The following is a 144,179-nucleotide window of genomic DNA, read 5'->3' as shown; positions in this document are numbered from 1 at the left end:
ACATCATCAGAGGTATGGTCACCATCTTCTAAGTTTGCTTATCACTGATAGTAGTTGATTTTTCCTTTCCTTTGGTCTTTTGGCTTCATTCTGTCTTGCTACAGAAAAACCTTCTCTGTGTGATTGACAGATTGGCTGCAGGTACCCTCAAGCAGGCACTGTTGTTGCTCATGTCACCCAGTAGAGAGGACCTCCAATCCAGGATTAACTGGTACTGAATCGGTTCTTTGCTCTTAGACTAATTGCAGGATAGTTCTATGGATGGCTTTGGACAGACCTAGATCTCCTCTTCTTTCTCATTTGTAGTTCATAAAAATAGCTGCAGAATGTGCTGGAAATGCAACATCCTAAGATAAGGAGGGAGTGGCTGGAATAGCCAGACTCTGTTCTAGTACCTGCTAAAAGCAGAATGTCCTTCCATGTCTTAGCCCCATGGGTCATGTGACTGTGAGGTATGTAACCAGGATATGCTGCCTTGGGGATCCCTGGGCTAGTACAAGACAGGCACAGGCCACGTGTAGACAAGCCTCCTGCCAGCTCTCCTGAGCCTTGGCAACTGGCTCACCCTGACACCAGGATTCTGCTCACATTTCTTGCTGCTTCTCTGTAAGTAATAAACCCATTTCATGTAACTTGGATGTGTGGGCATTCTGTCTCCCTGGAGTTAGACAAGCTGTTAAACTGCACAATGAACCTGCTTTACAATAGTCAATGGGACCATAGTGGATCTCATATCTGTTGATTCTGAGTTACAGTCATACTGGAGCCACTTGGGATGAAGACAAGTTGGCCCAGCCTTCAACCCCTCACTCTTTCAGAGGTCCACTCTGGGCTCAGTCTCAGAAAACACAGCATTTGTCCCTCCATCTACCCATTTCTTCCAGGATGCTGGGCCTATGTGGGGTTTTAACAGCACATTCGTGCTTCAGCAAAAAGGGCCTTTAACTGACATCAGAAGACCTGAGAGTCTACAGCTCACTGTATGATTCTGTTCTCTACAAAACTTACTAAGCACTTCTAGATTTGAGCTTTCTGGATATTGGACTTGATATCATTTTAGATCATGTTGAATCCTAAATTCTCCAACGATGACTCTATACTTTTGCTCCAGCCATATTGACTCCTGTAGGAATATTTTGCCTTTTCAAGATTTACATACATAAACTTGATAAATAGCCTGATGTTCTGTATCAATTTCAAGACTCTAGGAAAGGTGTTTCCTTTGTTGTTGTTGATTTCTTTCTTTTTGGGCCACTTTTAATATTTCAATCTGAGAATGGCACCCCTTTATAGCAAAATCTGTTTCCTAAATAAAATCTGTTTCTGCAAATTAACCAGAAAAAAAAATTTCACTAAAAAATGAACCATTACAAGGCTGGGGTTGTAGCTCAGTGGTTGAATGCTTGCCTCAGATGCGTGAGGCACTGGGTTCAATCCTCAGCACACATCAATCAATCAATCAATCAAAGATATTGTGTCCATCTACAATTAAAAAAAAAAAAGAATGAACCATTACAGCAAATGACAGCAGGGGTATTGGCAGGTGGAGGAGGGAACCTAAGGGTGTTGAGAGTATTAACAACCTCAACTCTAGAGAGGGAGAGAGAGTCGGCAGGGAGAGAAGGAGAGGTTTGTTGAACCAAAGATGCTTAAGTGAAACACTGCACTTTTTGAAATAGTAGAAGACAATAATAATAGTTATTATGCAGTTTATGCCAGGCATTGTGCTAAATGTATTACCTGGCTTTTCTCAGGTTGTTCGTATGACAACTCCTCTCACTTTGGTAGGTGGCCACACTGGTGAGAGGGGGCTTTGGTAAGTAAGTGAATCAAGGTTAATAAAGCAACTGGGGCTTATAGCCTTTCCCATGACACCTCTTCCTCATCCCCTGCTGCCTCCTGGCCTCCCCTTCTGGAAAGGGGTCTGACTTCCACTGAAAGGAAGCCCCAGAGGCACATGTGACTGGATGCTGAAGGTGAAATGTGACTGTTTCCTGAAAGTTCAGGGACTCTGGTGAATTTCCTTTGAGGTCCTGCAGCCAAGGGAAGGGACAGAGGACCTTGTGCTGGCTATACAAGCTCTTTGTGATTCATTAATATTTCCTTGGAAACAATTTTAAAAGAAGAAGAGGATGTAGCCAGGAGGTTTGCTCTCTCCTGTAAGGTCCATCTGGTATTTCTCAGGTAGGGATGCCAGATTACATGATTAAAATAACACTTCCAAAGGGCTGTTCCTTTTATAAGTTGAAAAATCTGTCTGAGTTTTCACACTCTCACCAAATCAATGTCGAGGGAAAGATTTTATAAATAAAAATATGTTCTCTGTTGCTGCTGCTTCAAGTTATGATTAAATTAGTCCTAACTCTTGTTTGGAAGTTTTCAAATTTTCCCAGGTGGGGCTCACCAGACAGTAAGAGCTAAGCCTTCTCAAATGGAGGACATTTCAGCCCTTTCTTCTGCAGATCAGCAAACCGCTCGCTTTCTCTGCTGTAAATCTCAAGATCTGTTTCCTCCTTGTAAGATTCCTCAAGTCTCAAGACCAGCTTCTGTGATCTCAGCAGTTCTCTATTTGGAAGCCACTTTGGGTTACCTCTAGCTCAGGGGCCGCAGTGATTTCTCTACTCAGGGACAGTGAGCTCCCTGAGAACAGCGCAGCTTCTGTTCCTCTCTCCCGAATGTCTACCTGGTCCCCAGTGTGTACAGGTGCCCTGTCTGTGTCTTGTATTGAGACAGTTGTGGGACAAAGCTGCCTCAGTGAGCAGAAAGAACCCGTGAGTGAGGATGAGGCCATATTCAGAATTTAAAACCAATCTCAGGAACCGAATAAAAAAGGATGAACACACTAAGGTTAACGAACTCCCGACTTGGTCAGCTAAACTCCCCATTTATAAACCACTTCTCCTGATGCCTAAGCTCAGGAAAGTGTTCTCCAAAGCCCTGCTGTCACTCATTTCCTCTATTCTAGGGTTTAAGGATTGGGGAATCCAAGGGCTGGAGGAATCTAATCAGGTCTAAACACGGGCCGAGTGGATTGTTGTTATTTTTTGTTTGAAGTGATATATTTAATCACTGAGTACAGAATTGAAGGGATTCAAGGAAGAGAGAGAGCCCAACCACAGTAATTTTGGAATTTTCAATTCAAAGCAAATTTTTAATCATCATGTTGGAAACAACTTCGAGAACAGCCTCTCAAACCCCACACCCCCAATGTTATTTAGGGAGTTGGGATTCTTGACCCACATACACAGCTTTATATCATGAAATGACATTTCAGAAATATTTTTCAGACTTCATATTACCTAGTGATATATTTCAGGCTAATTTAAATGTCAGTATAAAAGAAGTTTTCTGTTCTGCTTTGTTTTCTAAATGTCAAACGCTATTACAATATATACCAGGAAGCGACCAATTTTTCTGAAGTAATGTAGCTTTGTTATCGAATATATTTTCTCAAGATTAATAACCTGTTTAATCAACTAGGTTCTGTCTCTACTGTCGACTACATGATTAATCTCAGGTAAGTAATTAAACCTCTCTAAACTGCCTTTCCTCATTTGTTAAATAAGATTCTTATACGATAACATAGAATAATATATGTAAAACCCATAGCGTACTACAGAAAATCAGAAACTCAATCAATGCTTTTTTTCTCTCATAAAAGGAAAAAACATACTTGGAATGATTACTCAATCTTTGCTCTTTTAACTAAATAATTCCTTTTAAATATTCTTCTAAATATCCATAACTCTCATCTTTGTTATTCTACTCCAAATGATGATTTTTCCCAGTTGCTGTAAAGTTACATAATTGAAAAGAAATTAAGACAGAGTTTTCATTCTTTGTGATGACTCAGCTCTTTGTATCCAAAATTGAAATAAGATAAATTGCATAGGTGGCCACATTTCTAAGTTAATTAGTGTTAGCTCAAGGTTCATCATTTTGGAGAACTGATCAAGCCATCTTTTTTTTTTTTTTCCAAAACAATAACAAACAAGAAATGTATTACCTGAGTTCTGCATTTAAATAACTTAGGTAACTTTTCATGCCTCTCTCTCAATTGTGGTCATAGAGGGTCTAGAAAATAGTGACAAGATGCCCCGTGGAAAAGACGACCTTTCTAGCCTATGGCTGGTAATGGAAATGGAGGTGGAAGAAAGAAAGTGTGCAAGGTTCATGTCCACACATGGGTTTTAGAGCAGGGACCAAGTCTATAACCAACCCTTTCACTCATCAAAACACCAGTGATAATAGTATCAGTTTAGTACATCTTCTGTGTCAGAGATAATGTAACCAGTCAGTGGCTCTGAAGAGGTTATCACCAGCACACTTAGTTTACCATTGTGCTTGTGAAGATGTAAAATAAGAGAGAAATCCCCCCTGAGGCCCATTGCTTTGGTAATAAGCAGGTGTTTGTAGCCCTTAGATTCATTATCATTATTATTATTTTGCAGGCCATCTCTGTTCAAATCTGGCCTTTAGATGATTTCTGTGTCTTTGGCAGAGGTGAGATGCTTAACTTGCTTCAAGTTCAGGATGTTACTTGTGAACTTAACCTTTATGCTGAACATCAACCCTTCCTACAGGGAAATTAATGTTGTGTTAATTATCGCCACATCCTGAACACAGAGGGAGGTAGTACACGTTAAAAAGCGGCCAATACCAATTAGTGTTATTTGACTGGTTACCATGTTTCAGGTGTTGTTTAGATCTCTTTCTATGTTTTACATAACTGAATCCTCAACCATTCCTAGTTAATGTACCCGTTTTAGATGTAAGAAAATGAAGAATGATTTAAGTTATCTTAAAGTTACCTAGTGATTAAGTGGTAGAGGTATAATGCAAACCCTAGTAATCTGACTACATAGCCTAAGTACTTACTTTTCTTTGATAATATCAAATATTCTTATGTTTTTCACACAGGGATCTAGGTCTTAATGTGCTACTAAAAGGGATTAGGTAGATTCTCCAGGAAAAATGTTTTCCAAAAGCCCTTTCTTTTTTTTTAATATTTATTTTTTAGTTGTATTTGGACACAATAACTTTATTTCACTTATTTATTTTTATGTGGTGCTGAGGATTGAACCCAGGGTCCTGCATGTGTGAGACGAGTGCTTTTCTACTGAGCTACAACCCCAGCCCCTCCAGGAGCCCTTTCCACAGGACTGTGGGAAGTTCAGTGAGGTATGTACATAGGGCTCTGGGCAGGCATTACCAACTTCACCATTATGTTTGCCATTTCTAGGCACAAAGGTGTTTGCCCTGCCTATGCCTTTCAAACCAGGAGAAGTCCTGTGACACACAGCTGCCACATGAGTGTAAAGAGGATGTATCACCTCTGGGGAGACAGAGTCCATTGCTGGTACTGTACTTTGCAGTCTGCCCTTTTCTGTGGGTGAGTATAGAAGCACACTGGTATGAAGGTGCCATGAGGTTATAGAAGCTTGGGAAATGGAGTCACCATATTGAGTTCAGACCTGGAGAATCATCCATGTCTGGAAAAGACATTGAGCAGGAAATAACACCTTTATTGCCTTGAGCTTCTGTAATGGTGGGCTTATTTGTTATCATAGCATAACCTAGTCTATGAGTAATTCAGTGCATAGTGGAGTCTAAAATAGTCAACATTTAAAAACCAATAGTTTCAAAATATAATAATTTGCATTCTGTGGGCATAGGTAGTGCTTATGTTAGACAGCCCCAAATCAGTCCCACCAAGGGACTTAGTAAATTCTCATTAAATAAGCTCATCAGCATATGTGGCACATCCCCAAGTAGCATTTACCTGCAGAGAATTCCTTTCCTTCAGTAGGATAAATAGAAATCTTTGGGGTTAAACCTTTTTATAAGACACAGATAATTTTTTTGCAGACAAAAATAACTAGCAGCCCTTCTTACCATTTTTCTTCTGGTAGCACTATGGTACTTGCTCACAAATTGCATTTTTTTTTTAATTTCTCCTTTCTTTATGAAGAAGTCTACATATCTGCTCGCCACAAATATCCATAGTAAATAATGTGTTTCATCATCTAGTAGATGAAGATAATTTTAAAAATCCTGCCGAGTTCATAATTTATACGAGCCAATGGATATCAGGCCTGGAGTTGGGGGGGGCACTCTTTCAAGTGAGCAGTGTGGGTGTTAATTCCACAGTAAGTATGTTTAGAGGAAAGAACACTGCCTACTGCCAGTACAAAGTTACAGGGCTGATCCTAGCAGAGCTTTGCCATGTGACTCTGCTCAAGTTTCTTCTTAGAGTTACCTGGATTTTGTTCCTCATTGGATTGTGAAAGTCCCTAACATGGTGTGGACTTGAATGCCATACCCCTTCTATTTTTTGCAATCTCCCATAGGCCTGTGCTAATATAAGATACACACACACACACACACACACACACACACCAAGATAAGCTATTTAACCTCTCTGAATCTTTGTTATGTCATTTATAAAATGAGAATGATAATGCCTAATTCATTAGATTGGTGGTAACAGGAGCTGGGTGTTACACAGCAAAGCTTAATGCATAATAATTTCTTCTCCCTTGGTATCTCTCCTGGAAGATCAAGATTCTGAACCACTATGTCCCATTATTTTCAAGAGAGAGCAAATACCTAGGACATTTCATTTAAAAAAAGATTATGATATTTCAGAAAATTTAGGTAGACTCCCCGGGCTCTTACATACATATTTCTCACTTTTCTGATGCCTTGAAGTTTTCAGGTAGAATGCATTCATCTGAATGCACCCCAAACTTTTCCACATGAGACTGCCAGTTCTTAAAGCAGAGCTATTGATATTGTTGTGCTATTACTAATAAAAATAGCCAATATTTACTGAGAGTGTATTAGGTAGCATATACTGTGCTAAGTATTCTATACAAAGATACAAATTTATGTATATAATATACATAATTCTTTAGAGAATTACAATATATAATACACACACAATTCTACAATAGTTATTATTATTATTCCCACTGTATTGGTCCAGATCCAGTCAGGACAATTATTTTGCAGATTTAGTATAAGGTATCAAGACAAGAAGATGACACTGATCATCTAAGGGCACTTTTAAGGGTGCAGAGAAGAGGGAAGGGAAGAGGTTGGGAATTGTAAAATCTGAAGAGTTGGAGGAGGGGCCTTGTGGATTTGTGACTTATCTGTGAGGAAGTGGTACAAGTCAAGTTTGTATTTGCATTTTTGAGCAAATATATTGAGCAGGTGCAATTAGGCTGTTCTAGGATGAGCAAGAACTTCAGATTGGCAGTAATGCTGCTGGCACAAACTGTAACAAAAGAACCATGGCCACAGAGATATGGCATAAGCACAAAGCAAAGCAGAAACGAGAAGGTGCTTCTCCCTCTTCCTGCCTTCCAGCCTTCCCTTAGCATTCCTCTGAGTACAGCCTAAGAAGGTCCAGCTGGCCAAGAAATGTGGTTTGGGGAGCTCCACCTCCAGCATCAGGAACAGTAGAGACAATAGGCTTGAAGCTGATACAATGTCTTAACCAACACAATTTTCCATCTGAATTTTATTTCTCTTGTAATTGTTTTTCTGCTGTTTCCACTATCGGACTTGAGTTTTGCACTTATCAAAATTGTTGACATTTCTCAAGAAACTATTGTTGATATCAATGGCAGGGCACAGAATATGCTAGGTATCACCAAGCAGGTCCTGAAAACTGTCAAGGTACTACCAACAGAAATGCTCATCATTTAGATCTAGTTTCCTAAGTGCTTGGTCTATCAGTGGGCGACATTTTACCATATATGGGGAGGCTTACATATGACTATGTGGCTTCATCTTTTAAAGTGATAACATAGCAACAGCTTTTGTTAGTTTTCAGGAACCAGAAACAGATTGAATTCTTGGCAAGATAGAAAGAAAGAGCTTCACACACTCAGCTGGTTGTGGTGCTCCCTGTGTTGTAAATGCTACTGCAGACAGACCCTGTGAGCGAGGCTTCCCACGCTGTGAGCCACACATCACTCAGCAGCAGCCATCTCTTCACAGGTCTGACAGAGAGGGAGGAACGTGCCAAGGTGAAGATAGCAGCAAAGAGGGCCATTAAACACTGCCAAATTGCTTTCCTTTCTAAAATGGAACACTTAGGAGCAAGCAACACCAAATAAACAAACATACATGTCACCACTCTGTTCAAATTATTGAAGGTATGGGTATTTACAACAAGTCTATCTACTAAATTGAATGTCTATTTCACAGCATGCCTAGATATTGGTATAGGTGAAAAGGGTGACTCGGATCCATATTCCAGGATTCAGGTCAGTGGACCAAGTGGAGTTAACTTTCCTATCCGCCATCTTTGATAATCTGGGATGCCCCTGCTGTGCTCACTCATGAGCTGCCTATTGTCTACAATAGCGTATTATAATAGCATATTATAAAGTTCATATGAATGACCTTTTTCATTCATTTGTTTACATATAAACATTTATTATCCATCTTAAGTAGGTGATTCCAATTCCACATATGGAGGATTTAGTACTATAGCTATTGTCAGTGTCAGAAATTAAACAAAAACTCTTTTCTCATACATATTTATGACTCTCATAACTTGGAAGTCAAAAGAATGAAGTTGCCTTGAAGTAGGGAGGGAGTTCCAGGATTAAATTGTCATCAGGATGTTCTCTTTTTCTTTTTCTCTACTTCCTCCAGATCCTCCACCTCTTTATAGGCTTTCTTTTTAGGACGTCTCTCTGCATGACAGCAAAGGAGACTTTTGGCAGTGTCTGGCTTACACAAGCCCCTCAAATTTTAATAATATTGAGATAAGCTGTCTTAAGAGACCAAATCTTCTATCCAGGAAAAGATGGGCCTGTGTAAGGGACATGCTATTTGAGAAGAGAGCGTGTGTGAGTATAAAAAAGAAACTAATTGAACAGCAAATGAAAAGGAGTAAAATGATTATACTTTGAAAAGAATACAGAGCCTGCATGTTCCAGAAAAGTGCAATAGGAAAGAAAGACAAAGAAAACATAGCTATAATTGAATGTGTTAAGTGTTGTGATGTTTTTAAAAAATCTATGAGGTAATTTTGCTACTGACATGGTGGAGTGAGCCCCAACAGGGCCTACCCTCTTGTGAAAACAGCTTCAATGCTGGAAAAAATATGAAAATATACTGGAAAATATACAAAAGCAGGAAGACTCTGGAGAAGTGTCAACACTTACAAGAAAGAAACAGAATGGCATGAATATTCTATTCTTATAGCTATTAGCCTGAAATAGCTTAAGCCTAAAACTCCAACACAAAATGGGATTTTTGACCTGAAGAACTAGGGGACAGAGTTCAGGGAAACCACAGCTGCTAGAAAGCAAGAAGGGGTCCAGGAAAAGAGAGAATAAGTCCCATGTTTTACAAATAAATTCTACCCGAATTGCTGAATAACCATGAAACTATGGCAGAATTAAATTTTTATCCAACTAAAGAAACTAAATTGAGATTAAAACTATTACCAAAAGATACCATGTTACTTGGATCCAACCAGTTAGCTATCCACTAAGACAAAAAAAGAGCACACTCTTTAGAGGAATATAACAGAATCTATATTACAACCTTCTAGAGTGTGATAGAAAATTACTTAACACTTGAAGATCAGGAAAATGTGATCCATCTTAAAGAGAACAGACAATCAACTAAGACTGACTGGAATTAGGATTTTAAAGCAGCTCTGTGTGCTTACATGAAAGAATATAAGAATTTCACTGTTTGGCCTTGATAACCAAATGGAGTGACAAAGGAAAGAGTGTGAAGAGGGAGGCTCAGGAACCTGTGAGACAACGTCAAAGTCTAACATACATATAATTAGAATTGCAGAAGGTAAGACAGACACAACTGGTAAGAGAAGATCAAAGACACAAAAACACAAGGAAAAAGAAAAAGATAAACTATATTTCTTTATACTTCAAAATTTTGTTCATCAAAGGATATTATCAAGAAAGTGGAAAGACATCCTGTAGAATGGGAAAAAATATTTGCAATATTCATATATCTGCCTAGCATCCAGATTGTGTATTCTCATAACTCAACAAGAAGACTTTTAAAATGTAAAAATGAGTAATAGTCCCCAAAGACATTTTTACAAAGAGGTATACTTATGACCCAATAGTACATGAAAAAATACTCAATATCTCTAGTTGTATGACAAATGAAAACTACAATGAGATACCGTTTCACAACCAACAGTAAGGCTACTAAAAAACAAAATAAACAATAAGAAATGCTTATGAAGATGTGGAGAAATTGAAAGCGGTGTACATAACAGGTGAGAACATCAAGTGGAACAGCTACTAAGGGGAAGAATTAAAAAGAGGTATTTTTAAAAATTTCTGCATATGAATACTATGTAAGAAATGTACCCAAAACTCAAATGTCTGCCAAGGAGTGAATGAACAAGCAGTAGTTATCTAAAGGAATATCATTCAGGTATAATATATGCCAGTACATACTACAACATGGATGAACCTCAAAAACATTATGCTAAGCAAAGATGCTAGATGCTTGTAATAGAATTTCATTTATATGAAATATCCAGAATGGATAAATCCATAGAGACAGAAAATAAATTAGTACTCATCAGGGACTGGGTGGAGAGGAGTTGGAGATGGTGGCTGAGTGGGCATATCATCCCCTACCAAGGAGATGAAACTACTTTAGAGCCAGACAACAGTCATGGATGTACAATTGTGAATTTTTTGACAACAGTAGAAGACTCCATTTTTTAAAAGCAAACTTTCCTCCCACTATATGTTTTAGATGTTGTGTTGAAGGGAATTTTAAATTTTTCATTCCCCAAGGTGAACAACATCAGGAGCAAATAACAACTAGTTTTATGCCTTTAATTTATTTTCATGAGTGTAGGGATTAATACTATCAGCAGGGAGCTGGGAATTCTTGCTAAATCCTAATATTAGAAAAAAAGTGTTTGATATGTCATCAATATGTCAGATGTCTTCTGTAGGTGTTTTAGAGATGTCCTTTATTAGAATCAGGAAAATTCTTTTCTTAGCTTAAAATTTTCCATCATAAAATAAAAATTTTAACATAAAATGTCACCAACTATTTCACTGCACCAATTAAAATCAATATAGGAATTTTACCCATTATTCTATAATTGTGTTGAATTAAAATGACTGATTTTAAAAAGTCATATCAACCTTGCAATCCTAAAATAAACCCTTCTTAGTTATGATATAAAATCCTCTGATACAGGACTGGATTTGACTTGCTGACATTTTGCCAAGGATTTTTGCATCTGTGTTCAAGAGGGGTATTGATCCATGGTTGTATTTATGTGTTTGGTTCTGTTCTGTAATTCCTTTGCCAGGTTTTGGTATTAGGGTTTTGAAGGCCTCAAAGGAAGTTTGGAAGTGTTCTCTTCTATTTCCTGAAGACAGTGCACATATTTGGAGATAATTTTGCCTAAAATATTTGATAGCATTTAATAAAGAACTATCTGAATCAAAAGCTTTCTTAGTATTGATATTTTCTGTTTTAGCTTGTGTCAGTTTGGGTAAGTTTGATTTTCAAAGAATGTGCTCATTTTAACTAACTTGTGAATCAGGTTGTTTCTAATATTTTCTTACTGTTCAATTAATATTTGTAGAATCTGCAATGATAATTCCTCTTTCATTACTGATATCAGCACTATGTTCTGTTCTCTACTAATGTACCTGAGTTTATCAATTTTTCAGGTCTTTTCATGGAATTAATTTTTCCTCTTGTTTGTCTGCTTTCTACTTTATTGAAAGGTTCCAATATTTCTTTAAGGAAGTCTTCCTTGTGTTTGCTTCTCTTTTTCTTGTTTTAAAATAATTATTTTAGACATTTAGTTTCCATTATAAGCATTTAAGACTATATATTTATTTTTAAGCAACTCAAAAATTTCAACATATTGTATTTTTACTTTCATTCAATTAAAAATAATTTTAATATGTTTTGCTCTTCATTTACTAACCTGTAAGTCAGAAATTCACACATCAAAATTTTATCAAAGAAAAATTCATATCACATAAAATTACCTATTTCAAAGTGTACAGTTTGATGGTACTTTACAAATTCTAGATTTTGAAAAATAACTAGTTGCACTAAGAAGTAAATTTATCAAGGTCACTGCCTTCAGTATTAACATGAAGAATTTTGTTTTTTACATACTGGGAGCCAACAACTGGAAAATGGAATTTTTAAAAATCCCTTTCAAAATAGTATCTAAAAATATATGCTTAGGGTTAAGTTCACTTTTAAAAAATAGAGACTTCTATTTTTTTCATTGTACTTACATAAAACAAAATTTTTATTTTAACCATTTTTAAATGTTCAATTCATTGGTGTTAAGGGCATTCACATCGTAACCATCACCAATATTCATCTCTAGAAATTTTTATCATCTCAAACTCTGTGCCCACTAAATAATAACTTCCCATTACTACCCTCTCTCCATAGCCCCTGGAAGTTACTATCTGATTTTCTGGCAATAAATCTGACAACTCTAGATGCCTCTTCCACATAGCATCATACAATACTTGTCCTTATGTGATTGGTTTATTCTACAAATATAATGTCCTCAAGGTTCACCTATGCTATAGTATGTGACAAAGCCCTTCCTTTTGAAGGCCAAATGATAATCCACAGGAGGACTCTGCTTTCCAAGGCAGCTGCCCTACCATAGTACAGTGTGACTGTTAAGTTCTTGGGTTGAGCGACACACGATCTTGTTGTTACTTCCAATCATTGATCTTTCCTTTCATGACTGACTTATTTGACTCAGCACAATGGCTATAAGGTTCATCTGTATTGTAGCACATGTCAAATACCCTTCATTTTAAAAGCTAAATGCCATACACCTCTATTTTTAAGGCCACAAAAAATAGCTGAATGAAATGGTAAGACACATCAGTTAGTGGGCAAATATACTATATTATTGATGAGGATGCAATATTTTAAAGCTAGCAATGTTCCCCAAAATTATGTGTACAATCAATAAAATTTAAGATCTCAGGATGTATTTTGTTGCTAATTGATACACACTGATTTTAAAATTTATATATCCATGCAAAAGACCAAGAATATTCAAAGAAATCTTGAAAAAGAAGAATAAAATTGAATGATCTTTACTACTGGCATTCAAGATCAATATTTACATCAACTGAATTGGCAATAGAAAGTCCAGAAAGAAACATGTACATCTTCCTTTGACTTTTGGCAAAGACATTAAAACCATCCAATGAGAAAAGAAATATATTTTCAACAAATATTTCTGGGAAAATTGGATATTAATATGAAAAAAATGAACTTTGACATGATGAATCAGTCTCCCTCTCTCTCTCTCTCTCTCTCTCTCTCTCTCTCTCTCTCTCTCTCTCTCCAAAAATAATTCATCAACCTAAACTTAAAAGATAAAACCAACTATAAAAATAAAATAAAATAGGAACTATCTCCCTTGATTACTTGGCAGCAGGCAAAACTTTCTTAGATCACAGAAAGAAAAAACATAAAAGAAAAATAATAAATTAGAATTCATTTAACATCATGATTTTAATGATACATATTTATAGAGGAATCTGATACCTCAGTGATAATTTGATACATGTATGTAATATAATCAAATTGGGGTAGTTATTATTCTCAGCTCAAACTTTGAAAATTTTTATTAATATGTAATAATTGTACATATTTATGAGGGGCAGTGTGAATTCAATACATGTATAAAATTTGTACTGATTAAATGAGGGTAATTAAAGTTTCCATCCATCTCCCTATCATTACTTTGTATTTGGAACATTTTTAGTTCTTCATAAAATATAAAATAGGCCATTGGGAACTAGAGTCACCCCACTGTACTGCAGAACCCAAGAACTGACGACTCTGGCTAACTTTGCTTAGGTACTTGTTATCCAGTTTACTCACTTTTCCCAGCCTCCATTGTTATCTCTACTCTACATTCAGATTGATATTTTTTTTTCTTTTTAGAATTCTTATGTGATAGAAAGTGTGGTACTTGTCTTTCTTTGTCTGACTTATTTGACTGTACTTATTTATTAAATGAACAAGTTACAACAGCAAAAAGCTTCCACTCTCTCCAAAATACTATTAAAAGATTGAATAAGCCATCCCAAACTGGGAAAAAACCCCAAGTGTCCATCAAAAGAAAAATGGATAATCAAACAGAGTTATTTGTGGTAATTTCATATCATGAAATAATTCTCATTTATAAAAAAAGAAACTACTACTATTACATGCAACCAATATGGATGAATTTCAAGAAGTTTAGGTGGAGTGAAAGTCAGCTACAAAAGAGTACATATTGTATTCGTAATTTCTTATGTAAGATAACTAGAAACAATTGCCTCTAGGAAGCAAGGTCCAGGTTTGACTGGGATGGGAATGAAGCAAAATTACTGTGGTGATGGTAATGTTCTAAAATATTGTAGGGATTTGAGTTATAGAGGTATATGCATTTTTCAAAACTTGGAAAATGTATACTTAAGATTGTGCATTTTACTGTATATAAACTTATAGTAAATATATCAAATTACAGATAATTACATATATGCTGAGCTTTTTAGGGGAAAGTATATTATTGTCTGCAACATAATTTGAGATGCATAAAAATAAGAGACTTATAGATGGGTAGAAGGATGAATAGATAGATAAATAACAAAGCAAATAGAGTAAAATGCTAGTTATAGAATTTTGGTAGTGAATATATATATGTACATATTTATGAGGGGCAGTTTACATATATATATACACACACAAGTTTATATATACACATATATAAGTACACACACACACACACACACACACACATATATACACACCACTAAAAGATTATTTAATGAAAAAAATCTTTCAATTCTGCTGAATGCTTGAAATAGTTTATAATTGTGAAAAAAGAAATTACAGGAGCAGAGGAGGGAGCCATGAATTTGGTTTTATGATTATAGAAGGGAAAAAATGTCCTTAAAAAACACTGAAGAATCAACCTTCTTTTATATCCCTCTCCCCTACCAGTCTACTCCAATAAAGTTACCTGTGCTAAGGATTTAATTGCTAAGTGGGAGTTTAATTCATTAACCCTTTCTAGATCAAATATTTGACAGGGTCTCATGACCTTTCCCCAAAGGAGAGCATATATCTAAGAGACTTGGTGATGGAAGTTAATTTATCCTACCTCACTCTACTTCTGTATAGTGGCAATTTGTAACCCCTATCAAAGCAGATTATACTTAAAATGTCTCAAACATACGTATCTTATTTCCTCCAACCCCCAACTCCCCAAGACTTATTTTTACCTCTTAAAGACATCACAACTTTCAAGAAAAGCGTATCTTTGTTGGTTCTACCACCATACTCTCTCTATGTCCCCATCCTAGCACAGAATCATCATAACTGTTATCTAATTATTTCAATTACATTCTAATTATTCTTTCAACCCCTAGCTTTTGCTCCTTTTCAATCCATTTTAATCTCCTTAATTCACTAGTTTCTAAGATGTCTATGCCGATATATCTAGGTTATAAGGTTATCTAGTACACATTAGACTCTCTTGTTGCTTTATTAATTTTGAGGCTGTATAATTAGGCACATACAGGTTCCTGGATGTTATAACTTCTTGATGTATTACTTATTTGTGAATAGATAATTACTTTCTTAAGTAAATTTTACTCTGAGATTTTTTCCAGATAATATTAAAATTTCTGCCATAGCATTTTTTGCGTTATTTTGCCTGATATATATTCAAACTATATTCTTTTGAGTATCTCTGGTAAACAATAGACTACATTTTAATCTATTTTTTTCAATCCAATGTAAGAGTCTCTGGTATTTAATCTCATTTTTTAAAAATACCATTGTTTATTATTATTTTAGTATCCTATTCAAGTTTTCCATTTTATATACTTTTTGTTTTTATTTTTCCTGTCTACCTTCTTATTTTTTATTGAATATATGAAATTTTATTTAATTGCTTTGAGAGGTCTATGATCTATTTATATGGTTTTGGTGTTTATCACTAACTTATTGACAACCATATTTATCTATATATTTTCCCAATTTAACTCTTAAACACACATATAGCACAAACATTCATCCCCTTCCTGAACAAGTACATAAGCAAGTTCGCAGCTCTCTCTGGTCACTCCTTTCCCACAAAGTTGTAATTGACAATGCATTTTGCTAACTTCTTTAATCAATACTTTTTTTATTTGCACATACTTTTGATACAGAGTGGTGGGTATCACAGTGGGATAAGAGATCATGTGAATAACACAATCTGATCAGTTTCTTTCCCAATACCTCCCCTTACCCTTACCTCCTTCCTCCTACTTACCCCTTTTTCTACCCCAGAGTCTCCCTTCCACTCACATGACATTCCTTTTTTTTTTCTTTTTTCTTTCTAGCTTCCACATATGAGAGAAATCATATAAAACTTCATCTTTTCTGAGTTGGGCTTATTTCCCTTAACATGATGTCTCCAGGTCCATCCATTTTCCTGCAGACAGCATAAACTTTTTCTCACATGTTACTGTATCTTCTTAGATTGATTTAATTTTTAAAGTAATATTGTCTCCAAGAGTGTTTTCAAAGGAAGTTTTGTGATAAACTGCCAAAAGTATCCTTATTTAGCTATTGAATTTCACTGCTAGATTAGCTAGACATAAAACTCCAGGATGAACACTAGTTTTTTAAAGCTGTAAGATTTTACTTCATGCACTTTGTGTAGCTCTTAAGAATTTTAGTGTTAATCTGATTGATCTAAAGTAATATTGATATTATTGATCAGTCTTTATTTTATCTTCATGTGTTTCCCTCTTTCTGGGACTTCAATTATAAGGACATTGCAACTTGCAACTCTATCTCTTAATTCTAAATTTTCTCTCTTTTTCTGAAAAATTGTTTTCCACAATTATTTTCAAGCTGTATTTAACTGCTATCAATTTAGTTCCTAATTTCAACTATGCAGTTTTCTTTTTCAATATCTGCAATTGGTTCCTTTTTATGACTTCTCAGATGTTCACAAGTCTAATATTCTTCTTTATGTATTTTAGAAAATTTAACATTTTTATTTTAAGTTCTTACTCTCTCTTTGCCATATTAATTTTGTTTATACATGATATAGATGTATCCATTAGTTGTCTTTCTTTCATAGCAATTATACTCTGAAAATGTATTTTTTCCCTTATAAAATTATATTTCTCTAGGGATATAATTTTTCTACTGGTAATTTGGTTTTAGAAGAAAGGGCAAACACTCAAAAATTAGTTTGTGCTCCCTAATAGTAAATTTGTAAATATAGGGAGGGTGTGTTTGAGTGCATGCATGTTTGTATAGGAACATTTAGGAGCAGAAAGGCTCTGGAATGACTATTTATATCTCAACTTGGCTCTGCTCTTGATCAAAAATTGTTAACTTTAGAGCTGGATATGTTGGCCATCTATAATACCAGGCTGAGGCAGGAGGTTCACAAGTTTTAGGCCAGCCTTGGCAACTTAACAAAATTTAAAAAATTTAAAAAATAAATAAAATTTAAAATTTAAAAAATAAATAAAAAAGAGCTGGGGATGCAACTTAATGGTAAAGCACCCCTGGGTTCAATCATGCAAAAAAAAAAAAGGAGGTGGTAATCTTTAACTCTTGCTGTGATTGCTACATAGTTATTGTGCAGAAAGGATGCTTAAGAAGGAGGGGACACTGGAAGGCCTCTACACCTGTTGTGCCTGTGGATAGATGCTGTCCATTCTAGGAAATTTAACATCACCCAAGTTTCCCTGCCCCCACCTCAGGGGCTGGGAGGATTGCTCTCATTCCATCTTGAAGTTTAGTAGTGTTCCCAAGGCAGAGAGAAAACTGCATGGTAAGCTGCCTCCCTATTCCACACACAGGAGTCTGGGTTGATTACTCCACCCTACGCCACCCCCAATGTGCACAAGGGTCTATCCCACGTTTTCCTTTGGCCCTGGTATTGCCATCTATATTTTTTTTATTTGTTCAACATAGTTGTACATGACAGCAGAATGCATTTCAAATCATCGTACACCAACAGAGCACAACATTTCAATTCTCTGGTTGTACACAAAGTAGAGTCGCACCATTAGTGCAATCATACATGTGCCTAGAGTAATGAGGTCAGTCTCATTCCATCATCTATCCTATCCCCATGACCTGTCCCCTGTTCAGCCACCCCTTTGTCCAATCCAAAGTTGATATGTCTTTTTTGTTTGTTTGTTTTTGTTATTTGGATCCATTCTTCAATCTTCCTTTTGCTTTTGTGACACCTTGGGGAGGGATTCAGGAGGGGAAACCAGCAGCAGCGTTTCAGCTGCCGGCTTTCCATTTACACAGCACATGCACTGATGTTGTCGCCCTGCTGATCATCTCTTCAGTTAAAACACCTTCAGGAACTCTCACTGTCTTCACAAAGAAGGCTCTTCTCCAACAAGATAAAACTCACGACTTTGAAAGCTATTCATACCTTCCCAGCCTCTTCTGACCCTTTATGCTCTTGTAGGTTAGACTCTGAAAATCACTACGTTTTCCCACTTCTATGTCTGCAAATGTACTATTTCTTCTTTTGAAAATATCCTTCCCAGTCTGCTATGGGAACCCTGGATGTTATGCAGTCTACCTTGATGTACCCGTCCTTCTTGAAGCCTTGCAATGTCACATGAAGGACTTTAGTATTCAGGCTTCCCAAACAGGGATCTCACTTTAATTCTTTCGGTTGTAGTTATAGCTGCAGGTAGTTCAGCTTGCATTTCTTTGCTTTAATTTCCTCACTTGTAAATTAGGTAAAACACTGCATTGCTCAGAGGCCTTCTATGAAGACTTTGTGAGATGGCAACTAATTAATACTGAAAATAAATAAATAAAAGAAAGAAGAAAGAAAGTTAACTGTGTACATCTGGGCTGTCTCTCCTCTCTGGTGTTTCATTCCATCCATTTTCCTAAGCCCGGTAGAGTTTATCTAGTCTTTACCAACCTCCCACAGCATCTTCTTAATAGTGCTTCTAGAGCACTTATCCCTTTTAATCAGAGTTGTAAGTCTAGGTAGAAATTTAAATTCTGTTTGCTTCAGGAGTTGCTTTCTTGCTCACCTGTTTCAGGACAGGGAACAACGGTAGTAATCAAACCAGGGCTTTGGAGTCAGAATCTGAGGATTTGAGTCCCAGATTCACCACTTGATAACTGTGTGGCTGTGGAGAATTGTGAAGCCTCCTTAAGCCTCAGGTGTCTCAATGTGGGCTGTGGCAACAATTAAATATGATAATAAATCTAAATCATCTGGCACAGTGTCCAGTACAAAGTAAGAGACCCGTAACCCATGCAGAAGGACTTCATGGGAGTCAAACAATGATGGACCGACCACCTCCTACTCCCAATATCCCTGCACTCCCATGTCCCAGTGATCTGTTTCCAGTTATTCATATTTCAGTACTCTAAGTTATTCCAGGTTTACAGATTTTTGCTTAAATCCTCAAATCTCCTTGGTCAACAGGCAGAATCAGATTTCTGTTAAGCAGATGGGTTTTTGGTCCCAGTAGGCTAAGTTGTTTCAGTATGTAAAGATCTTTTCTTATTTTGTTATGCAAGTTGATTTTTTTTTTTTCTCCTTTGCTCACCACAAGAAGCAAGTAATAAGCACCTCAGGGCTGGCACTGTGCCAAACCTCCCAGGTGGTGCTCACAGACTGACTTGGATTTGAAGACGATCTTTAATTTTTCTAGGCTATCTCTACAAACTACCACACTTGCAGCTCCATAAATACCTTTATTTGTAAAATTTCAATTCTTCAGGAAGTCTTTTCGGTGTGGTTCGATCAGGCTTTGCACATTGTTAAAATGCATACACAGAGCCTTCAGCCCAGTTTGAGAAATCCCATTGTTCACTCGGGGATCTCAAATCAAGCTGACAAACACCAGTTTAAATCCTCAAGGTCACTACCGAGGATCTTGGCTTCCTGGATTTCGGGTAAAATGCATCTTCAAAATTTATGCTTCCCCCTCCAACTTCACATCCAACTCTCCCCATGTCCCTTCCTCAATCCACATTCAAGACATGATTTAAAAAGATAGCTAAAACTCAGCTTCAGAAGAAAGGTCTTCTGGGGTGCCTGTTTTCATATTGTCAATGTTTTGTACCTGACTTGGCTATCACACTTGTCCTCTCTGTCATCGGCAGAGACTGTTAGGTACAAGTCACCATGCTGGCAGAGTGAAATAAATTAGGAAGGCTTTATTGGCAATTTATCAGGAAGCTGCTGCAAAATAGACCCATGAATTTCCTTGCTAAGCCTCCACTTTCCATTCTCCACTCACACTACAGTAATAATGCTTTGTAACTACATAATGGTGCTCATCCCTCAATCTCCAGTGACATTGCCCACGGCTAATTGGCTCTTACAGCATCCCTGTAGGGTAAGCAAGTGTTGTTACCGCTGTCCCCAATTTGCCAATAATTGAGACACAGAGTGGTCAAGTGTCTCTTGGAAAGCCATAGAGAATGTCACTCAGAGAATTTCTTGACTCCTATCTGTTTGTCCTAATCACTGGGCTTCCCTGCAGCTCATAACTTCTGGGTGAGAATCTGCTAATCAGAGTGTCTGGGGAAACCTAGGAGATGAGAATTTGAAGCATGGATGCTCCTGTCCACTTTCTATAGGAAAACGCATGAACTGAAAGTGAGTTCCTGTTGTCATTTTGCTTTTTTTGAAATTTATGGTTTCCTGTAGTTGAAAGTTTTTTAAATGACATAATCCGTCATCCTCAACAGTTGTTTCATGGTAAAGGATCTACCCAACAACCATGAGAAGGGCAAATTTTTATGAGAGCTGAATGAGGAAAAACTCATGCTCCCAAGAACATAGAAATGAAGGCAGGCTTGCCTCCTGGTCTCTGCAGCTGTGATCTCTCACTAAACCCAGAGCAGCCCAGGCCATCAGCTGCATTTCTGCTAGTCCAAGCTTCCAGAACTTGGCATTAGGTTGCCCTGGTGGTAGCCTTTTTGCTTGGTGTTATGGTTTAGACCTGTGGTGTCTCTCAAAAGCTCATGTATGAGACAATGCAAGAATTTTCAGAGATGATTGATTAGATTATGAGAGATTAATCAGTGGATGAATCCATTGATATTTGGATTAACTGGGTGGTAACTGAGTAGGAAGGTGTTGCTGAATGAGGTAGGTCACTGGGGATGCACGTTTGTGGTTAATATTTTATTCCCGGCAAGTGAGAGCTCTCTCTTGGCTTTCTGTTGCCATGTCCTAATCTGGTTTCCTCTGCCATGTCCTTCCGCCATCATGATCTGCCTCACATCAGGCCCAGAGATATGGGAGTAGGCCCACTATGGACTGAACCTCTGAAACCAGGAGCCAAAAATAAACTTTTTTTCTTCTGAATTGTTCTTGTCAGGTCTTTTGATCACCACAAAGAAAAAGCTGATGAAAACACTTGGAGACTTTACCAAACTTTCAAAGAATAAGTGAGGCTGACTTGATTCTTTTATAACACCAAGATACAAAGACCAGTACATAAATTTTTCATACATTCATGGAATTAAAAATATCTATCAAAAAAAATCTCTTAAATGCCAGGCACTTTTATTATAAGTGCTAAGGAATAAGAATAAATAACACATACAGTTTGGGCCCTTATGGATCTTGCATTTTAATTATTTCACTATTTTTCTTAATTCCCTCATTTTGACAATGCTAAGCAATATTCAAAATCCCTAAATCACTGTTCTCTGTTGAAGGCGGGATTACTTCAGAAGTCCAAACATTGTAGAAAGTTGGCATGTGGTGCAGGTTGAATGGTGAAACCTCAAAGATCAGATCACCTCCAAGTCCCTGGAACCTGGAAATGTTACCTTATTTAGAAAAAGGGTCTTTGAAGATATGATTAAGGATCTTGAGATAAGACCATCCCAGGGCTTATGTGGTTAGGCTGCAAATCCAACAGCTGATGTCCTCATGAAGGATAAAAGATAATAAGCAGAGAGAAGGTGGCAATGTGAAGATGGAGACAGAGAATGGAGGGGTATAGCTGTCAATCAAGGAGTTCCAAGGATTACCAGCCCCTACCAGAAGCTAAGAGAGAAACACAGAATGCATTCTCTTCCTGGAGCTTCCAGAGAGAGGATGCCTCCTCTGATACCTTGATTTCTGGATTCCAGAATTGTGAAATAACACATTCCTGTAGTTCATGCCACCCTGTTTGTGACACTCTGTTGAAGCAGCCACAAGAAACTAATACCTCATGGTACCTTGGTATTAGAAGCTGGCCAAAAGAAATGTTTTACCTGCATTCCACGATTCATGGGCACACCCAGGTGACTTCTTTGAAGTCAGTGTTCTGACCTTCTTAACATACACTTGAGGCTGAGGTGACAATCCAGGGATCTGATCATAATTTTCCTACCTCCTTTGAGGTACATTTGCTCATTTTTCTTAAAGAGAAAAATGAAAACAAGCAAGCAAAATTTCAAACCAAGTTTCCAAGAAATACATATTCCTTTTGTTTAATATGTATAAATTATCTCCAGAGAAATGCACATGCAGATTGTGGTATAAAGTACATAAAATTATTAGGCAGCACCCTCAATTTGCCAATACCAGTCATTTATTTCCCAAGAGGAAGGAAGAAAATAAATATTCATGTAACAAATATGAGGGAGGGAAACTGAATCCTTGTAAAGGAGAATGTGTCCACAGGTTTATTGGAGCAGTCCTTGGTAGACTGAGGAGAACTGACTGGTTTTTGCTTCTCCAAAACCTTAGCTCCCCAGCAGTGGGAACATCTTCACTGCCCTCTTATATAGCCCTCTTTGTGCCTGGTATGGTTCCTGACCTTGGAGGTCACAGTGATAACTGGAGCCAACCTTTATTTAATTTTAAACACTTTACATGTGTTTATTAATTTGATCCTCAGAGCTGTTCTAGGCCAGAGGTACTGATGTGATGTCTATTTTACAATGAGTAAACAAAGGCACAGATAGGTTAATAAATATTTGTTTGGGTCCTGATGCAAGTTACCTCACTGACTGAATTTCTAAGAATCTATAGCTGCTGGGTTGTCTATGGCTTTTTGTTCTCTCAGTTTATAGGCAAACTCTCTCTGAATAATTGTCTGTTTTATCAATTTTATCGAGGTGCAATCTATACAAAATAAAAATGATCCAAATTTACTTCTACAGTTTAATGAAGTTTGAGACAGGTGTTTGGCTATTCCAGCACACACGCACACACACACACATACACAAATTTTTTTATTACCCTTAATTTTTCCTACATGCCTCTTTGCAGCCAATCCTCTCTCCAATCCTGATTCAAGCAACCACTGAACTGTTTTCTGTATCTAATAGAACCATAGTGTTATAGTACCTGAGTATTGAGATTCATCCATGTCTGCACATTAGTAGTTCCTTTCAATGTAATTGCTGTTGGGTTATCTGTTAACCCCTTATTGTGTGTGTGTGTGTGTGTGTGTGTGTGTGTGTGTGTTTCCAGTTTGTGTACAAACCTTTGAGTGGTCATATGATTGTATTTCTAATGGAGTGGGATATGGGATCATATGGGAAGTGTTATGTTTAACCATAGAAGAAGCTGCAGAGTTGTTTCTCAAGCGGTTTTTCCATATCATCAATGTCAATGTCAATGTCAAGTGATTCCATGTATTTGCCCACATGTGGTATTGTCAGTTCTTTCAAATTTTAGTTATTCTAGTAAATGTGAAGTGGCATTTCAGTATGACTATATTTGAATTCCTCGATGAATAATGATGCAAACCATTTATTTCTTGTGCATCATTAGCCATTTGAGTATCTTCTTTTGTGAAGGATATGTATGCTTTGTTGCTGAGATATAAAATTTCCTTATGTATTCTGAAAATCCCCTTTCTTAGATACTGAAATATATGTGCAAATATCCTTTCCCAGTCTGTGGCTTGTCTTTAATTGTGATCAAGTATAATTTTGCCAGTCTTTTTCTTCTGTGATGAGAGATAATAGAATCAAAGAGATCTTGCCTTCTTGAAGGTTACAAAGATTTTCTCTATTTTTTTTTCTAGAAATTATATTGTTTTAGGTTTTTTAAACTTTAATTTCCATTGATTTCAAGTTCATTCTTTGCTTGTTTGGTCTTTGGTTTGAGATTAGTACTATGGCTCATATTTTTTTCCCCTTAATTATTATTTGGTTGCTTTAGCCCAACTTGTTGAAAAGAATTTTGTTTTTTCTTATTAAATCATCTCAGAAACTTTCTCCCAAATCAATATTCTTTCCTATTGTTTTTTTATGTCTTTTAACTATTGTGGCTTTATAATAATTTTCAAAATTAGGAAATATAAGTCCTCTTTGTTGCTATTTCAAAATCATTTTTACTTTTCTATGGTCTTTTGTATACCTAATAGTATTTCATAGTCATCTTCTCAATTTCTAACAAGAAAATCTCCTGAGTTGTTTTTGAAATTGTAATTTGTAGACTTAACATTTTCATATCCTATTTTCTGATCTATACTACAGTATGTTTTTCACTTAGTTAAGTCTTGTTTAATTTCTTAGCAATATTCTATTTCATTCAGTTTGCAGGCATCACATAATTTTTGGTAAATTTACCCCTAAAGACTTCAATTTTGCAATTGTCTACTGCTAGATAAGGGAATATACAAGTTTTTTTGTAGCTAGAATGATGTTTTGTTCAGTTGTGACCCCTACTACCAAGTAGTTATAGTATTTTTTTTTGCTGATTATTTGAAATTTTCTGTTGTCTATGAATAAAGATATTTTAATATCTTTCTGCCCAATCTGTAATACCTTTGTTTATTTATTTATTTTTCCTTATTAGACTAACTAGGACAGTTGGAACATAATTGAATAGTGTATTCCTATGATGCTTATGTTAGGTCACTCAATATCATATCAAGGTCAGTGAGTCTAGGTTAATTTTGCTCTGCTTTTTATATCTCTGTGCTTATTTAGAAAATTTCTATTGCTCTGCCTGCACCCTGCCACTCTTGTATGATGTCTACTCTCTTGTTAGTACATCCAGTGAACATTCTAGTTCAACCTTTATAGCTCTATAAATTTCATTTTTATACTTTTGATTTTCTTCATTGTGTTCACATTTTCTTTTATATTATTCAATATATTTAAACTAACATTTTAAAGTCTTTATCTAATAATTCTATAATACTTGTCATTTTTCAAGCTTCTCTTATTGATTCATTTTTTTAAATTATCCACAACCCTAGCCCATTGATTCATTTTTGTCCTGTTTATAGATCATGGTTCCTTGCCCCTTTGTGTGGTTAGTAATTTTTTATTGGACATTGAGTATTTGATTGTTTCCTGATTGAATACCTGGATTTCACTTTCGTCTAAAAAAAAAAAAAAAAAAAAAAAAGGTCTAATTTTTTCCACAAGACAATTATTTTGCTTTTAGGTTAGCTTCATCCTTCTGTCTTGTTTTTAAGCTTTACTAAGACTTTTCTAGAAGGTCTGTAAGCTCTTTGGCTAGTGCACCACTATTCTGCAGAACTTTTGTTGTTGTTTAACTTTATTGTGATATTATTATTGAATAAAAATTATGCATATTTAGGGTATACAGTGTGATGTTTTGACAAGTATATACATTGTGAAATGATTACCAAAATCAAGCTAATCAACACTTCAAGGATTCCATAGTTATCATGTTTTTTATAACAAGAACAACTTGAGATCTCCTCTCTTAGTAAATTTCAAGTAAATTATTACTATACATTATTATAAATTATATAATTATTATAAATTATAGTCATCATGGTGTACTTTATATCTCAAGAACTTATTCAACTTAAAACTGAAAAACTTCAAACTTTGACCAAGATTATCCCATCCTCTACCATAACCCATGTTAAGTCTACAAATTGCATTCTGTTATCTTTCTTAAGTTCCACTACTTTTTAGATTCAGCAGGCGAGACCATGCAGTGTTTCTTCTGTATCTGGCTTATTTCACTTAATATAGTGTCTTCCAGGTTCTTTTTGAAGGCTGAATAATAATTGTGTTATGTGTGTGTCATACTTTAAAAACCCATCATCTGTTTATAAACACTTGTTTTGTTTTGTTTGGTACTGGGGTTGAACATAGGGTGCTTAACCACTGAGCAACATCCCAACCCTTCTTTATGTTTTATTTTGAGACAAGGTCTTGCTAAATTGCTTAGGACCTCACTAAGTTGCTGAGGCTATCTTTGAACTCCTGCCTCAGCTTCCCGAGTCACTGGGATTACTCCTGCCTCAGCTTCCCGAGTCACTGGGATTGCAGGCATGTGCCAGCACACCTGGCTGTAGACCCTTAGGTGTTTCTATCTTCCAAAAAAATGCCGCAGTGAACATGAGAGTACAGATATCTCTTCAACCTTTCCTTTAAATATAAACCTGGAATTGAGACTGTTGGATTACATGGGAGTCCTCTTTAATTTTTTGAGGAACCCCTTGTACTTTTCTCCATGGTAACTGTACCATTTTAAATTCCCACCAAGAGTGTGCAAGGTTTCCACAACCTTACCAATATTTTTTTTTTAATAAGAACCATCCAAAGGTGAGGTGACATTTCACTATGATTTTGATTTGCATTCCCTTGGTGATAAGATATTGCATAACTTTCACATACCTGTTGGTCATTTTTATTTCTTTAGGAAAATGTCTATTCAGGTTTTGGGACCATTTTTTAACTCATTCATTGTTTCTACTAATGAATTGCAAGAATTCTTTATTTATTTTGGATATCAATCCCTTGTCAGTTATATGGTTTGCAAGCATTTTCTCCCCTTACAAGGGTTGTCCCCTTCACACTATTTGTTTCCTTCACTGATGCAGAAGTGTATTAATTTGGTGTGGTACCACTTATTCATTTTGGTTGCTTATGCTTTTAGTGTCATAGCCAAAAAAAAATCATTGTCAAAAACAGTGATAAGGAACTGGTTCCCTGCTACTAGGAGTTTTAAGGTTTAAAGTCGTACACTTTAATTTTTATGTATTTTAGCTCATTTTTGTGCATGCTGTAACACAAAGGTCCAATGTATTTCTTTGGCATGTGTAGAACCAATTTTCTCAACCAGCATTCATTAAAGAAACATCCTTTCCCCTTGGTTTATGTTTGGAAACTGTTAAGGATTAACTAATCGTGTACACATGGGTTGATTTCTGGGCTATTTTGTTCCATTGGTCTATATATCTATTTTCACATCAATATGATACTATTTTGATATACTATAGAATTTGGAATCAACAGACATAATGCTTCCAGGTAACTTTAGCTATCTGGAGTCTTTAGGTTTTCATATAAATTTAGGATTACTTTTCTATTTCTGTGAACAACGCCACTGAAATTTTGATAGGAATTGTATTGGATCTGTAGTTTCCTTTGGATAGTGTGGAGAAAATTAATATTCACGTAAGTAAAATACTTTCTTTCCTTCTTGCAAACTCTTCTGAGCACTCAACTATGTCAATCACAAATATTATGGATGGGGTGAGAAAGACATGGGCCTCTTGACCCATATGCCTTGTGGTCGAGTGTGCCCTGTGCTCACTTACTCCACCTTCATTTTCTATTGTGAAAGAAAACACAGGCTGAGCAGATCTCTCCTGGCACTGAACTCTGCTATCTTGGGGCAGAGTTGATGTGGGTAAAGTGAAGCTGTTCTTATCTTCTTCACTGTGTCTATTCACAGATTTTTTGTTGTTGTTGTTCCAATGATGTATTGAACTTTCTCTGCTGGACTCTTAAACTCTCACAAAGATACTCTCATGAACAGTAGTTGGCAAAATCAATATGTCGCTGTGGAACTGATAGTAGGAATTCCACCATCTTGCTAGTGTCACTTCCTATAGCACTGACCTTAATGTGTAGCCATCCAGCATGGGCTGGTCAGATTTTTGTCACTGTGACCAAAACACCAAAGAAAGAAGAGGAGGAGGAGAGGAAGAGGAAGAAGTAGGAGGAGGAGGAGGAGGAGGGGGAGGGGGAGGAGAAGGAGAAGAAAAGGGAGGGAGAAAAACAAAAGGAGGAGGAGGGACCCTTCCAGGACTCAAACATAGTGAACTGCTTCCTCCAGTCATGCCTCATCTACCCATACTTTCCACCATTTACCAGAAAGTCCATTTAAGTTTTTAATCCATCAAATGGATTAATCCACTGATGAGGTCAGATCCTGTATTATGTAATCATTGCCTAAAAGCCCTACCTCTGAACCCTGCTGCCTAGGGGACCATCCTATTAACCCTTCTTGCGGGAGGGGATTCCATATCTGAGCCATAATAGGATCTCCACTAATGCCCTGGGCATTAAGTGAGGTATCCCAATTCTGGGTCAAAACTGAAAAATTTTTATCAACTCTGTTAGAACCTGATTAATCATTTGGTTTATAATTCCAAATCAGTTTTTTTCTCTCATCATTGTTTTCATGCTAGCTTCACAGAATTTTACCTTTATGTAAGCAGCATAATATTAAGTTAAATATCTTTGGGCATCTCTATATAATTTTATGAAGCTATTTTCCTTTGTAACTTACTTATTTCTGGTATATTTTACTAAAAATTTTTACCTATCTCAAGTTTTCCCAAGCTTCACTCAATAAGATAACCACTGTGAATCATGAGCACCTCCATTTCTACTTTTTAGCATTCCCCAGCAACTTTATTCAGTTGGGAACTGTTCTGTTGGTTGAGAATCACTTCTGGGAGATTCTGTCCATGGAGCTTGTCTTTCTCAACTGGAAAGGCAAGTTTTCTTCAACCAATCACCATTACTTCATCTCTCCTCTCCCCAAAGCACAGGAAATCAGCAGAAGTTTCAACATTTTTTTGTGTATTTTTTTTTTAAACTCTTACTTTGTCACATGTCAAATAGTTAGACGAGGTATCTTCTCCTTTGAATTCTCAAAATAAGCAGGAAGAAGTAGAAAAAATGATTTCTTCTGCGCAGAGCAAAACTCATCATTCTTGGGGTTTTTTTCCTTATCCTTATAATCCTTGTGTCTTTTACTGTTTGACACATTTTAAAATTTTTAACAGATTGGATTTAACAACTCAAATGGTGCCAGTATTTAGTCACCACTAGTCTATAAAGAGAAGTGAGTGTTATTATCCCCTGGTTAAGTTGACTAACCCTTGTTTTTATCCAAAGTCAGAGAGGGAGTATCCTGTTTTAATCACCTGGTTTGCCGTGGTCTGAATGCATCTCTCAAATTCGTATGTTGAAACTTAATGGATAATGTAATCATGTTAAGAAATAGGGGCTTTAGAAGGTGATGAAGTCATGGGTGGATTTCGGGCCCATAGGAAAGGGCTTGAGGGAATGAGATTACCCTCTTCCACTCTTCTGTCACATGAAACCCTGGTGCTGTTTTTTCCTTTTGTTCTTCCCATGCCTGCCACTGTGTGAGGATACCTCAGCAGTCACATCTATGAGGGACAGGGCTTCCCCAGATACCTGCTAGCAACTTGATCTTGGATTTCCTACCTTACAGATCTGTGAGAAATTAATTTCTATTATTCATAAATTATCCCCTCTCAGGTTTTCTGTGATAGCAGCACAAACAAACTTAAGACATAATTCTTGGCCACATTTTTGGATCTGAGTGTATTTTGGAAGGTGAGATATGAAATTCTTGGGTTGTGGATTCTAAACTTGACCTTTAACTTCCTTTATCTAGATTTTTAGAATTATTTCTGAGAGAAGAAAGTGTGTGGATATCTGTCTTGTCAAATTTTTGTGATATTTCAACGGTCCCTTGGAGAAATGTCAGTGTTGGCAACAGTGGATAGATAGAACATTCTTAAAGATTTATACTGCAGAACGCACGTTTCCTGAACTGTATTTCACCTATGAAGAAAGCCCACTTGGACCATGGAATTAAATTGTACATTAATTCATTCATCTTTGTACAATAGGGGGAAGTTATTAATTATTGCCAATATTCCTTTTTAAGTTAGGGCTACTAGTATATCATCTGATAATGTTTAAAAATCCTTAAAATATTTTAAAAAGATGAGCTTCTAAGGATCTAAATGACTTTGTTTATGGTCTTTCATGTGAATACTGACAAGTTGCTGGATTTTGTGGCTCCCAGTTCTATTTTTCAACTAAAAAATTATGATATTTATTTAATAAGTTCTTTTTAAAACATTGAATGTGGCACAGTAGTTCTTAAATGCTGGAATCTGAACACACTATGATCCTCCTTCATAACATGCCCACAGGCACACAAAGCATGAGTATGCTTTCTTACAGTATTTTGCACATATTTTCAGGGAGTTCTGGGCCCAAGCATACCATTCCTGGAACCCTCATTAAGAAGCTCTGATATAGATGCAGGCTTGGGGCAAGAGCAATATCAAATATTTCAGCATTGACTTTCTGCAAATGTTGATAGAAAGGGCTCCTTTTCCAATACTGTCATTTCAAGTCCAAGCAAATTTTCCACCCAAGAAAGCAAAAAATGTTTTTGTTTGCTGTTTTAACTTCAGCCAATTTCTTACAAATTAGTCAGCTTAGAAATATCAGCCAGTCAAAGGCAATTGAGATAATTTCTGGCTTAGATCATTACAGAATATCCTGTGTAGATCTCTGCTGGTTCTTTGTGGTTGTCTTTTTTTTTTCTTCCTTTTCTTCTTCTTTTTCGCCAACAAAAGGATATTCTAGCTTATATTGTTAAATATATTCTATGTTCATTGGGAAACTTTTCTCCAAGAACATCAACCAAAGAGACATATGAAGGACAAGACTAAGGACTTCATTGAAGCCAAGAATGGACATATGTTCTTCATAGGGGTGTTCTGAAGTGAGGTCTTTCACAAAATATATTAGAACTATCACTCTGCCAATCCAGGAGGTAGATTCTCACCGCTCAGTGAGAATGAGATTCAGGTGAAGAGTACACTGGGGACACAGGAAAGAACAACTAATGAGGTACCCCCCTCACCTCCAGATGTGACTATAAATTAGTCACTACTAGTCTTATGAAGAGAAGTGAATGTCTTTATCCCAGAGCAAAGTGGGACAAAGATTAAGCATTTTTGAAGGAAGACCTTGAACAAAATGTTTCAAGAAAACCTTTGTTCTCTTTCCACCACTGTGTGTGACCTCCTGTACAAAGGAGAAAGGATGTTTGTGCCAAAAAACTTTCCTGGTGTCCTCTACTTATAGGAGAAGTAAGTTGATTCCAACCACACGCTCAGGCTTCTTATTTTGTACCTAGTGTTATGGTAGGTGCTTGTGATGGTTAATTTCATGTGTCAACTTGACTGGGCTAAGAGGTGCCCTGATAGCTGGTAAGACATTATTGTTGGAGGTGTCTGTGAAGGTGTTTCTAGATAACATTAGCAGCCAAATCAGTAGACTGAGAAAAGAAGATCCACCTTCATCAAGGTGAGTGGATATCATCCAGTCCATTGAGGACCTGCAGGGGTCAAAAAGGATAAGGAAAAGGGAATTCTTTTTTCTTGATTTCAGCTGCAACATGCACCTTCTCCTGACTTTATTCATTGGTGCTCTTGGTTCTCTGACTATTGAACTCAGACCTGGATTTGCGGTTGTATCTCAACTCTTTGGCCCTTGGAATTAAGCCACTAGCTTTCTTGGTTCTCCAGCTTGCAGATTGCAGATTATGGGTCTTTTCAGATTCTGGAACAGCATGAGGCAATACCTATAGCAAATCTCTCTCTCTCCCCTCATGCAGTTACAAGAACCTGATTAGTACAATGCTGAAGGTAAACTGAAGAGTAAGGTTCTTTGTTCTTTGTTCTCAAGGAATTAATAGAAGCATAAATGACCACTATTTTTTTACTCTTTTTATGTTCCATAAATTTATTTAGCACTTCATCATTTTGGGGACTTTGCTGTTGGGGCCAGGGCTTCTGTTTGCCATTGAACATTATGCACCTTGGGTCCAGGGTCTTCTGGAACCCATGTTATGCCCAGCATAGTAATGAAATCAGGCAGGTGCTCATAATTATGTATGAGTACATTGATCAAGTCAATGACAATAATGGCATGAGTTTGTGTATGTGCTATGGGGAAGTCTTGCATGCAGACTTCTAACATTCTCACCAATTTCCCCAACTCCATCTCCTAGTTCTCCAAAGCCAACAAAGGCATATTTGGAAGTCACAGGATACAAGAGGCACTGCCAGCCACAGATCTGTGGCAGGACACCAGCTTGCATTTGCTGATGGGAGGTGTCGTCCCACACTCTGGTTCTTGTGCATCCTCTCTGTGCTCAGATTCCCATTGTACCAGCCCTTTCTCAGCCATAAGTCCCAGTTTCAATCTTATCTGCTACTCCTATTTCTCATGTCTAATACGTCCATTTCTAGCAATGAAACCTTATCAAACTCCTCTTGAAACACGAACTAAAGGAGGCTGGCCCCAGGAGTACCATGTCACATCTTCAAAGAATTCCAACAAAGGGAGAATGTCAAGGGTAGAAGGCCGGGCCCGTTGCTACTATTCTTCTCTTTGATCCTCTAAAATAGATTGTAAGTGTGACTGCTTGGAATCTTTCCCTAAAGGGCCCTCACTAGTTTTCTTTCTTTTTTTTTTTAAGTTATGCCAGTCACTTCACAGCCTGAGATGTTTATGCATTTGGGGATGGAGTGGGGGAATGAGGAGGAGGCTGGGGGAGGGGGGGGGACAGGAAGGAGGGACATGTGGAGAAAGAAGCCAGACAAAGGGGTGGCAAGCCCAACAGGGCTCTCAAATCCTTTCCTCCCACTCTCCTTCTCCCTCAGCCCATAGAGTGTGAAAATATCAAGGAAAAATTTCTCCACTCCTCCGGAGCAGGTATCTGACAGCTTCTAGAACCTCTAACCTGGGTCTCAGGTATTATTGGCACATTCTTTAATTTGTCTTCAGAGATGTGGGTAATTAAAGGTTATGAAATATGGGCAATTATCCAGCCTCTTTCTTCCTAGCGGCAGACAGCAAATATTAAAACGCCGCTCGGCGTCCGCCTCTCGGGCGTTAGCAGCCTTGTTCCTTTTCACACTCATGGCATCCTTCATGCCACACTTAATTGGGGAATAAAAAAGGCCTTTCATGCTCTTGTTCACCTCTCAGCAATTGCTTCACCTCCCTTTTTGTTTCCTGGGGGAGGCATGTGAACGGATTCTGTCTTATTTTGTGTCAGCCCTTGCTGTCCCCTCGGTGATGGCTAGTGTTGCTCTACCTCTTTGCACATTGATATTTTGCATCCACGGAGCTTTGTGTGCCAGCAGGTCTCTTCTAAGTCCCTTTGCTTTGGTTTTAAGAAAGATCCTCTGGTAGCTTTCCTCTGTGCCTGGCCTTAGGACCTTGGGATGCTCACATGTGTCATGCAGAGCTCTGCAGCAAAAGACTCATGTTCCTACCATCTCTGGAGGACCCCCTTTTGCCACTCATCACCATGAACTTGTAAACAACATGGGGTGAGCCTCACTCTGTTGCAAACTGTGATTCTCTCCTCACTCATTCCCAGTGGGCTCTCTTCAGCCCACCATCAGATAAATCAGAGTGCCTATTGTGATTAACTGGGTTAATTTTCCCTTTATTTGCAGTCATTGTTTATTAAGCCTAATATTGACAGGCACTCTATATCTCTAAGCTCTTCTCGACTACCTTACCGAGGGGGGACATTTTGTCTCTGTTTTACAGATGAGAAAGTGGAAACTCAGCGGTTGAAAGGATCACTTAGTAAGTGGTGGAGCTGAGAGTCAAATACAGAGTCACTTGAATCTAAAGTGTATGCTCTGTCATCCGTGTGATGGCAGAGACTGGAGCAACTGACATTTCCAATAATGACCCAAAAGGGATACTTCTCCTTATTAAGCAGAGAGGGGTTGAAACTTGCTCTTACTGTCTCAGATGTGCAAGAACTGTAACTTTTTTATTTTCTTTTAAACAAAAGGTCTCCTCTTGCTCTGATGATGACCATGGTGGGTGTGCAGGGGTGTGTGCTTGGAGGGTACGATGTGGGGACAATGTTTGGTAATAGTAACTTGGCCTCTTTTGGTTAAAATTACTCTCTCCGTTGAACACATACACACACAAACATGATACACTACATACATGCAGGCATACATTTAACGATGTGCCTGTCCGTGTTTAACAATCAGCTTTCTGGGAGGGGGAATCGCCTTGTGGGTTGCATTCTCCAATTTCCATAGTGTAAATAGACCCACTGTGGGTACCAACACCAAAAGTGAAGCTGGGGAGAGATGGACCAGGTCAGCTTTCAGCAGCAGCGTGGTCCAGCCAGCTCCATCAAGAACCTCAATATATGTATTCAACACACAGCGGAAATGTCCTAAGGGAACCGTTGCCCTCCTCTCAGGAGTTTCTTCCTCCCCTTCCCTCTTCTGAAGACATCCGGGTACAGGTACCCTCAAATCATCAGAAGAAGACCATGGCTCCAGGGCAGGGGTCTTTCTCCACTCATCCCCAGCCTCCTCTGAGAGGTCCCAAGTCCTTCATGTCTCTGGTATTCTATCCTGGTGTCCCCAAAGTGCCAGTGGATCACTGATCTGTTGAATTTGATGCTGGCAGGGCAGCATACCTTCATCTCCAGCTCCAAGGCCCTATCACTGTCTCCAGCCTGTTTTCTTGCCCTGTGATCCATCATCCCTCTCAGTGCTGTTGTAGAACAAACTATGAGGCATCCTCAGACTTTCCTTAAGCTTTCATTCTTCTGGGACATGCCAGTGTGGCACCCTTCTGGATATTAAGTTCTGAAGGACTTTTACAATCCCCAAGTTCACAAGCTACACACCAATACAAATCTACATTAAACACTGGAATTTCTATCCCAACATGTGAGTTGCATTCCCAAAAGCAGGGCGAAAAGAAAGTGAAGCATTTGTGCCTGACACCTTGCCTGTGGCTCCTCCTCAATTCCAAATCCAAAGCATGTTGGACATCCCTCCTGTGTCATATTCTGAATTCTTCCCAGCTCTGTGATCTATTCTACTGTTAGTTCTCCAAGGTCTGGCTGGCTTCCATTATAAAATATTTGGCTGTCTCAGTAAAACTTTATTTTTCTTTTGCCATGTCAAAACACTTGTTTTTAGACTAATAAATGACTTTAGAGTTGGGCAATTTCAGGTTGAAACACAAAGACTTAGGAAATGACTTCTTCGTTCTAAGTGGTGTTACCTTCCCTGTGAATGGATCAATACTGTGGTTTTAACAGGTATAATAAGGCAAGGCAACAGACTTTACAGGAGTTTAAAAATCCACCCACTTAATATTCCTAAGGATATTATATCCTCTACACCAATCATGATGAAAGCAAATCATTATTGGATTTTAAGAAATCAAGAACGGGCTGGTGGCAAAACAGTCACTTGGGTGTTATATGATTGTATGTGAAATATTGGAAACCCAGAGTTCTCAAGAGGAAGATTTCTTTCTTTTTCTTTTATTGACAAGTTCAAAGTGAGCTAGAGGACAATAATAGGCTGACTGGATTCCCAAGGACAGAAGTAAGTGAAACCCAAAGACCAAAGGATGGTACACCACAGCTCCTTCACCTGTTACTATGGCGATACATTTCCCTCCCTGAGCCCTCCACTCTAGCCCACCTTACTCTATTTGCATGTCTGTTTGGATTCCTGAGAGTGGCAAACCTTTTTACTTCCCCTCTAGAGCTGAGAACCTAAGAAAAGTGTCAGGGAGCATAAACATTTGCCAAATGAATATCCAAGGAAGGATGAGTGAATGCTGGGACAATTCTGAACAATGCCTCACAGACTATAAAAATTCAGGACAAAACCATCAATCTCTAGTAAGAATAGAAGGGACAGTAAGAGTTTCCGAGTCAGCTCCATGTAGAATAGGAAAAAAATACGCAAAATGTTTTTTCAATTGCCTGCCACTCGCGTCTTGCCCTGGACTCCAGTGACTGTGCCTGGGGCCCATTCTTTCATCTCTTAGGATCCACTGCAGTGGACGTGGGACAGAGGAAATGTTCAGTGTCTTGTCACAGACTGGATTAGGAAATTGCTAGAGCCAGATGGATGGGTCTCATGATATAGTCTACAAGACCCCAGCACAGTGGAATAGAAAGTTGATTTTACCATCATGTGTATTTGAATAAGAAATCCATTGTTGAAAATATTTTTGTAGAGGTTAAGCCAAACTCTCCCTCCAAATGTATGAAGTTTTAAGCCTGTGAGGCTTGAAGTAATTTTGTAATCTGGACCACACCTAGGAGGAAAATCCTCGGGGGGGGGGGGGGGGGGGGGGGCGGTTGAGCGAGGCTGTCTTTATCACCAGCGGTCGGTAGGCGGAGCTCGTGCTTCGTCTTGGAGCCCAGAGTCAGGGCGCAGAGAAAGAAGCAGAGGCGCTTTAAGAGAGGAAGAGACAGGAGTTGCAGATTTGGGGTATGGGAGGGAGGTTAAAAAAAAAAACAAAATACATTTCTCCCGAATATCATCATTTTAGTTAACTATGTTTTGAAAAACAATGTGTACGGTCCAGAATACCTCCATAGCTCTCTGACATAACACTTCTTCCCAATGTTTCTTTTCCACACAAACAAAAGCCTCTTGGATGGAGGTTGTAGCCTCTGGAGCTATAGGATTTGCTGAACTACATACATACAAACACATTTCTTGGTGACATTTACCGATGTGGGTCTAAGGGCTGGCTGGCACCTTCAATCAAATGTGCATATGGAGAGTGGGAGACTGCCAGGGAAGAGCTACAGGGCGGGCCTGGGACGAAATGGAGGTCGTGCCTGGGAAAAGGAGACAGGGATCAGGCAGACACCTTTGTCAGGTCTTGCCATGGAAACGGAGGGTGGCAGCCTTGTTTATAATTTAGGCTGTAACTTAGGTTATTGGAAGAGCAGCTGTGGGTGTGCACGGATGTTTTTGCATACATGCATGTGTATATATGAGTGTGTGCTTTGTTTATATGTTCTGAATCAATGATCAAGACCAGCTAAAAATCCAGAGTAGACATTCTGTTGACCAGCCCTAAGTCAGGAAAAAAAAAAAAAGTGGTGGTGGGGGTGGGGGGAAATCACAAGCATGGAGAAAATTTTGAGAAAAAACAAGCATCATTGTTTTTTTCATGGATATAGTGAAACAAAAAAAGATTAAAACTTTCTTTAAAATGGTTTGATGCATGATTCCTTTTAAAATAGTGGTAGTTTTTGATGCTAGGTATTAAAAGATCCATGCCTAAATACTAATAAGTATTTAGTGCTCAAGAGCTCATGATTCAAGTATTTTCCTTATTTCTGAAGTTTCCCTCAAAGGTAGAGTCTGCTAATTTAATAGATCTTTTGTCCAAAGGGGTCATGTGGGGAGATAGCCAAGAGGGACATGCGAGGACCCTCCTGGTGTTTTTAACAAGTTATTTGCCTGCCTTGTTGAAGGTACCCTGGGGCTCTGCCTGTACAGGAAGTCAACTGTTGGAGAGTCATGCCATCTTGTGGTCAGACTAGAAATTAAGCCTGAAAATTAAGAGGCACCCAACAAAAGCCATCAACATTTGAAGGAGTCTGGGGTTTCAGAGTATGTGGGCAGAAAAATCAGTTGAGTTAGGACCCTATTCATAAGACCTTCTTGGTGGGTCTTTTACTGGGGGCCTTCACACCAGGGCTATGGGGCTACCCTTTTGCATGTGCAGACTAATTAAAAATTTCTGTTTTGTTAGAATTGAAATTGCTCTAGGGAGGGGACTTCCTAAAGCCACTTTTCACTAAGCACGAGTGAAGTTAAACCTAGTGCTCATCGGGTTTGAAATAAAAGGAGGAGATTCCCAGTGTTTGGAGGAAGGAGAGTCAACTTATTTGAGCCTGGAAAGAGGCATGGAGCAGACCAAGAAGAGAAAAACTAGCATTTGGGGGACAGGTTCATTTTCCAGAAATGAGTCTATGAAGAAATATTTAAAATGCGACCTTCTCAGATACTGTAGGAGGAGCTGTTGCCTCATGGTCCACTTTACTTGGCCTATTTATGAGATTTTTTTTTTCCCTCTTTCTTTCTTCTTCTTTTTTCTTTTTCTTTAGAATTTTTGTCTGAAGCCAGAACTATAGGATTTTTCTTTGTTAAATGTCGTGAAACAGAAAGGTCTGGAAACCAGTAGCGCAGAGTTGTTCTTAATAGATTGTATTTCCCAAGTCTGTTTATCCGGTACAATATTTATCATCCTAATCTATAGTGGCTTTCTGGGACAAGTTACCTCCCTCTGGAGGCAAGTCATGTTTAGAAATCTTTGGAGAGTGCATTTTTTCCTTGTGGATTATGTTGGTAGGGTATTTTTTTGGCAGGGGGGAGATTGTTTGCCTGCATTGTAAGTGAATGGTCTAGAAGCCGGGTATCTGGCCTTTGGTCAATACACAGTATTTTTTATTCTTTAAAAATGATTTTCCTCATAACTGTAAATAAAGTGAGATGAATCAGAGTGTCCATTGTCATTTAAATGTGTTCATATAGACAGACCTATGTCATCTTAGAAAGGGGAGAGAGAAGTACAGCAAAGAGAATCACTTCAAATCAGATAAAACTCATTCAAATCCCAGCTCAGCTGCTTAGTAGCTGCATAAATCTGAATGAATTATGAAATAATGTGAATCTCAGTCAGTAAAACTGGAGCAATATTACCAATCACGGGGGGAGTCTGTGATGGCTAAAGGAGATAACATAGATAAAACATGGCTCTTCCTTATTACAGGAGGAAAGCAGACAAACTCCCTTCAGTTATTGGGCGTACACCACCCTTTTCCATTTCCTAAGGCAAATTTACTGGCCCTACAGGAACCTCAGCCTCTTCCTCTGCCACTTGGGAGTTAACAAATGACATTTGTAGTCAGGCTAAGTTATTGCTTTAACTACACAGGGTGGGAATTTGGACCATTGATATGTCTATTTCAAGGACATCATCATCCCTGGAAACCAAGGTGCCATGAGTAAAACTTAATGACAGATTTTTGCTTGGATTCATTATTTTACTTTGTCTTATTGGTGATATGTCTTGGTGATCTAATAATTCTGACTTGAAAACAAATGCCTCATCATAGTTGGCACTTCATTTTCCATTTCCCTGACCACTCTGTTCCAGCCCTCAGTTCTACTTCAATATAATCCCAGAAACTTTAGGCAATTAAATCCCAGAGGAGCCTCCCCACGTGAGACCCTTAGAAGCAACCTGGGAGCTGCTCCTGTAATTGTAGAGCAGCCCAGTAGCTGCTGAGGGCAGACGTGGTACTGAGCGCTTTGGCAACCACACACGATCTGGTCACGCATGTTCAATTCACTTTGTTTCTCTGACAGGTAGGAAGGGATTGAACTGACAGTGGATCAGTGTTAATCTCAAATTGTAGAAATAATGTAATCAATGAAAACTTCTTTATTAAACATGGGAAATGCTTGCCTATTTCTAGTAAAAAGATTAATGATATAATCTGTTACAGTTTATCAGACCTCCCTTTTGTGTGTGGGGGGGCCCATTTGCCTACCCACCAGTGTGAACGTGAGTGCATGCTATGTTCAGAATGGTGCGGATTAAATAACCTGTAAGATTTCTTGCAACTCTGAAATGTTTATGACGTCAGAGAGCAAACTATTAGTATCATCCATATTTCACAGGGAAACAGAGGTGCCAACAGTTCAAGGACTTGCTACTGTTCTTATAGAAGCAAGATAAGGATCCTTTAGATGTCCAAGTTCAGTCAAAATCTTAACTAGAATTTGATTTCTTTTTAAATATAGGTCTTTGTCCATTTTTCAAGTTGATACTAATAACCAGCTGGTTCAAAACAACTAACTTCCCAGTGGACTGACAGATAAACCAACACCAATAAATTAATATGCAGTGGTGGAGATACTTGGAATCCCTGGAACACATTCCTTTTTCATCATGAACAAGTTCAACAAACAGACCACAAGGGGGCACAAGTTTGCTCACTAAGTAAGAATTCAAGTGAAGTTAGCAAGAGTAACTTCAAGGGCTCCTTCCATTGGCAGAGTAATGATGGTCCTTGCAGGATCTGGAGATATCTCTGCTTCCTGTAGACTCTGTCACCAGACTGCAATTTCCTGCCAAAGGTACAGTGCTTGATTTCACAGACTTCTGGATTTAACCTGAAACTCAGGCAGGGACCCAACAATTACTTACTGAATGTATGAAAGGAAAACTTCCAATGTTTATCTAGAGATAATTCACCCTCCCAGAATGGAAACAAAAGTTAATAGCCCCAACCTTATCAACTGTATTGTTTGTTTATAGGATCTCCGTGACCACCCAATGGTCTTGATATCTGAGAACATCAAACTTTGTTAAGTACTATATGGTTTTTCTTAAGTTCTTTCCCATTAGATAACTTTTATAAAATTCCTTATAATTCTTCTTCCTCTCTTTATCTTCTTTATTTTTCTCCAACATTTTCTTTTATCTTTTTTCTAGATGTATATATTTTCTAAAAGTTGGAACCCAGCTAATTTCCCCTTTCATTGTAGAGGAGAAATGTCCTAGTCATTCTGTAGATTAACTGAAACGTGGGTTCTGTGGTCATGTAAATTTGGAAAATACTCTCTATGGGCCTATATGTTGGGAAGGTGTATTATGCTCACTAACAAATCAAACACCAATAAAGAAATGTTTTTCTTTCTAAATCTAGCATTTCCAAAACTTATTAGACTCTACATACTCTGTTCCCAAACACACAAATATAAAATAACAAAGATTGTATAGAGTAGCTACAATTTAAGATTGTATTTTGAAAATGAAACCAGTAAAACTTGTATAAAAGTCAAGAGTCCCTGGAAGCTATGAATCTTTCTGGGCGGTTCCACTGAAGCCCCCTACTCTGGAAATAAGTAAATTCTACAGTTAAGCTCCCATTCACTCTTGGAGAGGAATACCTTTCCAAATTTGGCAGTTTCTGTTCTAAAAGTCTCCATTTACTTTCATATCTTAATGATCAGAGTCAATGTTTTTGCTACATAAAATTCTCAATGGTGCCTTATTTTTTTTCTTCACCCCAGGGCCTTTCTCTCTTCCCCTCCTCTCTTGCTCGCTCTCATCCTGGTGGAAACTTTCTTGCACATGGAATTCACTGAGGGAGGAACCCTTTCCTCTGCCTTAGCCTCAGCCAGCGTTACCTGGTATAGCTGAGACTCAAAGTAGAGTGTCTATATTTAAGATCTTTTTAATGTGGAATCTTCCTATTGGGAACTGAGAAGCAGTCAGCATTTCCAGCCCTGTAAGGCACTTACTTGATCTCTGTATTTTCACTGTTCTCATTTATCTGGTTTTAACCAGCTAGCTATTTTTAAAAACTAATTAATTTTGATTATAAAATAATTAGCATATTATAAAAGTCACCCTTTTAAAGTGCACAATGCAGTTGATTTTAATGTATTCCGAGTTATCTAACCTACAACCATATCTATCTAATTATAGAATATTTTACTCTCCTCCACAAGAAACCCCACACCAACTGGTGACCATTCCACCTCTGCCCCTTCCCAGGCCCTAGCAATCACTAATGTGCTATCCGTGGGTCTGGATTTGCCTGTCCTGGACAGTTCATATAACTGTAGTACTACAATATCCAGTCTTTTGTGCTAGGCTTTTTTTTTCACTGAACATAACACTTTGAAAGTTTATCTATTTTGGAGCATTTATCAGTAAACAAACATTTCTTTTGGTCAGTGTGTTCATAGTAGTTCATTCTATTTGAGTCCACTATAAAAGGAGTTGTTTTTCTTTATCCATTTGTCTAACTGTGCTTTAGGATTAAACAATTTAATCCAATTACACTTGTGTAGTTACTGATAGGGAGGGATTTATGTCTGCAGTTCTGCTATATGGTTTCTATATGTCAAATGTCTTTTTTGTTCCTCTATTATTGCCATTAATGCTTTCTGTCATACCAAGTGAGTAAATAATTTTTTAATTTCTTTCTTTCTTCTTTTATTTTTAAACTAGGGATTGAACCCCAAAGTGCTCTCTCTCATCCTAGTGGAAACAGCCCTCTTTATTTTGAAACAGGATTCTATTAAGTTGCTGGGAGTCTCACTAAACTGCAGAGGCTGGTCTCAAACTTGCAATCCTCCTGCCTCAGCCTCCGCAGTCGCTAGGATTGCAGTATGGGCCACTGCACCTGACTAAATAAGTGTTTTCTACTTAATTTTCTTGTTAGACACTATTTGACTTATAGCATTTAGCTACATATTTTTAATATTTTCTTGGCAGTTTCCCTGTAGATTACAATTAACATTTTAATTTATAATGATCTAATTGAGATCAATTTCAATAGTATTCAAAAACTTTCCTCCAATATAGTTCTGTCCTCCCTATAGCTTTAGTGGTGGTGTCAAAAACAATGACATCTTTCTATATTGTATACTTGCTACTTTATATAGTTGTCTTTTAAACCAAATAGGAGAAAGCTTTAAAAAACACCACACACACTGTTTTTATACTTACCTATGTCATTATCTTTACTGGTGCTCATTGGATTTTGAATAAATTACTGTTTTTTATTATTTCATTTTAGGAGTACCTTTTCTATTTCTTCTAGGGCAGGACTAGCAGTGACAGACTTTCTCAATTTTAAACAAAAACAAACATTTTCTTTTGTTTCTCAGTTTTGCTATATCTTAATTTCTCCTTCAGTTTGAAGGATAGCTTTACTGGATTTAGGATTCTTGGTTTACAGTCTTTTTCTTTCCCTCCTTTGAATGTTATTCCATTCCTTCCAACCATCATGGTTTCTGCTGACAAATCCACTGTTCAAAAAAAAAAAAAAAAATCCACTGTTCATCTTGCTGAGAATCCTGTATGCACCATGAGTGACTTCCTGTTGCTTTTGAGGTTTGAACTTTCTCTTCTCATCTTTGCAGTCTGGTTTATGTGTGATCTATCTAGATGTGGATTTCCTTAAATTTGCATGTATCTCCTGGAGCTTCTTGGAAATGTGAATTAATGTTTTCTCATAAGATTCTGGACAGTTTTAGCAATTACCTCTTTAAATATTCTTTTTGCTCCTTTCTTTCAGTGTGTGTATGTTAGTATTCCTTGTGGCATCCCACAAGTTTCTGAGGCTCTGATAACTTTCATTCCTTCTTTCTCTTCTGCCTGATCAAATGGGCTAGAACTCCTCTACTGAATTCTTTATTTTTTATTTTATTTTCAATACCTAAATATCTATTTTTTTAATCTTTTCACAATTTCTCTTTTTCATATTCTCTATTTAGTGAGACATTTTTCCCTATTATAGTCTTCTTTAGGCATGGTATTCTTTAGCTCTTTGAACACTTAAAATATCTGATTTAAAACTTTGTCTATGTGGTGTACTGAAACATGACACCCAAAGATGACAGGTCTTGGTGCCTAGAATCCATAACTGTTACCTAATTTGGAAGCAAGGGTGTTTATAGATGTGATTAAGCATCTTGAGATGCAAGATTTTCCTGAACTATCCAGATGCCCCTGAATAAAATCACAAATGTTTTAAGTAGTGAAAAGCGGAGGGATATTTGAAGGAGAGAAGGTGACATAAAGATAAAGGGAGACATTGCTAAAGTCTCAAAGAATGGTCTCCTTTATGAATTATCAGAGGTAGATATTTTATCAAATCTTACCAAATGAACAGGACAAAACTCTCTGGATATGCAGTCTATTGTATCTTTTTTCTTACTACCCATCATCTGACTCTTAAGTCAATGCCACACATTTTGGGTTGCAGTATGACTTAAAACCCAGACTCAGTTTCTTTATTAGTTAAGACAGTCACAGCTACTACAATAGAAAATACCTCAACTCTTAATTCTTTAACAAACAAACATTGTTTTTTATTCTTACAGCAGCCCAAAGGCTTAGTCATATGGATCTCTTAGGCAGTCTCCTTCACATAATTATCCAGGTGACCAGGCTTCTCCCATCTCATGACTTTGTCATGCTTGGAGTTATGAAGAGTCACCCTTTAGTCAACACATGATTTAAGGGAGAGTGCATACTTTGGAAGATCTTTATGGGCCAGAAAAGGAAGTGATGATTGTCTCTTCTGTCACATTTCATTGATTTTATAGAACTACAGTCTAATTGTGTATCAACTGAGAATACAATATAGGTAGTGGTGGTCATGGCAGTTTATACCAAACAAACTACTTCTTTTTCATGAAATGCATTTTCAACAATTTATTGAGGTGCTTGATATAAAAAACTGCACAAATTAAAACTGTACAATTTGATAAGTCTGAGATTAAGTATAGACCTGTAAAACTATCAACATATTTATGAAAATGAGCATATCTATCACTCCAATATATTCACTGGGTTTCTTTGTTATACAGACTTCACAGAAGCAAGTAACAGCTGATCTGTGTTCTGTGAGTATAAATTAGTCTGCATTTTATAGAACTTCTAGATCAATGGAATAATTGAATATGTGCTTTTTGTGGGGGAGGGGTCCGGTGGTTTTTTTTTTTTTTATTATTATTTGAGATTTGACCATGGTGTTGTATGTGTCAATCATTTATTTTCTTTAATGGCTAAGTGTGATGATTAATTTTATGTGTCAATTCTACTGGGCTAAGAGATACTGGAGAGGTAACTCTAATTTCTGCCATGTCTATCAGAGTGTCTCTGGAGGAGATTAGCTTTTGAATTGGTAGACTGTGTAAAGAACAACTTATCAACTTAAATTGTTTGCCAAGATGTATGAGCATCATCCAGTCGATTGAGATCCAAATAGGGGGAAAAAATGGCAGAGGAAGGTTGAATTTATCTTTTCTGTTGAGATGGAACATTCATCTTCTGCACTTGAACATTGAAAGTGCCACCAGGACTTATACTACCAATGCCCCTAGTCATCAGGCCTTAAGATCTAGACTGACTGGCACCACTGGCTTTCTTTTTTCTCCATTTTTCAGATGGCATGTCACGGGACTTCTTGGCCTCCATAATGTTTGTAACTATCCTCGTATATGTATTTTTCTGTTTCTGCAGAGAGCACGAACTTATACACTAAATATCCCATTACATGGATATATCACAATTTAATTATCCACTTATCTGTAAATGAATGTTTTAAAATTTCCCATTTTTGCTATGACCAATTAAGCTACTACAAATATTTGTGTATGTGTTTTTGTATGGGTACATGTTTTCATTCTCTTGACTAAATATCCAGGATGGAATGGCTGGGTCATATAGACACACATATATTTAACTTTTGAAGAAACAGCATACATTTCCCAACCATTTTACATTTCCATCAGCAGTGTATGAGAATTCACGTATCCTCAATATCCTTATTAGATTTTGGTCATCAATCCTTTTAATTGGACTCTTATTAAATGAATGTATATTGGTATGTCATTGTGGCTTTAATTTATATTTTCTTAATGAGTAATGACACTGGGTTTTTTTTATGGGTTATTTTGCTATCTATATATTTATTTTGGTGAAATTTCTATTTGATTCTTTTGCCCATTTTTTAGTTGTAGATCCAGATTTCAATCTGCTGCCATTTTTCTTCTTGAAGAATTTTTTTAAAACTTCTTATGTTTGAGGACTACTGATAATAAATCCTTTCAGCTTTTGTATGTCCATTGAAGTCTTTATTTTATTATCAGTTTTGAAAGATGTTTTCATGGGAGTAGAGCTCCAAGTTGAACTTTGTTCAGGTATTTGAAGATGTTGACCCACAATTTTAAGCCCTTCCCCCATCCCCCATTTGGAATGTATTTGTTCTCTCTGGTTTTACGTTTTCTCTTAATCACCAATTTTAATCAGTTTCTTACCATGTGCCTTGGAATAGTTTTATTGCACTTAAGTTTCACTGGGCTTCCTGCATCTGTGGAGTTTATAGTTTTTATCAACCTTCAAGAAAATTTTGGCATTATTTTGTCAATATATGTGTGTGTGTGTGTGTGTGTGTGTGTGTGTTAGCGATCTTTAAGTTGTCCATAGTTCACATTAGCTTTTCCTTCCTTTCATTCATCTTTCTGTCTTTAATTTTGGATTGTTTCAATTGCTATGTATTCATTGACACCTTTCCTGCCTTATTTACAAGTTGTTAATCTTATTCTCCATTTCAGACATTTTATTTTTCATCTCTGGAAGTCAACATTTTTTAAAAATTATTATTATACCTGCTGTGTATCTGTTAAACCTTCTCAAGCTTTATTCTACCTTTTGCAATATCACTGATATAGTTATAGTAGATGTTTTAATATTGTTGACTAATTTTAGTGTACATTTTTATTGATTGTTTTTATTTTTTTTTTTCTTCTCATAAAGGCTGTGTTTTTCACTTCTTTGGCTGCCTGGCAGTTTTTTTTCCATTGACTTCCAGACATTATACATTTTACTGGGTTGTTTGCTAGATAGTCTCTTGTAACTTTAAATATTCTTGATCTTTGTTCTGGGACACAATTAAGTTGGTTGGAAATGGATTGATCTTTTCAAGACTTGATTTTAATGTAGGCTCAGAAAAGCCTTTTGTTGTGGTTTAATTCTGCCCCAGTGCCTGAAGGGAGCCTTTTGGAGTATTCTACTTGATGTTCCCTTGTATTATAAGGTTTCTCAGCTCTATTCCGTGCTCCGTGTGAACTCCAGGGACTATTCTTTTCTGCAGGTCCCTTTACTGGTCTCAGGTAGTTTCCTCAGATGCATGAACTATGCAGCATTTACCTGAAGTCTCTAAAGGAACTCTGCAGATCCCCAGAGGTCTCTGACTGTGGGCTCTCTCCTCTATGCAAAGCAATCACATTTCTGGCTGCCCAAATTTTTACCTCGGGGAGACTGCTGGGCAAAATTTGGATTCTGCCTCCCTGTAAATTAACCTGAAAAGTCTCTCCAAAAAGTTAAGTTGGGAAATCATATGCCTCATCTTATTTGTTTCTCTTCTTTCACTCCTCATCCCTGCCTTTTGGTCCTCAATGTCTGAGAACCATTATTTTATACTAGTTCTAGGATTTTTGTCTGTTTATTTAAATTTTTTAAGTAACAGGATAAATCCTTTCCCTCATCTTCCCTCATCATGGCCAAAAATAAAAGTTCTGAAATATTTTGTGGATATCAGTGTTCTGAGGACCATAATAGTTTGGAAATAGCCCTCTAGAGAATGTTATGAAGGGTGGTAGTCCAGTGTGAATTTTATCTTGTCTCTGATTCCCACTAGCAAATCGAGGTGAATTCTTTAAAAGTTTATTCATTCCCATATCTACTCTCTCTGGGAGGTGGCATTCTATTTGAACTCTCAATATACACTGAAATGGCTCATATTTTTGTTCACATTTTGCAGCATGAAATTGCCCTAGCTCAGCTTGAATTGGGCTGATTGCCAAACCTTTGCTTGGATCACTGCCTGGTTCAATTTGGCTGTAAATATAACTAAAATAATGGTTTCACACATGGTTATTTTGGCCATTATAATATAAGCAGACATAATCTGCTGCAGGCAAAGTATTCTGATGGTCACTATTCACCATAAAATGTCAGTATGGTCATGCTTTATAGAGATGACCTTAGCATGCATAATTGAATTTTTCTGGCATTGGGAAATGAAGCACATCTGCAAATCACAGCTGGCAACCCCTCTGGTTAATCTAGGAATAAATACAGCTGGGCCAGTGAATGAGCATTAAAAAGAAAAAAAACAAAAACAAAAAATGAAAGCACAACTAGGACCAAAAGTTGATATAGAAATTTCAGTTTATCAACTCATTTGTTTAAACATCATTTTGAGTAAATAGTAAAATGTATGAGAAGTCCAACATGACACGTATGAAAATTAGTACTTAGCCTCTTACGTCTTGTATTTCATGAAGCAGACACTTCAAATCATGAAGCAAAATAGTGAAATGATAACTGATGTTTATACTTTGCTTTTTTTTTTTCTTTTTTTCCCTTGGAATTGCCTGTTTCCCCTTGACTAAGTAGCCAACGTAGGCAATGGTTAAGGCTTTGCATCCTCTGCATTCCAAGGCAATAATGATCTAGACAAAAGAGAGAAAAGGAAACTTTGCCCTTGCACTTGAGTTTCAAAGTCTAGATGACGGAAAGCAAATAACAAAAGCAAAACTCCTAAGATGACACTAGAAAAAAGTCCACAAAAAAAAAAAAAAAATGGGGAGAATCAGAGAGAAAACATTTTGAATAGCTATTTGGGATCCTGTGCATGACATTCCATCTTGCCACATTCCATGCTGAATTCAGGAGGCAGAAGGAATGACAGCACCCCTTTGCAAAAGGCATTCATGTCCCTTTCTGTGAGACTCTGGAGAAGCAATGGAAGACAGTAATAGAAATGTCCATCTGGTACTATGAGACAGATCCAAGACAACATAGTTGATTGTCTTCACCCCAGTGTGAGGTGGATGCTTCAGAACAGTTTTTGCATATCTAAGAGCAGTTCCAAACTTCCTCCACAGGCCTCCAAAAGAGAGTTAGCCAAGAAGGAATCAGAGTCTGGATCCTGGATCAGGGAACTGTTAATCTCTGCAACAGAGAAGGAGAAAACAAATAACCAAGAACAACAATGTCCAGATTCTCCCTACTAACCTCATGCACTTCCTTATCCAGAAAACTTACAAAAGTTCAACACACTCCTTGAAGAAAGATAAACCCTGAATGAACAAAGAGATTTTATTTTCTGCTGTTCAGCAGAATGGGGATTTATATAAAAATAATAAAAACTAGATCTTGTTGTAAGAAAGTTGTTACTTTTATTGACTAAGTAGTCAATCTCCATGCCTGAGTTTGGAGATTAAGGTTTAAGCCCAGTATACAGTAGATGTTTCTATAATGCATTTAACTTTACTATTTTCCCTTAATTTCTAATATAAGCACAAAATCATGGGCGGAGATGCAACTGTAACTCAGAGAAGGAACTTGAGATGACGCAATCTATAAGATATTGCAGCCTAGACCAGTGTGCCTCAAAGCAACCATTATTATCATTCAGATGTCTTCTTGTTACATGGAGTTTGGGTGTTCTAGCACAGCATAGCTTGGCTTGGCTTGGCATGGTGGCTCTGCAGATGGGCTAGGGCAGCCCTGTTCCCTATATCTTTTATTTTCCTTCTTAGTCCAGCAGGCCAGCAATGCGTGTTTTTCCAATAGTGATAGTGGAGGTGCAAAGGGGAAGTGGAAACATGTAATATCTTTTAAAACTTATTATCACAAATAGCCCATTGTCACTTCCATCCACATTCATTGGTCAAAGTCAGTCCCATGGTCCAGTCTACAGCAAGAGGTGGGAAAGTGCCCTCTGCTCAAGATGGTGTGGATTCAGGCAGGGGTGAAGAATTGGATCTAATCATTTAACTAACCACAGAAAGAATAAACGTATTTTGAGTGTCAATTGGTAGCCAGATACTTCATGAGATGTTGTGTATGCTATATATCTGCGTCTGTAAAATGATATTACATAATTTGCATTATTTTATCTTTTCCTCCCAAGCATGTGAAAAAAAAAAAAAAACTGAAGCTCAGAGAGGTCAAGTTACTTGCCTATTATGTATAGTTAATTTGAGACTAAGCTGAGATTCTAACCTGTGTCTGCCAGAATCTTAAGCCTATGATGTGGAAGAACCTGCTATTGGCCTGGTCTCAGGTCTCTTGATGTTCAATCAAGCTCCCTTTCTTCTGCATAACCTTGGCTCTAGATGATCCCTGAGGTCCCCTCTTTTACTTCTTTCATGCAGTCCTCCTTCCTTTCATTTTTGACTTGTTAATTAATTCAATGACTTTTCCTTGATTCCTATTAGTAGGTAACACCACTATGGATACCATCTGGAAAACATTTATCCAGTCTTCAGTGGAAAGTTTTACAGAACAGGAGATGTAAAAGGAGACCCTCAAGAGTCTGTGGAAATGATGAATTACCAGCCCTTGGATTCTCTGCCAGGAGCTCTCCGGGAGGTGTGGGAGCAGCACCTTTCCCGCTGTAGTACCAGCTGTTTTATTTACCACATGTTCAGGAAAGCAAGTGCCCTCTGAATGCAGCAAGAAGGGTGGAACCACCGAGCTTGCATGAACCAGCTTTCAACAGAATCTGTTTTCCGCCGATTGTCTCAAGTACCTTCTCCCTGGATAATCATGCATCATACTTTTAGAAGCCTGGATCCCAACAGCTGGAGGTAAAACTCCCAGTGTCATGGAAGAAAACATGTTGATACTTTTAATTAGTTCCCAAAGTGAAACACAAGGAACAATTTATTGGTTGATGGATCCAAGGCTTCCAATTTAGCTGAACTGGAAAGCATATGGTAAAAATAAACACATTAGAAAATTTGTGGCTAATTATTAGAAAGTTAATTTTATTTCACTCAGGATATGGTAATCAAGTGAAAAATCACTTTCAATTTAACTCACTCCTATTGAAGCTAATGATGTGTCTACTTCTCTGCAAGTATGAGTACCTGCCTCTTGGACCATGCTATGGATTTCCAATAGTCTTAAATCCTCTGAGAGTCCTGGGCCTGTGGGCCAAGATAGGAAAAACCTTTATTTCCAACAATATGACTTCTTTGCTCAAATGGAAAAGATCTGATGAGATGGAGAGGCTCTGTAGCACAGAGAGGCTAGCCATCAAAGACACCTGAGAACTTCAAATTCTGCACAACTACATCAGTGAGTGGTTGTTGCAGTAATACAGAACAAAATTCAACTCCCAAATCTCAAAAGCTCCAAACTAGCATTTACATCTTAATCATGAGTATGCAAAGACTTTTTTTTTTTTTTCATTCAGAACTGCTGGTCAGCTGGGACCAATGCTTCTTTAGGTTAAAGATCCGGTTCATGTCAGTTCTTTGTACCTTTTCTTCCAGGATCCAGGATAAGGTGCAGAATCATGGGCATGATCTCTCCTTATAACAATGCAGGAACACAACAGGACTGAAGAGATCTTGTTGCCTTTTTAAGCCTTAACACGGAATAGATATATCATCATTTTTTCTTATACTCCTTGGGTCGAAGCAAATCACATGACCTTAAGTCATAAAATCAGAAAAATATATGTATCCAAAGGGAGAGAGTGAGAGAGAATATTTGCTTTAAAAATCTAATAAGCATACCTTTATTTTTATTTTTATAGGCCAAGACCTTTAATTTCCTCTTCTGTACAATTAAGGGCAGTTGAGAGAACACTGGAAGGGATATATCCAAATGAAATAACTTAAAGAGAAATAAGTAGACTAAGAAATGTGTAAACAGTTTTGTCAATTGTTAAATGTCATGAAATATTATAAATAGAACATTTATTAAGCACCTGTTATTAGCCATGGACTGTGCAGTGAGAACACATATTTCACACAAGTCATTTCGGCTCTAAAACCTTCAAGTCCCTTCTGAAGAGTGAATTATGGGTTCAATTTAAAAAATCCTGGTGATAAGGGCCTTAGACAGGGGTCTGTAGATAGAGATTTACTTATCCATTAACAAATATTTATTGAGATTTGCTATGTGCAAGGTATTACACAAAACTATTTGGGGAAGATTTGGGGCTGGGTTATAGATTTGGTTGAAGGAGGGTTGAGGATAGAAATAAATGTAAATAAAATGTGCATTCTGGTCTCTGGAAGCTTGAACCTAGACAGAAATAAAATGCATTCATGAGGAACTATGACTTTTCCCTCCCTCTCTCCTTCCCTCCCTCCTTTTCTTCCTTCCATCTCATACTACAATGAAACATAGTATAATCTTTAAGAGTACATACTCTGGAGCCAATTTTCTTTTCTTTTTTCTTTCTTTTTTTTTTTTAGTACTAAGAATTGAACCTGAGGGTGCTTAACCACTGAGCAATATCACTAGCCCTTTTGAGACAGGGTCTTGCTTAGTTGCTTAGGGACTCCTTGCTAAATTGCTAAGGCTAGCTTTGAAACCCTCATCCTCCTGCCTCAACTCCTGAGCCACTGGGATTACAGGCATGTACTACCAGCAGCCAGATTTCTATCTTCCCAGGTTAGTCATTCAATCTCTATATGATTCAGTTTGCTACCCTGCAAAATGGAGAAAATAATTAAACTGTTTACCCCCCCCCCCACACACACATACCTATCTCCTTGGTACTTTCTGTACCGGCTGAAAATTGTTTATAGTGAAACAGCTGTGAACTCTACCTGGGCATGCATGTGTCCGTCTGTCCATCTTTCCTTTCCTTTTCTTTCTTTCTTTTCTTTTCTTTTTTTTTTTTTTTTGTCATAGGCATATTCTTAGACCACACAGGATCCCTAGGAGGGGTCCTCAACCAACAGAACTGATGGATAAACATTTCATCTTCCTGACCTTTAGTTTGGGATAACTGATAATGAGTCTGCCTATATTCCATTGTTCTTCAATGGAATATAGATTCAGCTCCAATTGCACATTCAGATAGCTGACTTGACAATTCATCTCTAATTATCTTCTTTCCTTCCCTGTCAGGTTTCCTGGGATCACTACTCAAATAAACTACTCACACATAAATTCCTGTCTGAGCATCGCTTCTGTCTAAACCAAGACAAGTCTAAACCAAGACAATAATTTTTCCTACACTGTATAGTTATTAGAAGAATCAAAACTGTTAGCAGAGATCTGAAGCTCTTACATGAGAATCCAGCACTTAATCAACTTATGTTAAATATTATTATACTATTTGATGAAAGTTGCATGAGGTCAGTGCTTTTTATTTTCTGTCTTGTACATTGTTTTTTCACTAAACTCAGTCTTTCAGTTGCTTTTGGAATAAAATAGGCTTTCCACTCTTTGCAAGGTTATTTATTAAACTCTCTCTCCCTCTTTACATTTCACCCTGTATTACACTGTTTTTCTCCTGTTTTCTCTCGTTCAAGCTCAAGCACCATAATCAGACAGAAAGCTCAAGAACACAGTTTTTTTTTTGTTTGTTTGTGTTTTTTTTGCATCTGCAGGGGAAACCTTAGCAGCAGTCATTAACTGCTCTGCATCTGTCAAATAGATAAGTTTTTAGTCACTTTTGAATTTTCAGTATCTGTAACAGTGCCTGATCCATAGCAAGTACTCATAAATATTTGATAATGAATTTAATTAAATACTTGGATGCCTATCAGGCTTTGGAGATATGAAAAATAACAATAGATGTACAAGTCTTGCAGTAGCTTGAAATTTAGTCATGAATAGTTATAGAAGTAGAAAATGAAAAAGTTTATGAAAAGGTGTCAAAACAGGTAAGTAGCAAGAGATAATATGCAAATACTGAGGAAAACAGTAAATTTAGAGGAGTAGGTAGATAGGTATCAAAGGAATTAGTGAAAACTTCCTGAAGAAACATTTGTAATTTTCTAGATGAAATTTTTCATATAGAAATGAAGAGTCATTTGAATGTTTGGAGTTCCTCTACGTGTGCCACTCATGTCATGTGACTTGCTTGGAAATTTCTATTCGATAGAATCTAGTTGCTTCCTTTCCTGAGAACTTGTCGAGAATTAAGTTAATTTTCAGTCTAAATGATCAGTGCCTTGAGGGACCAGCAGTTCTGCAGCATTAGTGACAAAGAGAAAGAACACCATGAAAGAATCCTATGAGCCTTGAAACCAAAAGTTGTCAATTTAACCCTGAAGCAGAAAAACCAAATGAGTAAAAATGAATTTGAGAATGAATGGTAATAAAGAACAGGAGAAAAATATGAGAAAACTAGCCAAAAAGAAAAAGAAACCCAAAAATAACTGTAGAGAATCATTAAAGAAACCAAAAAATTCAAATAGTGTTGCAGCAGCTCATGCTCCAAGGACCCCAGAAATATCCTAATAGAAGCAAAGAGACATACCCTAAAACACAAAAACAAAGAAACCCTGCCTGGAGCAGAATTCAGAACTCATGTTGATCAAGCTGAGAACGCTGTTGATCCCCATGAGTGTGAAGGTTCAAATACCATGTGACATGGAAGTTTCAGAGGACCTAGGAGGGCAGCTAGGGAGGAAGAGGAGGAAAAAGAGGACAAAGAGGAGGAAGAAAAGGAACAGAACTGTAAAAGCAAAGTACAGGCGAGGATAGCAATGTGAAAAGCAGATCTCATGGATTGCTAAGGGAGACTATGATAGATGCAGGAAGCTTTGCTGAATTTGGCTAAGCCTAAAGAGGCAGAGAACTATAAAGGCAAAAATGCCATATTTTTTCATTCTTTCCAGGAATCAGAGAACAAGGATCCCTTAAAGCTGTAAATCTGAGAATCCTTCCCTGGACTACCTCTAAAAAGAAAAAAAATTCCTCCTAATATCATTTAAGCAAATAAAAAAACAAAAAAGAGAAGAGATTTTTATAAAATCAGTTCTACATTTGTGTCTAACAGATGATCAAAATCAAAACTAAATATTTTAAATTTTAAAAATAATTAAGAGAATGACCAAAAAAAAAAAAAAAGTGAATGAATAAAAGAAAACTCATCAGAGTGAGACTGCAATTCCCAAATGACCAAACAGTCAAGGGAGGGAAAAAATATTGACAATGATAGACCCCTCAAAAACTTCCCTAACACAAAATAAATCTTAAATATGCTATTAAAAGAACAAAATTGGAGGGGATACAGATTTTTTTAGTTTCAGTCCAGGCAAATTAATTGTCTGAACAAAACACCAAACTCCTTAGAAGCTTGTACCAGACTCCAGCATTACTTCAAGATTCTTTAAAAAGCATCTTTTCAAGGGACTAGCTCAGTTGGTGGAGTGCTTGCCTTGCACACTCAAGGCCCTGGGTTCAATCCCCACTATCCCAAGGAAAAAAAAAAAAAGAACCTTTTCAAGTGAGATTAGGTGACTCTTCCTTAGGAAGAGGGAACCATAATTAAAAGCAAGTGTTTTACATGTTCTCATAATTTAAAGAAAACATGATGAAAGAATTTTAAAATTATATATATATATATATATATATATATATATATATATATATTATTTATACATATATAGATACATACTCAATGATTGAACAGGTAGCAAATTTTGATAGAAACTTTTAAAAATCAAATATAAATTTAGATATATAAAAATAATGTAAAAAGTAAGTTAAGGGTTAGGGTTTGGTTCAGCGACCCTGGGTTCAATCCCCAGTACTGCAAAAAAAAAAAAAAAAAGTCAAATTAAATGAAAAATTTGCTTGGTGGACTAAAAGTGTACTTTCAAGACATAGAAAAATAAGATTCAGTGAACTTGAAGATAGATTGATAGAATTTATCTAATCTGAAGATCTGAGATGAAAAAAAAATCAGGAACAATAACAGAGCTTCAGAAACCTGTAGGACAATGTCATGTGGTCCAACATACATGGCGTTGGAACCCAGCTGGAGGGGAGAGAAAGCACAGACAAATGGTTGAAAATATCATGATTCAGCTTCACCTGATTTTTCTAAATTTCCGTATCCAGTAAGTATGACAAAATGAATCAATGAAAATATAAATAAAATCAATTTAATTCATCACAATCTGCTGAAAGCAAAAGGTAAGGAGAACCTCTTGACAGGAGTTAGAGGGAATTCTGACTACCCACGGAGCCACACTGTGGTTAATAGATGACCTCCTACCAGAAGCAAAGGAGGCTGGAAAATGTTTTGATGACAAAAATTCAGGAATAAACAACAGAGGTTTAGAGTTGAGAGACAACTTTACCTGTCATGTATTCTACATACAAAATGCCCTCTAAAATGAAGAAGAAATACATATTTTTTATATAAGCAAAAAAATATTCAGTGGCATAAGAGCTCCCCAATGGAAATGCTAAGGGACATTATTCAGACTGTGAAGAATTGGCACCATACCAGTGCCAACTCACCTGAAGGGAAGAAGAGCAACAAAAACAGTCAACATGGTTTAAAAGACTATTTATACACATACCCAAAGGCACACACACATCATTACATATATGTATTTCATTAAAATATTACATGAAAATATAAATGAAAGATTAAAACAAAGGTTATTACTTCATTATAGAGATTGTAATATATATTAATACAATGTATTTTAAAACTATACCACAAAGAATGATGAGACAATAAATAAAAATTTTTTACGGGTTACTTAAATTTTACTGAGGTGTTTCATTATAAACTGAAGGGGAAAGGAAAATGTACATGAGAAATTTCTAGAAAATAAAGATACCAAATGGAATGATCAGTGTTTGTGGGATACCTATAAAGCAGCGTTAAGAAGAAAATTCAGAGCATTAAATGCCAAAGTCAATAAAAAAGAAAATTAACATCCAACAAAAATGGAATGATCAGTGTTTGTGGGATACATGTAAAGCAGTATTAAGAAGAAAATTCAAAGCATTAAATTGCCAAAGTCAATAAAAAAAAATTAACATCCAACAAAAATAGCAGGGGTGAGGAGTGAACAGTTAGAAAGCAAAAGGAAAAAGAAAATTTTAAAAGATAATAACAAATTATAACAACAGCCAAAAAATCCAGTAGGTCTAATAATAAAGCACAAAGCTGATTCTTTAGAAAAAAATCAAGAAAATAGAGCAATTCACTTTCATTTGTCTGACTGGAAAGAAAGTTGGAGAAAGAAAAAGACACAGAGAGACAGAGAAATATCCACCAGTGTGACCCAGCCTCTGTGTCCCATGGGGAGAAGTGACTGTGACCATTGCCTTTGGAGAGTCACTGGAAACCAGTAAAAAAGGCCTAAGCTCTCGTTGTTACTCCGGAATTTAATAATCCAAAGAAGAGAATTTAAGTCATCATCTTACCTTCTTAACTTGTTCTGTGTTTCAGAAGTTAACACAGAGTTTTCATGAATAAAGGAAAATTCTTCTCTACAGAATAATTCCCACTAGTAAATATAAAAATGTTATAGAATTAGAAAGCTGTCATTTAACAAGCCCCATGAAATAACTGATTTGGTCAGTGGTGATCACTCATTTCACAGGTGGTTTTCAAATTGTACTCCCCTATGCAGCAGCATGAACATTACCTGGGAGTTTTCTAGAAATAAAACTTTTTGGTCTCCAGCTCAAATCAACTAAATCCGAAATTCTGGGGTTAGTTGTCCAGCATTCCTTGTTAGATGAAGCTGTCCAGGTGTCCTGGAGGAAGTTCAAGGCTAATAACAGCTTTATATCACCCTGGTTCATGGTCTTTTAAAACTCAGAAGAGTCAAGAAAGCTTAAGGCTGATCCAAGGACATGGAGGTTTTCTGTCTGAGGCTATGTGTGGATTGCTTTCTTATTTTGATCAGGTTGAATACTTGGAAGTGATGGAAACTCCTTTGTATTTTAGAAACTCAATAATAATGTCTGTTCTTCCAATGGCCCTGACCCTTTGGTTAGGGTTGTGCTTCAAAAACAAGTACAGGAAGTTCAGAAAGATCTACCTGAATTATTAAATAGTAATTTTGATTTCCAAAATCTCCCTAAGGAAGTGGGGCAAATTGAGTTAAATCAAATTTTCTAGACTCTTTTGATTTTCCTACAGGCACACAGACCTGGTTCCTGTCATTTTGAATTTCTGAGCTTTCATTTTTATCTAGAAAATTGGATAATATATTCATGTGCTTTAAAGCAGCTTGCAATCCTCTTAGCAAGTGACCTATATGTGATAGAACTGTTGTGCCAACAGCCCATCCATTGCTTTGAGCTTCTATTTGGCCATTTTAGTGTGTACAGGTATTGTTAATTTGTATATATTCCTGCAGGGCTGAGTCTGAATTTTGTAACAAGCCAAATACCACATGCCATTAGGCATTAAATTAATGCATTTTGATGATCAAACTGCTCTGAAGAAAATACTGTTCCTTTTGTGAAATGTGTGTATGTGTGTTGCACTTGCAGTCCTTTGCACTCAAAGTCCTTGAGATAGCAGTTTTTAAAATGCCTGCAGCCGGAGTTTCTCAGTTTATATAAAATAAATCACGATTGCAAGAATACAAGTGCCATTTCTCATTTCTCTCCAAATGCTTGCTGAGATTCTTACACACTACTATGCTATTTTCCTCAAGTGGTTCTGAGAGTCCCCAGCTTGTGTTTCACCTATGAATGATAAATCTTGCTGGGTGGGGTCTGCCATTTATTTGCCTTCCAGACCTACTCCAGCTTGCTGTGTGATGTCTCCTGGTAAAGTCAACCCCAAAGCAGCAGCTAAGTGAGTGGAGTTTAGGATAATGATGGTAGATGTCAAAAGGCTGTTGCTAAACTGGTCTCCAGACTCTTCCTACTAAAGCAGCTGCTGAAGATGCTGATAGGAATGCGCCCAGGGCCTGATACTGCCACTCACTGTATCATGACTACTTTATTAAATGAGTTTACCGTGGTTTTTACTCAACTTTCCACTGTAGCCCTCTTGTCCTCAGAAGTAGGCATGTGGCTGGGCTGGCAAATTATCAGTGTCCAATTCAATACTTATGATCTGACCTCCTTGTATTCTGCTCATTGCCTTACATCCACATCCATCTGCTCAACTCTCAGGCTTTCAGAGTAAATTCTGAGACCCACTTCACCAGTCTTCCAGACAAGTCCAGATAGGCCTAAATGCTAGGATCAATACAGCTTTTAAAGCAATATCTCTTTATTTCTTTTTAGGTCAAGTTAGGGTAATGTAATGGGTCTAAATAAAAAAAAAAGTATATGGGATCTGACTTGTTGGAAGCATCCACACACTCAAACATGCACTTTGAATGCAGGGGAGGAGAGAAGGAACAAAGTCTCCAAGTCTCTATAAACCTGTCTTTATTTATTTGTGCATTCAACAAATATTTATTAATCACTTACAATGTTCTAGACTGAGGATTGCAAATAGGTTCCACCTTGTGCGCCAACTCCGATCAATTGGTGGTTACTGCCTGTAGCAGTCTGAGTCTACATGAGGGCTCAGCAGGAGAGTGTCATGAGTGATTAGCAATGTCAGCTATGGAAGAAAGATTAAGTAGCAGTGACAGCAAACACACCAGGTATTTGCTATCCCTGCTCTAGTCTCTGGAGATACAGCCATAAATAAGATGTGTGCATATCTTTAAGTAGCTAAATTCCTTAGCAAAATAATGCATAGGGTTTTATTTATTTTTATTTTTTTGGCTGATATCCCCTTTCCAATAGATGTCCCTCTGTCACTCAAGCCAGCTCTGCCCCTTTTGGCGTGTACTTGTGTTTTTCTCCCATTGATTTCATGATTTGATATGAATCTGCAGTACTTGCAGCCTGCCATAGCCTCAGCCCTCATTGTTAATGCACAGTTAATTCATCTCCTGCCTAGAGGCATTGGAAACGACATGATGAAGAAAAATTGCCCCCCAACTCAGGAAAAGTCTTTCCAGGACCAATCTCAAAAAGTTCAGCTCCCTGCAGAATGATACAGTTTGACATCCCAATTAAAGGAGTCACTGAGGAGAGTCAAAGGGAGAGAAAGGAAGAGACTCACAATCCCACAGCAAAGGAAAACCATTTAGTTGACGTGCATGCAGATGAAGGGGACCTGAGCTCCTGAAGCTAATTACCTGCAGCATTAATTCAGGATGTGAGAGACAACGGATGCACCTTTGTAAAATTGCTCCAAGATAGTCGACTGAAACTGATTAGTAAAAGAAAAGCAGGGAGGGAGGGTTGGGGAGGGTGTGCAGGGAATTGTGATTCATGGTGTCTTGTCTAATTTCCCAAAGAATTGCTAGCATGTGAGTTCTATAAAAATCAATTAATCATTTAAAGCCAGATGCATCCTTTATTGAACCTGGCCCTTCCTTATTAAATATAGTGATTAAGACCAGAAATGAGGAAATAATCCTTGGAATGATCTATCATATCCCTATATATTTTACTGCTAATGAAGCAAAAATACTTTTTTTATTCAATAGATATTGAGATAATCAAATATGAAGCCAAAGTGTCTCTTCAATTTCCTGATACAATTAATGGAGGAATACAAAGTTCATTTAAAAGGAAGGCTTTCCTTCACCTCCACGGTCGAAATAATTAAAGCATCTGGGTTGTTTTCCTTTTGGATCTTAATAAGGGAGACGAATCATCCTGGTTCTGCAGATGGCAGTTTCATGTTATCTAGGTTTGTATATATAAAGAGGAAAAATCAAAAAGCCTTTGGTAATGTGTGTGTGCCATCTGTGTTACGTCATCTCCTGTTTCTTTGACGGAAACAGTTTTGTTTTTCCTAACTTCTCTTTCCTTTCTTCCTGGGTCAGCGCTTCTTTTCTTCTGGGAACTCTTCTTTCTTTGTCCAATTATAACTTTGTGATTTCTGGCAGGGACACCCACATTTGGACATGATCCTGCTCCTCCCCTCTACAGATCTTAGAGTGGGCACCTGAATCAGGATGGGTCAGAGTTCCTTCCCTGCTATTTTAAAACTTGGAAACAGAAAGAGACATAGTCAGTCTGCTTTTCTTGCTGACTGAGTCCTTGGCAGGCACCTTTCCTGCTATGCGACATGACACAGCAGAGGTGGCCTGTGTACAGAAAGAAGAAGGGGGATGACAAGGCCCAGGACTTAAGATGCAACGTTCTGACTGAATCCCATTTTCTGCCGAAGCCTAGCAATATCCATTCCTGTGGTTCCGATGTTCAGTTCTGATATAAGATATTTTAATGCCCTTTCTGTTAATTCCTGAATTTATTAAGATAGTTCAAGTTGAATTGGTAGCAAAGCATCCAAACTATTGAAGTTCTCACTGGGTGAACTAATAATTCACTTGGTAGTAAAGCTAAGCAGCTGGAAACATTTCATCTAGCCAGGATACACATTGATAGGAAGACTCTAAGGAAGAGTGGGGATTAGGGAATATTCTGAGAAATAGTTGAGAATGGGTAGGGAAGCTGAGGAAAAATTTGCTCCAAGCACACATGACAACTGGCATTCAGATGACCAAAGCCTAAGCTCTGTCTGGGGATTAATGAGGATACCCCAGACCAGGATTTGCATAGTAAAGAAGTCACATTATTAATCTCTTGCTTCTTATCTGCTCTACATGCCCACCTCTATACTTGGCATCATTTAGCAGCTTTGACATCCAGGTCCTTCCTTAGCATCCCCTTGATCAAATCTTACCTTCCCCTGACTTCCAACTTCCCAGGGGTTTTCCTTGTCAATTTTCATGCCCACGACACTCATGCATGAACAACTGACCTTTGTTCCAAATCTCTACTGACCAACATAGTGGCCACTGGCCACATGGGTCTAAATTTATGCTTTTATTAATTAAAATTGAAAAACAGAGCGACTTAGGCTGCTTTCAAGTACTCAGGGATCACGTTTGCCTAGTAGCTAGTAGCTACTGTATTGCATGTTTACATCATGACAGAAAATTCTATGAGCCCTGTCTTACAAGGTAGTTCATGCCTGACCAAACCAGGGTTTATTATTTCCCTTCTTGGCAGCTCCCAAGAAAAGAATACAGGAGCAGAATAATGAACCACAACAACCAGCAGATTCTTTATAACATCCCAGGAATGGCTTAGGTGCTACCAGCACCTCAGTGCCTCACCCGTGCCTCGCTCTTTGCGGACACTCCACTGACCCCAGACTAGGCTTTTGCAATCTTTCTGAATGTCATGTTCCTGGAAGCTTCTAACAGAAATGATCATAGCGGGCGCTGGAGATAAACAATTTAAAACCTTAGTCCAATTCTCTCATATAGCTTAAGAGGAAATAAAGGTCCAGTAAAGCACATAAGAAAGATGAACCTGCACTAGAATGAGGGCCTTCTGATTAAAAGCAGCAGCACATGTGTAGTCAGGCAAATTCTAGAATTAAAATGCTGATGTTCAGATCTCAGTTATACCTTTTAGTTTCTGGGTAACCTTGAACTTGCGGTTTTTGAACCACCAGTTTTCTCAAAAACTGGAAATTTTAGCAGTAATATCTTCCTCATATGATTATCATAGGGAATTAATCTGATAATTAGTGTAAAGTGGTTGGCACGTCAGCCAAGTACTGCATAATGAATGGTAGGTCAGGATGAGTCAGAGTTCCACAGTTATTACCCCCATCATATTGACGGGGAAGCAGAAAGTCAAAAGGTTAGACCAATGACCAGTTCACAGAGCTAGTTCATCCTAGAGTAACCTTCTTAACGAGTGTTCCAAGTCCAGCCCTGTAACCACCGTAGTACTCTCCAAGCAATTCCTGCCTCTGTACATCCTCTGAAATCATTCTCGCCCTTTCAGCACAGGGTAACTAAAAAATTCATGAGTTTGTGTACTTACACAGCCCTTTGACACAGCTGACAATGATCCTGACAGATAAACTGTGTGGACCTGTCTCATTGGGATCTTTTTGCCTGGATAGGCTTTTCCACAATTTATCCATCTGCTAGTTAGAACTGGACATTAAGGTCTAGGTCACAGTCTACTTTCTCCAGTGCCTCCCGGGTCCAAGAAAGCTGTGACTTCCTAGGTGGAATGAAATTGCTGATTTTGAGAACTTTTGACTAAAACCTAAAAACTGCATTTTCTAACCAAGTAATTGCTATTTTTAATTTATAAATAAGGAAAATTGGGTTAGAGAATGTTAGTCATCTGCCCACATCTAAACAGCTAATAGTGGAACTGGGATTCAAATCTAAATGGGCCTGTCGAGGTCAACCTCTGTTCAGTAGGAGCTATGTGACTTGAGTTGGGAGCCCTCTGACAGAAGACTTAAGGATTTTATGGGAGAAGGATAGAGTGGCCAGTTTCAGGGAAAAAAAAAAAAAACAACTACTTTTTGTTTTGTTTGTTTTGATACTGGGGATTAAACATGGGGCACTAGCCATTTTTTTGTATTTTATTTAGAGACAGGGTCTCGCTGAGTTGCATAGGGACTCACTAAGTCCTGAGGCTGACTTTGAACTCTTGATCCTCCTGCCTCAGTCTCCTGAGTGCTGGGATCACAGGAGTGTGCCACTCCATCCAGTCAAAATAATACCCCTGATTCTTAGTATGCCAACCCCATCCTTGCAACAGCCTCAGAGGCATCATGCTTGACACTGCCATTTGAAACCGTCATTTTAATAAAACGATATTCTAACCTATATGTGAATTATTTGCTTTTGCAGAATTAAGAGAGGAGCCAAAAGTCTGGCCATATTTGAAATTTTTGTTGTTGTTGTTTCAGCAGAATTTTCATTTTTTCCCCTGCAAACCTTAACCCGATCTTTATATTCTTACAAGAATTTCCTTCTGTCATCCCTGCTTAGTGGCAGCTCATTAGGAGTAAGGCTGTTTGAAGATTTAATTTATTTAAAGATGAATTGTTTAATTTATCTCTTTAAAAATAAAACTTTCTCCAACAAGGTATTTTATCAGTCTTATTGCTTTTTAAATCTGAACATCATCAATATTTTTTTTTGGGGGGGGGGGTCCAGAAAAATAAACCAGATAATTGGTCCGCAACATAAATTCTTGCTTTTTATCTCTTAATATATTTTTTTAAAAATTTAATTGATACCTATTGTATATAGTTATAGAGTCCAATGTGCTGTTTCATTACATGTAAACAATGTGTAATGATCAGGTCTGGGTATCTTTGTTTCATGTACTTAATGTAGGTCTCTTTCCTCGGGCAGCTGCTAACCTAAAGGTAGTTCTTCAAGCTATGGCATCTTGGCCAACAGTTGACTGAAAACTTTTTAAATGGGCAGCTCAGTTGATTTTTCTTATATGACATCAGATATTTGGAATAACTTTTTTTTCAGAAATGTAATAATTGGATTAGCTTTTTTTTTTTTCCAGAAACTTCTCTATTTTTTTAACTTAATTTAACTCCCTTGTTGGGAGCCAGTTACCATTTGAGTGAAAAAACAGACAGGGCCTAACCTTTTGCACATTACAGGTTTATCTAACGAGAGGAAACCTGTTTCATTCAACTTAGGATACAGAAATGCAGGCATCTTGTGAAATGACAAATGTTTGTAAATGCTGGTTGTTAGCAAGTATTGGCTGAAGGTCATTTTTCAGTATTGGAAAATGTGATATATAGATAGATAGATAAAGATATCTATATCTCTTTATTATTCTATCTCTATCTATCTATCTATCTATCTATCTATCTATATATATATTTGGATAAACTGATAGCACTATATAATATGTATTATTCACATGCATGCATATGAATCTACTTTCCACCTGGGAAATTCTCTTCCTCTAAACCTAATGATGAAGACCATTGTCACTCCCTTGGGCCTAGGCTGATGTTTGCTCTGTTGTCTTTAGAATCATTTCAGGACAATTTTTCTCAAGCACAGAGTGTGTGCAAAAGAGAGCTGTACCTGTCGCTGTGCTCCTGTACAGCTGGATCTGTCCCAGTTCACTGCCCTGGAGCAAACAAAGACTATTAATATTTTAATGAATTACCTTAGTGGCACCATGAGAAACAGAAGAATAAAAGCAGAGCTCTCCTGGGGACTTTGAAACCCAGAGCCTTTTCATCCCTGTCTGCCCTGCTCCCTGAGATGTTTTCCTTGTTAAATCTCAGCACTGTCATCTCTGGCTATTTTGGCACTTCTGTACTGAGAGTACAGAGACATTCGGAGCTTTTTCTTTTGTCATTCTCTGGTTTGCTGTTGGCTAACAAAAAAAAAAAAAAAAAAAAAAAATCTTCATGTAATGTTGGTCACACATTTAGAAACATTTTGGAGGGGGGTGGAGGAGAGACGTATTCGACCTCTGGTAAACTAGAAACACTTCCTATTTTCCAGGGAAATAAAAGCCAGTTTTCAAGTCTAATTTTCAATTTGACTGACAGCATACTTTGGAACTTCACCCTCATTTTCATCCACCATCAATGTCTCTTCTCAAAAGTCACAACCGACAAAGGGACCCAGACAACATTGTGGTTCTCCTGGTGGATTTTTTAGTGTACTTGGGCACTATTTTATCTGGCATCCCAGTTGGTTCTATTTTGTTGGGTTTTCAGCACAGGAAATCCACCTCTGCCGAATACAGTTTGGAAAGCGCGCAGACACCACTAGATGGCAGGAGCGCACCACCTAAAACAGCAACCGTAATTAAGCAGCCGCTTGGCATTCCTCCCGAGTTCCCGGCGGGGCATGGGGGAGGAGGTGCACTGATTATTGATTGGTCCACTGACACCTGTCTCCTCCTCCTCTCCTCCAACTCTAATTGCAATCCTACATGCTGTTCTCCTGTAGCTCTTCAAGCACTCTTGTTCAGAGGGGTGCTTATAACACTGTCCTGATGGACCCCAGTAAGTGGATCTGCAAGGTAACAGAGCAGCTTTAGTTAGGGGTGGCCTGAAAGTCCTTTCAACTTCTCCAGCACTTGATCTTGGCAACTGTTTGATGGAGAGCCTAAGTGTGCCTGGAACTGGGAATTTTAGCTTCTACTGGGAATAGTGAGAGGGCTCAACAAAGCTACCTCTAATAAGTAACCCCTGTTTTCTGCCACATTTGTCTTTGTTCATGCATCTTTTCTTCCTTAAATGCATAATTAGTTCCTACCATAAACTAGGCACCAGGGATACAACCACATCTAAAAGATATTCAGGACCTGTAAGAAGCCTGGAGTTCAGGTGTGAGAGACAGAAGGGAAGCAATTAAAATGGGTGATAATTGGTACAATAAGGGTGAATGCAGGGCACATTAGCATCACAGATGAGCTTCATCTGGGAACTAAGAACAGGGAGAGCAAGGACAGTAGGAGTAGGTCAGGCAAGGAGTCAGGGAGGAAAATTCCAGTCTAGAGTCTAACCCAGAAAGAACAATCCAAGCTAAGACAGCTGAGACCGCTGTCACCGGGGCGCTTAGGAAGTTGTCTGGATGAAGTACAGAAGTGGGATGAGGACAATCCATGTGCAGAGAAGGTGAGCAAGAACAAGATCAGGAAGGGTCTTGTACGCCATGCAAGGGAATCTACCCTGAATTTACTTTTTCAGTGGGGGTCCATGAAATGTTATATAAAAGGCAGGGTTTGGGTCCCATTTCTGGTGGCAATTAGAGAATGGATTGGATGGAGAAAGAGGGAAGAAATTTAAATGACCACTCCTGATGGCCACCACAAGGGTAGTAGAAAGTGGATAGAGAGATGTGGTCAGTAACTAGAGTAATTAGAAGGATCAAAGGAGATTTATTATACAGATGGGGAGAGACAGCAACAGACCCAAGCATGTCCTCTTGATCTTTGTCTGGTTAACTGCAGAGATTTTGTTGCCAATAACAGAGTATAGTCCTAGGCAGAAAGTTAATGCCGAATCCTGACAATGTGCAAGGTATTTTGTTAGAAGCTATACAGCACAAAACTGTACTTAATATTCATTCTTCAATTCATTTGTTCAAATGACATTTGTGGATAAGCTGCTTTACACAAGACAACATGCCAGGTCTATGTACAACATCAGGATGAACAAAAAATGCTTGTTTTCCAGCCTTCAAAGAGCTTTGAAAACACTTTTTTTCTTCCTAATATATTTTTAATGTTGTACTTATTGCTTCTATTACAATATTTTGGATTTGGGCTACATATTGTAATATATTTTAGAATTATCCCTATTCACATCTCATCACTTTACCTAGACTAAATGCTGCTTGGGGGCAGGTCAGCAACCATAACATCACTGATGGCTGGCTTCACCAAGCAAATTTTATAAATACTTGCTGAAAGAGATTAAATAGAGCTAATTTCTGAACTACTTTTGACACATAGTTAAGAAATCTCCTACCACTAACATTATCATAATTGAAAACAGATGGAAAAGATTTGGGTTGCATTTCATCCCAACCTCTCTTTTTCTAGTGACATCCTTATAGCACCACAACCATACTAAGCAAATGTAGATCAGAAAAACAGTTGAACGACCGGGTTCTCTAACACAAGAAGATGTCAGCAATAGTATCCCTATGATTTAAGAGATTTTTATTGCAAAGACATGTATGGTAACGATATATCATTGGCAGGCCCAGGCTTAGAGATGTTCTGTTCACTCACCCAGTTAGAGAAGCACATATATGTCCTCACTAAATGCTGGCTAAGCTCCTAGGTGTCAGCATAACAGTAGGCCCTGCTGAGAACAGGGTTACCTGCATAGGCTCTGTGCTACTCATGATGCTTTAGTAGCGAGCACCACAGGCCCTAGACAAGAAAACATTAGGGTAATGCATTTCCATAATGAATATGAACCCATCTTCATCCACCATGAACTTTGTCCATGGTGAGCACACATTTGAGTAGTTTTTCTTGGGAGATAGGGGAAAACTAATTGGGATACAAAGACCTGAATTCAATACCTGGGTCATCATTACAGAGCTAGAATTCAGCTGTGTTTATGGTCAAATGAAATAAGTTCTGCATGAGAAGATACAGGGAGACTCTTAGGTCCTGAGAAAGAACTTTTGCTCCAGAGGTGGCAAGCACCCTGGCTTCATCTCATGTGTCAACTCAATTTGATTGCAAGTGACTGCCTGGAGTGTCATGCTGAGCAGATTGAGTGGAAAAGAAGGATTGTTTTTCAAATGAGCAATTGCTTAGGATGGGAAGGTAGTGACACATGGCACGTATTTGTTAATTTTTGCTACACTATGGATTAATCAATAACATTGACATATTTAAAGAAAGAAGCCCTGGAGAAGTTGAGATGTACTGTCTAGACTGTCTAGACCTACAGGAATCAGAGTAGTGGAGAGCCTGGCCATTCCTGGATCTTGGGAAATCTGACACTCAGGTCTCTGGGCAGAGGAACACTGTCAAAAGGGCAGGCTTTATCATGGCGTCAGACCTGGAGACTTTCCTTTGTTCAAATTCTATGATCAGGAGGCCCTTTTACGTATCTTTTGTGATTTTAATTTTATTTTAGTTTTTTAAAACTTTTAATTGGCACATGATAATTCTACATAGGTATGAGAATGGTGTGATGTTTTGATACCTGTATAGAATCTATAACAATCAAACCAGGGTAATTAGCACAACTATCACCTCAAAAATTTATCATTTCCACATGCTGGGAACATTCACTCAGGAGGATGTTTTAATTCAGCTGCCAAATTCACCAAGTCTAGTCTTGCTGCTAATAGATTTGTCACAAAGATCATTTAAAATCCAGTGTTTGGAACTACAAGCCTGAGAATTAGGTTCCTGGTTATGGAGAATTCATTATGGAGAATTTCTTGTTGGTCAGTCTGGCCTGACCACAAATATTGCCTGGAAGTGTCTTTCTGTTGACTTTGATGAAGCTCTATGACATTTTATCAGCCAAATAATTTGTAAGATATATAATCATTGCAGAAAACAGATACAACACATTATTCAAGGAGCTCACCATTGATGTTTGGGTCAATACTATCTTTTAAAATAAACAACTGTGCCCAATTAAAACATGCATGAATTCAACTTCGATAAGAAACTACTATTCGTTTTCTCTTCTCACTGGCATCTTCCCCTGATCTACTTCAAGGTTCTTCAGAAGTCTTTGTTTTTGAATGTATTTAAATGCAAATTTTAAGTTTGCCCACACATTCTGTTAATGATGTGAGAGTTCTAATGTATTTTATTTCTCAAAAAGATGAAGCAAAAATGCAAATTTTGAAGAACATTGATTTTTCTTTATGCCTTTTTTAATACTTGGAAGAAGTGCCACCCTTCAAGTTGAAATACATGGGGGAAAAAATGCCTAACTAACATTTACTCCTTGGCCTTGGCAGTTGGTATTTTACTTCTCACAAATGAATATCTCAGTATTGAGTCAGAAAAACGATGCACCACATAAAAGTGCATGTGAAGTAACTTTCTCCAAGGAAAAGTACTTGAAAACATTGTAGACTCAATAAAACACTGATGTTCTTAGGCTCAGCAATCTGAGAAGTTCATTTGGACATACATAGCACTAAAAAGGAAAAGAACAGGACAATAGTTGTGAGAAGAAGGCAGAAAAGAGGTAGAGGTAGAGAAGAAAAAAGAGTTAAAATCCACCATAATGTCAGCTATGACAGGTATAGTAGGGTTTTCCAGAGGAACAGGAACAAAAGAAAAAAATTTGTACACACACACACACACACACACACACACACATACATGGTGGGGGGTTCTGTTCCCCTGGGTAATGGAATACATATATGAATTCATTTGTGTGTGTATTAGGCTGTCTTATAGGATCAGAAGCTGGATAGTCCCACAGTGGCTGTCTGAAGGCTGGGAAGCTGATGAAACCAGTATCTACTCAGTACAAGAACCTAGGTTTTCACAACAAGAGGGACCAATGGTGCAGCCTCAGTGATACCTAAGGGCTAGTATAAGCTCCCTGGAGAGTTGCTTGTGTAAGTACATGTTCAAAGGCAGAAGCACCTATAATCTGATATTCACAGGTGACAGTAAAATACGTACCTGCTCAAGAAAGTTTCTGAGCTTCCTCTTTTTTTTCCATTGCTTTAGTGTATCTGGGCCTCTAGCTTATTGGACAGTAGCTGCCCACATTCAGGGTAGGTCTTCTCCCCAGAGTTTTCTGACTACATGTCAGTTGTCTCTGGAAACATCTTCACAGATACACCCAGAAGTATGCTTTACCATTTTTTCTAGGTGTTTCTCAATCTGGTCAAGTTGACATCTAAGATTAACCATCACAGGTAGTGACTGGGTTAGGCATTAGGAAGTTTTGATGGATGAAGAACTGGACCTTACGCATCCAGGTAAGAGTCTAAAACAAAAGTTGGTGGTTTTCTAAGCACAAACAATGTTACTTACATGCAGCATATTTTAAGCCCTGTGATAAATTTTTTAATGTCTATAAATTCCTCCCAAGCAATTTAGGTGTTGTCACAGACAGTGGAGTAAATATCATTCTCCCATGGACTCTGGGCTTGGCTAGGCAACATTTTTTTTGGCAAGTGGAACTTCAGCTCCTGTGACACTGGGGCAGCTTGACAAGTGTCTGTGCACAGGGGCTGGTGTGAGACCTGGCTTACCCTACTAGAGGATAAGTGGATATTAGTTCCCTACTACTGCTGTAACAGATGAAAACAAATCAAGTGACTTATCACAAGGCAAATCTGTTATCTTACAGTTTACAAGGCCAGAAGTCTAAAATGGGTCAGCAGGGCTGCATTCCTTCTGGATGCACTAGGAAAGTCCGTCTCTGTCCTCTTATTTTTACTTCCAGAGGTGGTACTCTCTGGCTTGTGGACCCTTGCTTTCTGTCATTATGTCTCCTCTGACTCAGACTCTTCTGCCTCCTTCTTATGAAACCTTTTGTGATTATATTGGGCTAGAATAATCTCCCATTCTCAAGATTCTGAACGTAATCACACTTCCAGATCACACTTCCATTCCATTGTGAACATATTCATATTCACAAGTTTTGAGGACTCGGGTATGAATATCTTTTGGGAACCATTTTCTGTCTGCCAGTGAGGTCAAGGACAGGAGAAACAAGGAGTCCATCCCAGAGCCATCAGCAATGTACCAGACATGCAGACAAGGCCATCTTGACTTCTCTAGTCCAGTTCAGAATGTAGCAAGTCCAGGGAACCCACCTGAGACCCACAAAAATCCCAACTAGACATCCTATAGAGTTCCAAGAAACAGTAAGTCCTTGATTTTTATCTTCTTAAATTTGGGGGTAGTTGACAGTGCATCTTTCAAAACCTAATTTAAATAACATATTTTTACTTTTAAATAAACATTTTATAATCTGGAAATTTTACATCTTTATTGGCAAGGTGAAATTTTGAAGAGGGCTAATTGTTTTATGACTTTAAAAATAGTTCCTCTCCTCATGGTATGAGAACTCATTTCATTCTTAAGTTGTAACATACCTATTTTCTTTTCCCCTACCTCTAAATTTCACCTTCTTTTTGGAAAAGTTAAAAGAATTCAGAGATGGAAAGGACTTTTAATTCAACATCCTAATTAATTATCTAGTAAATATCTGGCTGTTTCTCTTAATATTTATGTCTCTTTTCTGGATATAATTTTAAACAGAAGTATTTTTGACCCTTATCAATGCCATTAGAAATGATTCAAATTTCTCATTTTCTGAAGTCACAGATGCTTAAAAATACTCTCATATTCATCGTGACTCCTGGACTTACAGAATGGTCTATGCCACAGTCTATGTCTTTATATCCATAAGACATTTATGGGCTACTCTCTTCCAATTAAATCATCATCTGTCACCTGAAATTTATTAGGCAATGGCCTCTGTGTTGGGCCCTATGGAAGACCATACAAATCAAGTTAAAAAGATAGAGCCCTAGCTCTCCAAAAAATTCAATAAATATAATTTAACAGGTTCTTTGGGAGAACAATAAAAGGTATCTGTGGTCCTTCACTAACTCAAATATTAAATTCTTCATTTGCAGCTCAAGCTCCTGACTTGGAAGATTATTATTTTGCCTTCTAGGTCATCTTCTTCTTAGAAATTTATCTTTAATTTCATTGCCTTGGAAACGAGGCAAACCCGAGCTTGATCATTCTTAATTACACTTTTCTATTGTGGGTTGTTCAGGTAATAAACAAAGAGAGGGCATATTCCATTTTCTGAGGTTTCTTTGGTGGATACAGATGACTGTCCAAGTTTTCTACCTTTACATCGTGTCCCCTAGTTTGCCCAGTACTTCCCCCTCTGTGATCACGTGGCAGTTTTGAAACATATGTACAAACTCCATGAAACTTCATGCACCGACAGGTAAGTGTTCTCTCTTTCCTTGCATCTAAGCTGAACTTAGTAACTTGCTTGTGAAGTTCAGAGTGCAGAAGGGATGCTGTGTGACTTCTGAGACTAAGTCTGAAAGGACTTTGAGCTTCTGCTTGGTTTTCTGGGGGCACTTGCTCTGGTGGAAGCCAGCCACCAGGTGAGAGCACCTAAGACCCTGCTGTAAAGTCCCAGTGTAGGCATCCCAGCCCACAGCTACAGCTGAGCTTCTAGCACAGAGATACTCAGCACCAACTGCCATCCATCTGAGAGTGCCTTCTTAGATGTCCTGCCCAGTAGATCCTTCAGAGCCTTTCAGCTTCCATTTGACTGCAACTGCAGGAGAGACCCCTACTGCCACTGCTCACATAAGCCCTTCCTGAATGCTTGTTCTGCCTTATCATGAGCAAAATAGCATGGTTGGTGTCTTATGCTCCTTCGTTATGGAGTAGTGCATTATATGGTAATAGCAACTGCAGCAGTCTCAAAAAAGAAAAGTTTGAGTAGATGTCTAGCTGTTTTCTGATGAAACCTGACCTAGTGAGAAAAAACTGAACTCCCGTTCCAGGGCTGGTGACCTGTTCTTGCAAGAGAACAGCTTGTTGAGAAGAGGACTGTAACTGTATTGGGAATCTAGGATTCTAGATCAAATATTTGCCACTATTTGCTGTGTGAGTTTGGTCCAAAAAATTATCTCTTTAGGATCCAATTTCATCATTGGTAAAATAGAAAGTTTGGATGGAACATTATGCAAGATTTCTCCTATACCTTAAAATTTTAGAGTTCTAATGATTTTTTAGAACATTGCAATGGACAAATCAATAAAATAAATTGATATGTAGTATCTCCCAGATGAAAGCAGCCAATTTCCAAGTGTAACGATTCACCAATAAATCTGTAGGAAGTTCTATCCAAAAGTATTAAAGAGCTTGATGGCAGGTTTAGAAAATGATAAAGTTAGTTTAAAGTTTTTATTGAACTGAAAACAGTGAGTTTTAAAAAGATGACAGTGATTAGACAAGACTCTCCTAATTTCACTGTGGTTAATGCAAGAAGTGTGTTACCTGTTATTTGAAATTATTTCAATGAGACATTTACTTAAGTTATTCATCATAAGAAACAGTCATCCTGTTTCTTACTCATAAAGCACTTGAACCCTCCATTTCCTGAATTATTTCTAGTTCATTCTGAATGTGATCTTCCTATTGAAAAATTGAAACAATGGAATGTGTGAAGAGTGGTTCACCCCCTCTTTGTGGGGGCGTAAGGAAGAAGGAGTCTTTTGAGTTTTAAACATTGGATATTTATGTAATATGTAGAACTGCATGTTATAATAAGTAGGCATTATTTTTGTCATTAAACTGTAGGATTTAAATATATTCTCCAGGTAAAATGGTGAAATAAACAAGGTATGGTTTTTACGATTTCAGTCATTCCTAGACTGCATGCCCCTTCACATTTCTTGGTCATTTTCGTTTCCCTGACTTTATTGTTGCCTAACTTTCTTTTACTATCTGCGTGGACTAATGAAAGCTTGGTTTAAAAATTACATTTGATTTAAAGATGTTGTATTCCATGAGAAAGAAAACACAATATTTAGATGCCCACAAAAGGCTAAGGAAACACCGAAGAGGACATAATTATTTCTGAATCAGGGAAGATGACATTTGGGATGAGCTGGTAGAGGGCAGAACTAGGATTTTAACCCTTGTCTTTCCATCCTCCATGCAAGCTGTCAGCTTTCCTCATCTGCCTCCCCAACTTCCTGCTCCTAGATTCACTGTCCCAGCTTCTCTGCAGAGGCTTAGTTTCTTTCTTGAGCCTTTGTGACTCTGGAAGGTAGTATTATTTATACTAATATTTTAACATTGTCATCAAAAACTAATACTCAACACTGACTGAGCACTCACTAGCACTCAATAGCAGGGAGATCATGTGATTCATCTTTAAAACAGGGATACATTTTAAAAAACTCTATAGGAGTATAATTGACATATAAAATAAACTATATGTTTAAAATATGCAATTTGATAAATTTTGACATGCAAATTTGGACTCAGGAAGCCAGCACTGCAATCAAGATAGTGAACATTCTCTATCACTTATGAAATTTTGCATTTTGTGATCCCTTCCTACCAGCCATCCTCATCCCCAAACAACCGCTGATCTGCTTTATGTCATTATGGAGCAGTTTGCATTTTTTAAAAATGTCTATGTACATTGCTGATTCTTTCCTGTCACTGTGATTCACTCCATGTTTTTGTGAACACTGGTAGTTCACTACTTTACATAGCTGGGTATTTTTCCACTGCATGCAGGTGCCATAGTTCATTCTCTTACCTTATGTCGGGCATTTGTAGGATATTTTAAATATTAACAATAAAGCACCTATGATCATTTGTGTGAGGAAGAGATGACTTGGTTTTGACAGGCAGAAAAGGCTGGACTGTTTTTCTCTCTGTAAGTCCATTTCTATCTCTATGTTTTATCAGGGGCCATTTGTCATGCCTAGACTCCTCTCCTCTAACCGCCCAGTCCACTCTCCGGATCCCATTGTCCCCTGAAAACCTCCAGCTGACTCTTCATCTATCACAGGCCTCACTTCCTTACAGAATCAATTTCCTGATCATCATCAGTGCTGGGTGCCCCCACCGATGTCCTGGCCCCCTAGGTCTCGCCCTTTATGGGACTTCCCATCTGCAGTGCCTCTTTACATGTCTGTCTCTCAGAAGCTCTTTGAGAGTGGGACCATTTCTTATGATCATGGTATCCGTGGAATTTATATTGTCTGGCTAAATATATGTTAAATATGAATAGATAAGTGAATGAATGAAAAGTAAAGAATAAGATCAACAATAAGCACAAAAGGAAATGGGGACTGTTCTATGATTTGATAGTGGTGAAGTTGACTCGACTCTGTGATGTACTGAACATCATTGAATTGTTCGAGTCCAATGCGTAAATTGTCAGGAATGTGAGCTATATCTCAATAAGGCTGTTTATAAAAGGGGAATTGAGAAACAGTAAGTCAGCCTGATGGAAGAACATCTCGCAGTAGGCTGAAAAGTATTTTTAACACTTCAATGTCAACTCTAAATGTGCTGGAAGATTGAATGATCAAAACTCAACTTACATCCACAGTCTTTATCCCAATGTTGTCTTACTTGATTCATTTACTTACTTATTTATTCATTTCCGTGACCGATCTTCAAAGCATGTTAAGATTACATTTCTAACTGCTTTTGTGTGACTTTCCTGCTGTGAGTAGCAATCTAATCTAGAATGGATAGCATCATAAACTAGGAGCAAAGAGGAGTTCATTCCATGCTTGGAATCATTGCTCCCCAGGAGATCGGATGCACATCAGAACCTCTAGTGCCAGCATCGTGAAGGATAAATAAAGATTTACTAGGATGATAATCTCCAGGAGGGTACTTTATCCAGATTTTATCTGAGTTATAGGATTTATTCTCTTCCCCAAAGGTAGAAAGATATCAATCATCACTGATGTGATTCTGCAATCTGTATATGGGGTAAAAATGGGAGCTCATATCCCACTTGAATCAAAGTGTGAAATATGATATATCAAGAACTATGTAATATTTTGAACAACCTACAATAAAAATTAATTTAAAAAAAATAAAATAGATAAAACAAACAAAAAATGATCCTCATGGAGAAGGCCTGTGGGGGTTGGGAAACCACATGCTGAGGTGGGTAAGGGCACAAGAGAACACAAAGTGGGTAAGCTGAGGGGCTTTCTTTGCTCTGGAAAGATCTTCAAATTTCATTCTGTGATCAAAGGAGAGCCAATATTTTATAAATTAAGGTTTGGGTTTTTGCCCAGGAGGGTGTAGGAGGGATTGAACTCATGGACACTTGACCACTGAGCCACATTCCCAGCCCTATTTTGTATTTTATTTAGAGACAGGGTCTCAATGAATTGCTTAATGAGCCTCAATTTTGCAGAGGCTGACTTTGAACTCAAGATCCTCCTACCCCAGCCTCTCGAACTGCTAGAATTACAGGCCTGCACCACTGCATGCGGCCAAATTAGTGTGTTAAGAAGGAAGGAATGATCACAGGACCATTTTGAGGATAAGTGCAATAAAAGCTATGAAAACATTTTTTCTCCTTTGGAACAGAGTGCAGTATAAGTCACAATATCTATTACTTATCTCATTTGACCATAGCCTTCTTTAGCCTCTCATTTTGAATTTAAACTTTTGATGCCCATCTCACTCCCTCTTCCACCCTCCCTAAAAGTCTGATTTCAAGCACAGCTTTGAATGCATCCTCTTCAGTGCTCCTGGAGACCTTATTTTGTGTGATTTAGAGTGAGAAAAAAATGTGTATTCCTCTTTGGGGGAGCTACTTTTTTTTTATCATTTTATAACTTCAACCTCAAATTGAATGTTATCTGAAGCAATTTGTCTGAGGAACAATGTTGCAACCACCCTGTTGTAGTTTTCAATCTAAATCAGCTTAATTTTCAACCATACCTATGTCTTGATTCCAATGCTTCATTAGATATGTATTAGATACCCATCAGAGGTTATCTGTGTATGTAACAGTATATATGCATTTGTGTGGGGGTAGGTGTGTGTATGGGTAGGTGAGGGATTGTATTAATGTGTATCTTTGCATAACTAGTTACAACGAACTCAATGGCTTGAGACAACACCCATTTATTAGCGCACAGTTCTGCAGTTGAGAGGTCTGAGCAGGCTCAGTGAGGTTCTTTGCTTGGGATCTCAAGAGACTGAAATCAAAGTGTCAGATTCTCATGTGGGGGACCCAGAGAAGAATCTACTTCCAAACTCATTCCATTGTGAATTCAAGCAAGAATCTCTTACATAACTGCAATATAATTATCAAAATCCAAAAATTTAATATAATAATTTCTGTTTTACATTTCATTTATAATTCAAGTTAAGTAATTTTGTCAAGAATGCTAGAGATTCGATGTTTTGTCCTTGCTGAATCACATCAAGAAGTATATGATGTTGGTTTCTTCAAATGTTGGTTATATTAGCATTGATCATTTGGTTACTGTGGTGCCTCCAGAGTTCATTCACCACAAAATACTTATATTTCCGTTGGTAAATAGTTTGTGGTGAATTACTTTGATCTATGTAAACAGATGTGCATTATTAAACTGATGTAAGCATCCAATGATGATTTTTGAAGCTCTGTCCTAAAGCATCTTATAGTATCCTACTGTAAGGAAAAACAGATGGATCTATTATATCAATGTGGGCTCATCAATTCTTATTTTACTCAATGTAATTGGTTGTGTCCTCATTTATATATATAATCTGGTGCATATTTCACCAATTAGGGTCTTTTTAATTCACTCCTGTGTCCTCTTAGTATATTCTCATTGATTCTGGGTACCTCCTTATTTTATGGTACAGGAGAATGTTCCAGGCTTATCTTGTATTTGAATCCTGAAATCAACACTTTCTCCAAGGAGAACTATTGCTTTTTAGAAGAGAATGTGACTTAGAAACTAGTTACGAGGTGAGCTTATTGCTTCTGGTGTCATATTTGTGGTCACTCTACAAAGAGTGCTAAGATATATACATACAAGAACACACACATACACACACTCATACACTTGCACACACACACACTCATACATACACATACACACATTCACACCTATAAACACATAAATACATGTTATGGTTTGGATGTGAGATGTCCCCTAAAAGCAGAGACAATGCAGGAAGGTTCAGAGGAGAAATGATTGGGTTGCAAGAGTCTTAACCCAATCAGTGAATTAATCCCTGATGAGATTAATTGAAGTGGTAGAGTGTGGCTGGAGGAGGTGGGAATTGGGCCAGGGCTTTGGATATATATTTGTATCTGGCGAGTGGAGTGGAGTCTCTCTCTCTCTCTGCTTCTTGATCACCATGATGTGACCTGCTTCCCTCTGTCACATACTCTGCCATGATGTTCGTCCTTGAGAAATGGAGCAGCTTTCTATAGACTAGGACCTCTGAAACTGTGAGCCCTCAATTAAACTTCTCCTCCTCTATAGTTGTTCTGGTCATATCCTCTAGTCACAGAAGCAAAAAGCTTACCAAAACAATACACATACACACAACACACTTGCACATACACACAAAAACATATACAAACACACACATACACACACATACACATACTCACAGCTATACACCAACATACACACACATTTCTTTGTTTCAGTAAATATTGAACACTAGTTGGTAGGTTTGATTTTTTTAGTTGTAAAAAAATAGTAAATTTCTTTTTTATTAATTAATTAATTAATTTTCATTAGGTATATATGACAGCAGAATGCATTTTGATTCATTGTACACAATTGCAGCACAACTTTTCATTTCTCTGGTTGTACATGATGTAGCATCATACCATATGTGAAATCACACATGTACCTAGGGTAATGAAGTCTATCTCATTCCATCATTTTTCCTGCCCTCATGCACCCTCTCCTCCCCTTTGCCCCATCAAAGTTCCTCCATTTTTCCCATGCCCCTGCCGCCCCGCCCCCCCCCCCCCCCCCCGCTCCCATTATGGATCAACATCCACTTATCAGAGAGAACATTTAGCCTTTGAGAAATTTCTACTTTACAAATGACAGAAATATACAAAAGGATCAAAACCACTGTTAAAAAAATATATGTGAAAGGAGCTTTATTCAATCAGCATCAAATAGTATGTTTAAATAGGTAGTATTTTAAGAAATTTCTGTAGATTTTCAGAAAAATTGACAGTGCAGAGTTCTCACATATTCTATACACAGTTCTTTTCATATTAATATCTTACATGTCACAATTAATAAGCCAAAACAGAACATTATTGTTATTTAAGTTCATAGTTAATTTGGCTTTGCTTAATGTTGTTTCCCGTTCCAGAGTCTCCACCAGGATGCCACATGACATGTAGTCCTCATATTTCTTTGGGCTTCTCTTGACTGGGACACTTTCTCAGACTTTCCTTGTTTTTCTGACCTTGACCATTTTGAAGAATCTTGATTAGGTATTTTATAAAGTATTTCTCTGCTGGCATTGGCTTGATTAGACAGAGATCATGTGTGTGTTTGGAGGAGGCCCAGAAAGCAAAGTGCCATCTTGATCACATCAGTCAAGTGTGCACATCCTCAACACGACTGATCCGTGTTGGAGCTGACCTCCATCACCTTGCAGAAGTGTCCATCCAGTTTCCACTGGGATGCTGTTCTGCTTCTCCCTTATACTATCCTCTTGGGAAGAAAATCACAACTGGAAGCCACACTGCTTCCTTCCTCAGGGATGGAGTGTCTGCATAAATTATTGGGAACTCTTCGGCATGGGAGATTTGTTTCTCTTTCCTATGTACTTATTTATCCACTTATTCCCATCAGTATAGCCTTATGAATATTTATTTTATAATTTGGGATACAATCCAATACTACTTTATTTATTTTATTGCTCAATTTTTTTTTTCCCTTTGGCTATAGGGAGCTCTTCTGTTGGTTCCTCTGCCCTTTAGAGACACCTGTATCAGTTTGGTTTTGGTTGGTTGGTTGGTTTTTGAGTACTTTCTGACACTACTTCAGGCTTATATTATGTATTTTCTGCTCTAGGAGACTCGCTTTTCATAATGATATTCATTAGCAATTCTGAAGATATAGCCTGTGTAGGTTTGAGTAATATATAAATGTGTGGTGTAAGCTACAGGAAATGGCTATGTGCATAACAACATGGCACTTACATGAGTATAGTACTTTACTCCTTATAAATTCTTTCTCACTTCCCTGTCAAGACTCTGTTGCTTATAAGGGACAGAAACCTAACTCAAAGTGAATTAAGCATAAAGAAAAACTGATTGCCTTATATATCCAACATACCAGTATATCTGGCTCCAGTTGTACAATTGGGAATCTGTCTCTTTTCATTTCTCAGCTCTCCTTACCCTTGGGTTGGCCTTGTTGGCTGACAGTTTAACATTAGCAACTCTTGGCTCACATTCTGCTAGTTTAGCAAGACCAGAAAAAAAAAGCAAGCTTCTCAATCAGTCAACCAATAATTATTGAGGACTTAAAATGTAGGGAATATGGGATTTGTGCCATGGTGATGAACGAGGTAAGTAATGCCCTTGATCTCAAAGAGCTTGCTTTCTGGTGATATCAGTGAGACAACAGAGTTGTGGGCAAATGAAATAATTTAGGATCTTGTAATCACTAAGAGAAAGATAATATAGGACAGTTCAGTAGAGAGTAAATGTGATGCTACTTTTTTTGGTCATCTAGGAAAGCCTATCTTTATAGAGTTCATTCCAGAAGAAGGGTCAATGGATGCTGGAAAGACACAAACAACAAAAGCATGTGTCTTCTCCTTTGTTCATCTCCAATAGAGTATATACCATCATCGTAGAATCCTGGAGCCTGGGTGTTTGGGAAACCAGCTTTCCCACAGTTCAGAGTGTTTTTTCTCTGCAGCTTGAAGGTGGCATCTGAACATTGGGCACAAGTCTGAACCGAACAAGGTCATTCAGGTTCCAAAATGATGTGCAATTATAAAATCTATCATTCAGATGAAGATGCTTTCTATTATTTTATTTTTGTAAGTTCAGGTCAAAGATCACAGAAGAGACTAATTTTGGAGAACAAAAAATACTTGTTTGGTGAATAGAGAGTAAAATCCTTACATTTCTGTAGCATAAATATTATTTATAGTAAATTCAAGTGTGTCACAGTCTTTAGGGACGTAGCTTTTTGAGAAATACTGATGAACTAGTATTCCTTAACGTTTCCGAGAATTTTGAGGGAAATAAACTGAAATAGTGGCACTGCCAGTTGGGATGCAATGTGTCCCCTCTGTAAACAGTAGCACTTCCCAAAGGTTGGAGAAAAAATAACTAATGTTGCATCTATCAGGGGGGAAAGGGAGGGGAGAATGGAAGGAGATTCCAGAACTTAGAGATCACAGAATCTCTTCACCTCGGGTACAGGGAAGGTGATGGAGGGTTTAATTAAGTTTGGATACTTGTGTAAGTATAACCAGAGAGTTTCACTCACAGAATTTCCATATAGCATTTGAAGTTCTATAATAGAACCTGTCTTAGAGAAAAGTTGGCTTCCTCGCTGGGAACTTTCATAACATTAATCATAAAAAGGAACGCTTGATTTCTTTTATGCCATCTCTGTTGCTGTGACGAAGATCAAAATACTGATAAATCAGAACACTTTTTTCCTCCTTAATCAACAAAGTATTGGGTGTTTGGCATGACTGAGATTTTGGTGCTCCATCTGCCAAAGCTCCCTATTATTATCTTGCATTTCTAATGATCAAAAAGGTAGTCATCATTCTTATTCACAAATATGAATCGAGCACTGATCAAAGGACGGTATTAGATGTGAAGGCACAATGAAGTCTGCTCCCTAACTTTAAAAAATCTGGCTACAAAATCAACCTTGCAGAGAGGGTAGAGTAGCTTTCATGTGATGGGCACGTAGATGTCATTGAGCTGGAATATTATTTGGGTCTTAAAGAAATAAGTAGCTGTGTGATGCAGGTATACAAGAGAGGTAGGTGACGGGGTGGTTTCCTTTTTTTTTTCCTTGGTCTTTAGTGTCTCCACGCTTCTCCTGGGTTAGCTCTTTCACTGTTGCAATTTCAAATGCTCTTTATAAATGTGCTGATGATACCCAACTTCATCTTTCCAGTCAAGGCTGCTCTCTAGAGCAGATCTGCATTCTGCGTCTAATTGCCTGTCTCCACCATCAAAACCTTGACTTCAGGTAGCTGTAGCTGTAGCTCAGTGATAGAGCACTTGCCTAGCATATGTGAGGCACTGGGTTTTATCCCTAGCACAACATAAAAATAAACAAATAAAACATTCTGGGAGCTGGGGCTGTGGCTCAGTGGTAGAGCACTTGCCTAGCACGTGTGAGGCACTGGGTTCGATCCTCAGTACCATATTAAATAAATAAATAAATAAATAAATAAATAAATAAAGGCATTGTTCTCATCTACAACTAAAAATATTTTTTAAAAAACAAATAGACATTCTGTCCATCTATGTAACTACAAAAAAAATTTTAAAAACACTTAACAAAAGCTGAAGGTATTTTTCTACTAAACCATATTCCTTCTGTACCCCATGTTTTAGTCAATGACTCCAACAGTCACTACCAATTTAAGCCATTGACCTCAGAATCGTTCCTGACTCTATTCTCTCTATAAGTCCTTATGCCATCAGACTCCAAACTCTGACAATTTGACTTCTGCTTGGCTTCCTATCACAGCTTTCCTTTGCATTTGGTATTTCCTTGCATTGGATCACTGGCCACGTGATGTTGCATGTAAGTAATGACATGTATGTGTGAGCTCTGGGTAGAGCTCATGGCTTATCTTCGACTTCCTTCCCAGTGCCTAACACCGCACCGACACCTCGGGAGGAGCAGAGACATTGTTTGTTGCAAGAACTGTGTGTTAGGCATCTCTGATTTATTCAGATGCTTAATAATCCAGCCAACGCACATTGTGGGGGACTTCTGATGTGACTGGAATTGCACTTGCTTGATATTGAGGACACAGGACAAATGAGACTGCATCCTCTCTCTCTCCGGTAGCTCACAGAGGACTAGAAAGAACAAACAAGTGATATTGAAAAATTAGAGTCAATGTGTACCCGGTAATCGTAACGTTTATCATTCTTAGATTTAGCATAAGTGTGTGTTGTCGTATTGAACAGTGATGCTGTGAATTTTGCAATGGTTCTCCCCCCCCCCCAAATCATGTTATTTCATTGCAGCACAAGTTAAAATGTGTTCAAATCTTAGGTTGAATTATCACTAACAAAGTGCTTTGGAGAATAAAAAACATTTTCTCTTAATAGGGTGCTTTTCTGTGAATATGAATCCTGGCAAGGAAAACACAAATACCATGGGATCTTATAATTAAAGTCAGTCCTAATAAAAATAAAAATTCATCTCACTACTTCCCACGCTTGAACATAAATCAAGATGCAGTGAATTCGGGGACAGTGGCCAAGAAGTTAGTGATAAGAATCTAAGAATATTGATTATACTAAGTATACTGAAAAATTGACTTAAGAAATTAAACACCTAAAAAAGGAAAAAAAAAAAAAAAAAAAGCAAACCTTAAAGTCTTTCCCAGAAATCTTATCTCAATCACTTTCCTTCTTTCCCAGAAATCTTATCTCAATCACTTTCCTTTAGGGCATAGAGAAGAGGTTCTTTCAGGTAAGTGTTAATATTTACCCTGAAAGTACCACTTGTTGTCTGACTGCCTCCAGATCTACTTTGAAGAGTCTTTTTTTTTTTCTTTTTTCTTTTTTTTTTGAGGTCAACTAAGGTTCTAGTAGCTCTTTTGAAATACAAAAAAGGAAGAATGTTCTTTGGGTTGAACAAGCTTCAGGTTATTATTACCACTAAAATATTGAAAAGGTTCATGATGAGCTTCCAAAATGGAATTAGGCTGCAAACTACAAAAACCAAATGTTCTTTATGTTCAGAATGGGAGAAACTCTATCCAATTTTTTTTTCCCCCAGGAACAAGTTATAGCACAAAGTAGGCAAGGTACATTAGATCAGCACTTAGTACAGAATTTCATCTTAGCACACCATTAAAATGATTAAAAGTCTCCCGAATCCAAGTTCTACAACACTCCATCTCAGCAGACACTGCCTTGCTTCTTACTTTATCCTGAAAGTTCAAGTCAGTGAATTTAATCTCCCTTAGCTGTCTGGCTTCCTACTCCAAAACTTCTCTCCATCACCACGGCCTTCTAAGGGGAAGGGACTGCCACTTTGGACCCTGTTTCACTCCTTGTCATACAGTACAAAAAAGTTGTGGCTTAAATAAGATGGGTCTTATTTTTCCTTCTCATCATGAAGTCAGAGGAAGAATTCCTCTTGGGAGGGAAGATGCAGAAGCTCAGTAGTGTAACAGTGGCCCAGGGTCCTTTCATCTTCCTCTTGGCTTAACACTTGGCTTTCATTCAAAGAGTTGCCCCAAGATCAAAAATAAAATACTCACTGTAGCTCTTGCCTTCAGGTCTGCGTGCTGAAAGTAGGGACGAAGAGAGGAAAAGGGACATCTTCCAAATTGGAGAGCCATCATTTTAAGAAAACTTTTTGGACCCAACAATTTCTGTTTCTATCTCTTTGGTCACTATTCTGTCACATCGACAATCCTATCTGCAAGGAAAGACAATTGTTTGAAAGCTTGGCACAACTCTGCCACCACCAACACCTCCCCCCCCCCAAAAAAAAGGAAAGAAAAAAGAAGGAAGAAAGGAAAGGAGGAAGGAAAGAATTTTGTTAGGGAAAACATAGTAATGAATTTGGGGAACCCACTCATAGTCTTTGCTATGCATTGAAAAATATTTTCTCCGTCTTCAAATGTTTCTCTCATTAAAATGCTATAAAGAACAATGGGAGCCCGGCCACCATGGAACAGCATCTTGGGAGGCTGAGGCAGGAGGATCCCAAGTTCAAAGCCAGTCTCAGCAAAAGTGAGGCACTAAGCAATTCAGTGAGATCCTTTCTCTAAATAAAATGCAAACTAGGGCTGGGAATAGTGGTCGTGTGCCCCTGAGTTCAATCCCTGGTACCCAACCAAAAAAAGAAAATGAATAGATAAAAACAAAGAAAAAGAACAATAGGGACAAGGAACTGAGGCTTTGGAAGAAGAATCATTTGAGTTTATTATAAATTCACTCTTGGATCTTGTTCAAATTGTTTAAAATTCCTACAACTTAATCTCTCCATATGTAAAACAGAGATGAAAACCCTTAGAGTGAGCAAATGTTTGGGAACTAAATAAATGTCAAAGACAGTGCCTGGAACTCACTAAACGCCCAGTTACTCATAGGTATGTGGATATTAAGAAATAGTGTTTTGGTTCTCTTTGAGGCAACGTGTCCATGCCTTCTTCTGGCCTCTGCAGATACTTCTGCCCATCAAGTAAATACTGCTACGTCTAGGTTTTGTCTTGGTTCCCCAACCTACTGCATCATCCTGTATCTCATCCATTATCTTGGGTTCAATTAGCACTAACATGCTGCCCCTCAGCTCAGACCCCTCCTTCAGTTTGAGACTCACCCCTCAGTATTTCCAGAGTCTGTGGTAAATAGTGGCCACCTAAAGATATGCTTCCACAAACCTCAAAATGTGACCTTATTGAGAACAAAATGTTTTTTTCGGGTATAATTAAGGATCTTGAGATGAGAACATTTGGCTTAAGTTGAGTCCTAAATCCAATGACAGGTGGACCTACTAGAGACAGAAAAGGAGAAGACACATTCAGATATAAGGAAGAAGAATATGTGGAGAGGGCCACAGATTGGAGTGACATATCTGCAGGCCAAGGAACACCAAGAGTTGTCAGCAGCCACCAGAATCTTGGAAAGAGGCACGAACAGATTGTCTCTCAGCCTCTAGAAGAGCGACACTATTGACACCTTGATTTCAGACTTGTAGTTTCCACAACTCTTAGAAAACTAACTTTTGGTGTTTTAAACCACCAAGGTTGTAGTGATTTGTTGTAGTAGCCTTAGGAAACTATTAAAAATATCTGAAACTGAGCTCTTCATTTGCCTCTCTGAATGTTGCTCTGCCCATGTTTTCCTAACTTAATAAATGTTAGAGCCACTGCTTTCCACTGATGGATGGTGTTGAGTCAGTGTTGTGTCAACTTAAAAGAGGAAGGATTTATTTTGGGTTCGTGGTTTCAGTGGTTCAATCTATGGTCAGCTGATTCTGTTACTCTGGGTCCAAGGTGGAGCAGAATATCATGGTGGAAGACTGTGGTGGAGAAAAAAAGCTTAGTCATGACAGGAAGGAACGAAAGAGAGAGAGAGAGAGGAGAGAGAGAGAAGGAGGAGATGTGGGACAAGCTATAATCCCTAAGGTTATGCTCCCAGAGAACAATTTCCTCCAGCCATGTCCTGCCTGCATTCAAATTATTAATACATCAAATGAATTCACCTACTGATTGGGTTATGGCTCTCAGAATCTAATCATTTCACTTCTGAACATTTCTACTTAACACATGAGCTTTGAATTTTGAGGCGACACCTCATATCTGAGTCATAACATGCATTGGTAAGTATGACACCCTCTATCCATTCCTCCATGTGATGGGTAGGATTTGGTAGGGCCAGAGCTACTGTATTTTTTCTAGTTGTTTTACCAGATATCCAGGTGACCTGTTTCTCCTTGCTATGTTCTATTCTTCCCCTCAAATTTGTATATCCTGTTTTAATATGCAAGATTCCTGTTCCAAAGTGTCATTTTGATCAGTGAAGCAAAAAAAACGCTCCCAGTTTTCTATCAAATTAAGTGCCTCCTCACAGACTTCAATGTCCTTATCAAATTTTCCCCACCAGACTGCTCTGACCTGTGGGTCAGTCTTCATTTCCAGCCAAGCAAACCTACTTATTGTCTACATCAGACCACACTCCTCTTGATGGCCTCAAATCCACCATACATTTTTAATCAGATAATATTTTGGAAAAGATATTTTTCTCCTTTGCATTTTCAGGTTCAGTCTCTTCTCGTTGCTGAGTGGAGCCATCCATTCAACAAGAGAAAATCAAGTGGTTACCACAGGAAAGAACTGAGATGGAAGAAGGCAATGTTGAACTTCTGACATTCAAGTTAGAAATTATCCACAGGGAAATAGCTTGGGATGGAGTTTTCTCAGAAAGAGGAAATCTTCAGGAAGGAACTGATAGATGGTGAGAAGATGAAATTGTTTCCCGGAGAACCGGGGAGTATTCTGGGATGGCTTGCCCAAGAGGTTTGCTGCTCTTGAAAGAACAGATGACAGTGAGAGAAAGGAAAGTCCAACTTCTCCAGCTTTTTTGGCTCATGGGAATTGATTGGCAGACAGAGCTGAAGCAATCAGCTGAGTCTATACAGCTCAGAAAAGAAAATGCCTTCTCCATTCCAAGATATATACATATTCTCCTAAAATTTTCTTCTGATATTTTCTGATCTGATAAATCGAGGGTACACTACGCTGGTTCCTGGCTTTGGTTCTGTGAATAACATTAGCAACTCTGTCACACAGATACAGTGTTGGGATTTTGTATTTTTATGTCTTTTCAATTTCATTTCCTTCCTTCTTGTAAAGCTGTAAGACCCTCCAGGGCAAAGAACAAACTTACCATACCCCATGGTTTGGTTTCTAAATTAGAGGTGCCAAAGAATGGGGATTTTTTTTCTTTTCTGTTAACCACACAAATCATCATTGAACTACTGGGTAGAAGCTGAGATGAAAGTACACCAATAAAACTTGAGAGAAAAAGATGTAAGGTTCTTATTTACACCTTCAGGCTAACAAGTGATAATTGCCTTTCAAAGAATTGTGGCTGTGCTGGGGTATGTGAGGAAAGTCCACATTTCAGCCTCTCATGGGTTGGCTTGAATCTATCTGCAAAACTATTTCAGATGTTACATCTAAGACTAATCAAGAATCAGAACAACTATTTATATTGAATTGCTGATATAATCATGGGCACTGTGGTCAGAAATATTTAGTTATAAATAACTTAGGAAAAGGAAGAATGGGGAAAATTGATTACATTTTCTTTGCAGTTTTGAAGTATATGCTAGGAAGTATGCTTGGGCTAGGCTCACAGAGACAAATGATGTTCAGTACCTTTCCATAGCTAATATTTATTGGAACACCATTCTAAAACTTTGTACAGATAAATTTATTAATTTTAATAATAGTTTTATGATTTATAAGCCCTAACCCTTTTCCCAGATGTGCAAGACTATGCAGTTAATAATAAATGAAATTGGAATGTGAGTCAAAGCCTCCTGGCGTTAGGATTTCTACTCTTACCAATCTGGTTTATAACCTGTAATATGGCCATATGGACAGGCACAGGATTGGCATTTGAGAAACCTGGGAAAATATCAGAAGAAAATTTTGGGAGAATATGTTTATATCTTGGAATGGAGAAGGCATTTCTAAGCATGAACCAAACCTAAAAACCATAAAAAAAAAAGACAGACTTATTTGGCTGCACAACACATAAAAATCTTTGGAGAGTCAGAAAAGCCATAAATGATATAAAAATGTTAACTCAGGACTAGGGAAAACTACTTGGCATATATTTACTACAAAGAATATTAATGATGCTTAAAGATAGCCTATAAATCAATGAGAAGAAAAAATTAATAAAGGGAAAAGAAATGTTACAGAAAGGCAAATCAAAGAAGAAAAACCAGCAGCCATATCAAAACATGCTTACTTCACAGTATTGCCTAACCCCAGCATTATAATAAATCCAAGCCTGACAAATGGAAACTTTGCAATACTTTCAACTCTGTAATTGACAGTCAGAAGTTTGATGGAGGGTCGAATGGCACCAGACATGAATCCACATCCCTGTTTGACTTAGAAATTAAGCTTCCGTCAGAATCGAGGGATTAAGCAGTGTGCAATATTTAGAAATTCCAGGGGTTATCACTCAACGAATTATTGAAGAATTTCCATGGTAATTCTTCTCTAGCCTTTGAACAGTAGTTATTTCTTCATTGGTCACATCCCCAATAAACCAAATGAGAGAACTGAGGCAAAACATGAAAATACAAACATCCTCGGAATGGCTACTCCAGAGGCCCTGCAAACCCACACACAGCCTTGGGTCAGCAGGAGCTGCTTCCTTTGCGTGCTCTGCCCTGCCGGAGAACACGAGTAACCACAGACTGTTCTGTGTTTTATTCTCATTGTTTGTTTTTATTTTTACATGCAAGACATTTGCTATCCCAAAGACCTAAGTTAATCAGAAATTCCTGAACATCTGACACACTGTGACAAAAACCAAGAACTGTCACCTGAGACCAGGATCCTGAAAAACAAAATCTCTTTGAGTCTTTTGAAGAAGCTAAGACTGTCTTGGTATTTTAGATAAGGACCTCAGAGCTCATTTCTTAAGGACCTGAGGAAAGCTAGGGAAGAGAAAATCAGGCACTATACAGAAAACTTGAAAGCTTCCAAACAGAGAATGATCACCCTGTGATAAACACCTTGCTGCCTCTCACAGACCAGCTCTTTATAGGATTCACTTTTCTGCTGACTCACCTGGATACGCCTAGTGATATATCTCCAAAAACAAAACAAAAAAAAACCAAAAACAAAAATGAGGGGAATTAAGGCACCATTCCATTATCCTCCTGCAAGGACTGCTTACTTCTCTGGCATTATACTCTAAAAACTTATGTAAATTTTTCCACTGGGTAGACAGAATTATTTTTTTCTGTATCCTCCTATCAGTATTTCACTGATTCTTTCTGGATAACTTCCATCTCCTAATATTTTCTGGCTGAGCAATGCTCTACAAGTATCAAATAGAATACTTTGCTGTTTTTTTATTCCATTTGGCTCTTTGGAGAACTTAACAAAAATAACCCTTTGGAAAACACATTAACTCTTTCAGGTATCACCAAGCAATCAAAACAATGGGAAAAGCCTTCTGAACACAGGGTCAGAAAGATTCTAGCCTGAGGGATAACAGATGGGGTTTCAGCCCAGCTCTGCACCTGAACTGCTAAGTCAACATGGAAAACTCAACCCCTCTGAACCTCAATTTCTCTTCCTCAATAAGATAAAGAGGTCATGCATGATCATGATGACTTCTGACATCACTTCAGACCTGAAATTCTGCAGTCAGTGATAAAATGAGACCTAACAAATATTCTACTACACTGAAATATGAATTTCATAGTTATTAGATGGTACCTTAAAATTGTGTTCTTATACGGCATTAACAACCTGCTCTATGAAGCAGTTGAAATTACCAGTTTTTATCCAAAGCGTTTTCTTTGCTCAAGGTTTGTTTATTTGTTTTCCCTTTTCTTTGACATTATTTCTTATTATGTGGAGACTGGTTCTGAATTCACCAATTTGGTATGCCAGAAAGATGGTTTTCTGCCCCCCCCCCTTCCCCAAAACAGAAGCAAGATAGGAATCAAAATAAGTTTGGCTATGCTGCGTAAATGAATAGAATCAGGGCTAATTCAAAGTCTTGTGGGAGCCTGGTAATTACAGGGCAGTTTTTTGTTTTGTTTTGTTTTTCCCTCTGCAGTGATTCAGTCATAACCCACTGCTCCTGGCCTGTGGCTCATTTCTCTCCCTAAATCTAGGTCTTCTATAGTTGCTGCAAGAGAGAGCAAGAAAGTCCCTCCCAGGCTCTTAAATATTTTGAGCCAAAGGTCAGACACATGGTTCTGTTCACAGCTTATTGGTCAAAACTAATCACATGATGCTGCCCATCTGCAAAAGGGCTGAGAAACACAGGAGTGGGCACATGGTCAATCAATCTGTGTGGAAGTGTGTCTTCCATCCTTTCCTCCCTCCCTCCCTCCCTTTCTTCTTTCCTTTCTTCTCCCCCACCCCCATCTTTTATTTATTCCATAACCTTTAAATGGTCATACATTAATCCACCAATCCATCCACTGTCTCCTAATTCTTAAACACCAGTTACCTGCGAGATACTAGATATCTTCAGCAATATAAAAATGAATGGTACTGACAAAGGCGGGGGAATCTTCCAGACTTTGCCTCCTTTCATCTTTCCATAGTTAGGATATTATTCTCATCATCTTTACAGATAAGAAAACGAAGACTCAAGAGTGAGTAATTGGCCCCAGATCACCCGGTAAGCATGTGGCCAGTCCACAATTCCTGCCCTGGGTTGTGTAAATCCTGTGCCTTTGCTTTTTCCATCATGACCCCTGGCTGGTCAGTCAGTTAACTGAAAAGACTGGCTTGCCTTAGGCATTAGATGCACAGGTAGTTTTGCTAATGTTTTTGTTTGAGCTATCTAACTTTGTTTATTTGGGCAAGTTAATTAAATTCTTTGGGTTTCAGTTTCTTCATGGGTACTATAGGTTATCGAGATAATTAAATGGATAAACAATCCCATGTCAAGTTCTGGGACACTGTGAGGATTCACCAAGTGTCACCTCGGCATTAGCATCATCTTAATCATTGTGGTCATGCAGTTTACACCCATGCCTGAAGTTGTTTATGGCTCTATGAACCTCACTTATGACCCAGTTTCATCTGACATTTTCTCCAGGGGCCAGGACTCAGCTTGCTATTGCTCAGAACACTGCTAGTTGATTTCAGGCCCTCCAGGTGGTATGGAAGCTCTCTGCTGGCCTTTAAAACCTTTAAAAAATAAATCAGAATTCATCTTGGGCTATTATATTTATTTCACCTTATCTTGACTTTTACTTCTTCCTTAACTTGTAATTCACTCTGCTCTCTATTATTTCAAACAGGTGAACAAGAAACGTAGTAAAAGAAGGTAGAAACGTCCACAGCCAAGCAGTGCAGGGTGAGGATTTCTTGTTCCCTCAATAGCTTCACAAAGGCTCTTGAAGGATGTCGCCTTGACCTTGCTTCCCCATCAGTTGCCCCACCTTTGATTTATTTTGGCCTGTGCTTCCAACACACATAGTACTGTAACTCCATCCTCACGGGATCCTACTGAAACCCCAGCTCATGGACCCTTCCACTTCTTCCATCAGCCCTGTTTCCTTTCTCTGCTTTCAAGCTTCTCTTATTCATCATGACCATTGTGCCTCTGCAAACACTTTGACTTCTTAACACTTCATTCCTCTCTCCCTACACTGTGCTGCCTTGGTAAAGACTCAGGTTTTTAAAAAAAATCAAACTATTTACCTCCCTTTGCCTGAACTCCAGGAACTGAATGAACACTTATGGAGTATCCGGCAAACTCATTGACGACTATTCTCATAATCACATCTTCAAATCAAGTGTGAGTCCTTGACATTGCTGGTGGGCTTGTGGTGGTCCTCCTGAGTTTTACCTGTTTTATTAGCATGTGACTTAGATTTCTATATGTGCTAATTTTTAAAATGCTGGATAAGGCTATTTCTGACTTTTGAATCCAAAATGTTTGCCGAGGATCTTGAAGCCTGTAATTCCCTGCATTTCTGTTTGAAATGTTTGGAGTAATGTCTACTTCCCTGTCCAAACCCAGAGTGACACATATGCATGGCTGGCTGCTTTCTTTTTATCATTTGGATGTAAGCTTAGCAGTACCCCTTCCTCCAGCCTTTCATTCTCACATCACTTTAACTTGTGATATACTATTTATAACTCTGATTTCATGTTTATTTATGTATTCACTAGAATATAAGTGATCTTGTTCATCTGTATATTTCTAGCCTTGGGGACCCAGAAGACACACAATCAATATGTGTGAAATAAATAAACAAAACTGATCATCCTGCAACATTTTAAAATATATATACAAAAGAATACCAGTGATTGAAATTTTGGGTTCCTCTGATGAGTTTCCAGCAAGTCTGCTACAAACGAAAGAGTCATTTTGGTCATGTGGAGATCCAAATTTGAATTCAAATAGTGAGTAAGGGAACCAAAAAGTACCACCCATGTATGGCTCTTCTGTAAGTAAAAGGTGGCATCATTGTGCTCACATGAATGCTGTGGGAGTTCTATGGGAATTCAAAACAAGGTTTTACTTCCATTTGGGAAGATAAGTGAGGGTTTTGTGAAGGAATTAGTTAATATTTGAATTTGGTCTCAGAGGATAATTAGGACTTAAGCATGCTGAATGTGTAGGGCATTCAAGAAATATGAGAAAAATCTTATCATTGGCTCAAAGCAGGGAAAATCAAGTTTAGTGTATAGAAAACTGAGAATAGGCTTACCTGGCTGGAAATAAGGGTGTGAAGATCAAGGGTGTGGGAGATGGATCATACTCAGAAAATAAAGGAATTGCACATAAATCCTCCAAGAGAGAGAGGGATCCACCATTTTTCACTTAGAAACTACTTGCTGATATATAACATGCAGATTTGAAATTTATTTAAGGTGGGTGTTAAGTTTGCAGTTAGAGAATAGCTCATTTATGCTAACAGCCTCAAAGCTGTGTGGATTCTGTTTATGACATTAGAAGCCCTGCCGTGTTCTCCATCCTAAATGCTCGGTTTCAGATTCCACATTGTGAATCTCTGCTAACTCTGAATATGAAGTAGACTGCATGCAAATGCATTTGTTCCTAATGAGCATTTAGCATCTCTCCTCCTCTCTAAGGATGAAATCAGTGCACATGCTGCTTCTTTGGTCACGTCAGTAATCTTCCTGCAGAGAGCAGAAGATGATTAAACCTGCTCTAAATCATCATAAGCCTATTGAAAGACATTCTCCTCTTGAACTTCTGCTTTACTTTAAAACAACCCAGCAATTGAATTTGAAACTGTCTCAGGATGAAGTTAAAAGGAGATATAAATCTTCCTTGATGTTCCTTAACATGTAATAAAATGATTGTTCCTATGCTGTAACTTTATTAGTTTCCGGGACACCTTCTCACTCACCAGCCATAGGCATCCTTCAAAATGCATTCTCCTGCCTTGGCTTATGAAACCAGTTGCCTTCAGACATTCTTTCACCCGTTGCTTGGTTAAATCAGTTGCTCCAAGTCAGCTCCTGTGGTTTGCTTAGTCACAGGGGTAGGTTGGATATGTTCTATTTTCTGTAGCTCTAATGTCATTGAACATGAGTAATTATATGTGTAGAGACTGAATTTACAAAAAGCATTCACATGTTTTAAGTTAATCATCAACGATCAAATGTTAACTTTAGGAAACACTTTAAAATGTATCACAGAAAATGATGAGACCAGTAAAAGACTAAAAGTTCTGCTATTTCTCTAATGCAGGAAAGAGGGCTATTTGCTCTTCAAATTATATATATATTCTCACTTAAATGAAGTTATACCTCTATATGCAGCAAGAAGAGGGTATGAAGAAGAGTTGGTTATCTTTGTGTGTAAGGTTAAGTATCCTAAGCCCAAGACAGCACCAGTGTCAAGGAATGAAATTTCCTCCTTGAAGGTCATGAAGTATGATTCAATATCTTAAAATGACCCTCTAGAAAGATTCCCTTTATCATTCTCCATCTTTTGCTTTAATATAGATGTGGATCTCCACTCTTTAGCTATTTTGGAAATTTTTGATTCTCTCAAAACCCTATACTAATAGACAAATTGAGTTCTCTGAAAGGGTATCTACTAAAGTCATTTATTATAGAAAGACTATATCTGATGAGATTTAAATCCTAGCAGGAAAACCTGACACGGTCGGTCGTCTAACCTGGAGATCCCTTTTTAAGCCACTTTAAAAAACTTTTCAATTAACTTCCAACAATTAATGTTATACCCAACTGGCTCACTTAAATCATGTTTTTCTGGTCCCTGAAGGAATTCTGAGTTTCAATTTCTTTAATCATACTTTCTCATTTTGTCGAAGACCTGAATTATCAGAGAATCTAGATGCTTTGTTCCAAGTCAACAGCTGATTGGTGTCTAAACATGGTTTTTATTGATATGGGGAAATTTTCATATGTCCGATGCCATCGTTTTAATCCTCAAATTCATGAATATCTCTTCCATTTGATTTACATAACTACGAGTTTGAATATCTTTAGCAACAGATTTGGAGTTAGGTGAAAGAGACTCCTTTTCTAGTAATTGTCGTTTGGCATTTCCTTTTCCCAAGGGAAAACAGAAAGCCAACTGTTCTTTCCTGTTTCACAAGTCACATGTAAAAAAAAAAAAATCTATTTTAGAGTAACATAATGAGAGATAGATGAAATGCCTAGACCATGGAGAAGGCACAGAAAGAACCAAGTAAGCATAATAGCCAAGAGGTAAATAGCACAGTAAATACTTCTTAACTCCATCTCAATTATTTTGGCATTTAGGGAAACTGGGACCGGACTTGGCTTAGAAATGGAGAATGACATTTTTCGCATTTCTACCAGCTGGTAGGTATCGTGCATAAGTTATCTTATTCACACAACCATCCCTCAAGAAGAGCATTTCATCATTATTCTTACAGAAGAGGAATTTGAGTTTTCAGAAACATCAAGAAATACCCTAAGTCTGCCCAGTAAACCTGTAGCAAAGTGGGTGTTATAACCAGGTGTCTTATTTCTAGGACCATTCTCTAGAGTCACAAATTTCATGCAGTTTAAAAATATAAAAAAGTCAAGCCAGGCGCAGTGGCACACATCAGAAATCCCAGTGGCTTGGGAGGCTGAGGCAGGAGGATCGTGAGTTCAAAGCCAGCCTCAGCAAAAGTAAGGCACTAAGCAACTCAGTGAGACCCTGTGTCTAAATAAAATACAAAATAGGGCTGGGGATGTGGCTCAGCAGTTGAGTGCCTCTGAGTTCAATCCCCAGTATCTGAAAAAAAAAAAAAAAAAAGTCAAAAGTAATATGATGATAAAAGAAAGGGTGAGTCAAAGTTTTAAATACTCTAAAGAAAAAGTGTTCTGTATTACAATGCAATTAATCTAGTTTTAAACAATTCTTTTCCTTGCATGGAAAGCAAATTACCTCCAGGCCTTGGTTAGGCACAACTTCCTTAATCTGAATTACTCTTATACAGGAAAGTAACAAAAGGGCATTTCCTTGCGGCTGAATGTTCCCTAACTTGAGCTCTTCCGGAGTACAGAGTTGACCTTACTTAAAATTACACAAATTTATGACTAAAGTTCTTTCTGAAAGGTTGAAACACTGATGCAATCACACTAGCATATGCATGTGCACACACACACGTATATAGTATGTATATACATATATGTGTATATCACATATGCATTTATAAATTTTATAAATTTCCTGGAGCATCTGCAAGTCACAAAAACAAGCAAACGTGACCCACTTCTATATAGAAAACAATATGTTTCCCTTCCAGAACTGCTGAAAATCTTCTCTTTGAAACCCCTTTGACAGAGAGCTAAATCTCTCCAGACAGGCTGAGGAGGATTGGAGTGTATTCCTTTGGGTAGCAGCCTTGCAGGGTCAAAGGAAGATAAAGGGATTTTCAAACATGGTTCTGATGAGGAAGGCAGTCAGAATGAATGGTTGAGGGACATAAACACCTAACTTAGGACATTTTCAACCCAAATCAAACCCCAGAGCAGCTGCTTCTGCAGGGAACTGCCTCGTTTCTCAGAGTCTGCTGAAATAAATTCTGTGCCCTTTCAGAATAGATTTGAATGGTGAATTACTCTGCTTGGAGATGGAAAAGGAGTCGGGAAGCTTTTCTTTCCCCATGAGGCAGCATCCCTATTTATAAGCAGTAATGAAATTGACACAGGTAAACTGATTATGTTAAGTACACTGGGAACACAGAATCTCCGAGCACCATTTCCTTTGCCTGCTCTTTGGGGGTTATGTAGAAAGATGTGATGCTAGGGCTCAGAGGCTTAAGTCCCAATCAGTGAATGATTTATTAACCTTTAATAAGTTGCTGATCTCTTTGTACCTCAGCCTAAAATATGAAGTAGTAGCTTTTTCTTAGGAAATTGTCTTGAGATCTCTTGTTGAAAGGATAAATAGGTGGCAATTATGAGTCCTCTTAAGCAACATTCCCATAAGGGATTCCAACCTAAACTCTAATTGACATAAACTGTTTATTTTTATCAAGCTGGAAATGAACTTCTACTTTAAAATAATGGAGAAATGAAGCATGTTTAGAGTGATATTTTTTCAATAAAATTTTGACAGGGAGGCACCTGGAACAGAGTATCACCTTTGAAAAAGCGAACATGCGGTCACGGAGTTAAATGTGGGGAGGACGCCATTCCAAATCTTGGCAAGCTCAGTGTCTGCAAGGGCTGACTGTGAACAAACCAATCCATACAACACAGTAGGTCGCACACCTCCGGTGCCTGCACAAAGGGCAGTGTCACCAACTGGTAGACGCTTCATGTTCAAAACAAGGGTTCGTCTATCCCATAAATATGTACGATTATTACGTGTTAAAATTTAAAATGAATTTTAGGGCTGGAAACCTAGAATTTTTTTTAAATTCAATTAATTTAACTTTTAATTGAAAGACAAAAATTATGTATGCTTATCAGGTACAACATGATATTTTTTGAAATATGCATACCTAGTGGGATGACTAACATATATCACCTTGTATAGTTATCATTTTTGTAGTATGAGTGCTGAAAATCTACTCCTGGTGTTTTTCACGAATATAACACATTATTGTTAACTGCAGTCATAATGTCTGCCATACATCTCTTGAACTTTCTCCTTCTATCTAACTAAAATGTTATTCCTTTGATCAATACACACACACCTGGCAACTACTGTTCTACTCTGAACCTGAGTTCAACATGTTTAGATTCCACATATAAGTGAGACTTTGAACTATTTGTCTTTTTTTGCCTGGATTATTTCACTAACATGTCTTTCATGATAACTTGGAAGACATTTTACTCTACCAAATTAATTCCTTCTTTTTAAAGGCTAAATTGTCTTCCACTGTGTACATATACTACATTTCCTTTATCCTTTGATCCACTGATAGACACTTAGGTTGATTTCATATCTAGGGCATTGTGAGAGTGCTGCAAAGAACATGGGATATGTTCAACATATTGATTTCACTTCCTGTGGGTACCTACTCAGGAGCAGGACTGCGGGATCATAAGGTGATTCTGTTTTTAATTGTTGAGGAACCTCCATATTCTTTTCTCTAATGGCTCTACTGACTGACATTCTCACCAACAGTGTGCAGGTTTCCCTTATCAACATATTCACATATTACTTTTGTCTGTCTGATAATAGCCATTCTCACATTTGTAAGGTGGTCTCTTTATCTGCATTTTCCTGATGATGAGTGATGTTGTATATTTTTCCTATACATGTTGGCCATTTTTGAGAAATGTATACTTAGGATCTTAAAAATATCAAGTCTACTCTTTTTTAGTCTGGATTAGAACATAAGACCCTGAGAAACCAAGGGACTTGATAAAAAATGTACAGGTTCACAGTGCAAGATTTCCAGTCTGTCCCTTTCTTTGTTACATGACACTGAAATGGAATAAATCAGTCAATACTATGAAAAATACATGTACAGTATACATATTATATACTATACATCTTAACACATACAGTATAAATATTAAAATATTGGTATATCACATGCCTTCAATATGTAGATATTATGAATATATTATAGAATCATATGTGAATTTGTCCATATATTTATATTAAATTAATGTGACCTATTTTATATATGACACAATAAATATGCTTTATATATTATATATTTAATGTATATTATTTGTATATACAATATATGCATTCTATTACATACTAAAAAATATTGCTTGGCAACTCAGAGAAAACTTATTACGCAATAACCTGACTTTCTCATGCTTATCCATCATATTGACCTAAGATACTCTCACATCTCATTCAAATCATATATTTCCTTCTAGTCCCTGCATAAAAGACAGCTCTTACATGTAACATGGCTCAGTGACCCTAAATCATTCTGACTATTGTCAGTATGTCTTCATCCTGCACGGCTACACAGTGAACTTCTAAAGAGCTCCTTAAATGAGAAGCACCTCACAGTCATTGGTATCCTGACCTTAGAATCAGGCCTACAGGAATAAGAGCAAGTTCCCTGACCTCTAATCCTGCTCATTTCCTCATCTATAAAATGATGGTTAGAATTACACCTCCTGCATGGTCTTTTCCAGATTCAAGCCTGCACAGGCAGAACACTCAGTAAATATAGGTTTTAGTCCTTTGTTTATGGTTCTTGCATACTGTGAGTGCTTAAGAAATATGTCCTGTCAAATCAAATTTTATATTTTCCTTCAAATTCTTTTATAGTTCTCCCTCTTCGATCTTAGCTTGATTCCTTTAATTTTATCACTCAGCTACTGACACACAGATCATAAAAGTTATTTTAAATTATTTATATTCACCTTTGGGTCCTCCAAGAAAACAAACAGCCAGCTGCATCAAATCTTGCCGACAGCGTTCTCTCCTTGTCAACACAGTGCAACAGAGGCAACTATGGAAGTTTGTAAAAGCATTTATTTTTTTCAAGTGACTCATCAGCAATGATGAGAGAGAAGTAAACATCAAACGGTAAAGTGAACTATTTAAACAAGTAACAAGTCAGAGTTTCTGAGTTCTTCTTGGTATAGAAATGCTTGGAGTAAGGGAATCATGAGGCCATTTTCTGCAAGAATCAGCCAAATAAAAAATTTCCTTGGAAATTTCCAGGTAGCAATACAAGAAAAAGAGTTGTGAGCCTCAATAGAGGTTAATTCCCCATCAGCTATTTTTTTTTTCACTTCCCCAGATTATAAGGTAAACTTTGGACATTCACTTTCAAATGTTTGACAGCTTGGTTCCATCATTGTAGCTTCTTCTTCTCAAAGAATTACTATATGAGCAAATGAGCATCTCACTAACCATGTCTTCAAAGACACACCCAATCCACCCACTGCCCTGTGATCATTTCTCACCTAAACTTCTGCCACAGCCTCCTAACTCTCCTTCTGTTCTTGCCAACTACCCTTGGTTCTCCACCCAACAGTCAATGGGATGATATTTAAAGTATAAGCTAGGCTCCCCATTATCCTATAAAAAAAAAAACAATGCAAACTTCCCATCATGGCTTCCAAGGTTCTGCATGGTCAGGTGCCTGCCTTCCTGTTTGACCCCGTGTTATTGATAGTTCAGAGACACTTCTGTTTTCTCTGAATGCCCTCTTAAATGCCTCTCTCTACATCCTCTTGACCTTTGCTTGAATCTATTCTCTATTATCATTTATTTTCTGCAATCAATTTATGAATTACTCATTGATATTGTCTGTGTCTCCACAGCAGCACACAGTCTCTGTAAAACTTTACTAATAGGGCCTAAAAACAATGGGTGGCACATGGTAGGTGCTGCATAAATGTTTTTTTTAATAAATGAAGAACGTGAAAAAATAACTAAAGCTGTCAGTTGAGCATTGGGCACAGAATACACGTGCAGAAAAATAAATTCTTTAAAATGTGTGCAATTTAAAATGTCATGTGAGATCAGAAAAAAGTATAGAGCGATATCCTACCAGGATAGGATGACCTCAGATACCATGCTAGGAAAAGTCACAAGATGCCAGTAGGTAGAAGAGCAGTCACTGGTGATTTCTTTGTTATATTCACTATTATGTAAATTGATTCCACCTAGATTATACCAGGTTCTACCAGACACATGTCTTTATAATTCTAAATGTTGGTCAACTCTCGGGGAGGTCCACAGGTGAAGTCCAGCAGTCTGTTTATTTGCATTTAGGATGTAGCAAGCATTTAGGATGTACATTTAGGATGTACTGAGCACAGCTCCTTCAGTGCCCTAGGACTGACAGCAGTTCTGTTCTTAGGAAACCACTCAGATTATCTTCAAGGGCAGAGGAAGTTCGATCCTGGCGCTCAGGCCTTCTTGTTTTATGTAGACGCTTCAGGGATTTAACATCGGAGGCATACGTGACGATGTGCAAAGAAAGCCTCAGAAAATCGATTTCCATCGCCCAAGAACAAAGAGTACATTTTTACCAATTGGGAACCTGTGAACAACATTTTCTTCCTTGCCACTGTGTCTTAAAGCTTGTTAGGCCCAACACGCAGGCAGAGTTTATTCTGTTCATTTGCATTTCTGGAAGGCAACCCTGACCCAGCTTTCCCCCTCAAGCACCGTCTATGTGAAGTGATTTCAGTGACTGCTCCTTCCAGCCCCTGTATTTAATTAGCTGCATCTCAGACTGAGATGGAGAAAAGAACAGGTAGAGAATAAAAGATAAAGAAAAAAAGAAATCTGACCTGGCCTCATGCTAACTCTGGAAACCAAATGTATTTATTTCTTTGAAAAATGTGTCTCCCAAGTCCTTGACAGAGTGCTCAAAGTAGCCTTTATGTTAGTGCTAGAAGTCGTCTTTAGTCCAAGGCCAAGGACTGCAGTTCAGTGCGTGTGAGATCAAACACAAGTGCCCAGAGCTGCTCTGAGGTCCTGCAAGTCACCTGGGGTGGAGGTAGGGGGTGATGGGAGCGAGGGGGGGGCACTTTTCGGGGGGGGGGGAGCTTTTCATACTTTAAAAGGCATCTAAGTACCACTGCCTGGAGATTTGAAGTGCTTAAGGGACCTCTTAGTTCCTTTTCACCACACAGCATGGCAGAGATAAGACCCAGAATAAGAGTCACAGCTTTAGTGATGTTCTGGCTTTATCTCCATCACAACCCTTGAGAAGTCTGAGGTCAAAATAAGCTCAAGTAAAATGTGAGATCCCATAACATTATGGCACTTGTTTCGTGTTCTTTTGTTCATTAAGTATTTATTAAGTATCTGTGATGTGCCTGAATGTGGTGGGAATCTTATAGAATCTACAGTCTCTCTCACAATGGCTCCTTGTGTGCCTTGTTCCCTCTGTGGAAATGATCTGGGAAGTATGGTAGATTTCCTTTTCTGCCTGTCGGTGATGCAGTGCAGCCTGGGCATCGTGGGGCCTGAGGGAATGGAATGGCAGTCTTTTCTCCCTGCTCCTATTATCACTTTTCTGGACCAGCTTTGGCCCAGGCACTTGCAGACGTTAAACTAAAGAGTCTCCTTCGGGAACTTTTTCTCCTTGCACCACTCTACCCCCCATGATGCTTGACACACCTCAAGACATAGTGGCAAGAACAAGGATATTGGTGTTAGACAGAGGCAGGTATAAATTTTGGCATGTTTTCAAAAGCAAATGCTAGGTGACTCCAGCAAACTTGGAGGCCATGAGCCATTGCTTCCAAGTGTACAAGTTCTGGCTGTATCTGAATCTTGTTCTCATCTCCATGGAAGTTTCTGTTTGTTTGTTTGTTTTGTTTTTTAAACAAACACTTACTGAGTCCTCACTCTATACAAGACTGAGTAAGACACAACTGGCCTTGACACAGTCAGATGATGTTCCCAATGCAGATGTCACTAGAGTCCACTGTGATGAATGAAATCAGTGCTGATCAGAATTCACAACTTCTAGTGAGATATGGAGGGGAGAATAATGACTTCTGACATTGAGTTGAGATCAGTAGACTGTGAAGGAATTAATCCTATAGACAAGTGGAGAAGGAGGCTCAAGGCAGAAGGAACAGTGAGGACCAAGGTATTGAAGGCTGAGCAGCTGACATATTTGGAAAACAGAAAATGACTGAAATGGGTTATAGTGTTTGCTTTCATTTCCTGTGTTTCTCAGTATTTCACTCCATCCTCTGTATTTTCAATCATACACCTACAGGTTTGCAATGGTTAACCTGTTTGTTCAATGAATGATTTTGAGTACCTACTGTGTGTTAGGTAATATAACAGGTCTGATCCTATTAGTGTAGTCAAATCATATAATTATATCATAGCATGTGAATTCATAATGCCAGAAAAATAAACACATCAAAGTTTGCTGTAATGTTTCTGCCTATGTGATACCATTCCAGAGTTCACAATCAATCTAGCGCACAATGATTTTAATACAATAAAGATATTTTGAAGCAGCTCTGTGTCCATTTATGCATGACTGCAGAGTGAACTTTATAGAAACTTTTCCCCAAGGATTGCACAGGAAATCAACAAGATAATTACCAAGTACTTTAATAAAAGATAGAATGCTCAGCAACAGGGAAAATATCATACTTTTGCAAAACTCCTTCCAAAGTGATTATTTCTAATCAGACTGTGGCATCTTTTCACAGAAGACACCTCAAGGCCATAAGCCAAATATATCCATTTTCCATTTTCCCAAGGTGGTGTGGAATCCCTGCCAATAAGGACCTGAAAGATGGCTCTTAGCTCTTGCCTGGCAGAAATAAACAGCTAAGCTACACCCCTCCTGTGTATGCAGCTTTGAGATGTTAATGAGTCCTCAGGTTGTGTCAGCCTGACATTAGAAATGACGACTAATGATGAGTTGTGTATGTTCTAGAGAGACAGAGATGGTTGTCGCCATGGCGATGGTTACAGTGGTCTGACTTTGTTATCATTCACAATGGTGAGTCTCCGCCGTCCCCCTCCCCTCCTTGCTGCCCACTCTAACCCCATATAGAAGATATACACAGTTCCTGCTGTGAATAGCTCTGCAGAACTAGATCGTTAACTGGCTGTTTATGCCTCATGAGAATCTGTGTGGAAAGCTCTTTTAGTGATGGATGTTTCTTTGCAGTTATCCACAGGAATAGAGTAGAAGATCCTTGCCTTCTGGACCCCAAGGGAAGTGAGTTGACCTGAGGGGTTATTTAACAAAGACTGGGGAGAACTTACCCAGATGCAGACATGAACCTCAAGAATGGTCCTGTGCTCAATGACTAATTTTGCCTCTGTAAGTTAAATAGCCCTTTCTCACCTACCTTATACCCAACAAGTTGTATGATAAGTTGCAGAACAGGAAGACTCAAAGCCAGGGTCTTTGAAACCCCCATAATACTGGCCAGCTCTTTTCAGCAAATTAAGTCTTGGTATAGTGCTCCATGGTGAAGGTTGCTCCGTATGTGCCCATTTTCCCATAATTGATCCATTCAATTACCATCTTCAACACAGAGGTACTTAGCAGTTACATGTGTTCAGCACTGTGGGTTGCACAGATAAGCTCTCAACATTCAAACTTTAGTATGAAAGGAAGGTATATAAACAGACATCTATAATTCAAGGGGGATCAGTGTTATAATCTCTTTTGACATATATCAAATTGAGCATCCACTATGCCAATCATTATGCTAGATAATATGAATAAACTTAGAGCTTAGAAGCAAATGTATTATGAAAGAAAGACATGTTATTATGATAGTGTTACAAGAACACCAAGAGTACATGAAGTGTAAAATAATCTTAGTGTAAAGTTAGTATCTTTATTTAGAAACAACCAGAAAAAAATTGCTGAGAAGGCTGCATTTTTCAGTTTACCTTGAGAGATGCTTAGGGATTTATACATGGACTGTTGGAACAGGGTATCCCCAGCATGTGGAAGATGTAGATGCAGGGAGTAGGTACTGCGGATGGTTAGTCCAGCAGCAAATGTGGTGGGAAACAGCAAACCTTGCTTGTGAAGAACAAAATATCTGCAATATTTTTTCCCCTGAAAATAAATGAGAAAAAGAAGGGGAGAGGTATAACTCCAGTTGACATTTTGGAATAATCTCTCTTGTGGAAAGGTAGAAGTTGTTCTACTGGGAATGGCCCTTCCCCTTGATCACAAAAATTTTGGTCCAAGGTAAAAAGTGGACCTTTGATCCAATTAAGATCAATAAGAATCCTTTTCTAGATGATTTTATCTGAAGTCAATGGAGAGTTCTCATTTATCCCCTTGCCCCATTCTGTTGGTTCCACAATGTCTTCTGCTAAATGTCTACTAAATGGAGCAAGGTTGTTTACAGGAAGACAGAGGTAAGTACAGGGATGAGAATAAAAAGAGAGAGAGATGGAGAGAGAAACTAAAATAGTTCTTTTTTTTTAAAGAGAGAGAGAGAGAGAGAGAGAGAGAGAGAGAGAGAGAATTTTTTAATATTTTTTTAAATTTTTTTTTAGTTTTCAGCGGACACAACATCTTTGTTTTTATGTGGTGTTGAGGATCAAACCTGGGCCGCACGCATGCCAGGCGAGTGCGCTACCGCTTGAGGCACATCCCCAGCCCCTAAAATAGTTCTAGTACTTGAATCCTGTTGAGTCTGAATCCAGCTCCATCTCCGCTCCTCTGTCCATGATTTCCTTCCTGTTTAAATGATTGAGTAGTTTGTCTGTCACTTGAAGTCCTGAGTCATATAGGAAGCTTGAACTCAATTCATTAATAAAAAAATTAGCAACCACCTGAGACTATAAAAGTTATTCCAGGCAGAGGGACCAGCTTTTGTAAACTACCAGTTCTTGTGATCTGGTATGAAACAGTGCTGTGAAGGGGAGTGGCTGGTGGTGATGTCAGAGGGTTGGGCAGGGGCCAGGACACAGATTACCTTACAGATCTTACAAAGAGCTAGGACCTATGGATCAGTATCTCTCAAACTGTTTTGGTGAAAGACCTATGTTTTAATCTTTAGGTTTTAGTCTATCACAGAACAATCTTTTTATAAAAACATTCAAATGAATATTTAGATAAAGGAAATAAAGAAAAAATACTAGCCAAATGTTATTATGAGATTAAACTGACATTGAATCCTTCATTCAAGTAATTACACACATGTTCTCTATTTCTGTACTTAAAATGAAAATAAACAGCTCACAGTGTAACACCTGTTTGCAGACCACACTTTAAGCAATGCTGATGGAGATGATGCAGAATCACTGAGATGTTTAAATGAGCGTCAAGATATAACTTTACCTTCTTATAATGACTGCTACTTTTACCACATCATGGAACTGCCAGCCATGACTTTAGGACCAGTTTCACTCAGTGATTGCTTCTGGGACATACAACTTAGTTCTCAGACACACCAGAAAATTAGGAGTTAAAAAGTGAATCAGTCTTCAAGACTATAAAATTAAGATAACACACTAGCAGGCAGGAGGTTTGGAAGTCAGCTCAGCCTTCCGAGACCATGCGGTCAGCAGAAATATAAAAAAGCCAGGGCCAGACAAAACAAGGTCACTAAAATCAAACCCACAGAGACGGGACAATAGTCTTTCCTGTTCTGAAAATAATATCGGGAACTTTCCCAGGTGATCAGGAGAGACTCCAGATGATGAGGGGTACCAAAGTAATCTGCAGTTACCCATAGTTTATCAGCATAGTAAAACTCACAACCCAGGTGGAGACTCAAGGTGGTAGGAGACATGGGATGCATGAAGAGGCATGATGAAGAATTCAGGTGCAGTTGAAACTCCATCCGGACCTGGGACACTATCAAGAGACGGGAACCCTGCCTACTTCATGGGTGCCATGAAAGCTGTACTCCTTTGTCCTCTGAATCAGCCTGAGATTTCTGTCTCCCATATGTTGTCTCCGTTGAGCTCAAACACAAGAATAAAGAGATTTGTTCTCATCCCAGGTGTGCCGGTGTCTAATTCTTCTGATGGTGAGCACAAGATCCCACCCTACCAGTAATGCTGCCACTGGCCAATCAGAGCTTGCCAATACCTGCAAGCATTTTTGTTATACAAGAATAGCTTGTATGGAGTTCTCCGTCTTTAATAGAATTCTCAATCTTTCTTTGTTCTCTGAACCTACCAAAGGCCACCCTGGTCTGCACATGTGTTTTGCAGATTGCAATCCCACCCTTCATTCCCGAGTAAAAATTTCTTTATTGTAGATTTGACTCTATATTTCTGCTTTGACAAAATCTTTCCAGGTGTGTTACCTAGGTCTCTGTGTTCCCTTCTCTGGGTTGGGAGACATGGGTGTTACGTCTGTGCCCCCGTGACCTGGTTGTATGAAATAGACCCTTCCCCAGGCCAGAAGCAATGCTTCAAAATAGTCCCTCTGCAGTGTATTTTCATAAAAATTACAGTTTATTCTGTAGTATATATTTTCTCCTAAAAATATGTTCTGACAGGCAAATAAATACTTCCAAACAAAAATCTTCTTGGAGTAGAAGAGATGTTCTCAAAACTCTGCAAGGAGAGGATTCTCCATGTGGGGTTATCACATAACTTTCTTCTCTACAGAACTAATAATTCAGAGAAGGCAACCTCTCTCCTTGACTCTTCCTTCTCCCAGAGGCTAAGTGATTTCCTCAGTCACAAGCTGTCAGATGTATTTTTGGAAGCATCTTTGAAGATGATCTTGATTGAGTTAATCAATCAATTTCCCACAGTGTTGATGGTCTGATTTCCCACTGAAGGCTTTAGCAGGAAGGCACATAATTAAATTCCCTGTGTACCAGTAAGCTGCATCATTTCACTAGAATATACAATTGAGTGCTCAAAACTTTGCAGTGGTAAATGTCTGAAAAGGTTTTCAGATACTAACAGCATAGGTTCAAAAAAATAATAATAACATTGGATGTTTACTATGAGCCAGACAATCAGCTATGTATGTAAATGTGTTAGATATATGATCTGATTTAATTCTTTTTGGGGGGCGGGGTACTGGAGATTGAACTTAGAGGCACTCAGCCACTGAGTCACATCCCCAGCCCTATTTTGTATTTTATTTAGAGACAGGGTCTCACTAAGTTGCTTAGTGCCTTGCTTTTGTGGAGGCTGGCTTTGAACGATTGATCCTCCTGCCTCAGCCTCCCACGCCACCCAGATTATAGGCATGTGCCTCCCACCCAGCCTGATTTAATTCTATCAGTGATTCTGTTAAGAGTATTTTAGTATCAACTTCTTTTCTACAGATAGGAAAACTCATATACACAAAGAGATGGGGAAACTTGCCCTAGGTGAAAAGTTAGAATCTAAAGAGAAATACCTTATAGATTATAAAACTTCTAAACCATTGGGTCTAAGAGGAAATACATGCATGAAGAGAATAGAACATTCTAATAGAAAGCCAAAGAAAAATTCAAACTGTGAAGAGAATATTCCATTCACATTGATCAGCCACAATTATTGATATATTTAGAGACACATTCTTTTAAGAAACAATAAAGTACAGTAGCTCCCCTGCAACTATTGAAATAAACAATTTAAAAATGTGCTTTAAAATGCATAAAAAAGGCTGATGTGATTTTATTAATATCAGAGTAATTACTTGTTGCAAAAAAAGCAACATTAGGGATAAAAATCATTATTTTGTATCAATGAATAATTCAGCAGAAATATATAGCAATGTTGGATTAGTGTACACCTAACAACATAGACTAAAATACATAAAGCCAATATTAAGAAAATTATAGGAATAAATGATTATATATAAGCCCATAACCATAATAAGAGATTCTTGACACTTCTCTTTTTGTAACATATAGATCAAGCAATAAAAAATAGCTAAGATATAAAATCAAACAAAAATAAATGAAATATATATTTTTACTAAACTCAAAGTAGATCAAGGACTTAGGTATTATTAAACCACAAGCCCTGCACCTAATAGAAGAAAAAGTAGGTCCAATTCTACATCATGTTGGCTTAGGAACTGTCTTCCTTAATAAGACTCCTAATGCAAGAAGTAAAATCAATAATCAATAAATGGGATGGTATCAAACTAAAAAGCTTCTTCACGGGAAAGGAAACAATTAACAATGTGTGGAGATAGCCTAAAGAATGGGAGAAAATCTTTGCCACTTCTATCTCAGAGCATTCATCTCCAGGATATATAAACAACTCAAAAAACTTAACACCCCCCCAAAAAAAAACAATCAATAAATAGGCAAAGGAACTGAACAGACACTTCACAGATGAAGAAATATGATCAGTCAACAAATACAAGAAAAAATGCTCAATATATCTAGTAATTAGAGAAAGGCAAATTAAAATTACAATGAGATTTCATCTTTGGTCAGAATGATAATTATCCAGAATACAAGTAACAATAAATGTTGATGAGAATGTGGGGGAAAAGGTACACTGGTACACTGGAACAAATTGGTGCAACCACTCTGGAAAGCAGTATGGAAATTCCTCAGAAAACTTGGAATGGGTCCACCATTTGACCCACTTATCCCACTCCTCAGTATATACTATAGTGATACTGCCACATTAATGTTTATAGCAGCTCAATTCACAATAGCTAAATTATGAGAACCAGCCCAGGTGCCCTTCAACCGATGAATGGATAAAAAAAATGTGGTGTATATACACAATGGAATATTACTCAGTCATAAATAGAAATGAAATTATGGCATTTGCAGGTAAACGGATGGAAGTAGAGACTATCATGCTAAGTGAAATGAGCCAATCCCCAAAATTTGATATGTGGATTTTCTCTGATATTCGGATGCTAACTCACAATAAGGTGGGGTGGGGTGGGGATACAAGTTCATTGGATTACATAAAGGGAAATGAAGGGAAGGGAGGGGGAATGGGAATAAGAAAGACAGTAGAATTAATAGGACATTACTTTCTTTTGTTCATATATGAATACATAACCTATGTAATTCCACATCATGTATAACCAGAAGGACAGGAAGTTGTACTCCATGTATGTATAATATGTCAAAATACATTGTAGTATCACCTATAACTAAAAAGAATGAATAAAAAATATAGATTTCTAACAACAAAATAAAACTATTAAATTGACTGACATATAAAAACTAGACGGTGCGTATTATGTTTGATTATATAGGGATCATTTTTTAAAACTGACCAAAAATTAGTCTACAGTGTAATTTTCAACAAATGTTAAAGAACTCATATCATAGGGATCACAGTCTCTAATGATAATGCAGCAAAATTAGAACTTTAATGCCAAAATGTAATTGGAAAATAAATGTACTTCTATATAACTCATTATTTGTGGAAGGTAACAATACTTAAAACTGAAAATAATAAAAGCAGTACATGCCAAAACTTCAGAAATATGCTATCTCAATATTTAGAGGAAAACTGATAGCTTTAAATGCATATGTAAGAAAAATAAAAGGGTGATATTAATGAAATAATACATAAAATTCAAGATGTTAGAAAATAAGCAATAACCCATGAAAGTAGAAAAAAATATTATTATGAGAATAAAAATTAATAAAATTTCAAATAAAAACACAATAGGGAATTAGCAAAAGTAAACTAGTTTTGCTTACAAACATAATAAATTGGACACATGTTAGACAAGATTTATTTAGAAATTATAAAAAAGTTCTCATAAATAGCATTTGCCATTAAAGGGAAAAACAAACTGGAGACACAGTGGCCATGAAAACTATCATGTTTTAAATGCCATTATGTCAATATAATTTAAAATCTAGAGAAACTGACTATTCTCTAGGAGAACAAATTTTGCACCAAATAACTCAAAATGACAGAGAAAACTTGCTTAGATTTATAAGTGTTAAAGAAATTGAATAATTATTTTAAAATGATTGTTTATAAGTAATTATATAAATTGTTAGTTCAAAATATGAGGGAAATATTCCAGAAATCTTACAGGATATTTAATCTTCATTTAATAAAAATCACTCCAGAATATAAAACAAAAGAGAAACAATTTTTCAATGGTTGAATAGTAATTCCCTACAATATGTGCACATCCTGGTCCCTGGTCCTATGGATACTATCTCATATGTCAAAGAGTGAATATTATCTTACATGAATGGCAAACAATGGGATTAACTTAGGATCTTGAGGAGATGCATTTATCCATTTGGGTATGCGCTAATAGAAGTCAGTGTATCCTTATGGGAGAGCATCAGGGTGTTGGGACAGAAGAGGAAGGAGCCATGTGTCACAGAGGCAGAGATCAATCTGATATAACCACAAACCCAGAAATGAAAGAGAGGTAACAGACTATTCTCTAGAGCCGTGTGAGGGAACACGGCCCCATAGACACCTTAATTTCATACTTCCAGCCTCCAGAACTGTGAGGGAATCAATGTTGTTTATAGCTACTGAGTGTCTGGCAATTTTTTATGGCAACACAGAAAGGTAATGTTTTTCCCCATCTCATTTTAAAAGTCTCATAAAACTTGATTTTAAAATCAGACAAGGGCACTATGAAAAAGAAAAAAATTTAGATAAAAATATTTACTTACAAATTTCATAAAGATACATCATGCTACTAAATCCAACTTAAATATATATATATATGTATATATATATATATATATATATATATAGAGAGAGAGAGAGAGAGAGAGAGAGAGAGAGAATGGAATACATATGCACATATAAGAACTACTTTATTGATTTTTTAATCATCTCTAATAAATGCATTTGGAAAGTTTTGATCTGTAGTATTTTCAGTGTATTTATTTATATGTAAACATATATGTAAAAATGTATGAGGTGCACAAAAAAAGAAAACACAGAAATATGGAAGGGCAGAAATTATTGAAATAGTTTTAATTTTTTGTAACTGAAACATATCATTTTTTAGATTAAAGAAGTCCTCAAATACCTAACAGAATAAGAGAATGAACAAAAACAGACTCACGCTAAGGTCCATCACAGAGAAATTTCAGAGTGGACCAATACAATATCCTACACATTTCACAAGAAATAAAAGGTCACACTCAAAAGAGTTTGTTAAAAGAAAGACTAGCAACCAGACAGCAGCAGACAGGTGCGTTCAAAATATCTGAAGGGAAATTATTTTCAAGTTAATCTGTGATACTGAGCCAAACTTACAGTGAAACATCAGGATAGAAGGAAGACATGTTTAGATGTATGAAATGTCAATAAGTTTATTTCACCCTTGCAACCTTGCTCTAAAACTACTGAAGAATATGCAGGGGAAAAAATAACTGGAGAAAAGTACACAATGGGTACAATAAAATGCAGGTCAAGCACCAAAAGGAGACCAAGGGAATCCCCAGGATGACAGGGAGAGACTAGGGTGACTGGACAGTCCCTGGTCCAAAAATGGATGAATATGAAAGGTGCTAAGGAATCCATTCACAGCAGCATTTCTCAGTGTGCTCTCTGAATTTACAGCATCATTTGGAAATCTGTTGCAAATGCAAATGCTCAGAATCTTTCCCAGAAACTCTTGAGACTGAGGCCAAGCAATCTGTGTTTTATCAAGTCTTCCAAGGGATTTGGAAGCAGGCTAAAATTTCAGAGCTACTGAATTATATGAATTGGTGATTGATTGGATGTGTGGGTTGAAGGAGAAGAAGGAAAACAAGGATAATGTCCAATTTTTGGCTTGAGCAACTGGGCAGCAAAAAGAAAAATGAAAGTCAAGATAAACAATGTACAAATGCTTTCAAATGTTGAGTTATGCTTTCATCCCACCGATGCCTAGGCCAGGACCACTTCAGTCCTGAACAGCCGAATTTACCTTCAAAGCCCATGAAAATGTGGGAGGTTTTAGAGTTTTTAGTGACTCCCTCCATTCTAACTTCCATTGAAAGTCAACTTCTGCTTTATTAACAAAGAGCTGGGAAGCTAGAGTTCTTCCCAATATGTATTGAGATGAGGGGTCTGACCTGCTGTTGAGATGCCACATGGGAAGGAGTTTAGAGAGAGAGACTGTGTTAATGAAAAGGAAGCAATCTTCATGGAATCGATCTCCCTTCTTTCAATAATCTGTCTTGGGCCTTTGAGTTATGTCCCATAAATCTTTTCTAGTCCAATAAATTTAGGAGTTCAAAGAATAAGAAATACATGAATAAATGATTTATTTGTTGTAGTGGTTAGCCCAGGTTTTAGCTAACAGACCAGTAAAAATAATTGTCAGTTTTAAAGAACAGAAAAAGTTCTGTTCACCTCCTACCTGGATTACTGAAAAAGTCTGCCAAAACATTGGTTGTCATCATTTTCTTCCCCATAGTGGGGGGGGTCCCCTTTCATCCAGAATTCCAACCCCAAGAACTGTCTGCTTAATGCATTTCCAATGTGTTTGCTCAGTAGCAAACTGGCAGAAGTGCTTTTTAGGACCACCATTCCGACTTTGCCCTTATATATGAATTTACAAAGTCCAAAGCAGTTTTCTATCAAAATCTACAAAATTGTTCTTTAGATTTTTCAAGTATAAAAAGTGCTAAGAATAAAATTATTTTTTTTTCCAAATGAGTCTCCTTTTAGGAATATTTCATACTTATTGGGACACATGTGCCCCGTAACCTGTGGTTCCTTTAGGTCCTGTTCTCGTGTGTGGGACCATTTAAACACACACACACACACACACACACACACACACACACACACACACACATACAGGGTTTGTGCCAATTCCTTCCCTCTTTTCCTCCCCCATTTCCTCCCCATTATGATGGATGTTTTGTTTGTTTATTTTCTTTCAAGAGGGTGCAAAGTTCTTGCTCTTAGCCAAAATGTTTTTGTTTTTTTTTCCCAAAGCCTTTATTGTTGCTTAAGTCCACTTGCTTCTCTTAAAGACCCAGGTTTGAGACCTCAAAGGCAAGAAACTTTCCTTTTTCTTTGTTTTCTGTTAACAACCTTTTATTGAGGCAAGCAATTAGCTCAAACCAGCACAGTTTCTTGAGTAAGAGGAAGGGAAAACTGGAAGAAAATAATTTCCACAAAATGGTGGTTAGGGTTAAGTTGAACCATATGAAATTGCTGATATTCGATCCATTTGACTTACAAAATGGAAATTTCAAATTGTTCAACTGGTACTTTAAAACTCTTTTCCCACTATATAAAATTATTTCAAAAGATTTTATCATAAGTAAAAATCACTATTTTTTAGTGCAAACTAAGAATCAAGAAACTTTTAGTCTAAAAGTGGGAGGAATTAGGGAAGAATTAATTAAAGAGAACTTTCTAGAAGAGATGAGCTATGTTAGTCTAAAAGTAGGGATATGAGTTAATGGGGTGAATCAAATAGGGCACATTAGGTACAGGAATGGCTTTAGTGGGGATGAGTTGCTTTAAAATAAGTTGATTTGTATTAATTAGTATCCAATGCCAGGTCAGACAATGGACAAGAAGATTCTTAAGTTGTTCTGGGTATGTGATTCTAATTGTGTAAATCTGTCTTTTTGTGGCAAGCATCAAAAGATCTGATTTTTATGGTTGTACATGATGTGGAGTTTCATTGGCCATATTCATATATGAATAAACAAATAAAAAGCAATTTTTAAAATTCTGCTAATAAAAAAAAAACAGAACTGTTTAATTTTAGTTTTGTATTATTGGCTGGAAAAATCAAGAAGACTCAATAGGCCTTGTAAGTCTGTATTTTATATCTTCTAAAGAAAATGAGCACCATGACACCTCCTCTGCCCTTCACAGGACTGTCAACAGAATTGAATAAAACCATGTAAAGAGCTATAAAAAATGCAAGTAATTATTTAAAGCAATTGCTTTTGAAGTCTCATTTAGTCACAGTGTGGTTTCATGTGTATTATTGATATCAAATTCAGAAAAGATGAACATAAATTAAACTCTTTTTCAGGCACCCAAGAAAAGTCAATAACATTTCAATTATGAATGATAAAAGCACCATTAGCAAATTCTTGCCCGAGGCTCTGGCTTGATAAATGCTCTTTCTGAAGGCTGAGCTGAGGGTCAGTGGTGGAGACCTTGCCTAGCATGAGCCAAGGCCCTGGGTTCCATCCCCACCACCACAATAAAACAAAACACTATTTTTTCTGGTTTAAAAAAAAAAAAGTGATGATGATTTTGCTTACAACTTCAATCTTTAAACTTTCTCCTTTTCTTCCTTTGGTTTTCTCTTCCATTTTAATCTGTTGAGCAACAACTGAAGTCAGAGTCTAGCATAAGTCCCTTATATATTTCTTTACATGTAATTATATATTATATACATGCGTGTGATGTGTATATATGTGTGTATATATATATGTACACACATATATATATGTGTGTGTATATATGCTTTATTCATGTGTATATGTATATGCTTTATTCGGTGGCACTGTTTCTATTTTCTGATCTAGCCAGATGTGCTGAATATTTACTTATTTACTTTAAAATGTAAACGTGTATGATATGTGCATATGGTATCATATGTATCTATGCATTGTATTTTATGTCTATTTACATAGTCTCCCTCCCACCCCACCCCCACCCCTCACACATGCTAGGCAAGTGCTTTACCACTGAACTACTTCCCAGCTCTGGAAATACAAGTTGAATTGGAAGGTAACCTGTCTTTGAACAATAAACCCATCTCTTCTTCCCACCAACACCCACATACCCCCTTGGGTTTCTTCCCAGTGGGATTTGGGGGCACCCGCTCTTCCAGCCTCGGCTGCTGTGCCAGGATCTCGTTGGCTGCTCCTGAGGCCGAGAGGGCATCTCACAAAACCCTGACCGCGGCCTTTCTCTTCCCGTCTGACTTAACCTCTCATATTGGCGACAGTCACAATCTCTGGGACGCGGAAGGCCCATCTGTGAGGGGCTAATTGATTTCCCTCCGTCACTCCGTATTTATTTTCTTTTTCCTCGCCTCCAGAAGCCTGCCCTGAACCAAAGGCCATGGCAGCAGCTCATGCTGACAAAATCCTGCTTTTATTATTTCTTCCCTGGCAACACTTATTTATCCAGCTTGTCAAGTGGCCGAGGACAGCGCGGCGACCATCTGTTTCGCTCTGTCTGGATCCTTTAATGGAGCTGGACTCGGTTTGGGGGGCAGCGCTCCGCGGGGGCTTGCGCTTCTCTGCGTGGGCCTCAGCCGGCTTTGGCCGCGCTTCTTCTGGGCCTGCGATTGCACTTCACGCTTGTTCATTTGATTAGCATCCTCCTCTTTGAATTAACTGCGTGGCTTCCGCAGAATGGCTCTGGGTGAGAGCTCCCTTAATCCCGGGTTCTTTTCATCTCATGGGCAGCGGCACTGTCCTGTCTTCAGAACCAGGTTCTGTCGTTCAGCCATCAAGACAGCTCTCCACTCCCTTCACCCTGGAATGGCCTCTCTTCAAGCTCCATCTGTTGTTGCCTTAAGGGGCAAAGGCAGGCCTGCTTCTAGGTGAGCCTGAGCCCCTGAGAACCATGGATGCCCAGAGATTTTCCTGGAATACCCCAGTGCTGCTCTGCTTCCCTCCCTCTGGAATTTTCCTCTGGGCCAGGCTAAGCCCATCCATCCTCTCTGGTCATGACACACAATGTCTTTTAAAAATCTCCTTTCTGCCTTCCCCTGCAGCAGTACATCATGTAACATGCTCTTAATTTATTTCTTTGCTTGCAGAGCCCTGCAGTGGTTCCGCATGCAGTGGAAATGAGTGGGATTTTGTCCCTTGGAGAACATTTGGCAATATCTGGAGATACCTTTTGTTGTTACGACTGAGTCTGAGGAGAGCGGGTACTGGCATCTAATGGGTAGAGGCCAGGGATGGGCTAAATGTGCTACACTGCACAGAACAGCTACATCCAGTGAAGAATCACCAGCCCCAGATATCAAGAATGGAGACAGAAGCTCTGTTCCTGCAGACTACCTTGCTCAGAGTTCTCCGAATGCACCACACCTTGATATGCCTCCAACTTGTGCTGATGATCTTTCCTCTCCAATGCATCACTCTCTCTCTCTGTCATTTTTCTATCAGTATCTAAAAAGTTTCAGCCCAAGAATCCCCTTATATTGATTTCCTGAGCATAATATCTGGTTCCTCTTCTTAACTTTTAGGTATCCAAAACTTTCAGCAATGTACATTTATAGGGTGCCCACTAAGTGTTAGGGATTTGTTACCGTCTGAAATTAAAATAGTGGGCAAAATAAAATCAACAATCCTGAGTGGGAGACAGCAGACCTTAAATAACCACGTGTATCAACGTTCTGCCTGGCACCCTCCTGCCGGCTCTGCACATTAAAGTACTCGGGACCTCTATGTCATTCTTGAGTTTTTCTCAGGATTCTCCCATTGGCCAGGAATTGGCAAACTTTGCTTTGACCCTGTGTGAACTTTTCTTAAAAAAACCTCCCTTTAACATGTGATCGGAGTCCAAGTTCCTTAGCATTATTTACCAGCTCTTCCCAGTGGACTTTCTTCCTTCGTTGTTACCCCTTTCATCCCGCTGCCCGTGGGCCTGGCATGTTCCAGGCCACATAACATGGTTTGGGATAGTTCTCTCCATCCCCTCATTGTTAACTAAATTTTCTTCTTTCATGAAGACCCAACTCTTTTATGCCCTCCTCCTCGCATCTTTTCTCTATCCTGTGGTTTCCTTCACAGAGGCCACAAATCTGCATCTGAATGCTCAATAAGGAGAAATGGTGAAAAATATTTTTTTCCAGAGTCTGACAGATCTTAAGTTACTTAAACTTTCTGCATGATAAATAAAACCATAGTGTCTGTTTCATAAGTTTTTCAAAAGATTAAATAAAGTGATCCATGTGAAATGCCCAGCGCAGTATTAAAGATTCAATAAATGTTAATGGTTATTACTGTCTCTAACCACATTGCGGACTGTAGAACAGATTGTGAGGCTCTCCCCTAGACAATCCACTTTCTCCTTGAGAATAAGAATTGTATTGTATTCATCATTGCAGCCCGGAGGCAAGAAAAGCTGACTGTAGAGCTTGATGAATGTTTGAGTCCAGGAAAGAGAGCCATGTTTAATCTCTCCTGTAGCTATTTAACACCTAACATTAAGTGAGCAATTGCTAGGTCTAGAAACTGAGCAAGCGCTTTCACAGATTGCCTTGTTTAATCCTCACAATCACCCCATGGGATTGGTATCATTATTATTAGATCCCATTTTTCAGATGAGAAAAAACAGAGCACCTTGGAGAGAGAAAGAGGCTGCCCAAGGTCACACAGAAAAGAGGCTAAAACTCATTAAATTTTTACTAGAAAATGAGATAAAATCAGTATGTATTTCAAGAATTTATCCATGACTTAGTACAACAGATACACAAGAATTTTTTTATTATCATTTATTTAGCTGCGGATGAAGCAATAACATCAGCTTTTTCTAGAGAAACCAAATTAGTTCAGGCTTCTAGAAGCCACCCTCCCCTGCATCAGTAGGGTGTAGGCTGGGGAAATAGGGGTTGGGAGGTATTTATCTTCTAACCTAAACCAGGCACTCCTCAAACAAGGCAACTATATACGTCTTGCCCAAGGTCTTGTATAATAAACAATGTGAATGTTTATGGAATGTTTATGGAATATGTAAATGGAGGGAGAGGGAACTAGAAGGATGAATTCATCACAATAGGAAAATAGAGAGGAAAATGTTTTATTAGCAGATGTATCAGGAAACATCTGGTGGAATCCCTAAACAGGGATGACATTGTCGTCTACCCTTGTGGGCCATCGAATTGCTACTGGGAGGTCGGGGGGAAGGGCAGTGTTCCTGAAGTACTTGGGAGAAGGCAGCCTTCCACTCTCAGGTGGTTCCTAAAACAGGAGCTCCTGGGGGTATCACTCAGCTGTTGAAGATCACCCACGGAATTCCCAGGTTGCTGGGGTTCCTAGGCACCTATTTGAATTCTTAATTTTAGCCAGATGAGAATCATCCCTGGAGCCAAGTAGGTGAGGCCCAGAGTTTGATAATTTGCTCCTGGAGAATACTGTGATTCATCCTCTGAAAAGTCATGGCATAAAACTTACAGTGTAGAGAGCGAGTGTTCTTAAAACTTCAAGCCTGAGAACAGGGATTAATGATCCAAGACAGAGTCCTAGGTCCAGGCTGTGGCCTTGGGTTATAGGTGACCCTGATCTAATGAGGTCCTTTAGGCTAGCCTCACGGCTGAACCTCCAACCTTGGAGAGGAAAGACAGCTCAGGTATACCCTTAAATCTATCTAAAAGCTGCAGAAGAGGGCAGCTCAGTGATGTAGGTGCCTGCTTACCCAGATGAAGTGTTTCTCACTCCTACTCACTCCCTTTGTTCTTTGCTCTCAGACTGAGGGGAGTACAAGCCACCGAGGCCCCAGACAACCAGATCCGGCAGAAAAGAGCTTTCACAAAGCAGAAGTTGGGGGAAGAGCAGAAAGGCTGGCAGAGATGGAAGAAAACCTCTTAGATTATGAATTTGAGGAAAACATGGGCTTAAATGACCTCAATGTAATTGATTGCAAGCAAGACGAAATGTATTGAAGAGGAGGTAAAAGAGAACTCCTTGATGTGTAGATAATCCAAAAGGAAAAATAAATAGATCATTTGTGAATGCTATTTGATTAAATATATACCCTTTAAATATACATTATTTTTCCATTTCCAATGGAAAAGTGGTAGTTTACCAAAGATAAATTGGGGTACTATTCCCAAGAAGAGAAAAGACATGCTGAACAGATGAAAGAAACAGATGCAACTTGCAGAGATTAAATGTATTGAATCATGCATATTATTTTCCATATGGCATTCAACAAACAAGAGAAACCAATCTTGATCTTGTATACACACACACAAATCTTTAAGTAATTAAAAAGCAATAAAATATCCTTAACATGAGATCTGATTGACCACAATTTGGTATCCTAAATTCTGTCAAACACACACACAAGTTTCTTAACAACTTGTTGGAATGATGAATGGATTTCTCCAGTTATTAGAGATGTGCTTTATAATTCAACTGAACCAGAAGTTCTTTATTACAACTACACATATTACACATTATTATGTACTTAATGTTACTGGCCAAGTATCAAATTATGTTATGCATTATACAACATTTAATTAAATATTACATCTATAGTATATATAATTGTATAACATGAAATTATGCATAGTTATATATGCATTATATATTATATAAAAATATTATACTGGCAAGGCACAACCAATAATAGAGATTTATGGTTAGTAGAATTCTCTGACAGAAATTTTGGTAAGAAAGAATTGAGTTTTATCACTGGCCAAGGAAAGACCCAGGTGGCAAGGTCATTGTAAGGCCTGTGGAAAAGTCAGTCCTAACCCAGACTCACTTCTTGGTCCCTGTTCTTCCTGACAACTCCACTGCCTCTGTATCCACAGGCTTATTTTCTCCCAGAAGCAGCACATTTGACTCTCAGCCCAATTATCCTCAGCACTTCAGCTTGCTTTGGCTTTAGAGCTCGTCTAGACAAATGCTTTCTCTGGAATACATTTCTTTCCTTGTAAGTCTGAACAAAATGAATCAGCAATCAGAAAGCCAGCCTGGTATGATTAGCCAGAGCACACTGGGTAAACAGTGTTTTTGTCCCGATATGTTGACAAAATTCACAATATTGCAAATTACAAAATTCACTCTGGCTTATTCAGGGGAAATTAAAATTAAATACTGTGCGCCATGACTTTACTGCCCTCCTGGCCAGACTCGGAGCATCCAGATGGTATTCATTCATTCATCTTGTGGGTCTGGTGGAGCTCTTGACTGGGGATCAGGGCCCTGGTATTTTCACTGTCAGGGGCACCTGGCTCCCACATCTATTTCCACAGTGCCCCGTCGTGTTCATAAGACCCTGATGTGAGGTTCTGCTGCTGCCACAAGCATTTGTTTGGCACTCAGTCCCTGAATAAAACCTCCAGAATGAGGCAGGGGCCGAGGGAGTTTGCCGGGTACGTTTGGATAGAACAGAACTAAGCATGTAATCAAGCAGGCTCATCTGTCAAGAAGGAGGCCGCTGTGGGAGAGAGGAAAGAGGAAGGAGATAAGAGTTGTCTTGCAAAGGGAGAAAGGGGAGGAAAATGCAGAAAGAGATTTTAAAATGGAGGAGGAGAGAGGGGGGCTGGAGAAAAATCTCTTTGAAAAGGCAGAGAAGAGTCGAGACCATGGCTGGGACTGACAGAATCCTACCCTGGAGAAGGAGATGAGATGTGCACTACTGGGTGACAAGACAGCTTAAAGCTGTCCTGCACTGCAGAGAGGACAGTGGATGCCCCTCCGCGTATGTGTGTTAGTGCATGCACACTCACGTCCCTAGCTTGTAATTCAAGTAGGAGACCAGGTGGAACTGACTGCTGGCCGGGTAGGTTGGTGGGGAACCTGCAAGAGAACCCGAAGGAAGAGTGAAAACATCAAGAAAGCAAACATGCACCACAGGGTGGTCACAATCCAAGCTACAACGGACTATGTGTGTCCCAGTGTAGAGCAAAAGATAAGCACGGAAGAGGAAGGGAAGGTCTCTAGCCTAAGGTCTCTTGACTGTGCCATTAGTGAGGAAAACTAATGACAACACTTATAAGGGATTTCTGTTGTCCAGGCATGACGCCAAGGGTCTTGGATATGCCCTCTTGTTTAATCCTCACACCAACTCTGCAGAAGGCCTACTCTCTCCCTTCTTTGTCAGAGGAAGGCACTGGGAGATAGATATTCGGCAACTTGCCCAAGTCACACAGCTACATGGCCAGGGGATGGAGGCTGTGAAGAGTCCAAAGGAGAAAGCTGGGACAGATGTCAGAACCATCCACCAACTTCAGCCTCAAATATCAGAGTTGACCTCAAGACTTTTGTCTGACAAAAAGAATTTCTCAACTAGAAACATTTTACATTGCTAACTAGACACAGCCTGCAATTCTTTCCCACTCTTAAAGTGAATGAAGCGCTTAAAGCCCTTAACTTGCAACTAGACAATCAATGATAGAGGTGATAGGTGGCCCAGAACTCTTTCAAGTCACTTCCCTTTTGAAATAACTTGTATCACGATGAAGAAGGTAACACACAAGTGAACACCACTGCACATGACTGTAGCTAATATTCATATTTATCCTATTCATGCAAATTGATGAGGAGAAAGACTACAGTTTTCCTCTAGAAATGCAGGTGGTTAAACTGATGCACAAACTGTGATGGCTAACCGATAGCCTTTATGGGCCTGTTGCCTGAGAGAGGAAAAGAAATCCTTGAAAGTGAATGGGGAAGTCAGAGTAGCTGTGAAACCTGAGGCATTACATGTAGGTTCCAAAATTTGGGTCAATCTACTCTTTCCTCAGTATTATGAATGACTCCTTGGCATAGCAAGAATACCCTACCTGCTACCTGAATTCAAAGCCTGTACAGTAACTGTGCCCATCAGACACTGAACCATCAATACCTGTCTCTACAGTAGTCTCTCAATGAAAGATCATGTCTATCTACTGTAGGATCTTTCCCTATTAGGGCTGGTAGACCTATTTTGTAGGCAGAAATTGGGTAAGGGCTGGGATGGAGACAAAGGAGAAGGTGTCCAGGAGAGAGAGAGAGAGAGAGAGAGAGAGAGAGAGAGAGAGAAGACTCCAAATGTTTCTAGGCTCCCCTGAAGCCAGTTACCAGTTTCTGCATCCCTTCCATGACAAGTGTATGTGCACACACCTCAGGTACAGGAAATCCTACAAAATAGAGTAGCCCTTTATTTTAGGTTTTCTGGAAGAAGGGCCACAACAAATCAAAACAGAACAACATAAATTCTCTTGTGCCCAGCTTCCTGAAGTCTTCACAGAGGCTACTCACATCTCCTCTGGGTCTGCATGAAGCCACACACCACAGGGCCATTCCCTTCATGAAATTCTCCTTTTCCAGGGTCTACTTTTCCCCAGAGCCCTGGCACAGGAGGCCATCTTGCCGACCTGCAGCTGTATCCAGCCCTTAGGAAATCCAGGCCCATCAGGTTGACTGCTCCCCAGCCCTGGGGGCTGCTGGATGTAATCTTAACCTCATTGAAGGAAGGAAGAAAAAGAATAAAATAGCAACTGGTAAGAACGAGACTTGGAATCCTTGGAGATATAGGAAGTGAGAGAAACAAGAAGGGTTAGGATCAAATGATATGCAGATTAATGGGTGTTGTAATGAGTAGTTCATCAGGAAATTGTAAGAGATGAGGCAAAGAAGAGGGCTCCCCCCCTTGGAATATTTAAAGCAAAAAATGAAGGAAAATTAACCACCTCTTATTTCGTATTCATTTATCTTAAAACAGATTTAAATGAAGTGACTAAGATCTTACATAATGTAAAATATTAACTTTAATCATATACATGATATCAAATGCAAAAACTATATTTTAGCGAAAAAAATACTATTAGTGGAATTGAAAAATGGCCTCACAGTTTTCTGCCTTTGAGAGAGATTTGTAAGAAACTAATAGGAGAATTTTAACAGACAGAGCTGCACTTTGCAACAGCGGAGTGGGGACCACATCTCACTTAAGGGTTCCCTCCTCCTTCCCCACCTCCCACTCCTGCTAAGTGGAAATCAGACATAGGTGTCAAGGGGCCTAGGTCACTTCGTCTGCATATTAACTGTTATATTAAGATTTGCTGCAAAACGACAGTCCATTAAAGTTTTGCCTTTGAAGTGGGAAAGGAGTGGAAATAAATTATCAGCTGAAGGACGTTTTGGGAGAAGCTCTTTCGAGCATTCCTTATTACTATTTAAGACTAATTGAAATCAATTGTTCCAGTGCCTCAACTCTGCCCATTTCGCTTGTACCCTGGGGGAAGCTGTAATTCTTCCCACATCTGGGTCAACAAACAGGGCTTTGATTTGTTAGTTCTGTAAAAACATCCAAGAGGCTTCGGTGAGGTAATTTAGCTTTCAAAATACTGTCTTTGCAGGGGTGCAGCATTGGGGTGCTCTGTCTTTCTTAGGAGAAGTCAGAAGAGGAGGGATCCCGGGAGGGTGGCATGACACGCATTGAGGACAGCATGGCCAGGTCAATGGTGTCTGAAGTTGATGCAGTGTCTACATGATGTCAATCAAATCACAGCAGGGAGACATTATTCATTCCATACTTTCCTGGGGCCCTCCCAGGAAAGCACAGTCCTGCATCAATTCTTCCTGCCTTTGCACTAGCCACGCCCTCTACCTAGATGTCCCTTTCCTAGTCTGATGTACAGATTTTTACATGATTTTCAGGCCATGGTGGTGGGGGGTGGAGGGAGTCCTGCATTTAAAATGTAAACCACATGTTTAGGCCTTGGTGCCTAAACCCCACACCAGTTATTTCTGAGGCTTGAGCTCCAAGTCAGCTGTCAAATGACAATGCTTCCCATTATTTGTAGTTAATGGGAACTGAATCACCATATTCATCATGAGAGAGATTACTTTGCCAAAGTATGGAGAGGAGGACAGATTGATTTTGATAGAAAGTTAAAGGAAGAAGTAGAGAGTATGTGTGCTTCCAGCAGAGTGGGCGGGTGATTCACGAATCAGAGGTCTGGGATTTGAGACTCTTCTGTGTTTCGTATAAACCACGTGACCTTGGATAAGTCATTTTTCATTTTAGAATCTCGATTTTCTCGTTATAAAACTGGGATAGTAGCCCATCCCCCAATAATATTGTGGGGCTATTGCAATTATAACCTAAGGGGATCAAGGGCACGTCCAGGTTCTGTGAAGCTTAAAATTTTCAGAATCTGGGGACTCCCTTTAAGAAAACACATCACGAAAATATAAACACAAAATTATGTATAAACATGGAAAGTTATAATAAGAAAAGAAATAATAATACATTATGAAAAAAATCGCATCCTCTCCCTCCACAGAAAAAGCCAAAACAAGAAAACACAGTGACAACCCAAAACTGTGTTCCCAGCTCCCATTTCTCTTGGTTGCCAAAAGTCCCCATGGCCACTCCAAAGTCAGAGGTGAAACATGAGAGAAGAAGTCAGAGTGAAGAGAGATTGGTTCTCAAGTAAGAGGAAAAGGAAGGGTGATCCATGAAAACAGAGAGAAATTAATGGAGTAGAGGAAGGGGATTAAGGAGAGGGAGGAGGGATGGAAAAAGGGAGGAATGCAGAATGAAATTGACCAAACTATCCTATGTACAAATATGAATATATCACAGTGAATTTCACCTATATGTATGTCTATAAAGTACTAACTAAAAAAAAAAAAAAACAATTAAAAGTAAATAGAAGACCCTAGAACAGGGGGAGGAAGAAAAATAGAGAAGGGGAAGGTACTGGGGACAGAAATGGGGCAAATTATATTTTATGCTTGTATAATTATGTCCAAATGAGCCCAATATTATGATAACTATACTAAGTAATTAAAAATAAAAGAAAGATTGGTTTTAGAAAATTGCTGTTAAAATACCCACTTTTGCACATTTTCCAAAACCTAACTATGTGAAACATTGCTAAGAAGGGGTTCACCCTCACTGAGGGGCCCAAGAAGCCACAGCTTCATTAACTTCATGGTAAATCAGTTTCTAAGGCAATATTTGTTTAAAGGTCATTGTGGACTATAAAATACGATATGAACAGAAATTATTGTTTCCATCTTCCCCATCTCCAGAGTTAACATCTGATAGAAAGTCATTTAAGCAGGAAACTATTTTTGCTTCACTGCAATAAACTTGATGAAAATTGGAGGTTATTTGTATCACAGCCATAACATAAAGTATTCAGTTAAACATGCCTTTTTATTGAAATTTCTGGTCTAGTCATATGTATAAAGCAAGCTTTAGATTTATAAGTGATTTGTTCAGCTTATAGAACACTTCAAACTCATACTTTTGTTTGCAGTCTTGCATTGTCTATTGCTATGTAGCAAATCACCCCCCAAAACTTAATAGCTTAAGACAATAACAATCATGTACTTTTCATGTATTTCCAAGCACTCTGGGGGAGGTATTTGGGCATAATTCTTGTATGGTTCTATCTCTTGGTTACTCCTATGTTGCAGTTGGATGTTGATTGAGGCTGCGGTCAGCTACAGCCTTTCATAAAACAGAAGACTTCCTTCCAAGGAGCTTCTATGCATAGTTGGCAAGTTGGTGCTGGCTGGTGGCCACCTGGCTTCAGTTGTTGTCTATGTAGGATTCTCCCTCGGGCTGCTTGAGTCTCCTCACAGCATGGCAGCTGCCTTCTCCAGAGCAAGGAGAGAGAGAGCGAGAGCGAGAGAGAGAGAGAGAGAGAGAGAGAGACCAATAAACATCTTATTGACACATAGAACCCCATCATAGAAACAACAGCTTCACTTTCTTTGCATCCTACTGGTGTGCCAGGAAGTGACACAGTCAGTCCAGATGTAAAAGGGAAACTTGTCAAAAAATAGTGTGTAGGATAGGATTCATAGTAATGCAACCTTCTTTGGAAAATGGAGTATGCCACAAGCCTCGTATAAACTTGGCAGATTATTAGGCCAAATGTTTTCCTTTCTTCATCAAGAGGGAACACTCTAAAGCATTTTATATGAAAGGAGCCTGATTATCCTGGGTTCAAATCCATCCTCTCTATTTTATTCTTTGAGTCATGTTGAGAAAAGTTAATCTTTCAGGTTGATGTTACCTAATTTATTAACTCTAATACTATATGATTCTCACAATGCTTAAATAAGGTCTGTTGAGAGGTAAACCCAGTGACTGGCACATACTAAATCCTCAATAAATAGTAGGTACATTTTGAAGATGAGCAAACAAAACTGAAACATTTAATAATTACTCATCAAATAAATTCTTAAGGTAATACACTAAAAAATCAAATTATTAAAGCAAAATATTTTAATCTAAAATTAGATATTTTCTTCATAATAGTGAATATTACATTTACATGGTAAAAAAAAACTGACCAATTCTTTGTGTATGTGTTCGTATATGATTTGTCTTTCAATTTACTTATAAACAGAGGCCCTTCTTTTAGTGTAACTTCACTTACCAACTGGAAAGTTAAAACTCTCCAATTTCCAGGTGCTATATTTATTTTTGGGTGATAAATGTGATCCACATTATTGATGATGTAAACACTAAATTTATAAATTACTTTTTTTCCCCATATTTTGTTGGTGCATTATAATTCTACATAAAAGTGGGATTCTTTGCTACATATTCATACATGCACATGACAACAATATAATTTATGAATTACTTTTAATTATTCAACTTGATGGGATATATATAATATTTATAATTGGAGCTTGGAATTCAGAGAAAATTTCTATACAGGGTTAGTATCAACAACAATGCAGCTGAGTTTAGCACACAGAAAATTGTGGTCATATTTTCAAATTGTTATGCATATAACTAATCATGCTGTCTTTCCTTGAATATTAAAGGTGACCAAGGGGTTTTGTTTACCTAAAATTATTTGAGCCACATCTGCTGGGAGGTTGAGATGAAGGGTTAGCAGAAAGCATTTAATGCACTAAGCATACATATAAGGTTTCCATAATTCATCAGCTCCAACTTTGCACCTTTCTATGCATTTACAGAGACTGCATAATATTACACAGTGATGGATGGGATACTGATTAAATAGTTTGTTGCTCTTGCCCAGAATAGATATATTTTCCCATTTATTAAAAAAAATTATAATTACTAAATTCATTCTTCAGGTGTCCTTAAAAATGACCAGAATTGAAAACCAGGGTTAAACAGTTATTTGGACTTAGACAAGCAAAACGTTTGCTTTCCCTTGACTTTGCACAGAAGGCTGCTCACTCTTGCCCCTCAAGACTAGGTAAGCAAACTAAAGCATGAAGTCTTATTTCAGAACTCTATGAGTTCCTGAGATCTCAAGGTGTTCAAAACATCGTGCTAGGCAAGAATTTCATCTACTCCCAAGGAAATTAGTGATTCTGGGAAAGTGAATCTAATCTACCTTCCTTTAGGAGAATCACCTTCACATATTAAAGGGTCTCAGAAAGCAATAACAAACCCATTTAGCTTAGTATAACTTAGTATTTCTCCTGTTTTTAAACAGGAGTTTCTTTTTTTCCTTTTCTTTAAAGAACATAAATTGGCATCTCATTGATCCTTGCCCTCTTTTAAGGGCCACCACTCACTATTCCAGTGGAAGCATAGAAAACCATTTGATTCAACCAAGTTCTTAATGATATTCAAGATATTATCAAGCTTTTGCTATTTTCAAACCCCATGTTCATAAATTGTACAATATAGCCATTGTTATTGTCTTTATATATGTATTATTAAAGTTGGTCTTGACACCCTATCTTGAGATATATATAACAAAACAACTTTCTGGACATCACCAAAATTCCTCCATGGAAATCAGAGTGAACAGTCCCTCCTTTCACAGTGGAAGTCTTGTGGTTTCTCTGTAGTGACAATTTAGAGAAAGAGGGGCTAACACCAAGACCCAGACAAAGCCCCATCTGCTGCATTTCTATAGAAGCCAGCTCTCTGCTTGGCCCTGACCCCATTCTGGATCTGGCTATACATTTTCATAAAGTGGAAAGCCTGCCACAGAAGCAGCAGGTGAGCACCTCCAGCTTCCTGGCTTAAGAGAGTGAGGATGATGCCTGGTTATCCTGAATTGCACTTGGGCAGCCTATGGAGAGACTGAGTTAATTCCACAAGTCACCAAGGGCCTACTCTTCTGTGTTTCCCTCTGCCTAATGCTTTTAGTCCCTTTTTATTTGTTATCTACTGTTGGCTGGTTATGAAAAGAGAAGTACATGGACTACAGAGAACAACTGTCCAAAGTTCATCTCTTTCTTGGGCACTGGTGAGAATCATCCCTACTTAGCTTTCAGCTTTTGTTTCCATGGGTGAATGTAATTTTTCAATCAACACTTGGCCAAATGGCTCATTTGCAATCAGGGGCCAGATATATTTGTGGTTAAAAATGATGATGATTTATGTGTTTTATAAAGACTTTAGACCCATCCAGTTCTCATTTTGACTATGATATTTGCATAAACCCAGGTCTGATTGTTTTACTGAATGCCTTCCAAAACAACCCCCCTTTATCAGTGTTACTGTCCAAACATTTCTAGCTACTGTTATCGTTACTCTTGTATCCAAACACCACTAGTGGACACCATTTCTTCTTCCCAAAATATCTCATTCCTTTCTTACCCCATTATCTTTCCCCTCAAATTTATGAATTTTACCCGCTCTTCAGGGCTGAGATCCTGTCCAAAACCTTCCTGAAGCCTCCTCTGTCCAGCCAAGCCCAGCCCCATAGGATTTCTTTGTCCTTGTTTCAGTAGACATTTTCCATATTTTTCTGTTGTCATTTTTTAAAAACATCTGTGTGCGTCATCTTTGGCTGGACTATAGATACCTTGAAGTCAGTGCCTTTCATCCTCTCAGGTTTACCAATCATACATCATCTCATTTGCTGGAGATTATAGGATCAAGTAACCAATGACTTATGGCTAAATTGGCATAGAACCAATTAGGCAATTCTCCACAACTTCTGTGGGTCTCTTCCCCAGTATTTGATTAATATATACATTTTTTTAAACACATAGCACACTCCCACTAAGTCAGATTCCTCAGTCTTTATTTTTTTTCTATGGTGGCAAATGCATTGGTGCCTTTAAAAAATTGGAATGTCTCACTGCAAATCTTTTTTTTTTAGAATTTAAGCACTGTGAGTTCCTGTCTTGAGTACTGACTAGTGATAAGAAGTATATTGGCTAATGATAAATAATTAAAGAAGAAAGATTATTTCTAGATTATTTCTTGATATCTTGCTATATGCTGGAACCCACGCTAAGTTCTAGCATCCATAAATGAGTGAGACAGACACAGTCCCTGCCCTCATGGAGCAATGCATTGAAGATCTTTTGCTCTTGAAAAACTATGAACCCAACCTTGAAAGCTGAGAGAGAAAAGAAATATGAGTGGCCATTTGGAATTCCGGACATAAAATATATGTCTCACCTCTTTTATGCAGGCATGCTAGTACGTGATTGCATAAAGTGGAGACTTTTTTTATTATTCTTTTATGGATTGGCCATAGACTGTGCAGTACAAGTGGGACATAAAAGAATAATGGAAAAGACGAGACCTGACTCAATAAATCCTTTGAAAGGTTTTTATTTTTTTTTAAATACTCTGCCATGAGAATAAATTCCTCTTGCACTGTTTTTTTTCTTCTTTTCTTTTCTAGGTCACAAGAAATGGAAATATATTAAGAAACTGACATATGCATTAAAAAATCTTTGCAGTACCTCCAAATCAGAATTGTACTTTTACAAACTAACAGGAAATGCTCAAAATGAATACACTGGGCAGAGGGCCCTGAATAGAGTTGGAAAAACATGAAGATATCCACCCATTTTTCTAGGCTGCTGGCTGTAACAATAAATTGAAGCCAAACAAATGATGAGACAATTTTTAGTGACAGTTTTCAGATGGTAATCATGTACACTGTGAACCCATAATAAGCATTAGATAATTCTTATGATAAAATATTTTGGGTATGTTCTGCAGAATAAGTAAAATGAGGGAGTTAAGGCAATGTAACATTCACTATAGAACTTCAGCTCATGTTTAGGAAACGAGAAGCTACAAATATGTCATTTCCATAATATGATATAAAGTACCTTGTCTTTGTTAGAAATTTCCAAGCCATAGTGAACAATAGAAGAATGATTGGGAGGTAGAATCAGAATGCTCTATGATAAAAATGAGGTATTGATTCTCAGAGATTTTAATTTAGATTAGTTCACTTAGAAAAAGTAATAAATTGAAATGTACTCAACATGGCTCACATTCAAAATGACTTATCAGGATTCCAAAATGAAACCGTAGGCAAGCAATAATTTTAGCTGTAGCACTCACCCAAGTTGCCCACACTAAATTACAGCATCTTTGCAAATAATTTGGACAAGACCGAGACAAGTAGTATATCTCTGAATGACAAATGGGAGCCTGAGCTTCAATGTTTGAAGAAAGTATGGGAAGAGACCTGGAAGTGGGTATCTGCCCATGATAAATCAGGAAGACAAACATCAGAACTATTAGAAAAGTGCTTTGAAGTAAGCTGTGCCATATATTTGTCCAATGCATACTTCATTTGGTGATTTCATGTGGTCAGAGGAGAGGAATTATCTGTAGGCAATTGTGGAATTGGATCTTTTTGATGCATATCTAGATTGCTAGAGGTTTTTAAATTTGTTGGTGCTCAACTTTGGTCTAATAGAATCTTCCATTCAGCCTTCTTACCCTTTCATGTATGCAATTAAATCAAATAGTCCCTATAAATCTGCTGACACAAAGGATGGTTTACATGAGAATGATGATAAGAATTATGACTGCTACTGTGTTTGGTCACTAACAGTGTCTGAGCTCTTGTGATCAGCCAGGCACTGAGCTTGACACTCTTATTATTGCATTCAACGCAGAATTCAGAAAGTATTGTGTCACCTTTTGTGCAATGATGTCTCACTTTTGCTTGCTCTTTGTTTTACATCTTCTGTGCAATTTCATGACCATGGAACTAGGATATTTTCGTGTTGTCTTTGCATATAACTAATTGAAGACCTAAGATCAAGTACTCAATTTATGGTGCTTCATTTCTTTTTCTGACAATTTGCACCATCTCCAGGATAAATATTTTGCTTGTGTATTACACACACACACACACACACGTTCCTACAATTCCCAATTTAAATCCTCTGGATAACTAACCCTTAAAATTATTATTTTTTTCAACCAGGCAACCATTATTAAGTGATTTTCCTGGTGTACACAATTTACAGTTCCCAGCTCTGGAATTGTTAAATGCGCTTAGTAAAGAATGACTTGGTTTCTGTTCTATGTCCTTCATAATAGTTCAGCTTTCTAATCTTCTCTGCAAAGAATTTCTCTTGTATAGGTTCAATACTTACCTCCTTAGAAGTGAAGCTTTTTGTTAAAGGGTTAGCTTCTGTAGCATCCTGGGAGGCTTCGGGGGCCATTAAGCTTAATGAGTTAACAATTTTTCTCCCCGAAGTGTATATGAGGTGACTACTAAAGATAACTTTTACAGGTCCTCCTGATTTATTACAAAGAAAGCCTCTTTGCAACAAAAGCTTTCGGCCTGAACTTTCATGCTAGTTTAAGAGAGGCAAACTTTTGGTCTCAAGTGCTGCATAATACATCACATGCCGTTTCTGTATCTTGGGCTATTATATAACCAAGCTATCAGTTACATCAAAGCCTCTCTCCCTCCATAAAGCCGCATTGACAATAGATAAATCCCTTTTCTCGCCAATTGATTTTTTTTCTCATAGAATTCCATTGAATGAAGATCACTTTTTCCTCTTTGAAATGAGATTTTAAATTTCACACATATTTATCAAAAAATAGTCAAAGCATATAGGTAATTTTTATCATAAAGGTTTTTTTTTTTTCCTTCTACAGTGCATCTGAAAGACTGACCCCATGGAACCATCTGAGGACCTTCTCAGAAGCAAGTCTTCAAAGCATTCTTTAGCCCAGTGGTGCCCATCTCATAATGGAGACCCTTAAAATCCCTTGCACCCTACCCATCCTATTTGAGCCTTCAAAGGGAACTCTTGACCCAAACGGAAAGGAGGAAGAAGAAAAGTCATTGGGGGAAAAAAAGAGCAAAAAGATCCCCTGACCTACTGATCAGAGACTACAGGAGCTGAAACCCAGGGTAGGCGGTTGTGTGGGGTCATTTTCCTACCACCTTCCACAACACAGGGAGTTGGTGCTCACAGGCCCTGAAGGGCTTCCCAGACCCTCATCAGTCTCTGCTTGGACTCCAGTTTTAATATGCCTAAAACAATACGTCCCAGCATAAAAACCTTCAATTCTATAAAACTTTCATCACCCATCCATAAAATAGCCAGCCAAGATCAGCATGGCACACATGTTGCTGTGAGACCTTTAGCAAGTTTCTTAACCTTTCTGTACCTCCACCCCTCACTTGTAAAATGGGGACAACTTATTCACCTTGCAAATATTTTGAGTGTTTATTATGTGTCAGAAACTGTGTTAGGTGTTCAGACTATTTCAATAATGCTCCTCTCGCCTAAAATCAAACAAACAAAATCTCTTCCTTGAACTTACATTCTACTAAGAAGATTTAGATAACTTTAACAAATGAAATGAAACCAGGCACCTTGGCACTTGCCTATAATCCCAGAAGACTGAGAGGCTGAGGCAGGAAGATTGTTAAGTTCAAAGCCAGCCTCAGCAATTTAGCAAGGCCCTAAGCAATTTAGGGAGACTCTGTCTCAAAACAAAAAATAAAAAGGTCTGGAGGTGTGGCTTGGTGGTTAAGTGCCCTGGGATCAATCCCTAGAAGAAAAGAAGGAAGGAAGGAAGGAGGGAAGGGAGGGAGGGAGGGAGGGAGGGAGGGAGGATGGACTGTGGACAGGATTATAAAATTATGTATAGCAGGGGAGGAGAATAGAAGTATAAGTGGCAGCTATAGGTTTAAATTGGGGGAGCTTTGGGGGTCCTCCTTATACTATAACATTGCAGTAGAGACGAGAAGCAAATGATGGGGTGAACAATACAGGACAATTGGGGAGCAGCAAGGAAAGATTCAGCTATGAGAGAATGCTTAAGCTCCAGGATCGCAAAGGAGGCTGGGGTTAGGGGAGGCAGTGGACAGCGAGAGACCAGGAGAATAATAGGAGGTGGAATCCAAACTTCATAGGGCTCCCCATCCTTCCTACTATATTGGCCTTTAACTTGAGCAAAATGCAAGCTATTTCAAAGTTTTGAGCAGTCATATGATCTTAGAGTTTAGAAAGGTCAGTCTGACTGACGCTATGAGAAAAGAAGAGGACCAGAGTGAGCCAGGACAAAGCAGGGAGATAGCTGAGTGGGCTGTAGTAGTTATCTAAATGAGAGATGATGGGCCCTTGGGTCAGGAAGTGAGGAGCCGTGCTGGATTCTGGGCATATTTTGAATATGGAATCAGCAGAATTTACTGGAGACAAATAACATGAGACCAGGAAAGAGAAGAGCCAGGGATGAGACTTGAGCAACTGGACACAGACAGGATGGTGCTCTGTGAAGAGTCAGAGATCTGCAGAAGCAGCAGTTGGTGGGAGAAGGACAGGTCTGGTTTTGTACCTGTAGATTCCGACTCGGGGGAGGCGGGGAACTGTGCTGCCATTTGGGTGATGGTAGGATACTGCTTTGGGTGGTTTTGAGGATTAAAAGAGTTTTATTAGCCATCCCTGCCTATGTTTCCAACCACATCTGCCCCCACATCTTACCACCCACCCAAAATAACCACACCAAACTATTTTCATGGTACCATGAAATTACTGAAATTTCTTTCTCATCTGCTGATCTTGGCATTTGGAGTTTCCTTCCCAAGTTATAAGCCTTTCTCCTTGTCTACCTCTTCCCTTCATTATTCCACCATTTCTTATTTGTCATCACTTCAATTAATTCTTTCCAGTTTCTCTCTTCCTTTATAATTCTGAGGAAGAGAAAGAGGTCTTATTTGTTTAAAATAAATGTCGCCTCCTCCAGGAAGCCCCTCATCTCTGGGTGGATAGATGTAAGGCAAATCTTGGGTGGTCCTTTCCCTGAAGCTCTTCCTAACCCAGTCAGTTTAGCCCTGGGGCCCAGTGCTGTGCCTGGCACTGAGAATACACTTATTAAATGTCTGTTGATTGAACTCTAGAAATAGCCACACAGGAAGGTCATATCTCAACCGACTATGCTACTGCAGGAGATTAGTCACCTGAAAGTATAAAACTTAAAATTTCAACCACTTAGATAAAATGCACCCTGCAGAAATGTTTCACACTAGTCATGTTGTCACAATCTTCTGAAAGTAACTTATTCTTAAACACATCTTAAAAGTGCCAGGCAGCAAAACCACCTGTCAACATTGGTTTGCCAATATCGGTTAGTTAAAAAGAAAGTGTTTTGGAAAATAGCAGCTGCCCAGCATTTCTCATGGAGATGCCAGGGTGTTCCGGTGCATGCTGAGTAAGGACTACTCTCCTTCTCCTAAACATGCCCCCTGGTTATCTCCCTTAGCCAGCCAACCACCTTGGAGCACCCTTCCCCTTCGTTTCACCTGGCTACACTCTACTCCTCCAGGTCTCAGCCTATCATCACCCCCCACCCTAACTTTTGTGTTAATCCTCCAAGTTACATGTCAGCTCCTGTCTCTGTGTCCCAGAACACCCCACAAACCTCATAGCAGCTCCATGATTCTCTTCATTGTTGGTCAGTTGTCTGCCCCTTTGTTATGACTTCATGGAGGAGAGCCCTTGAAATAGAATGTTTCAGGTATCAGAAGTCGCACATCATTTGTCCAACAATTCAGCCTGGGCCAATGCTAGTACTACTGCCCTGATGAAGTCACCTTGGTTGAATCCTGGGACCATGAAATTATTGAAATCTCTTTTTAAAATTTTCAGAATTTGAAGGCTTAGGTCACATACTCTCCTTCTTCTTCTTCTTCTTCTTCTTCTTCTTCTTCTTCTTCTTCTTCTTCTTCTTCTTCTTCTTCTTCTTTTAAGAGAGAGAGAGAATTTTTTCTTAATATTTATTTTTTAATTTTCAGTGGACACAACATCTTTATTTTACTTTTTGTGGTGCTGAGGATTGAACCCAGAGCCCAACGCATGCCAGGCGAGTGCGCTACCGCTTGAGCCACATCCCCAGCCCATACTCTCTTCCTTATACACCTTCAGTTCTTCCAGTACTAGGACTATCCGAAGTTCAGATTGGAAAATCCCAAAGTAGATCCTGAAAAGAAATTTCATAGTTACTCCCACCAGGCCTCCAAGCATCCCTGGGACTTCTGAGCTACATGTGCAAAGCTGGAGTGTTTCTAGTCTTGTCTTTTCTCTCTCTTTCTTCCTCCCTTCCCCTCCCTCTTTCCTTAAGCAGCGGATCATTCTAAACCACAGTTCTAACTTGGGTAGGGAAACTATGGTGGATTTAGTCAGATTCCTTTTCCTGTATATCCACATGGTTTCCAGAGACACACCTGAGCAAAATCTATCTTGTGTTGCTGTGCTTCTCTGCCAAGATCCTTTATGTCCACAGCAAATAATGCATGAAGTCCTTGAAACTACTGAACTCACATCAGTTGTGAGAGCAGTAGACTGCGTACAAATCACAATTAGAGCAGCACTGGAAAGAGCAATCTGTATAAAACAATCCTAAGTTCACTTAAAATGCAGGTGCTGTTAAATGCTTAATATAAAATAAACAGGGTCATTACCAAGCTGCACCAATCATTTCATGATTCACACAGAAGATAAATGAGCCCAGCCTACTAATACCTTACAAACTGGGCTTGCAAAAGAAAATGGCTATTAAACTAAAAAAATCTCAAATTTCGATTGCTGCATAAAATGAAAATAATATGATAAAAATTTTCTTGGCCAATTTTGTTTTTAGATACTTTCTTTTTTAAAAAATCTGTCCTGTAGTAGGCATTTTTAAACATACATATACCCACAAATGCATTCTGCATGTGCTAAAAACCATTAAACCCTAATATAAAAAACATTAAATTTTAGTTCCTGCTTTAGCACAAATTAGTACTGATCTCTAAATTTAAAATGTTTTTTTCCAAGTTATATGTGATACTGTTTATTCTATTATAACTCAAGAATAAGAAAAATACAAAAGAATTTGAGATCTCTAAAAATATTAGGAAAGAGAGAACTATGTGTAAAATTATTGAGCAAGTCCCAATACTGGAAATAAATGACTGTGAAGTCCACGCATTTCTTTTGTAAATTCAGAACACTATTATATTGTGACAAATAGCAGTGGCTTTTATGAAGCAGAAGGCCATAGTTTAAAGAAATAAATAATGTTCAAGTTAAATTAACTATGAAATGTGCTAATAGTCCATGCAAGAGAATATTCTAACAGCTGGAGCAAGTATTTTCTGAGGCTTTAGGGAGACTGGCCAGTGGCTTAATTTATTTGCCTGCTGCTTTGCATTGGAGATTTAACTTGGACCTGTGAGCACACTTCAGGAGCAGAAACCCTGGCAGGTCTGGATTTAGGGTGTGTCTTAAGAAATAGATTCAGGTGCTGGGTTGTGGCTCAGCAGTAAAGCACATGCCAGGCCCTGGGCTCAATCCTCAGCACCATGTAAATAAAATAAAGATATTTTTTTAAAAAGACAATAAAAAAAAGAAAGAGATTCAGTGTTTGTTTCCACTCAATGTACCAGTTTTACTAACCTGAAACTGTTCTATTATTAATATCTATTTGAGTGATATTAGAAAATACAGGTAGTAGAAAGTCAACCCCAAACATCATTGCCAACTGCAGATGTACTCAGATGCACTCCTCTTCCACACAAATTCCAGGTAAAAATGTAAAAGCTCTCGGATCTTCTTCTCCTGATAGTGGATGAGTCATTTCTAGTCAAACCCTTGCAGACAGGCTGCAGTGTTTTGAGGTACAACCCCAACTCATTGTCGTGTGAAGGCTTGGGGCTATTATACCTCTGGCCCCTGCGTGACTACTGAATTTTGTCCACTTGAACCAGCAGACCTGTCCCAAGTGCAGCTGTTGAATTTGCAGCTTCTTCTTGGTAGCTCTGGAAGATTTCCTGTTTTCTTATCAGCTCCACTTTGTACTTTAAAAATCTACTTTCACAGTGTTTAAGGGTGTTTTGTTCCTAGAGAGTTTTCTGGTTCTAATTTCTATTACACTGCTACAAATGGAGGATTTAAGTAAAATCTTAACTGAAATAATAACACATACTGAAACCAAAGGAAAACTGAAACAAACATACCCCCCCAAAAAAAAACCCCAAGTTAATTTTTTCTCATCGTTGTTCAATTCTCAAAATATGCCACTTATGTATCTGTTACTTTCTGGAAGCCTAGCTACTGCTACATAATTGCTTTATTTCTATAATCAGAAAATTCAGACAGATACTATAATACAAAAAAGCACTTCTATTGGCTTATAATGGAATAAGAAATTAAATATAAATCAGACTGTCTGACATATGTTTAATGTACATATGTTCTACTTCAGAGAATATGATATCAAGAGAAACCTATATATATCAAACATTCTTGGAAATGATTTATCAAATATTTTAAGAAAATGTTTTGTTTTCTGTCTGCTAGTTATATCAATTACGGGGAGGAGTGTTGAAATAGCCAACTGTATTTTGGGATTTGTCGCTTTCCTTTCAGTTTTGTTGGTTTTGGCTGCAGGTCTTTTGAAGCATTGTTGTTAAGTGCAGTAACTATTTAGGATTGGTTAATGGGGTCTTCTGTCATCATACCTCTTTCTCTCTCTTCATTCAGTAACTCTAGTCAACTTTGTCTACTACATATTAATATAGCCACTCTATTTTTTTTTGATTAGTGCTTTCCATTTTTGATTAACATGTAATAATTGTTCATATGTGTGGGGTACAGTCTGATATTTCAACTCATGTACACAGTGCTCACTAATCAAATCAGAGTAATTAGCGAATTCCATCTCCTTCTCCTTTCCTTAAATTTGGAGTCTCCCAACTCCTCTCTTCTGGTTCTCCCTCAAATGATGCAGTAACTGTGGATCTTTGTCCATTTTCACTTCCAACCCAACTTGATCTTGTGTCATCAGACTTTTCCCTCAAAGGGTCAGAGGCCTAACCTTTTAGGTGTTTATCCCAGGTGGCCTTTGTCACAGCTATTCAACCCTGCCATTGTAGCATGAAAGTAAAAATCATCAAAACATAGTTGAATGGGTATGGATGTTACAACAAAAGACTACATACGAAAACTTGTAGTTTGTTCAGAGACCAGAGTTTACTGATTCTTAATCAATGAGTTTCTTGAGTAGGACATCTAGGACGATGATAGACACAGATTTTTTAGAAATATCTTTATTGCCATGTAAACTGCTCATTTTTAAATTGTGCAGTTGGATAATATCTGCCATATATCAACCCTTTACCATTGCCATAATGAATTTGATGAGCATATCATCATCCCCTAAGCCAACCCCTCCCTGCTTTCTGTCACTTGACATCAATTTGCATTTTGTAGAAATTTTTATAAATGAAATCATAAACTATCCTCTTTGGCTTCTTTCACCTGCCCAATCATTTGGGAATTCTTCATGTTGATGAAGGTATCAATAGTCAACATTCAACTTATTCCTGAGGACTGTGCTGTCTGGATGTACCACTGTCTTTATTGATCTACCTGTAAATGGGACTTCATGCTACTTCCCATTCATGGCTATGACAAATAAAGTTACTTTAAATATTTGCTGTATATTTGAATTTTTTATCTTTTTTTTTTTTTTGCTTTCAGTTTAATGGCATTTTTCTTTTTATTTTTTTATTCTCCTTTTTGCCTTCTAAAGAATTAATCAAAGGTTTTTTAACCTCTGTTACTGCTGTTAAGAAGTTTCATTTCAGTGTGCTTACTTCTGTCTACCAAATCCAATTTATTTTATTTTTCTCCTCTACTCAAACATTATGTATTTGAGTTCTATTCTTCAAAGATTACTATTACTTTTTTAACAGTCTCTTATGTGTAACCAAAATATAAAAGGAAACCCATCTTGATCCTTCTTCTGTACTGTATGTGGTTCTTAGAGTGTTTGTAACTGAATGTTTTTCTCTTTTACTTTCAGATAATGGATGCTTATTGTTTTAGTTATCCCTTGGTTTTATGTAATCTGATTAGTCATTGTTTTCGAGGGCTTAATGAAACCAATGTTTGTTTAGATCTCAGTCCAGCCATGTTAAATTATATGCTGCTCAACTAATTTGCATTTGTCTTTATCCTCTGCCTTCATTCGTCCTCTTCCTGAAGTACATTATTTCATCCAGAATCCTTGGGTGGCCAAGCATGGTGGTGCATGCCCATAAGGTAAGCCGAGACAGAAGGATTGCAGTTCAAAGAAAACCTCAGCAAAAGTGAGGCATTGAGCAACTCAGGGAGACCCTGTCTCTAAATAAAAAATAAAAACTAGGGCTGGAGATGTGGCTCAGTGTCCCTGAATTTAATTCCTGGTACTAAAAAAAAAAGAAGAAGAATCCTTGTGTGAAAGGCAAAGTTTTTCTTTCTGAAAATGTCATGATTTTACTTTTGTTATTGAGTTAAGAATTTGTCTAAACAGAAGCTGTTGTGTGGCTAAACTACATGCAATTGCCATTTTGTAGCAATTTCATGTAGTTCAGCCACTTTATATGGATTCCACTAAGTAAGTTATCAATCGTTTTCCCTCCACATCAAAGGTCTTTTAACCTCTGTTATTGCTGTTAAGAAGTTTCATTTTGGTGTGCTTACTTTTGTCTACCAAATATTATTTATTATTCTTTTATGACTTTAAAATATTTCTACTTGTTATTCTTCAGTTCTGCTCTACTTTTGAATTGGAAGATTCCTTTCCTTGCTTAATTTTGAAAAATTAGCAGCTATTATCTGTAAGGAATATTCTCACTGTCAAATTCTCTCTAGTGACTCCATTTAGAATTTTGATTAGTTGTATGATTGGAAATTCTCAGTCTCTCTACTTTGTTTCTAAATATTGCTTTTCTTTGGTTTGAATCTTACCATTCATGATGCACTATTGTTTTTTTCTCAAATACATGTTTCTGTACATTAATTTCTTTTAAATGTGTTTACCTGATGTCATGCATATCTACTGAGCTTTTAGGCCCAGTGATTATACATATTTTTCTATGTTTCTCAAAGTTTCATTTATTTTTCCAAATCTTCTTATTCTCTTCAAGTAATGTCGGGTGTGTATTTGACAGCTTTTATTTCTTTCTTTGACTCTTATTTGTCCTGACTACAATCATTTTATGTTCCTTTTTAGACTTTCATTTAATACCTCAAGTTTTTATGGCACGGATTCTGCTGTTGTAGTGTGAATTGACACTAATTCATTTAAATTGTTTGCTCAGATGCTGTCTTAAAATAATTTCATCTTTAGCTGACATCTTTTGTTGTTATTGTTGTTTGAATTGAGTAATTTATGAGACCCAGAGTTTAGAATATTTTTTAAGTGTTAGTTTGCATTTGTTTATGACAGCCATTGCTGGAGGCCAATGTTTGTGTTGAAGTTTTGGGTTGGGGTTCCATCCTACATGGGTGGTGTAAGCTCAAAATACAAACCTGAATGAGACATAAATCTGCAGTGTGTAATTCTTTTTTTTTCTATCATACAACCAGCCTAGACAGACAATATCCTTTGCCGTCTACCTCTTTCAATACATAGATTTTTTTCAAATATAATCTTTCACAATAAGTTCAGTTCAATGGTCTCAGAATTATGCAATGGTCTTAACTTCAACTCCTAGATTTATGTGTATCTCAGGCCTCTTACTTTGCCTCCCAACACCTAAAAGCATAGTTACTGAAACAACCCTCAGTCATAACTGTATCATGCTAGTTATATATCATGTTAGTTTTTATTTTCTTCCCTTTTTCTGCAACATAGAGATTTCATGTCACTGTGTGTTTTGCATTCTTGTTTACCTATTTAAGAATGTCATGTTTTATTAATTTTTCATATTTATGCAATTAATGTTTGTAGTATCAGTTTTTCAAACCTATATTTAGTTCTTCAAAGTATTGTGGAAGAAAGAAAAGAAATGAAAGAGGGAGGAGAGAGAAGAAAAGAGAGAGAGGTAATAATAACCTTATGCCCCTCATGTCAGAAAATGATCAGAATATTAACTATAGAACAAACATAAGATGTAGGGAAGTAAAATGCTACCAATTCCTGAAAATACAAAGATTAAAACAGAAGGAGCAATCTTTGCAAAGTTAGGATAGGCAAAGTTTTCTTGGCTAAAATACCGAAAGCACAAACCATAAAAGAAAAAGAAAAAAACCTCATAAATTAGACTTAAAAACGGCTACACTTTGGAAGTCAGCATTAAGAAAATGGAAATATGAGACATTGACTAGGAGAACACGTTTTCAATGCATATATATGACAAATGACTGTAGCCAGAGCCCCTACAGAACTCCCGCATCTCAATAGTAATCTGACAAAAATGGTCACAAGATTTGAAGAGACTGAACAAAGAAGATGAAAGATAAGCACGTGAAAGATGCTCAATATCATTGGTCATCAGTGAAAGATTAATTAAATTCAAATTGAGATCCCATTATACATGTCAATGAGAATTCTCAAATGTTACTGACAGAATTATAAAATGGGACCATCACTCTGGAAACATTAGCATCTTATATCACTGAACATGTACTTACCACATGATTCAACAATTCTACACCTATTAAGTCTTTACCGAAGAGACAGAAGCATATTATATCTACACAAAAATTTGTATTCAAATGTCTATGGCAGCTTTAAGATACATAAAATAACATGGATGGGTAACCACAGCATGGATGAATCTGAAAAATAATTTATTTTTGAGCAAAAGAAGTTAGGCTAAAAGAATATTTATAGTATCCTTTCCATTTACATGATAGGTGTCTACCATCAACAGAGATCACTGCACAAGACCACCAGACCACTGTCCTTTTATTTTCATCCTTGGTGCTGAAGGGAACTCAGAATGACAGCCCTGAGGCAGGGAAGTTTGCTGGCCCTTGCTCAAGGTCACTGGGTTGTATGAAATTCTATAGCAATGGAAACCAGTGCAGGGTAGCAGGAAGCAAATCAGTAGTTTCCTGATCCAGAAATATATTCATCCTCTAGAATGGACACACTGCAAAGTGGACAACTACACTTAAGTCACAGAAAGGTCCTGTGACTTAAGTGTAGTTGTATGGTGCATGCATTTGTCAAAACTCCTAGTGAATACTTAAGAGAAGTATATTTCATTGAATGTAAGTTATAGGTTAATAAAACTGATTTAAACAAAACCATAAGGATCAAAGCAATTTGTTATTATGCCAGTGGTAAAATATCAGAGGTATTTCATGAGCAAAGCTGTTGGTACTGAGTCTTGGCATTCCTGGACTCCTCTGCTATCAGGAAAATAAAGTCCTCAGAGCCTGAGGAAGAGTCATGACCAGACAGTGGACAAAGTACCCCTCCACCCTCAGTCAGATGTAAAAAAAAAAAAGACAGATTTTCTTTTTTTTTTTTTCTTTTTTTTTTTACAGCAATAAAATTAGCTTCATGTCTAGGGATGAAATGAAAATAAATTCCTCTCCTTAGAAAATGTTTAGATTTTCCATGCCAAGATACTTTGTTGAGATATTCAATTCTGTTTTTTCTCACATTGCAACAATATCTTAGAAGATTACCAAAATGCAATTTCCCTCCTTGCCCCATTTCCTCACAATTGACTGACAATTTGTCTCTGGTTACTGGGGGGCTGTTATGACTGTTCCGTGTCAGGGTCTGAACCAGAGATGTCTGGACACTTTTGTGTGGAAACTTGGAGGAGGAATTGGCAAACTTTTCTTAAAGGGTCATATACTAAGTATTTTAGCCAAGAAAAGTAAAAGATATCATATAAGTATTTCTGTAAATCATTTTAAAATGTTACTATTTAAACATGTAAAGACTTTTGTTGTTGTTGTTGTTATAGGTCATAAATAAATTGGTCCTTGGCAAGATGTGGCTTTAGATAGGTCTCATGTAGTTGGCTGACTGATGGTTGAGACCTGTCAAGGGAGACTAAAGTGCAAGGTGTGGAGGAGGCTGAGCTCAGGCCTATGACTAAAAGTACTTTTGATAGATGGAATCATGCCTGGGCTTCAAAGGGGTTGGAGTGGGAGGCAAACACCAAGAACAGTGCCCCTGGGAACCATGGGCAGATGCTTTGTGTCCCAGCTTAGCACCTGGTAGTGCAGCTGAATGAAGCCCTGGGCAAAGAGTATGAGGAATGACAACTCAATACAGGGCAGCTCACCAGCCCTGGCTCACAGTCATTAGGATGCATAAGTCATTTGGGACACAGATCAACCAAGGTGAAAAGAAGAGCTCCTCAGCAAAACCAGACATTGGCTACCCCTTCATGGCTCTGTGGGCACCAACAACTAAATATGATCAACTTAGGAAAACAAAATAATGTCATGGTTCATGTGCCTAAATTCAGCACCATATACTTCACTGATACCATATTTTTAGAACCAGGAAAACATTAATTTGGAAGCCAGATAGGCCTGCACAAGCCCGTTATATTCTCCAGACTCCACAAACTGTCATGACACCAGGCAATTAACACCACATGAGCAGAGTTCCCAGTGCTTTCTGTGGTTTTCCCTCTCTCTAACTCCTTCAGAACAAAGGAGGCTTTATAAATCTTAAAGAGCATCCTCACTCTCGTGGTATAACCTTGCCATCCAGCTTCTGGTGATATTTCAGGGAAGGCACATGCCAACCTTTTACTGTCAAGACATCTGTCAACACATCTGTCAACCTCTACTCTGGTGCATGCTTCCACGGCTGGACCCTGTCCTCCTTACCACCATGGAAAGTGTGTGCCCCCTCCATCACAGCCTCCCCAGGGGGTTGCTAGATTCTGCCACAGAAGCCAGAGTGGCAGCTTGAAGGCTGTGTGTGAAATAACATGTCAACATCCAGTCTTGCTCAGCAATGAGATTTGGCATTTCTAGGAGCTCAAATTCTCCAGAGCCAGTGCCTTTTGCTGAGAGTGGATAAATATATAGATGAAAAGTGCCTTTATCGCTCCTATTCCCTATCTATTTGATTGTGTATTGTGTTGTTTTGATTTACGACCCACTCTCAAATTCCTGCTTTGCTAGTATCTATTATCTGTGGTTGTCACTTGCAAGAATTGAATTTTATTTTCTTTACTGCTCTTATGTACCTCTGGTGGGTAAGAAATGGCCTTCTCTGTACCTTCGTTTTCACAGACTATCCATAAAAACATTGACAAGAGGAGTCCCTCAAATGCACATATGTAATGTGTATAACAAAGGAAGAGAAAAAAAAAGAGAGAAGAGGGAGGGAGGGAAGGAGAGAGAGAGAGAGAGAGAGAGAGAGAGAGAGAGAGAGAGAGAGAGAGAGAGAGAAGAGAGAGAGAGAGAGAGAGAGAGAGAGAGAGAGAGAGAGAATAGACTTGAACACTGAAATGGAAAAAAAGAAAAAATGCTGAAGTCATATTTTATAGTTTAGAATACAGAGAATTACAGGTTTCAGGATGGAATGTCAAACTACCTGCTGCCACCTTTTAGGTTAATTAGCATTTAAGGAGTAAATATTTTCATGTTTAAAGCAATGATTATAATTCTTACTCTGCAACTTTGTTTTGGAGATTAAATGAGATATTGTGTAGCACCCAACTGTTTGCAGGCATCTATACCACCTTTGTCCAGAAAGTAAATATTCAGCATATTCAGAATGTCTAATTGTTGGACTCTTTACAAAATGTGAAAGTAAAGTTTAGGAAACTTCTGTTAGTCAGCTTTGCATTACTATAAAAAAGCACTTGAGACAACTAACTTATAAAGAGGAAAGGTTTATATAGTTCATGATTCTGGAGGTTCCAGTCAACTATGGGATGGATCCACTTATTTGGGCCTTTGATGAGGTCAGTAAATTAAGATGGAAGCATATGGCAAAGCAAACCACTCACATCATGAGGCAGGAAGCAGAAAAGAAGACTGAGACCAGGGTCCTCTTATCCCCTTCAAGCTCATGCCCTCAGTGACCTAAAAATCTCCTGTGAGGCCCAGTAAGATCAAGGCACCTCTCATTAGCATCACCCTGGGGACCAAGCCTTTAACACAGGGATCTTCAGGGACATCATTCATATTTGAACCATAGCTGTAACAGGGCTGGCAATAGCAGGGAGTAATCATTG

Source organism: Callospermophilus lateralis, chromosome 16, assembly GCF_048772815.1.
Source record: "Callospermophilus lateralis isolate mCalLat2 chromosome 16, mCalLat2.hap1, whole genome shotgun sequence".
Taxonomy (NCBI): Eukaryota; Metazoa; Chordata; class Mammalia; order Rodentia; family Sciuridae; genus Callospermophilus; species Callospermophilus lateralis.
The sequence above is the reverse complement of the archived record's forward strand: the minus strand, read 5'-3'. Positions refer to the sequence as shown.